Consider the following 121,887-nt stretch of genomic DNA (forward strand, 5'->3'; position numbering starts at 1 on the left):
AGAAAGTAGGAACGCTTGTGAATTTTATTAGAATCTGTATATCATGTATAATGTCTGCATTTGGATAGCAGGACAAAGGCAGACAGAAAAAGATCTTACATATATTCTGTGCAGAAGAAAGCAAGAGGACCCTTTGAATGGGGGGGAGTCTTCCTGAGAATCAGTGTCTCCAGGGGAAGAAATACTGTCCCACAAACTCTGATGTTTAATTCAATATTTAGGGATACAGCTGATATTTATTATTATTTTAATGCCAAGAAATAAGGAATTTCAAGTGATTTTTAGAACAATAGTGAAATTTGACATTAAAATATCTCAATGGAAGAAGCGTATGACTTCTGGAGGAGCTTCAGTGTGATTTCATTTAACAAGTCAAACTTGTTAGTTATTTTAAGGAGTGCACTATGCTTCACAAGCCATGAAGGTATAATGTTTGAACTATAGATTATAAAGAATATAGAAATTATAATATAGAATATAGATAATTTTATATAGAATTCTATATTATATAAAATATATAGTTATTTGGATAATGTGTGTAGAATACTTCCTGTTTTCATGGTTGTTGCTAAAATTTTTAAATTGTGATCTGTTGAAAATAGCAGGTGAATATGAGGTTTGATATGCATAATGAAAGCATAAAATAGAAATATGACAAATAAAGAAAGAAGCAAAGAAAGTAATAAAGAAAGACAGTTAATACATAAGAACAATTTAATATGTATTTTCAACCAGGAACCAGAAAAGATCAGATGTTAATACAGGAACATATTTATTACCAAAGCAGGATGCGTTTAGCTGGCACAAATATTTGGTCTCTTCCCCAATACTTTGGGGGCCTATTTTCACAGTCCAAATGGGAACTAATATATTTGATATAGTTCATATATATAAAGGAAGCCATAAAACAATTAAATAACTTCCTATATCTGACAAATAATTATTTAAGAAAAAATTGTTTCAAATTCTGGTAAATCTCAGAATCCTTGGAGATTTGTGCATATGCATGCTAGTATTGGATGAAATGGCACCTGGCCCTCAGAAGTTCTCTTTGAATTAATTCACAGCTTCTCCTTGCACAGATGGGGCCTTTGCATGTATACCTAAATACACACTTCAGCCTGTGCATCTGAGTTCTGTCCACCTGTCTATATAAACAGCTATCACATGGCCACTCACTAATGCTAAGAGTGCACATAGAAGTGGTGTGGTTCATCATGGGGAAGGGGAATTTAGAAAACAAACAAAAAGTCATGCAGTTCCTGGGTATATGAATAAACCATTTACTTTGGAATCTCCAAGAACCTAGGTAACCAAGACATGGTAATAAGTGTAGGCTTAAGTTCTAGGTGGACATTTTTTCTTGACTCAAATAGCTCCTCATCATAAGGCAGGAAGTCAAGCTAGAGTAAGGCTAGAGCTGGGATCTCTAGTGCAGAGATAAAAAGAGATCCCTTTTCATGGATCTGAGGCTATTATTGCAAATGCTGAGTTGGAATTAATGCCATGACAGCAAGCAACATACCTAGCCCCTTTAGCAAACTAGAATGAATGGTCATCCTGAGTTCATGGAATACTTGCTAGAGTGTCAATTGCAGTCTAGGAAGTGACCTGGGTGTGTAGAACTGGATCAAGTAGGGTTTTGTTTGCTTGTTTTTGTTGTTGTTATTGTTGTTAAATAAAGAGAAGATGTTTTAAATACTCTGAGGTGATGGTCCTCTCAATATTAACTGGGTTCAGTCAAAGTTGCTCTTTATCTCACCACACTTAAAAAAAAAATAAGAATAAAAGGAAGAAAATCCCTGGTGTTTGAATTGCAATGAGTTGCTTGTTCACAGGGTGTATCTTGCCTTTCTGGAGCATGGGTGGGCAGCCAGAAGTACCCACTTCTGAAACTCTCTGGAGTTGGAAGATTGCAAGTCTCCACTGTGAGTGTTGCAGTGCTTTGGGCACACAGTACATATGGGGACAAGTTGACATAGAAGTGACTTTCTCTTTTGCTATTCTGTTTTCATCCTTTGTTCCTTGCATGCTCTAAGCTGAGGTGAATGTTTGAAGCTAGTTAGCAGAATGTTTACAACACTTTTGGAAAATTAACATGGGAATTTTGATCCAAGGGAGGAGTTGTCTTGGTGTCAACTGAGATTATTTTTTATATAGTCTCCAATTGAAACAGAAAATTTTATTTTGTAATTGGGAGCGATGATACCAGATTTAACTCAACAATTTTTGTAACCACATCTGTTTCTGGGTTGTGAGATTATTTGCACAGTTTGAATTATAGCTTTGATTTGTAGTTTTCATAGATTCAAAGTGAAATAGCGGTCTATCTTAATGACATACACCCGAAATCCCAGCTACAGGAGAGGCTGAGGCAGACATTTCACACAGTAAAGGCCAGACTGTGCAACTGAGTGAAACCCTGTCTCAAAATAAAATTTAAAAGGGCTAAGAGGCAATGCTCCTGGGTTCATGTCCATTACTACAAAACTAAAAAAAAAAAAAAATGTTGTTTAAAGGATTTAGTTCAAAACATTTTTTTGAAAGTAAACTGAACTGTGTTATAAATACCATTTAAATTGTAAAATATGTATGGAGGAATTTCATTTTATACTATAATGTTCTTCATGTTATGCTTTTTGAAAAGTCTGTTTTATAACCTAACATCTGTTTTAAGATAACACCTTTAACTCAATATTGTGAATTTATATCACACTCAGCAATTTTTGACAAAATGACATAGCTTTGGGGCTGATAGTCTGAAAACACAGTGGAAGCATGTGTTCTGACTGGTTGGTACACATTTAATACTATTAAATATTTTTACTTTTCACCTCTGAATGACTTGAGACTTTTGATTGTTTTTGTGTTAGTTTCTTTATTTACCTGGTTTTATTCGTTTGTTTGTTTTTGGATTTTTTGAAAGAAATAAAAGTACTTTGTTTTTATGTTATCCTGATGTTATTTTTATTATATATTTATACATATTAGCATAGCATTTTATTATTCTTATTATTCTTACAGGCATGTGTGTTTACCATTCTTGAAGACAGTACAGACTAAATTTTTCCTGAATATTGAAAATTCTAATTATCTTGATATCAGCATGGTATTTATCTTAAAATTAATGTTCAATCTTATTTTCATGAATTATTATGATAACCAAATTATCTTCTGCTGTTTTTCCAAGTTAATATCGAAGGCAGTATGTTTTCAAATTTTTTTCTTCAGTTTTTGATATTATGATGTTAAATGATTCCCTTTGTAACTATATGATATGGTATTTTAGAAGTTACCTTTAAAAGAAAAAAAAGGACATCAACCATAGTATATATGAATAACTCAAAATGGACCAATGACTTAACTAAAAATGTAAAGTCTATAAATCCCTTAGAAGAAATTGCAGGACCTTGAGTTTGGGAGAAGATTTTAGATACAATACCAACAAATAGATTGTACTTCATAGAAATTGTAAACTTTTGTGCTACAAAGGACATTGTCAAGAAGTGACAAATAAACCATAAAATGAGAGAAACATTTATCAGATGAGGGACCTGTACCAGCCATATATATTAAAAATTTACAATTTAGTAATAAAAAGGCAGCCTGATTAAAAATGCACAAGTGTTTAAATAGACTTGTCTTCTTCATTATTTGACTAGACAAAGAAAATATACAAATAGCCAATAAATACATCAAAAGATGCTCCAAAAATTTAGCCATTGAAGAAGATACCAATTAAAACTACAGGATACCACTTCACATATATTAAACAGATAGGTAATAAAAAAGTTTTGGGAAGCATGTCAAATAATCAAAATTCTGCTGTGATCCACACTGCTGGTGGGGATATAAAATTGTCCATCTGTATGAGAAAACAGTCTGGGAATTACTCCTAGATATATGCTTAAGAGCAATAAAAATGTATGTCCAAAGAAAAATTTTAACATAAATGTTTATAACAGCATTATTGCTAATAACCCCAAATTGGAAACAACACAGATCAACAAACAAATGGATAAATAAAATATGGCATAGCCATACAGTGAAATAATATTCAGACATAAAATAAAATAATAATTCAGACATAAAATAAGATATAGTTGCAAAAACATATATGGATGCTGAAAGAAGTCTGTCAAAAGATAATATATGATATGGTTTCATTAGTATGAATTTCTAGAGTAGGGAAATCTATTGAGGCAGAAAATCGATTAATGGTGCATAGGACTGATTTAGGAGCAGGGAAGTGGGAACAGATGAGGAGTAGATTAAAAATATATATTTTTCTCAAGTTCATAAAAAGCTAATAAAATTTTGGTGGTGGCAACATGTATCTGTGAATATACTAAAATTTACTAATACATTAATAAGTATGTAGATGAGTTATGTGGTTTGTGACCTGTATCTCAATGAAGCTGTTAAAAAATGCAGTATAGTTTTAGATTTATGAAACAAACTTAGAATGTCTATGTTATCATTAACACTCCCACATAGCCATGTAAATAATGGAGTCAACTCCTATCAAATTAGCAGTAGTTTGAATCAAGAATATTGTTTGTTTGAAACTATTATAAACACAAAAAAGGAGAAATTATAAGAAAACATTCAAAAACAAACTTAGAATGTCTATGTTATCATTAACACTCCCACATAGCCATGTAAATAATGGAGTCAACTCCTATCAAATTAGCAGTAGTTTGAATCAAGAATATTGTTTGTTTGAAACTATTATAAACACAAAAAAGGAGAAATTATAAGAAAACATTCAAAAATCTTTGAAATGGATATATATATATATTTAATCTCCTGCCTTCAAGCGTGCGTGCGCGCGCGCGCGCAGACACACACACACACACACACACACACACACACAAATTAAATTCAGAGCTATCGGATGACCCACAATTTATTATTTACTTATATATGAGTTATTAAAGTGTTTTTTCTAATGCTTACTGGTGTGCCCTCCTGAGTTATACCTACCTTTGATTATTTTGAGCTATTTTACTAATATGTTAATTGCATAAAACTGATAAAAATGTATATTACTCTTGATCACAGAAATAGAAATTATTCAGTAAAAATAACTAATAGAGCAGTTTTGCATTTATTTATAAGTTCATTGCAGCATTTTAAAAATTCTCAAATATATATGATAATTTGAATTGTCCTTCAAAAGATTGTAACTTGTTACTGGTTTCATCATTTATTAATGAGTTAAACAAAAGTCCTCATACTTTTTTTTCCATTTGTGAAAATTATGACTATGCCTTCTTAATTTAAAAAATCTTTTAATAATTCTTTTTCTTCTTTTCTAGTGTTAAATACAAAACCACATAGTGGAATATAGTGGAGAAAGGAGACAATTTCCAACACATTTTCCTATTTTGGGCATCTTTCCCCTTCCTATGGGCATAAGAAAGAATTTGTATAAATTATAGTTCATTTGTATTTTCTTAACTTGAGAATAAATTGATAACTTTTTCTGAATTGGTTTATTAAATTCACTTACTAGTTTATTGAAGACCTTAAGGAGTGTAATAGAGATATATCTATTGATTTTAAAAAGTATTCCATTGATCACTCTAAAATTTATTTTTAGAAATTGAATTATTTAGCACTCTATTACATATGAGTGAAACTCAACTTTAACTGGTAACTTTAATATTTTCATAAAGTTAAGACAGAGACATTTTAAGTAGGTATAACATGAGTTGTTTTAATTGATCTTAATACCTTGAATATTTTTACAGATGTTTCTATTAGCAGATTAAAACCAAGAGAAATTAAATTCACATTAAAATTTATGATCAATACATATAGCACTACAACCAGAAATTCCATGTACATTAGGTTACATTTGAACAAACAATAAATTTCAGATTGGATGTTTTGTAATGAATTCACTAGAAAACAACTTTTGAAAAAAAATGACAAAATAGAATTTTTAGAAAATTAAAATATGACTTTCACAATTGCAGGAAAATGTCAGATCTATGTTTTAAAAGCTAGAAATTCCCCAAATTAGTTTTTGTATACCAAAGAAGCTTTCTTCTTAAAAATATCAGAATTATTTTTCTTTACAAGTAAGATACAAAGATCTTAATTAGCAGTTCATCTTTAGAGAAATCTATTATTTAAAAATATTAATCTTAAAATATTTGAGTATAAAACTAATACTGATTAATCACAGATTGACTGGTACATCTGAGCACTGTATATCAGATGAACCTTGGCAATAAAAGAAATCTCAATCTCATCCACACTAAATAAGATCAAAGCACAATAAAAATACTTCAAAATTACAATATCATTTTAACATGCTCTCTGACAATTCAACATTTCTACTGCCACGTATGGTTGAAACTGACAGATTGTCTAGAAGAATGCTGAAATACATGGACATTGTCTGCAAAAGACATGAATCTGTGTCTTTGACAATAAATAGCTAAAATTGAATTTATTAAGTGGAAATTTTGTATAATTTAGGCAGTTGAAAGTTCAGAACAGCCTGCGTTCCTTTTTATAACAGCTTGCTATGAAATTTGTAAATTTGAAACTAACTTAATGATACCTTTACATGCATAGATAAATTATAAATGCATTTACCAGACCATTTAATACATAAATTCTTACTAATTTAGAGAATTTTCCTTGACAATTTCAAATGACTTCAGAATTCAACATTATTGATGGCTTAAGAAACAACTTATGATGAATAAATCATTATTTCAATCCATCTAAAGTTGACACACTTAAAAAACACACCACATAAAAACTTGTCCTAAAATTGATGTTCACTAATTGAAGTCATTGTTGTTCTTTGGAGATTCCTGTGAAAATAACATTAGAAAAACTGAATCCCATTTAAATGTCAGTTTAATTCATTAGCAAATTTTCCTACCATCTTAATTTAATTATTGAAAAAATGTCTGACAATTGTTCCCTAATAAAACATTGTTATATATATCTTCCTCTAGTTTGTTTTCTTTAATAATCTGGGACATTTCCAAACCCATATTTAATCATATAGTATAAGTCAGTAAAATAGTACTTTAATGTGGTAAAACCCATACGGAGAGTAAATTGGCATTTATTACAGTAGTTGTTGAAAATTTCTAGATTATAATATGAGTTCATCATCGAAATGGAAGGAAAATATGTCAAGCACACCCACTATTAGGGTATGAATTACAAAAACTAATATGTCAATAAGATAATGGTCTTTCATTTTTAAAATAAATATTTTATATTTACCATAGATGTTTCTGTTTTATTTTTTGCTCTCAAATTTCTGATGCTGGTATCTGGTTGTCCTTAAAATATTTACCAAATATAGAATACCAGACTCTATTTTATTATAAAGTCAGCCCAGACACAGTATCAGATATTAACATGTATACATTGTTGCATTATGTATCTACTTTTAAAAAATTACCTAGGTAGTGGGTATTTGAGACTATAAAATAAAATACTGGAGTATTTACAAGCTCATTTTTCACAACAATCCTTTTTTTTTTTTTTACAAACTTCCAAGATAATAAGAAATCCTTCATTGATTTCCTTCATCTAAAATGATTGCTAATTTGTCTACACAGTAGAAATGGAAGGGGCAAAGATTTCTATTTACAGATTCAGGGAAACTGATTCCCTCCCACTCCTATAGCAAAGCAGGAAGTAGCTGCTAGGTGTTTTATAGCATTAACCAGGATGTCTCCCTAATGATACAGAAGTAGGATCACATATCATGCAGCCTGTTCACTAAGTCTCAAAAGAGGACATGCCATAGAATATAATCGTGATGTATCAGAAAATGAATAGCTCATAGAAACTCTGTTACTTTTCATAGGGAGAAGAAGGTAAGCCAACAGGGATAATTAACTCTGTCTGGTCCATTTGAAAAGGTATTACAAAAAAAGGGTTAGAATGCTTTCTGGGTAAGCAAAAATCAACTACACCTGTGACACTGGGATTAAGATTTTAAACAGCCAACACGTAAAAACTAACTTTCTCTTCAAAGTGTGGAAAACTTAGCTAGGTCTCCTTAGGTGACGAGAGTAATGTTATACCCAATGTGTACGTGAACCTTTGGTCTTACTCATCTGTCAGTTCTTGCAGTGATGTGCTGCAGCTGATCCACATCAGCTCATGAGAGTCAACTGTGCTTATCATTTTTCCCAGTTCCACATTCAGTGATGTCAAGTTGGTAGTTTGAAATCTGCCATAGTCAAAGTATTTACTGGCAAACTTTATAAATCAGGGCCTTCTTCCCCACATAGAGCTAGGTGTCAAAAATTTATCAACACAATTCTTCTTTAAGTTGAAGGCTGTCTTTATGGCATTAGAGAAATTCATTTAATATTGAAGTCTTCTGCTGTAAAATCACAGGTCCAAATCCTTGAGTTAAGATTAGCATGAATCAGACAATGATGCCTCTATTTTCATATAACTATATCACTTAATTTTTCTGGTTTCAAGACAACATTTTCAATATCATGGATGCTTTTTCCATTTAAGTGTTCACTAGGACATTCATGACTATCACTGATTGTGGACACTGTGTAGGATGCACTACGGAGAGCATCTGAGTGGGAAAAGCTGTTTCCAAATTGGATTTTGTATTGATTCCAGTTTCTTCTCAGAATTGCTTGAACCTATCAATCAAAAAGAAACAAGAGAAATCCATTAATTGAAGTGAAGATATTATATTTAAAACATAGCAAAATGTTTTAAATATAATATAGAATATAATAATAAAATATAATGTAGAAAAGTTGTTCTTGAAAAAACATTGATGTTACTGAATAATATTGCTTCATTTTCTTATTTAATTAAAAATTAAGGGGTTGGGGATGTGGCTCAAGTGGTAGCGAGCTCGCCTGGCATGCATGCGGCCCAGGTTCGATTCTCAGCACCACATACAAATAAAGATGTTGTGTCAGCCAATAACTAAAAAATAAATATTAAAATTCTCTCTCTCTCTCTCTCTCTCTCTCTCTCTCTCTCTCTCTCTCTCTCTTCCTCCCTCCCTCTCTCATTCTCTCTTAAAAAAAAAAGAACTAATGAAAAAAATAAATAAATAAAAATTAAGTAAATTGTGTTGACATTAAGAAACATTGTTATTACATTTTAATACTTCTCTAATATTTTTATTTCATGCCTTGTCTTTGAATTATTAATAATTGTTACATATTTATTGCCATCAAATAAAACATAAGATATAATAAATATAAAAAATAGCAATCTTTTATTTAATGATTACCATATGCCAGAAATTGGGCTACACTCTGAAAATGAAAGAGCAGGGTATTCATTTCTCATGGAGCTTACTTCCTAGAAGAATGAAAAGTATTGGACAGATAGTTGTAGATGGGATGAATACTTTGAAAAAAAGTTTAGGAATTTTACTTCTGCACTTCTGTGTATTTGGAACCTCCTTTCCATGAGTGAATTTTTAATTTAGTGACATTTATTTTCTGATTTGAGCTAGAGATTGAGTCTAGATGGGTCACATACAGTGATTTTGTGTTTTAGTTTACATTAAGACCCTAAAAGTGTATATGTGTGTGTGTGTGTGTGTGTATTTGGTACTGGGATTGAACCTAGGGGCACTCTAATACTGAACTACATCCACAGTTCTTTTTTATTTATTATTTTGAGACAGATTTTCAGTAAGTTGCTAAGGCTGGCCTTGATCTTGCTATTCTCCTGCTTTAGCCTCCTGAGTCTCTGTGATTATAAATGTTCACCACCAAGTGTGGCCAGTATTCCTCATATTAAGTCAGTGGGCCCAAATAAGAATATTGAAATACACCTTGAACTTGATAAACTGGACATTCCAGGACTGATATGTGTGTAGATTGGCTTGGGGTATCCTGCTTCAAGGTTAGTAGCCCAATCCTTCTGTCCCTATCTACTTTTACCTTAAGTGTGCATTGTTTGGTCTTCTCCAAGCTCTCTACAGGTCATTAACCCTGTGACTATTTCCTCAAAGGAACTCTGAGCATATTAAAATAATTTTCCAGTAATTCACATACTATTAACATACTTATTCAGTAACTGTTTCAATTCTCTTTATATTCTCCTTATATATGGTTCCTCAACTTTCTATTGACTATATTCCTATACGCAAATAATTATTAAATCTTTATAAATGTATTTCATTGTATTTCCTTCTCAAAATTACATTCTGTAGCAAATAGGGATTGCCAGTATATCTTCAGAGTCCTGTTAAAGTCTCCTATATTCTGTCACTTAAAATGAACACAAAGTTGTACTGTCCCTTTATGTTTTAGAATGTAGAAAATAAAAAGGAAGCATCAAATTCAGAGTGAACAATTTCTATAGTTAGAATTCAAAATGAGTTATTAAAATTTCCATTTAGCTTCTGTGATTTAGAAATTATAAGTCAAATGCTGTAACTTGGGTTTCAAAGTTATGTTATTACAAAGTTCAGTAACAAAGACTTTCAAGCTCATTTCTTTCTATATGATAAACAAAACTGAGGAAATAATTCATTTTCAGGTAAATGTGCTTTGAAAACACAAGCATTTTTAGACAATAAATGTTTTGGTCTTGCAAAAAACAATGATACTTTGCTCTTGGTTTAGTCATTCTAAATCCTCCAAAGAAAAATTTGAATCAAGAAATCTTAAAAATAATATCTGTTATATTTAATATCTTCAAGAACATAATCAAATGACAAATGGAATAGTTTTATGAATGAATTGTGGGCTTGTCTGAGCCATGTGTAAGCAGAGGTGTGCCCCTTGGAGAACTCTCAGTGTCATCTCACCGATCTCAGACCACTTAGACTTGCCTTAACAAGTCCTGCTCAAAAAGAATTCTGAGATACTGCAGAATGTATTGGTTCAGACAGCCCTAGGTTCAAATAAAACTCCCTGGAGGTGGAAAGAGGTATCAGAGCGCCCAAATATCCTCCAGTGGCTAGTTGCCTGGAGGAGGCAGGAATTATTTAATTCTTCAATTAATGCACAAGTGATAAGTCTCCATTCAGGCCAATTGGTCTCACAGCCTCTTTCTTCTTATTTACCTCAAAAATCTTTTTCTCACAATAAATTTCTTTGATGTGCTTCCCTATAAATAAAGCATGTGGAACCCCAATTATTGTTAGGGAACAGACTCAGAGCCTGTTCCATCCACTGGGTCCCTGCTGTGAAACTATTTTTCTGTATCTTTTGTCTTTTAATTCTTATTAATTATTTCAGACTTTTAATTTCTCAGCCAGTTCACATCTCCATTCAGTTTACTGATCCCTTGGTGTGCAGGATGCAGCGATAGTTTTAGATTGTGCATTTTAGATAAAGAAACAGAGATTTCAAACAAAAAAAAATAATTTTGACTCTCTAAATATTTCTGATGATGTTTTAGTCAACTTTTTCTCTGCTCTAACCAAAAGGCCTGAGAAGATCAATGTATATGAGGAAAAATTCATGGTTTAAGAGATCTCAGTCCATGGCTTTGGATGAAAGGTAAGGCAGCATATCATGGAAGAAGGGTGTGGTATATGAAATCAGCTTAGGACATGGTATCAGGAAGCAGAGAGAGAGCATACTGGGCTCACCAAGGACAAAATATATATCCCAGAGCCACAGCCAATGGTTTCCACCCAATAAATTCATCCAACTGGATTAATGCACTGATTAGATTAAGACTCTCATAACCCATCAGTCAACTTCTGAAAGTTCTAGAATTGTTTAACATATGAGCTTTTGGGGGACACTTCATATCTAACCCATAACAGATAGCAGATAAAAATTATTTTTATTATGATTCTTCTTATATGTAATAAATTCCTCCTCAATTTACTGTTATTGTTGGACTGACTGAATACAGAAATATAGCTTCAGGTGGAAAGAAAGTAGAGCACACTTTTGCAGAAAAGATTCTACATAAATTTGAGAAGCTGACCACAAGAAATATATTAGCTGCGAGCCCCCAAAAGGAAAGCTTAAATTCAATTCTAAAAGACAAGATAGCTTTTGAAATATTTGCATGTTTTGCCTTGAAATATATTTGATAAAGGCCATCCTTCTATTTCTTCTTTGCAACTAAATTATCACAAAAACCATGGAAGGTCAGTGTCCTGAAGTATGGGTTTTTATTTACTGAAGTTAAAAATAAACCTAATTAGAAGCCTTGCAGTCTTCTGTTTGTTTATATTATTCTCTATTAGGATGTTACATTTTTATCTGCTTCCTCTAATACAAGATCACACTGGCTCAACAGAACATTAAAGTGGCCACTCATAAACTTAAATGAAGTGTTATTAAAGGTTTGAGTATGTTTTTGTTGTTTTATTTATTAGCATCATACAAGTAATTTAGTCAAATATGTAGAATATAACATCACAACCTTATGTGCTTGTTAATTAATACCTGATAAGGATCTAAATCTCTGCTCCTTAATCTAAATCAGTTAAAAATTTTAATAGAGCTTCACACAGAAATCTACTTGTTCTCATTATAAAACGTGAGTTCAGTTGTTCTCAGAAAATATTTTTGTTCACTTTAAAAAAAAATCTACCTTCCATTGTTGTTAAATATATCCTTCTGATGGCCAGTCTCTCATTCACGTTAATAGTGCACATTTTTGTCTGTGTGGACTACGGATGAGAGGAAAGAGGACAGAGCACTTGTAAAGCCACTGTTGTTTAACTATTGAGAAATACCAATAGGAAGATGTTGGCTAAAAATAAATAAAAGGTGGAAGAAAAAAAAAAGCCAACAATTTTAGGCTAAAGGCAAACCACTGGACCTAATGTGGAAAGCAAGAAAGAAACTAAGCCTGAGTAGATTGGTTTTAAGAACATGACATAGTTGGAACCAGACAAAGTGGATTTGGCACTATTTCTTCATGTTATGAAAGTGGGAAAAACTTAGAGGCAAGGAGATAAAAAGGAGGGATTATAGTATTTCTTAAGATGAGAGATGAATCATACTCAAACAGGGATTGTATCTCCAGAGATAAAGAAAAAGGGACAGATATTAGAGATGTTGTGAAGAACCAAAGGATTTGGCAAGAACCTGGTTCAAAGGCTTATTATTATTATAATTTTCCAATGCCAAAGTGTTCTCAATTTTAGGATATGGCAGAAGATCAAGGGCCTGTGTCTCTTTTGCTTATACAGATAAAGTGTAACAGGAGTGTGGAGCATTAGTTTTGATATTCTCTGGGCACCTTTTCTAAATAAAAGAGCCAATCTGAGATTCTGATTCCAATATGATGAATGTTGCCATTTGTACATGTATTTTTGAAAATAAGTTGTTTGACAAACCTTTTAAGGGATCTATAATATACTAAGGATTTAGTGATGGTGGAACATTGCACAAAAATCTTTACATGCCCTAGTTTACATTAATCCTTGTGAAATTAATGTAGAAAGAACTTGTTTTTACTTCCCTTTAATAAAGATTAAACACCTACTCCCAAATTTGGAGCATTTCCCAAAATATAGCAGCCATTGGGTTTTTAATGCATCGCTGTGTTTATTCTATATTGTCTCCTATCACCAAATATTTTGCTAGTGATTATTTAAAAATTACACATTATAAAAATAAAATCTGCTTCTGTAGGAACAGAGGTAGACCTTTTGTATTTCATGCACATTCTTTGGCATGTGTCCAGATCATTCTCATCTCTATCTAAATGTTACATCCTATATTGACAGCATAGAGGACTGTCTAGCTCCATATGTACTCTAGTACATTTACAGAGGTACATAACAAAGACTTTATGAATCTTATTTTCAAAACAAATTATGTATCTGTTTATCCTGATAGTGTTCCATCCATACTTCTCATTGACTTTGAGAAAATAGCAACATCTTGTTTTCAGTGTGTCAGAATCATGGAAGTTTATCACTTAATATGTGCTGACATTCCACATACCATTATTAGTAGTATAGATATACACACTAAACATGTATATTTTGAAATTACAATATATTTTAATTTTTAATTTATAAGCAATGAATTGCATTATTTGCCAAGAGAAATATATAAAATATTATTTAAGCCAGGCAAAACAATATTTCATGATTTTCTATGATATGTACCATGATTTCCAATGCTGATTTGTGTTTTAGGACTGATTCTCATAAGGTTAATGCCATCTGGTTCCCCATCTGAAGCTTTATGATAAGCTTCCCAGTTACCAACTGTCCACTTCTCATTCAGTTACTATTTGGATTTCTAAAGTGTACTCGAGTTTGCCAAAATCCTACAGGTTAAAATTTGTCAAGTAGATTAGAAACATATGAAAAACTAAAGCTGGAACCACTGAGTTACAACAATATCCATATGTATGTAATATAGTACCAGATTTTAAATTCTCAAACTCCCAAGTAAGAAAGCCATAGATAAAAATCTGGAAGTATTCAGAATACATTGCCATGTTATGGATTATAGCAATTACAGAATTCTATTCTAAATTTCCCAACCACTGCACCTTTCCCTTGTACAACTGAGAGTTTAGTTTGTTTACATCTTTTTGTATCCACTTTAAAGCTTTTTCCAAAAGCTACACTGTGAAATAGGTCAGGGTGTGAGGGCAGGGAATGGCAAAAAAAAAAAAAAAAAAAAAAAGGATTCTCTCTCTTGTTATAGTCCATCTTCTATGAAGTTAAGTATCACCTCACATCATACCTGAGGCAAAGTCCAGAATTAATAGGATCTGTTGGTAGGTCAGAAAACTAGATGAATAAAAGTCACTGATGAAGTATTTTAAAGTGTGGTTGACTTTTCTCCAATATGTCTTGAGGAGGAAGTTTTCACTTACAATAATAAATATTATAGCTCTTTTCTCTGATAGAAATGGAATTTGAAATAATTGTTCTTAGGGAATTTATAATTCTATCTTATTTTTAAGGAAAATACATATCAAATGACAACAGGAATAAAACCAACTGACATACCTCTCCATTGAAAAAGCAGAAAATTGTAGAGACCAAAAGACCCTGTAAGAGAAAAATAGAACTCTATTTGAATCCCAATGAAAAAGATACATGTATTTATAACTAACTTGACCCATTAGCAGTCAACAATGAAACCAAAGCTATATTCAAATTTAACAACAAATTTCTCAAACTGCTTACTGATGTTGAATGCCATACCTGGAAGTGCATAAGGATGTGAATGATGTAGTCAAATACCTCCTCAGCAATCCTTCCTTCAGGTCTCCAGGGAATAAGAACAAATTCAATGCCAAGCAATGGCACCAGGATGAGAGTAGCTCTCACAGCTTTCATGTAGAGATTGGACTCTGCCTGGTGTGTAACTTTTAACTTGGTGATGAGCACACGTACAATATTTAATAGGAAGAAAAGATTCACCTAAAAAAACAAAATGGCACTATTTTAATATTTAATATAGAGAAGCATTATTGGTGCTCCAATTTTATAAATCTTACAATATTTACAATATTAGCTGGGCAGGGTGGCACATGTCTGTAATCCCAGCTCTCATCGAGGCTAAGGAAGGGAGGATGGCAAGTTTAAGACCATCCTGGGCAACTTAGAAAAAATCTGTCTCAAAATGAAAGAAAAAAATAAATAAAAAGGCTGGGGTTTTAGCTTAGTGTTAGAGCACCCAGTGGTTCAATCCCTAGTACTGAAAAACAAACAACAACAACAACAACAAAAATATTTACAACATAATAGATTGATATTAATTTGTGATTTCTCAAAATGTGATTTATAAGTACATCGATTTTCATCAATTATATTTGAAAGCATAACGATAGAATCATTTTGGAACACATTCCATTGTGAAATATTTGAGTGTTTTTTCCTAGCTTATTTTCTGATGCAGTGCTTTTGGATTTTTCTGTGATCCAAAAACTAAAGGTTTTTAACATTTTCAATTAAATGAGAAATTATTTTAACAGATGTTCTTTCCTTCCTTCCTTCCTTCCTTCCTTCCTTCCTTCCTTCCTTCCTTCCTTCCTTCCTTCCTTCCTTCCTTTCTTTCTTTCTTTCTTTCTTTCTTTCTTTCTTTCTTTCTTTCTTTCTTTCTTTCTTTCTTTCTTTCTTTCTTTCTTTCTTTTTGTACTGGTGATTGAACTCAGGGGCACTTAACCCCTGAGTCACATCCCTAGTCCTTTGTTTAAATTTTTTATTTTGAGATAGGCTCACAATAAGTTGCTTAGGGCCTCACTAATTTGCTGAGGCTGGCTTTAAAATTGTGATCCTTCTGCCCCTTCTGAGTCTCTGGGATTACATGTGTGCGCCACCACACCTGGCCAAGAGTTAATTTTTATAAATGTCACCTGTTTATCAGTGTCCATGTTATTTATCTATTTTCCAAATATACACCATAATAACAATTTTCAGATTTTTAGTTTATTTCCTTTATTTTTATAATAATAATCTTTATAACATTCTTTCATAACACTAATTATTAAAACAACACTCCAAGATAGTGCTATATTGTCTTCTTTATCCTTATGCGGAGACTGCATCATGCAGAGACCACGTCATGATCGGAAGCCACATCATGAGCCCCAGCTCATCCTAGAAACAAGAGCGCTTGGCATCCCATGAGACTTTCTAAAGTTGCTTTCTGTAATTGCATATTTACTATTTCCTACGCCTCAGTAACTTCCCCAAGAGACAACACTCCCTTTGAAAGGGAGACATAAAACTTTGATAATATAAGATAACTCAGGAAAGAATCCCTGCTCCAATATCACATTCTTTCTTTTACTCACTCAAGTCAATACTGTTTACTTTTGTCCTTTTCCTCTACTCTTTATACCTTTCATAGGATTCTGAATATGAATTTCAGAAAAGCCTCATAGAGGCTACTTGCTTTTGTCTTTGTTTTCACCCTGATTTCAATCATCTGTCCTATATTTTATAATCTTACACTTTGAAAATATAGACCAATATATAATTTATATCCATGTACCTTAATTTAAAAAAATAAGAAAAATAACAGTAATCTCTCATTTAGTATGGAAAAGAATAGCATAGCATTTGCTAATTTAAGACAGCTGTGACAAAAATAATCAGGCATAAACATATTCTATGCCATGGGACACTTCAATGGCAATATATGCTTCAAAAGTACACAGCTCACTAGAATCCTGGTGATGACACATCTGTGAAAAGGAATATGTTCAAAAACACAGGAAAAGACACAAGGCAGAATAAAGACAAAAGCAGAGTAAGCCATTTGAACAGGTGTAACAATGAAACATGACAAATTGTCAAGCCAGCTGTTCTATTCCTCCTCCTACAGCCCCTTCCAAGCATTCGTTGATATTTGAAAGTTTCAACCAAAAAGAAATCACTATTAATCCAAAGAAGAAAAGGTAACAATGTCCTTTATCTGCTTATAAATTGCAGAATATTTTATAATCTTAATAAATACATTCATAAATTGTTAAAAAAAAAACACAGTAGAAATATTACAATTGGGCTCCACAAAAGCTTTTTAAACACCAAGACTTCTCTTAAGTGACAAGTCTTTATTTAAAACATGAAACTAGAAATGAGAATTGACAGTGGAGTTAATCTTTATATTAGCGACTTTGTGAAGAGTTTTGTTAAAGTGAATTGGACATTGTTCTCCACACCATTTCCACATAATTATCATATCCTATTTTATTTTCTGTAAATATTTCTATGTATTATGAACAAAAATGGAACAAGAATTTCAAATTTCAGATGAACTGTTTCTGAATTTTATCCAACTTGGAACCAACCTAGTTATAAAGAGAAGCCTGTTTCTACTTTGATACCCATAAAGTTCAAGAGCAAGATAGAAACAAGACATTTTCATATTAGCAAACCACCTCAGGGTCATGGAAGAATGCAGAGTGAATCTGCGCAGTGTCTATAGAAGGTTCCTGGAAGCCACTCTCATACAAGGATGGCCAGCAATTCCTTAACTATGCCCTGAAGTGACCTACATATCTCCCAGTGAACTCAAATTAAACGTATCCTCTCTCAGCTTCCCCTTGGCAGGATCTGAAAGTGTTGCAATCACTCTAATACCACCCTGCTCAAGGGAAATGTGATAGAGGAAGTCTGAATGGAAAGAAACTGATTGTGGTTAAAATATGTTATTTATAAAAGTTGTACAAAGACATTAGGCCATATGAACAATTACTTAGAGCCCCGCCCAGGAACCTTGGAATTGGCAGAACCAGTGGGGGGCCCTGCAGTTTAAACCAGGGCAGGATAATTTAAACCGGGTAGAAAAACAGGCTCCTAATCTTGTTTTAGGCCAATAAGATGCAAAAATGTTGTGCAAATAGAGTGAATTTTCACTTCCTCTCTTACTAAGCAGCCTGATGGGCTATATTCTTAAATTTTACCATGGCAATGCCATCTATTCTCTCCTGAAGTTGATGTGAACAGGATTTTCTGAGGATTGGGTTAGCTGTTATTACATTTTGTATTTGCTAGGTGTTTTAACTTCTCAAATCTCTCCGGTTTAGGAGTTTGGATCACATAATTCTCTGTACAGTCAGATCTCTGGAATAAAATGTTTTCTTGTATTTGTTCTAGAAACTCATGGGTGGCCCTAACAACCCATTTAATTTCTTTGAGCTCTGCTTAGAACAGACAATTCAATGCAAGAACAGAACCATGATAACATGTAGAAATTACAATGAAGAAACTTTTTGAAGTGTTTTTTTTTTTTTCCCCCCAGTTTATTGTATTTGGGGCATTGTTCTAATCACTTAGAGGAAGTATCTTATTTAATCCTTGCAAGACCCTGTGAAGTATGCTCCTTATTCCCTCATTATAGATGAGGAAACAAAGTCCCTGAGAGGTTAAAAACAAAACAAAGCAGAACTTGCCTTGAGATACACAGCCAGCAAGGGAGCCAAGATGCAGAGCTGGCTCTTTGAGTACAAAGAATACAAAGCCAGGCAGTCCAGAGTACACTTCAACACAGTGTGTCATGCATGTCCCTAGCATGTGGAGGGTGCAAGAAAAGGAAGTAGACCTGCCTTTGAGATTTTCTTAAAGAATATTAAAAAAAAAATGTGTTGGATTTTTAACTGACTGTCTTGTGGGACAAGGCACAAACCCAGAATTTGACACTTGGTATGTGCTTTCTACATGTCAGGCTAAGCATATTTTATACATTAACACATTTAATACTTACTTCTAAAACCTGTAAAAATCACTATTTGTTGTTATTTTTAAATTGATAATTAATATTTGTACATTTGATTACGGCACATTATCATAATTTGAAAACATGTAATGACAAAATCAGAGTAATTAACATTTTGAGTTTTTGAAATATCATCATTTCTATGTGTTGGAAACCTCCAAACTCTTTCCTACTTATTTTTAGGTGTGTAATAATTGCTATAGACTCTTGATAACCTATGGTGAATAGAACATGAGAACTGCTTTCCTTCCTCTATATTTTGATATCCACCCTCCCACTGTTGCCCCTACTCACCCCTACAAGCCATTCTACTCTCTGCTTCTGTGGGATCAACTTTTTATTTCCCACTAATGAGTGAGAACATATAGTATTTGTTTTCCTGTGCCTGGTTTATTTCACTTAGCATCTTCTGTACTATCCGAGTTGCTGCAAAAGACAGGATTTCATCCTTTTATGGCTGAAGAGTTTTCAGTTGTGAACATATGTTACATTATTTTTTATCCATTCATCTGTGGGAAACAATTTGATTGATTTTGTATTTTGGCTATTATGTATGCAAATGCCATGAGTGTGCAGGTATAGCACAATGATTTCATTTTATTTGAATATATGCCCAAAAGTATAACTGCCAAATCATATGGTAATTCTACCTTCAGTTTTTTGAGAAACCTCCATATTCTTTTCCATATGGTACCAACAGTGTATGAGAACCTCTTTTGTCCACGTCTTTATCAACATTTGTTATTTTTTGTATTTTGGATGATAGTCATTCTTACTAGGGTGAGATGATGTCTAACTGTCATTTTGATTTTCATTTCCCTGATGATTAGTGATGTTAAATTTTTTTATTCAATGCTCACTAGCCTTTGTATATCTTCTTTGGAGGAATATCTATTCAGATACTTTGCCCTCTTTTAAATTAGACTTGTATTTTTTCTACTGAGTTATTAGAGTTTTTATATGTCTTGGATATTAATCCTGTATGAGATGAATAGTTTGCAAGCATTTTCTCCCATCCTGTAGGTTGTCTTTTAAATTATCAATTGCTTTATTTGACATGCAAAGGTTCTTAGATGTAATCCTATTTGTGTAGTTTTGCTTTTGTTGCTTATTCATATATACATATATATATATATATGTATATAAAATATGGAAAACACTTCAAGATACATACATATATATATATATATGTATGTATTTGAAGTGTTTTCCATATTTTTATAAGCATTTCAAAGCTTTGAGTTTTACATTTAGGTCTTCAATATACATTTAGTTGAGTTTTGCATATGGTGAGAGATAGGGGTCTAGTTTAATTCTTCTGCATTTAAATTATCAATTGCTTTATTTGACATGCAAAGGTTCTTAGATGTAATCCTATTTGTGTAGTTTTGCTTTTGTTGCTTATTCATATATATATATATATATATATATATATATAAAATATGGAAAACACTTCAAGATATATATCTTGAAGTGTTTTCCATATTTTTTATAAGCATTTCAAAGCTTTGAGTTTTACATTTAGGTCTTCAATATACATTTAGTTGAGTTTTGCATATGGTGAGAGATAGGGGTCTAGTTTAATTCTTCTGCATTTGTGTATATATTTTTCCCATCTCTGTTTGTTGATGAAACTGTCATTTCTCCAATTTATGTTCCTGGAACTTTTGTAGAAAATCATTTGGCTGTAAATATCCATGAATATGGGACATCTTTCAATAGTGTGTGCGTCCTCTATGATTTATTTATCAGTTTTATAATTTTCATTAGAGATCTTTAATTTCTTCATTATTTGTTTCCATGCATGTGTATGTGTGCTTATACATATAACAAATGGGATTTCTTCTGTTTTTGCTCATTTTCAGACAGTTAGTTGTTGCTATAAAAGTCACCATTTTTGCATTTCTTAGAATGACAGACTTGAGGCACAGAATGATTAGTTTAATTGCCTAAGGTCACACAGCAAATACAGGTACAAGTGAAATTTAAACCCAGGCAATTAGTTATCAGAATTTACCCTCTTAATTATTATATACTTTTGAGAATGATATTTTCTTAGTTGCCCTCCTAATTAATCAGACCCATCTTCTCTCTTGCCCTAGGATTTTACATCTGGGGATGATATCTTCATTTGTACTTTATTGCCCTCTGACATTGGCTGTATTTGGTCAAAAAAAGATGAGACTATGGAAGGAGGGAGAAGCTTCAGTATTTCTTCTGTTGCTCCTTCTCATTGATGCTATGGTTTTATGCTGGATTTTTCCTGAAACCAAGGCCAGCATTGGTCCTGTAACTCTTCCCAGCACTTGTCCAACTCCACTAACACACTCTGTCCCCTCATTATGTCTAGCTGTGATATCTACTTCCTGCTTGGTCCTTGTTACATTGCCATCCCTTATAAAAAGGTGTGGCCTTTATTGCCCACACCTCAAATAGAAGGACTCCAGTGGACCCTAATCAGTTAAGCACCGTGAGGACATCATTTCCATTTCTGACAATGGAGACCCTGAAGAATGTAACACAGCCAGAAGATTCACAAATATGAGCAGTGTTGAGATAAAGAAAACCTTAATTACGTACCAGTAAAGCAGCACAAATTGGACCATGGATAATGTAAAGGAGATGTGTGTCAGAACTGATCCAGCAACTAAGGGAAAAAATAAAGATGTTATGTTGAAGATTTATGTTTCATTTAACTCTAATAGAAACTGTAGAGAGTCTCTTACTTGTCATTGTAATATAAGCTTCTGGCAATGGCATGTATGCAGGCAGGAATCAGTGGAAATCCTACAGATACAAGAGAACAAAATTAAAAATAGGCAGTTTTCTTTATAGATGCAACTCCTAAAATAGTCATAAAGTATGAAAGTCAGAGATATTCTTGGAGCAAAACAAAAAAACAAAAAAACCTGAACACTATATGTTTATTGAGTAAATATTACCTGTATGGTCAAGCAATAAGTACAATGTACTTTTATGTATTTTTATTTTTGTGTTTGTGTGTATGTAGGTGTAAATTTTCTTCTAATATAAGTCATTTTGAGTTGGTGGACCTCAGAGCTTAAGTCCATAAATGTGCTGCTTGAATGCCAAAGCCTAGAAGAAATCCAGTATTTATATATTGTCTAAGAGATGAAATTGGCTAATATTTGGTATACAATCAAAAATGGGAAAATATGAGCCTGACAAGAATATCTACTATTAGAGACAGACTAATAGTAAGTCATTTTCTGTTGAAAAGAAGGAAGAAAAATGTTTTATACCAGCAATTTTGCATGGTTTTAACCTTCTAAATCATAGCTTTACAAAATCAGATGAAGAAATGCTTGATAAAGGTATCTAGAATGTTCTAAAAATTGTGTTTATGTATACACAAACCTCTTTATAGCGGTATCTATTCCTTACCTTGATCTAAACAGATGGTAAATAAGGAAAAGTTATTTTACTCATGTTTTGGGAAACTAGTCTTGTTGAATTCAGTTTGTGCATTTTATACATTTTTAAATATTTCAGCTACATTTTGAAATACACCAGAGTATGCCACTGCTTTGCTTTGGGAACAATTCCATGTCAAGAGTTTATGTGGAAAACACATTTTTTTTTCATGGCTTTATTCATTTATTGACACCAGGAAGAGACCAGATCCCTAATTCATGATTCTCATTTTACTTTTTAGTCACTATATATTCAGTCAACCTAAACTATTCACTGGTATATTAAATTATATTGTTATTACAAAAAAAAATCCTTACACCTCTCAAATTTATTTTAAACAGTTGAATCAGCAGATGTATGTAGGGGCACTTACCCCAGCCAAGAAAATAATACCACATCAAGTGCTGCTTCTCAGCAAACACAGCCACCACAATGAGTGTGTGCAGGTAAATGCCTTCACAGAGCATCCAGAAGTAGTTGCAGCCCATCAGGTAAAGGTGGATAAACTGAGACACTTTACAACTAACCTGTGGGAAGAGGGAAATGATCTTTCTGTCTTTATTTGTGAATCAACATGTAAAGCAATACTCTATTTTAGGAAACATGAGAGTTTCTGCTCTTCACACAAATTTCACATGTTAATGATTAAGATTTGTAAATGCTAGTCTTTATACTTATGGTGCTTCTAAATTTTTTAGCCACAGACTCTGAAGATATGTAATGGTATGTCTCTCAGAAAATTCTTTAAACTCCAAATCACTTCATTCATGGATTTGTGTTTCCATAATGCACTCTAGTTACTATGTCATTATAAGTGTAAATATTTCACATGTACTTTACATCTATTTTAATTATGAATTTCTCAATTGTTGCATTCTGTCAGAAAAAAATTAAGAATGTTAAAAACAATCTATTAAAAGTATCTAAATGTTGCATGCTATTAGTGAAAATACTTATTAAATAATACTCTAGTGAGGTAATTGACTACCTTATCCAAACACAAAATATGAAAGCTTAGTGTGGGCATGAAGAAGAAAAAAATATGGTTTCTCTTCCTCTTTTCCTGAGGTTTCCACTTTCCCTCCTCTAGTCTTACAGAAACAGGAAGAGGGAGGTTCAAATATTGGATAATGAAAACACAAAAGCATAAGAGAGAGTTTACTCCCTTGATGAAAGGAATAAACTTAAACTTCCCACAGCAATATATGGCAAATTAATTATCCATATAAACTCTGATTTCCAGTCTTAAATTCAATGAATATTAAGGGAAAACTATCATTGTTCTTGAAATAAAAATCTTTCTTTACAAACAAAGTTAAAATGAAAAGTAGTGGAAAATAAATATTGGGTGTCATAGACTAGTAATAGTAACATTTACATAGGAATTAGCTTAAAATATTTTTACATATCTTGTTTTATTTAATCCTTGTAACAATTTGGTGAGGTAGGCATTATCCCCAGGCACATATTTTATTAATAAAAGACTGAGTAGAGGAAAAGTAAAATGCTTTGCTAATACACATAACCTCAATCAAAACTACCTTCTAAACATGGTTCTTATAATTCCAATTTTACTATTGTACAGCATATTACCTGTCAAATAAATATATAAAACCCATTTCTTTATTAAGTATATGTGCAGAATGCATGACATCAAATTTTAAATAGTGCAGCTTTATGTGAAATATAATAGTGTGTTAAAGTCTTCTCAAAGATAAAAGGGAGTTATTCAACTATATCTATAGAAACAATGTACCTCAGCTTCAAACTTTTATCTCTATGATTTTTAGATATTCATTTTATTTTATTTTTTATTTAGATATTTGTTTGTCAAAGTAAACAAATTTGCATTAACATACATGTAATACAATAGAAGTGAATGTTATATTAATGTTCTTTTTATATATGTTCTTTTTATTGAGTTTAAAAAAATAAATGACAGTCTAATGCATTACAATTCTTACTACATATATACAGCACAATCATTTTAAATTGGGCTTCTTGATTTCAACAAAATGTTAATCTATAAACTATTTGGATAAGAATTTAGAACATGTTTTAGAAAAATACATTGCTACACATGGCATTGATGATATAAATAAATAATACATTTTACCAAGAAGATATTAAAATAATTAGACTGTAATTTGTGTTTCGTGTATTAAACAAAACATTTTTTGTAACAAACATACAAGGTTTAGAAATTTGCTTTACAACTCTGTGACAAAACTCTTAATCTCCTGTCCTAGAGAAGTTCATTCTAAAATGACAGGATGTTAGCCAGTTTTTTATATTGCTAATTTTACCCCAGTGAGTTTCCTAACCCAGTGATTTTAGGGTGGAACATACACAAGATTAAACAATCCGGATGCACATGAGCAAACAATGAAGGGAATTTTAGAACTTTGGAAATTACCCTAAAAACACACATAAAACACATACGAGAGTGTTGTTTATTGACCCATTGAGTGAAAATCCCTTTCCTTATCTGATTTCAGTACCTAGATAATGTTAAAACACACACCCACACACAATGACACTACATTACATACACATACACACACACAAAAAAAATCCATATCCAAAATTATAGTAAAAACTACAAACATTATGAAATTAGGTAAGCATAAAAATTGAATTTATATGTCATCATTGAGTATATTTTAATTAAAATACACATGCACAGGCACATAGCTTGCATAAAATATATACAATTATATAAGGCAATTTTAACTTGTGTTTTTAAAAAAATGACTTGCAAGGAAACAATCTCAGAATGTTTGAGACAATGAAGGTTTGATAGATCTTTTTAAAATTTTATGTTAATTGAAATAGGACATGTATCATTCATTATTTTCCTGCTTTTATATTCTTTTTAAAGTCAGCCTGATACAAAAAGTACAATTCAAATTGAAGTTCCTATTTTCATATATTGTTGTTTCTAGTTATGCAAAGTTAGTCACAATGATTGTTTTTTCACATTGGATGGAGTGTCATAAAGTCATCATTCCACTAAGTATGGCCATAAAATGAAGTGATAATCTATATAATATGTATAAATAATTGAAATAGATATATTCCTCCTTTTACTATTTGCTTTTTATATTTTAGGGAATAATGAGCAATACATTATCTTTCTGGATTGTAATATAGCTACATATACTCTGTATGTCAGTCCTGAAAACATACATGCCTGTTTACTTAGACACATGCTACGTGCACCAGACACTCATCCCCACATTGATTCTCCCTCGCTTTCCCACCAGCCCCTTGAACCTAAAAGGTAGGCTTCGTTTTACTCACAGGATTTGTGGCCACTAAGGCTTGGTTGTTGGCCACTGCAGTGAAGTGAATGATTGTTACAATAGAGTTACAAACGAAAGAGAAGAACAGATTTTTGTGCAAGGTAATCCTTTGGCAACTTAGACTCCTACAAGGCAAGAGAAACAAAGTGTTTTGACATCATAAAATGTTTCTACAATTTATATTAAACATCATTCAAATAAGACACATTTCCAATTCACAGAAGCTGCTCTAATTTTGTAATCTCCCCAAGATTCACTCAAGATAAAATCTTAATTAAAGTAAACCAGTAATTGCCTCAAACCTAGAGGCAAAGTGTTACTTTAGCAGAGTTAGACATATGTAAGTATTGGAAATTTCCCATATAAAAACTGTACATAAATTTATTCTGTTAATATCTGAACATGATTAGCCTATAAATTCCCTTCCCAAAAGCAGAAACTGAGATTCAGTACAGATAAATTCTCAAAAATTTATGTAATTAATTTGAATATTTTGGATGTCTCTGTTAGATTCTCACACAGATAATGTGCTTTTCATTGCAGTACCTATGCTCCTTGTTTTGTTGTGATGGTAATAATCATGCTGACCAACCACAAAAAAGACATCATTGCATTTAAAATAGATGAATTGTTAAAAATGTAGACTCAGCAACCAATAAGGTCTTTTGTGCTTTGCTAATTTTTTCTGCATTGCCCCAGATACACATAAGTTTTTAAAATAGCACCATCTTTTACTGAAGTTCCTTTTATGTAAAACAAAGGAGAAGAACTCTCCATGTTTATGTAGAAACAGATTTCAAGTTAAATGTCATCATTAATGATAAACAATACTATTTTTTAGCTTGGATTCTCATCCACCCCAAGTTTTTCTGCATGACTATCATACCCACACTCAAAGGTAGACTCAAGCACTACTTCATAAGGCATCCCTTGAAGGCTTGTTACAGGTAACATTTTAAGATAATAGACTGAAACCCACTTGAAGCTGAATACTTAATGTCAAGTCTGAACATATATGTAGGATATATGAGGAATCATTTCATTATCAGACACATAGAATTTCATTTTGTATATTTTACTAAATAGTATTGTGAACATGGTAATCCTCAATAATCCATCCTGTACAACTTAAGTCAAAAATACCTACTATGAAATCTTTAAGAAAATTTCACCCAAATTTATCACTGTATCCCTTTATCCTAAAATGGCTATCTACTTAGAATGTTAGAGTCAGATATCAAGGTTTTCTACATTTAAACATGAATTTTAGGCTATATTACCTCTGGAATCTCTTCCAGTTTTATGTCTGCAATTCTATAGAGAGCTATAATATTTTAAAGACCATGGAAGCAAATGCAATCCAAATCAGGATTATGGACTGACAATACATGCTTTCCACAAAGTTGGATGGTACTAGTGGTGAATTCTTAGAAAGGTTTCAAAGAAAAGATGGCTCTTGGAATGATCATCAGAGTGATTAGTACAGTCATATACCAGCAAGTCTATGAAACCTAGCTAGAGTCCATCAAAATAGAAAGAGCTGAGAACTGCTGGTATCATATTAAAGAGTCATTTCCTTTTCCTTGGACTCTAAGTGTATAGGAGTAATGAAAGGCAGGTAGGAATCAAGTTTGTTATAAAAAGTTATTGATATTCTATAGAAAAGAAAAAACTTTGGACCCAAAAGTAAAATTCTTTTTGTTATTGCTGAGAAAATTCGACAATAAAAGAAAGAATGAAATTCTCTTCACTCTCAATGAAGGAATAGTAGAAAAGGTCTAATAAAATATATATACTTTCCAAATCATTTATGTTATGTGTGGTTTACCATCTTCTATGTTGGACATTGTGAACATAAAATTTGATCACATGCTCTTATTTTTAAATGCCTGCTTTGAGCTTACTCTATGTCTACAGAATGCCAAGTATTATTTAGGGACAAATGGCTTGCCCATTCAAATATGCACTTTTTTTTGCAGTAGAATTTAAGCAGCTCAACTACCATCACAAGGAAAAATGTTTTCTTTAACTGAGCTATTTTTCCCTTTTCTCCTCAACACCATTATATCTAGGTTCATTGGTTAAGATGTGTGTGTGTGTGTGTGTGTGCTTGTGTGTGTGTGTGCTTGTGTGTGTGTGTGCTTGTATGTGTGTGCGCGCATGCAAACAAAAATTTCATAATTTTCCATTTATGACTGGAATACTGTAAAACTTTGCTTAGACAGAAAATGTGAAATATTTTAAGGAATACATTGGAATGAAGAAAAATAAACATCAAAGTAGAGGAAAACAAACATAAAAGTAGCAATGCATGAAGGCAAAACCAAGAGCTGAAAGACACAGGCTGAGAACTATAATACAAGCAATATTTATATTTTAATTGTGACAATTTATATTTTTAATATCCACATGTGAGAAGATTGGAAGAAATTAAGATAAAATGTTACCTATAGTTAGTCAAATACAATTGTATTTATTTGTTTATTTGTTTGTTTATTTTTGTGGTACTGGAGGTCAAACCCAGGGTCTCATGCTTGCTGAGTACTCTACTCTGAGCTACAACCCCAGTTCCTAAAAATAATTTAAATTTGCTTTGTGTACACTTAAATGTCCTGCCCTTCTCTATATACTCATTGTTTCTGTTCCTTTCTGAATTCTCACTTTCTCATGATCCTACTCCCACTTCAATCTATCTCAAAAGGTAAGGACTTAAAAATGAGCTGTTGGTATATGTTCTCTTCTAAAGACATGATTATTGTAATTATAGAAACAAACAAAATAACATTTTGTTTTCTTAATATGTAGGAAAAGGTTCCTGGTGCATTTCTGTTTTGTAGACTTAAACAATGTAATTATGGGCAAATATTAAAACACTTAAAATTGTTTTAAAACTTAATATCAAAACTAAGCAAATATTTAAGACAGGATTCTGGAAACCATTTCATTATAGAAATTGAAAATGTATTTAAATATTTTATGAAATCATCCAAACACTATGATCATCCTAGATAATCCACTCTATACAACCCAAATCAGACATCTGCTTTGGAGACCTTGACATTGAATGTAGTTTTCCAGATTTCTGAGATAAACTGCATCATTGCCAAATCATTGTCAGGTCATGTTGTGAAAATATAGCTTACTATCCAAAACATTAACCTATTGCTTTAGCTTCTCTCATTTCTGCCTCTAGGCCTGGTGAAACTTCAACAAATATAAACAGATGCTATCTAACATATGGTTTCCATCAGTGTACAGTTGTAAAATGGCTTAGATTTTTCTAGGGATGCATATCATTTCCCTATAAACATATAAATTAGTTTATGTAAGTGATTTGGTATAAAAAATCAACTTATAAATGAAAAGCAAAAATATATATTGGTAAACACATGATATGTTTAAATGAGACTCTGAAATCCAGGGGTATTTTTCAGTGTTATCTTGTAACAAGTTTTACTTATTTTAAAATTTATATGTCCTTATTTTTACCCAAAATATTTAAGGCAATTATGTATACACTAAGAGAATGTTTTATAAAACTTTCTGTTTTCTTCAATTTTTACAATACTCCTTTCTATTCTAGCATAACCGCAAAATAGAAAATATGGTTCATGGTCTGGATTATTTCCATTTCACGTTCTCTGCATGCAATTATTTTAGAAAACATTTCAATATGCAATTTCAGCCAGAAGATTTAGAGGCAATTGGTGCAAGGGCATCAACAGCACCATTACATTATATAATGTAACCATGCCTTTTGAATTATCTTTTGGAATGATTAGAAACAGGTAGCATCAAGTCAGGACGTGTGATTCAGAGTGGGTTTCGAAGCCTGACCTGAGAGTGAATCCAAACCCTGCCATCTAATTACAGGATGAATTTGTGTCATCTAAGATCTCTAATCCTCAGTTTCCTTATCTATAATGTAGGAACTTTCATGGAAATAGCTTGAAGGTTAAGTGATATAAATCACACCATATGATCAGCATAACATTCAACCTATGGAGAGCACTCCATGTTAATTTAGCTATTATTTTCTGACATCATTATCACATGACTGATCTTAATCAAGTACAGTAATCATTTTTTTGTCACATATAGTAAAAAAGAGCATCAAGTAATATAAAATTGCCTCTATACTAAAACATATGTTTTAAGTAACTCAACAAAACAATAAAGACACTGTGATTTATTTTGTGTTACAAAACACAAGACTTTAGTATTAGGAAGATAATTTCCATATAATAAAATGGATTTAGCAACCTAAATTACTTTCTGTAAAGAATTTCTTCCCTTCCATAATTGTCTACAAATTACTACATTTGCTATTATGATGACTCTAAACATTATGCTATTTCATCTTGAAAATTTTTGCTACTATTAAGGACAAAATCTGCATTGGTTTTCCATTTGGTTTTGAGTTGATCTAAAAGTTTCAAAACTGCTTTTGTCAACACTAATTATGAGCAAAACACATCATCAAAGGAGTGAATACAAGCAATACAAATATATCCCATTTTACAAAGTGCTGCTTTCTCATTCTAATTGATCTTATTTAATAAATAAATGTGCAGGTCTTTTTCCAAGAAGACACAAATCATATATTTGAAAGGAAAGTTCATACCAGTCTCGAACACTACTGGAAATAACAGGCAGAAAGCAACAAATTTACTAAGAGTAAAATCAGTATTTCTATGCTTTGTCTACTGAATGGAAGCTGCAGCTGATAGAGTCATTTGACTGTTCGATAAGGAATACATGTGAACTTTTTCTAATTGCTGTCTTTTGGAGGCTGCTTGTGATCCATGGACAGATTAGAAAGAGCATGAGTGTTTCTACCAAGGTACTACAAGACAATCCCCCTGGAGGAGAAATGGTAGCACTTTCTCCATAATGCCCCCTTGTTCCCTGTCCTTGCTTTGTAAAGCTTCTGATTCAATGTAAATGAGAGTGCAGGGCTGCATGGGGAAAGGCCCTGTTCATTTTCTGTGGCCAACTGCCGTCCTTCCATTTATGAACTGCCTTGTTACCAGTTCTGTTTCTGGTTTCCCAATAGACAGGAAACTGAGAAAACAGGAAACAGTCAGTCTTTCTGAACCCTCATTATCATTATACCCTAAAAACAATCAAATGAACACCCTGTTAGAAGCAAAATTTAGAATAATAGGGGCTAACATTTCTTGAGCCCTTATTACAATGCAGGCACAGAATAAAGAGTTTAAAGTCTTTATCTTATCTCATAACCCTGTAAAATATCATTATCCTTTAATGAAATTCAGGTAAGTTGCTCAAGATCCTACTCTTGGTGATCTGTTGAATTTGAATATTGACATTTTAAAGGAAGCCATAGACTTTTATCTACTTAATTATTTAGTTGCTATTTACTGTTGCACACTAATCTACTGGGAACTGTTACTAGATTCTGGGGAAACTGTCAGGAATTATATAATTCAAGACCCTGACATCATATTATTCTTACTACCGTGAAAAAACAAATAGGCATTAAACAAATTTAATAGCATGATTCTCAATGTTGGTATGTGCTTTTTAGAAATTAAACAGGATCATCAGAGAGACGAAGACTGGGGCCTGGTGGCAGGGGGAATACTCAAGATAGAGCTAAAATGAGAGAAGATAGGAGAGAAAATTATTATAAGCAAAGGAAACACCCTGAATCAAAGTCCTGAGCTTAAACTTTTCGAGGGGTCAGAACAAAGTGTCATAAGACATTGTTCCCCCCCATCCTTACATTCTATAGATGAAGAAAATTAAATTTAAATAACCTAGTTTACAGAATGACTTCTTTATTCTGAAGTTCATACTGTCTTGGGTTACATTTTCTTTCCTGCCTACCACTGGAACACTGTTTTGTATTCTTTATTTTTTTCTTATATATATGTCTCTTTGATTTAAGACCTTCTCAGTTTTCGACATCTTCACTTCCCATCTGCATATGTTAGCAGCACAATATCCAGTCATTCCTAGCTTTTGTAGATCCTAAATACTAATAGAATGCTATAGTCTTGGGGATTTATTTTGACTTCTTTTCTCACATGTGGTCATGTCTGTGGACATGATCTGAGAAAATTAACTATGTATGCAAAACTGAAAAAACAGATTGTTAAATATAATTTTTGGGAGAAAATGGTGCTCTTTTCTAGTCTCTCCTTAAAATTATAAAGTGTTGAAAAAAAGTGTAAAGTTTTTGTGTCAAGAAATAGACTAACATCTTTGTTAAAATGATTTATTGTCATTATGTTCCTGTTAAAACTTAGGCACACTGTTATGGTTTTTATTTGTTTATTTGTTCATTTGTTTTGGTATTGGAGATGAAACCCAGGGGCACTCTATTACTAAACTATATCCCAAGCCCTTTATATTTTAAGACAGGACTCAATGACTTGCTTAGGGCCTTGCTAAATTTTTGAGGCTAACCTGGAACTTGAGATGCTCTTGCCTCAGTCTCCTCAGTTGCTGGCATTATAGACATGTCTCACTGAGCCCAGAAGTACTTGTGTTTTAATTTGATTAAGAAAAATAGATGAAATGTACTATAAATAAGTTGCATATTATGAAAATATTAATACAAATGGACATATGTCACCTTTAACATACACTTATATCTTTAAATCATACATTTACTGTTTAAAGTAAGTTCAACTTCTCTCATTCAGTTTCTATTTTATATTTCCATATTTGAAGTTTCCTCTATTGGCCAGTAATACCTATTACCTTATAACAGAATGGGCTTTGTTAAAGCAAACCCATTACTTATTGCCCTCCTCTGTCATTTCAAATCTCATACTCTAATGTGGAAATAAAATTATTTTATTATATAATTTCAATTTAAAAGTTTTCCAACCAACACTCACATTACCTAATAGGAATATTTTCAGTTCTCATTACATTCAGTATGAAGAAGATGACTTTTTCAATAATTGACTGCAAATAACTAATTTGGAGATAGAATAAGTATGGTTTAACAAAATATTATAAGAAAAATTATATTTAAGTAAGCAACAGCCATGTTAAGCTGATGGAAACCTGGAAGGTATGCACACAACAGAATAGGATGTTCATCAGGATCTCAGTGCATAATGAACTTCTAAATGAAAAATCACTCCATGGAGTTAACAAAATAAGGATAATGGTGAATAGGCTTTGAGAAGTATACTATTCAGGGAACTACTTTGAATGCGGCCCTGTTAAACTTCTGACAGTGCAGATCTCCAGGTTCTGATTTACCAAAACAGACACATCAAAGTGATTTGTACAGAGAGAGTCAATGTAGGATTCTCTTAACTAGTTATCTGTGCTCAAAATGAACTTAAAGGTTGAATCATGCATAGTTGTCAGGAGAAAAATTATAGCTCTGAGAAAGAACTATACTTGCTTTAATTAAAGATATACATGAAAGTAGAACTGTGATGACAGTTCACAATATTGATGAAATATATTCAGATATAATCTAAGAAAAGAGGTGAGGGTTTGTGTCAATTGTCTTGAAAAGCATAAATACAAGTCCTTAAGGGTTATTTTAACAATTAAGGTGAGAATGCTCTGGTCTACAAGCTGGATGCAAATTTTTTTTTGGCTGAATTTTATTTGATACCTTTGGCAACTCCCTAGAAAAGATATCATTAATTCTATAGGTGCAAATATGCAACTTGCCTTTAACATTGTTTACAATCAGTGTCTGAAATGTCTGCAAAGCTGTGTGTAGTGGTAAAGTACTTGTTTAGAATGTACCAAGGTCCTGGGTCCAAACCTTTAGCGTCACACACACACAAAAAAAATTAATTAATTAAATTTTTAAAAAGAATGAAATGTGAGCAAAGATGTTCTTTCACACACACCCCACACACAAAACAAAGAAACAAAAAGAAAAAGAACCTCTTTTCCTCTTTTTTCCCATACAAATCAAATATTATATGCTCTCTTTCATGTGAAAGAAGATAGAGAGTTTTGTCTGGGTTGAAAGTAAGAGCAAGTCTTGCTATGCTTTTCAGATTTCAAACAGTAATTAAAACATAATTTGTAACTAATTCCAGTAAAGTTTATTTATTTATTTTATCTAAAGGGTTCTGCTTTGTTTTTCCAAGGATTATTATGAGTAAGAGTCATTGCCTCTCAGGGCTTGGCAAACCCCAAAGTTATGTCTCTCTCTCTCTCTCTCTCTCTTTCCCTCCCTTTCTGTTCTCTTTCTTTTTATCTCCTGCTCTGACTCTTTTCTTTAATTGGCTCTAATATAAAACAAGTATATCTGGTGAATAGCGCTTCATGTTCTCTGTTTCTAATTTAAAGCATGGATGAGTAGTAGATTTTTCTCTTCCCTTTCTAAACACAAAATAACAAACAGTACCCTAAGTCAACATTTTGTATAGTTCTTGTTTTTTTTTTTTTTTTTTTTATTAGGATGGATCAGTGACCCTCAATTATCAAAGGGAGAAAAAAAAAATTCTTCTACCAAAGACTAGACAAGGATGACTACAGCATGAGGAGCTGGATTAAGGAGCAAAAAGAGTATGGTGATAGATTCTTGTTTTTATGCACAATAACTTTATGTGAAACATCAGCTCATCTAGGAACTGTTTTCAGGTAAACTGGAATAAAGCTAGTGATTACTATTTCCCCTGGGTTATTTTTGGGATCTGGAATGACCTCCCAAATCTCCTGTATTTTGGTCCCAATGCTGCAATAAAGCAGAGGTGGGGCTTTGGGAAAGTGATTGGATCATGACAGCCCTAACTTCATCAGTGGATTAATCCACCGACGAATTAATAATTTGATGGCATTATGGGAAGTTGTGAACATTTTAGGAGATGGGCCTAATTGGAGGAAGTAGGTCACTGGGGATATACCCTGGAAGGATATTTCTTATGGGGTGTCTCTCTTTCTCTCTCTCTCTCTCTCTCTCTCTCTCTCTCTCTCTCTCTTTCTGCCATGAGCTGAGCACACCCTTCTGACATGATGTTTCTCCCTTGGAGCCAGCCAATCATAGACAGAAACCTATGAAACCATGAGCCAAAATAAATCTTTCCTCCTCTAAGTTGTTTCTCTCAGGTATTTATCACAGTGACAAAAAGCAGACCAACATACCCTGGCGAGCTTAATGAGCCATTCCTTTTGAGCACTTAGTAAGGTGGCTCTGATCCTTCAGTTTAGCTGCAGTCTCCAGCTTGTTTCACTCAAGTCACTTCTACTGATTAGAATTTTAGAGTCTTAGTCTTACTCTTGTTGTTGCAGTTGACAAAGGCCAGACAAACCCAAAGGTTTTATTGAAGGTCACAGAGAAGGCATGAGAAAGTCAGTCCTCAAAATCGTCTCCAAAGCCAGTTCACATCTTCATTCCACAAATCTGAGTGTGCCTACTAAGTGGAAGGTACTATACTAAACTCTGGGATATATAAAGAGACAAAAATCTCCTGGAGCTAATTATGTGAAGTTCTTCCCATTCAACCTAGTAGCTTTCCTTGTTTCAGTAGATGGTTCTGTGCATGAAGAATTAGAAGTGTCTAAATTCAAAGACTACAAAATTCTCTAATGTGTATTCAACCATAGGGTCAGCTGCATGGTATTTTGTGGTCATAAATGAGTTGGATTAAACTTGTATGACTAATTATTGTCAATTTGGTTCACAAAAAGTTTTCTTCAATATTTACTTATTTTTTCACGATTATTATAACAAGTTCTTTCTAAATATGGTGCTTCTAAAACTAAATACTTTGCACTTTACTTTTGTTTTTAAAAATACAATTGGCATAATATTCCTGCCAGGGCTAAATATCTATTCTAAAACATTTTAGGGGATTAACAAGGAAGAGTGATAACAATTCCAATAGTAGATAAGTTTGTTTGTTTGTTTGTTTGTTTTTGGTGGTACTAGGGATTGAATGCAGGAACTCATGTATGCTAGGCAAGTACACTACCATTGAGCTATCTCCCAGCCTTATAGATAACTTTTCTGAACCAGACACTGCTTAGTACTGCTTTGCACTGATTATACTGCTATTATATCAATCATTATTACCTATGAAGTAGATACTAACATCATCTGCATTGTAAACATGCTAAATTGGGGTTTAGAGAAGCAAAAGAATGTGCTTCATATGAAACAAGTAAATGGTATGGCAGGAGCTGGGAGCAGTTGTGCATGTAGAGAACACACTTTCTGGCCGGGGTGTCTAGACATATAAAAAGCATTTTAAATGCCATTCATAGGTCTGACCTGAAGAGCATTTCTGATGTCTTACCTAAGGCCTGAGAGTATATAATAAAAAAGAAAATAATTTGTAGCTTTGGTTCTTTCTGTTAAAATTATCCATTTTAAAAAGACAGTTTATTCAAATAAAATGACAAAGCCAAATAGAAAGATTGGAAGGAACACTGGAAAAGATAGGTAATTACTTAGGAAATAATTTAAATTAGGTATTAGACTGGATAATCTTTTCATAGCTTAAGGTTTACAATTTCTACTTGTTGAAATTCTACCCCTCATCAAAGCATTTGTTTCTATGATAGTATCATCTCAGGAATCCTTTTATTCTGTGAGTCAGAATCAGTCTTTCTTCCCTCACTTTTCCTCTTTGTAGCTCCATAATAGCACTTAGGGCTTTGTTTATTTGTTTTAGCTTGCATTACTATCATATAGAGGTAATGCTGGGTGACTACTGAAATGTAGTCCATTTGCCTAGATGATTGATGCAGCCTAATGAGGACATTAGGAAAGCCTACCATTTATTGAACAGTTCCTAAATGGTGGATTGTGTAAGTCTACTTTGTTCAATAATTTTAGAAACAGCACGACCCATTATTTAAAAAAAAATTAAGCTTACTTAAAAGCAAAATCAGGTTAAGACGACTATTAGTAAGTGATGATAACAAGATTCAAATATGGTTCTAATCATGTCTTAAAATATCCATTAAAATCTTTATGCCAAATTCAAGTATGTACTTGTACTAGATCATCACTGAAAGATTCCATTTTTATTCCACTATAGAGAATGAGCAGTTATTCGTAATTTCAGTATAAACTTTTAAGATAAATGAGATGATGGAAACTATGTTTTATTTTATATGAAAACCAAGGCACAAATTTGCTTTATTGGCAAAACTGTCATATGTAGCTTGCTATATACATTATTTTTAAGTTTGGAAAACTTAGCAAATAACAATACATATAATTATTTCATACAGGGATCTTTATTTTATTTTGAAAAAAAAACTTGTTCTTTTTCTAAATAGCAACATATATGGAATATATGGACAGCATTTGGAATGACATTAAATTTCTGGACTCCCTTTAGGAATAAGCAAGTGTCTACAGATTGTATCCTTAATGTACTTAGCAGGTATATAAACAATTCCAACTTTAAAAAAAAAAACAAATTTCCATAGATAAAATAAAGTAATTCTGAGATTTCAAGCTTTTAGCCTTCAATTAAAATTTAAAATTCCTTGTTAATATTATTTGAATAGCATTTGTTTTTTGAATAAACTGTCTATAGATATGGATATAAAAATATTGAACCAGTCAGGCATGGTGACACAGGCCTATAATTTAGCTACTCAGGAGGCTGAGGCAGAAGAATTGCTACTTTGAGGCCAACTGAGCAATTTAGCAAGACTCCACCTCCCTCCCTCACCACCCCCTTCTCTCTCTATATATAGATATCTCCAGATTTTCATTTAACTTCTAATCAATGATGGTGTTTGCCTATGTAAAAGTTTACCTATGTAAATTGCTTTTAGCTTGAAAAATACCTTCACAAATACAAGATTCCTTTTACTGAGATTATATATTTTAAGAAATAACTCATCCTAAATTCTAAATTGGTGCTTCATTCATAAATTCTTGAGTTTCAAAGGATCACTATAGATCATCAAGTCTAGCCATGAACCTGTATAGAAATAACCCACTTCAACATGTCTCATAGGCTGGCATATAATTTCTGTCATTATATTTTGTTTAGCTGTTTGGTTTTACTTTTCTTTTGTTTTCAAATATTTTTGTCTCTCTTTGTTATTATGCAAACTTCATTCCCAGTTAAAGTCATTTGGATTCTTGAAGTCATATGTTGTGCACTCTGTATGCTGTGATTAGCTTATATTATTTTCTTCAATTTCTTCACCACCCTGATAAACCAATTTTTATGAACAGTATTTTCCTGTTGCACTGAGAACGGGGTGATTGAGTGTTCTGATTAGACATTCAGAATTAAGCATCATATGTGTACTAATGCATTCTGCCTGGTAGCATTGCTGTCATTGGTATTTCACCATTGTCTCACTAATTCAAAGTGAGCATTTATCACGTTAAAGTCTAGAATCTTACACATTAAGAAGCTTTGTTAATTTTGCATTGCACTGTATGGAATTGGTCAGGACTTTACTCCTATCTTTACTAAATTCAAATTTGTCTGGGGAGATACCTCAGGGAGTTCTAGGAGATCACTGTTCCCTGACTACTGGTTTTGGCATGTGATATAATTGCTATCCTTTGTAAATTTATTTTTTAGAAATTTAATTTACTTGGGTATTTTGGCTTATTACATACAACATAAAAAGAGATCATTTAATCTGAAAAATCTTAGTTATAATCACTTTTAATTTGAAGAGATGGTGATCTCCCAAATGGTATTAGAATTTCACCCCATGTCCACTGTAATTAATTGCAATTTTGGAAAAAATAAAGGAACTTAAGAAAATTTCACTGAGGAAATGATGTTAAATCTTGGCATCATTTAGTCTCATTTAAAGTTTAGCATCTTTTAACAACACTAGGGAGCAAACACAAAGATAAATCAGGGTATGCTAGTGATTTTGATTTTATAAGAATTGTAATAGACTCTCAAAACTTTTAAAGCAAAAATGAAAACATGAGATCTAATTCAATCTAAATGGTTGAAAATTTTCTGGATCCATTGCTTGGGAATTAAATGAAGGAAGTAGATTTACAAAGGCTACCTAGGACAAGACTGGTGGTGATTGCAGTAGAGATGAATTTCAGTATGCTGGTTAGATTGGGAGTATTTCAAAAGGTCTAAGAAGAGGATTTTAGGGAGAAAAAAGGAGGGAAAGGCAATACAAATTATTCCTAAATCTCCTATAAATGCAACTGCATTTCTGGAAGTGTCATGGCTGAAGATAGGTCACTCTGGAAGAAAGCCAACTTGGATTTGGAGGAGGTCGATATTACAAATTTCTTTTGAACATGTTGATTTTGAGATACTTTTAAGATGATGTATTTCAAGAGCCATAAAAAGATATATACCCTTTGACCAAGAAATTCCAAAACTCTGGAATGTAGCCTAAAATAATATTGCAAAATATGGGAAAAGTTATGGCTGAAAATGTCCATTGCAGTGTTTTTTATTAACTTATTACTGTAGATGTGAAAACTTTGTTTCAAAGTTGTTGCTTTGAGAAACTTTGTTTCCATTCTTTAGAAGAGATATTTAAAAAAAAAATTTAGACAATTATAAAAAGATTTTCTACTCCAAACAAAGCATTAATTTAAGAAAACATTTTATAAGCTAACCATGCATTCAAATGTATAGGCATAAAATTTTAATAAGCTCTTCATATGCAACTAATGTGACATACTAATTTTGAAGTCAGTGACTGAGAATTGGCAGTCTGTTTTGATCAAAAATCTTTCAGTAATTTGTAAAATACAGTATAGTAAATGTTAAATCTCTAAGAAATGTTTTCCAAATTTTAGGATAAAAACACTTTTCAACTTTGATATAATTTGATACAATTGCTCAATTAAATGTCATATTTTAAAAAGAATATAAATGTTTAATTGGTTTTATTGACAGTAGGATTCTTTTTCAGTTTTAAATGGTGCCTAGATACTGCTATTGAAAGTATTCTTATATGGCTGATGTCAAAGATACTTAGGAAGTTATAAATTTATAAAACTGGTGATTCTGATGCAATCTCTACATACTCTAACGTTGAGCCCAAGAGGCATAGTCATAAATTGTTGGGTTTTTTATTCAATATAGTTCAAATAGCTGATATACAAATGGTTTAAAGACTGCAGTTACATATATGTAAAAAAATCCTACTATCTGATAATGTCTAAATTTTTCTTATTTTAATGTACTACTACTCCAGATACACTTGTAGATGCTAATGCTCCAAGATCATCATTGATGTTTGTGATGATAAAGGGAGAAAAGAGAGAAAGAAGAGAAGGAAGAAGGCCATAATGATGACAATGGCAATGAAGACACAGTGAAATACAGCTCCTGACTGTTCATCACACTCATTCTGTAATCACTAGTGGTGATCAAAATTATGAAGAATGTAGTAAAGGTATAATGTAATACATGCACATAAAGGTATAGACATTGCCTTACTATAAACTTTAAAACCAATTGTTGATTTAAGAAATTGGTGCCACTGCACCTTTCCCTCTCAAAAGAAGTACCAGTAAATTTGAAAGTGTAATGTAACTATTTTAATGATGATTCCCCCAAACTAAAAAAAAAAAAATAAGTAAAGCATACTATCTATGTTTAAATTATATTTTCAAGGGCTGGGGTAGTAGCTCAGTGACAGAGTGTTTACCCAGCATGTGTGAGGCCTTGGGTTCAATCCCTGGTACCACAAAATAATAATAATAATAATAATAATATACTAGCTAAATTATATTTTCAATAATACATATAAACAGTAGTACCAGTATTCACACAAAATTCTGGTTGCTATTCTACACATGTATACTGATAATAAAACTATCTGAGAAGCTGAGCAACTAAACCTATAACATTTGACAATTCTTAGGGCAAAATCCAGTTGTTTATGACTCCCTTCACATTACTTCACTTGATTCTTATGTAACTAATCTTACTTTGTAAAATTAGGGTTAAGATATTTCATCAATCTCCTCTCTTTATATTTTACAAAGTCAAAATAAATCCAATTATTTTAACTGATCTTAAACATTCAGTTTTTTAAACATGACATCTATATTTTATATATTGTCACCATATGACATAAACATGCAAGACTTGCATTCACCTAAGACAATTGATAAATTATAAAATAATTTTTAATGTACTTACTTGAAATAAAAGAATATGCCAAGTGAGATAAGAAGTGATGCAATAGATAATCCATGTCCAATTATGGTCAGGTAAAACAAGTTCAGTGCAGTCTATAATTTATGTGAATAAAAAATTAGATGGATATCAATATATATATATATATATATATATATATATAAGCATATATATTCCTACATGTGTAGAAGCTCAAATTCAATTGAATAGATTTTGTTCTTGAAAGCAGGTGATCTAATAATCTGACAATGATTGCTTGCAAGCCAATAGATACTTACATGCATCTAGAATAATGAATATCTATATAAATTTATCAAGGAACTTATCAAAATTTATAAATGATATGCATCTTTATTTTCAAAGCTAGAAACCATATTTAAATCTAATCTATAAAGTCATACTTCTATTGATTTAGGTCACATAGAACATGAAACTAGCATTTTATATTTAAAATCAAATGCTACTGGGCGATTTGATTTATTCAGACTTAAATGCCAGAAAAGCTTTCTTTCCCCACTGGGTCTCTTTTTTTTTTCTTTGATAAATTTGAGGTTGAGAGGCAATTTTTAATATGGCAGCTTATGAGATATTTTGATCTACACAAACACTTTTGGAAAAAAAAATTTCATGGTGTTTACTTTTTATTTCTTCTTCTTTTTCTGTTTTCCATTTACTTTAACCTACCATCTTATATTTTATTCTTATGATTCTCTTCAAACACTTTTGGAATAAGCAGGGAGTACATGACCTAAATATAATGATAGGTGGCAGCTGTCGAGTGCTTACTATATTCTACTCTTCTAAATGTTTCCCTTGCACTAAGTAAAGTCTTGTGAAAGCCATTAGGGGAAATCTATTGTTATCTAACTTTGTACTTTTGGGGACTGAGGCAGAGAGACATTAAATGGCTTTCCCAAGGTCATTCAGCAGGCAAAGGGCAGAAAAAGAAAAGAGATATCAGGATTTGCTGTTTATTCAGAGTGACAAGTCGTTTTTATACAACATGCCAGTATAAATATATTTAGGCACTTTCTATAAAGTTTTTTATTATGACAAACTGGAACTAACTTTGATTTTAATGCATAGTGTTCAAAGTGAGAGCCTCAGTGAGGGTGGACTACCAGTCAGTCAGAAGGAAGGTCTCACTGAGGGACACAGGACTGCTTGAACCATGCTGGGCTTTTTCTGTTTACTTACAATTTTTGAGGTAATTCTAGAATTTCTCCCCAAATGAGAACCCAACCCCCACATTTTTTTTACACTTTCAAGGTATGTTTTCTTTGGAAAACTTGAAACCCCAATACTGAGACATTGACTTGTAAATACACTATTACCTAACAGTACCCCTTCCTCAGGGTAATGACAGAATCAATAATAATTCACTCCACAGGTATTTTTTTCACTGTTCTTCTCAAATTTTATTATGAAATGGCCTTATAATGCAATCGAACACTGACTAAAGTTTCTCCAATGTTCTATTAGAGAATTTTTTAGACTGCCAGTGTGAATTTCAGTTCATGACCGTCACATACCTTGACTTTTTCGTGTGTATTAACATTACACTGGGTATAATTTGTCCAGGTTCGGTTGCTTGCTGGATGTCTGAACCAGTTTCCATCTTGGTCACAAATCTTTGTGACTTTTTCTTTAAAGTTGAATAGTAAAAAAAGAAAGCAACAATTAACCTAGGGTTTATTAGATAGGTATCAAGGAGATTTGTACATAAGTTTCTGCTTTTACCTGAAGGATCAAAATCCTGAAAGTAATCAGGGCAGTGTTGCATTGACTCAGTTCCTGCTGCAACATCATTCCAGCATAGCCAGCCATCCCAGGTTCTGTTGCAGTAAATGCCTGAAAGGGGAAATACAATTGGAGATAACTAGTTCATGTCTTCGGGTATAACTAGGAACCCGAAGACATGAAGTCTCCAGCATGGTTTCTCACTGTTGTGGAAAAAAGCTTATGTACAGAAAATGAACATACATGAATTTCATAGCAATTATTTGACTTTTTCAACAAGTAATTATAGGAAAAATTAATTTCTAAAGGATCTTTAGAAATAAGTGTGTTTGTGAGTATGTCTCTGTACCAGAAATTTTTAAAAAATGTGAAATCAAAAAAACATACTATTTTAGAATTGTATTCTTGGGAAAGTATTTCTTGAAGCAAACAAATGAATCTATTCAATATTTCTGCTTCACCATTTTAACTCTGAAAAGTACTTATTTAGGCCCTTCTTCCAAATCTAGCTTTTCCTTCCTTGTCTTTTCAGATGGAGCAGAATGCTTATTGATGTCACATTTCTCTCCGTTGTGAAGAGGAAGAATCTGTTACATTAAAAATAAATAGATATTTTTAAAGACACAGAAAAATCAACTGGTCAATTTTCCAATGTTATAACACTATGTAATCCAAAAAAGAGATTTTTTTTGAATTGTCAGATAGAGGTGGTCCCCGGAATGCTGCATTAATTTTAACATTAACATGTTTGCACAGAAACATAAGATGTTTGCAAAGAGATCTTGGAATTAATCTAACCCCCATGAGAGTATAAAAATTCTGATGGCCTGAATGTCTAAATGATAGCAATTTGTAAGAAAAGCCATTTGGATAACCACAGACCACAGTTCTCTCTTCTGTTATTTTTAAATAGTTTGCAACCATATAATACCAAGTGAATATATTTTATAGAATATAAACATTTTTTATATATAATTTTAGAAATCATCTCAAATGTGCCAATGTCACTGCTGCAGGAATCTATCTAATTAACTTCAATACTTTCAATATCTTTATAGCTTCAATACAGGAAGCATGAAAGGTCTAGAATTTTGTTGTGTTTGATGGCATCTGAGTAAGATATGAGTAAGTTTTCCAATGAGAAAGTTTCTGTGGCCAAATGGATTTTGAAAATACCAAGTTAGAAGAAAGACACTTCTTTATTCCAAGACTTTCTATTTTTCATGAATTACAGAATGCACTGTGAAGCCCTAAGAAGATGTATTAGGCAGTGAACTTGGATTCATTATCTGGCATAATCAGATAATTTGTCATTGGCATATTTTAAAACATACTTTTTAGTGACAAGTATAAAAAGAATATTGGTGCAGCTATAATATCCCAATACTTCTGCAAAGATTAATAAATTATCTTGTTCAGTTAAACTGAATCTAAAAGTTGCTCAACATGAAAAAATGCCTTTTTTTCTTTCTTAAGCAAATTAATTTGGCAATTATAAATATTCATATTTTACTTTTAACATTTCATTCATATGTAAATACAATCTATTAGAACATTAAAATGTTGGGATCTTTGTTTCCCCTGATAGTTTTTTAAAAATTGGATCATCTAAATAGACTATATTTTGCTTTGTTCCACTGTGAGTTTCACATTTTATATTTTGGAAATAACCCTTATGGCTGTCAGAAAAAATAAAGGGCCTGTTTTTGTTGTCTAATTATGGCAACTATATTTCTGTTACTTATCTTTATAGCTTCAGATCTAGACAAATGCCTGTTGCTTATTAGTCCCTCTGTGAGTTACCAAAACAACAAAAGACTATCCTAAAGGAAACAAGAGCACTTAGACTTCATTAAATTTGCTAGCAAATGTACTATGCAAAGCATGAGTATTATTTAAAAAAAAACCAAAAAACTTCTGTACTCATCATTTTATTATACAAGTTACTATCAGGTTGCAAAAAATAAGACAAATTACATGAACTAAAGGTGAATTGTCATTGACTTGAGACTTGTGTCATTGCATTAATATTAATACATATTTGATATTTTAAATATATTTAAACCATAAAAAGTGGTTCTAAAAAGATCATTCACATATTTTTATTAGATTTTTCTAAAAAAATGTATTGCAGGGCTGGGGTTGTAGTTCAGTGGAAGAGCACTTGCCTCGCATGCATGAGGCAATGTGTTCAATCCTCAGTGCCACATAAATAAATAAAATAAAGGTATTGTGTCCATCTGCAACTAAAAAAAATATTTAAGAAGAATGTATTGCAAAAATATTTTCATAAATAAATATTTAAAAGTGCATATATACCAGAAAACAAGCAACAAACTCATTTCAATGATAGATGCAAAGAGCCCAGAATGACATAACAGGGAAATTTTCTTTTAAATCCATCAAATGCATTTATAGTTAAATAGTCATGGTTACCTTCTGCTTGTTGAATGGGGTCCTGCATAATTTTTTGGTAACATTCATACTGAGCTGTCATGATTTTATTTCTAGTAACCCCCAACTGAATTGAGTCATCAGAGAGTTCTTCTTCAATGTCTGCTGTGACAAGAATCTAAGGAATTAAAACAACAACAATGTCAAAATTGTGAAAATATTTTTGTAGTATATAAAAGAGCAAGTACAGTGATGTTCTGAATGATAAACAGCCTCTCTGGGAGGAAACCCCCAATTTTTAGTGTTAGTCACTTTCCTTGGAATTTATATTTCTACCATGTCCAGTTTCAAACAATCAAGATGGCACCAATGGCAGAGCTGGGAGGCAGAGTTGGCCTTGCAGAGCCTGTGGTAGCTGACTGCAGGACAGCCTAAACATGTGTTCTGAAATATACACAGAGCTATATTCAAAATCCCTCCAATTTTACCTGTTCTGTGAATGCCGGCAAGATATATTCCCCCTATCTCCCAAACCTCAGCTTCTTATTGTAAGAGAGGATAAAGAGCATCAATTTAATAGGACGTACCTAGCACATGGAATATATACAATATTTGTTGCTAGTTGTTATATTTTTCACAATCAAACTATTGGAAAGTTAATTTATAATATTGGTAAATAGAGTTTTTAACTGAATATACATCAGTAAAAGACTTGAACTATATATATATATATATATATATATATATATATATATATACATATGTCTATATATACATATATATATATTATATATAGACATATATATATTTTTCCAATTTAGTAGAACTTTATTTAAAGAGACACTAAAAATAGTAAAATCTAGCAAAGTGGAAATGATAATATTCTCTCACTGGGTGGCATCATTCAAGTTTCACCATCACCTGGCCACTGTTTCTCATTCACTCTTTTACTCTTTTTAAAATTTGTTGAGTTGTCTTACTTTAATTGTTGTTAATAAAACTGCTATAATATGCACAGTTTTGCTATAGAAGCAACAAACGGAAATTCAGAACAGCAAGCCAATACACTTAGAAGTTCCACATAATTTTATTTTTGCAATGCTGTGGATCAAATCCAGAGTCTCACAAATAATAGACATTATACTAGACTGGTCTAATATATTGGAAGACTACAGCTCTACCACTGAGCTATATTCCCAGCTGGAGACAATATTTTTAAAAGCCACAGAACTCATTCTTCTCAAGAAGTCTGTAGAAATTGCATAGATCGATATCATTTTTATTCCTTCTTGAAATAAAAATCAGGCTTATACTGTCTGTGGTCAAATTATAAAGAAAAGGTCACAATGCCCTAAATTACAATAATCAGATCAGTACTCTGTTACAGAATTGCCTGCAGATCACCAGTGTTGGCCTGTGTAGCTCACTGGCAAGCTCAATGGAAGGTGTGAGCTGAGGAAACAGGCGTCCTTTTTCTTGAATTCTAGTAAGATAACATCTGAGAAGTGCAGAATTTAGAAAGCTCCTAGACTTGAGAGTGTTTTGAAATGTAAATGCTTTTTTCCTCATTGAGATTTTCTATATTTTTCTTGAGTTACTTTAAGTCTTTGTAAGGTTTGCTTGGAAACACTACAGAAAATTCTTTGTTGGCACATAGTTAGATGAGATTATGTATCTTGATTTTTCATACATACAAAGGGAAAAGAGCTGAGTCATTGTTTTAATTTGAGGCAGAGAAAAATATATATAAAACATTTCTATAAATGAAAAAAAATATGAAGTCTACGGGTCTTTTAGGAGAGCAATTGATTTTTTGTCATCTTTTGTATACCGCCACCTCTGACCCCACATCCTCAGCACATGTATTGAAAGGTACACAAGAGTATGCACACACATACACATGCACACAAACACAACCTGCCTCAAATAGCACTGATGATTGCTAATTTGAGTGAATGGAAGAGGAAACTAAAATACAATGCATGGTTCTGAATTATTTCAATCATTATTTCAATCAATTGGTAGAATGAAGAGAAATCAATGAACTGGAATATGCTTTTTAAAAGTTCTAACTCAGAATCCACAAATCTGACTAAAAATAATTCATCTGCTATGCACAACCTTACTGTATACAACCATTCCATTTTTCCCCCCTGGTATTTTACACATTTGTAACATTGGTCTTCCAAACTCTTCCTCTTTGCCTCAGGGCTGAATCATTCTTTATCTGTCATTAAGACTAGAAGAACACATGGAAAGGGAAGAAATAATTGCTCTACTGATTGGGTGGAAAATGAAAATAATTTATGCATCAAATAATAACTTTAATTTCACTATTGAACTTTGTTAATTATAAATATGTTAGAAGTAAAATAGATCAATCAGAGGAACTTGTACTTACCATAAAACAAGGCAAGAAAAGCAGAAAATACAGGACACACTTTTTCTCCATTATCAGAGTCCAGAAGCAATATGCTATGTAATATAAATCAAACTACAAATAGACAATTAAAGAAACAAAATTCATCAATATTTATTAAATAAACATAGAGGGTTCTCAAAAGAAGATTTACTTTATAGCTGTGCAGTAATTTTACTTTGATTTGATTAATAGTTTTGTGTATTACAAATGTTTAAGAATATCATGATTTAAAGTACTAAGAAGCTTAATTAAATACATTTTATCTTAATTTAAAAAACTTACAATCAGGAAAGCTTCTTACATATATATTTTTGAGTGATTAAAAGATCTTGCTTTCTTTGTTTTGACCAAATTGGAATAAAATTAGTGAACTATCAAAATACAGAATTTCAAGTGAACGCATAACATAAATTTTGATAGCACATTTTATTTTAAAGTTTACCTTTATTTTCTATGAACATTGGTCTAATTTATAATTTACTGACTTTATTCATCTAAGGATGAAATTTGTTTTTGAGAATCAACATCCATATGTCATTAAAATATCTTCATAGTTAGTAGCAATTATTCTTCATTATAGAAAACTGATTCTTTTTAAATCAGAAAATAGAAGTTTTCCTAAGTCATCTACATTATTGAAATAAGATTACAGTATATGGACAATATCAAATGAAAGTATTTGTAATGGTAGGGACAATTATGAGCTAATGAAAAATGACCTTTCAAATACCACCCACTAGCTTACTTCTCATGAGACAGACATTGCTGGGGTATGGTTCCCAATGTTTACTCTTCACAAGATCCAGGAGCAACATACTAGTTTTTTTTTTTTTTTTATGAAACATGAATTGTCATGGTATAGCCATGGACTACACTATTCCTTTAACCAAATATGTAAAACTATTTTCAAAATTGACAAAATTTCCTTAGTAGAAATTTGACATTCAAGTATCAGCTTAGATTTAATTCTGTTAAGAAACTTGTCATGAATTTTATTACAAAGCTAAAATCAAAATAAGAAATTTAAAAACCTTTTCCATGTGGTCATGTTTTATTATTTGTATCACATGCTGTGTGTGTACAATGTTAATTACAACATATAACCTATGCCATTAGTCACCCACCAAGACTCACCTGAAGCAGCTTTTCTTGTTAATTGTAGCAATTTCCAAATATTTTGTACTCTTCTATCAGCTATCCTTAGTTTTTATTATTAGGTTATCTAAAAAAATAACCAAAAAATCAGGCAACATTTTATTAATCTCAAATATTTAAAAAGAGTGAAATAATATATGAAAAACTATAAACCAAAGTTTATGCAATCCAATAATTGATGAGTTGTTGTTTTAGTTTTTATTACATTTTACCATGAGAAAAATCTAATTTCCCAATACTTACATACACAGTTGTCTCCAGATTCAAATCACATTTTCTCTTGAATCGTATTCTTGAAGACTTTCTTAAATCCAAGGGTCATGACCTAAAATATTGATTAATTTTATAATAATTTACTAGTATGTTAATGAGCCAAATTTATTCCTTGATAAATCAAATACTTCAAAGTGAATACTACTAAAATGATATTGTGTTAACCTGTTCCAATTTCTAAAAATGTTTTAATAATATATTTGAATTACTATAAAATAACATGTTCACTTCAAGTAATTTATATTTCAGTATGAATTATAGATATATAATAAAAATCCATGGATCTATAAATGTACATATTTCTATAGGTAAATGATTTTAAGCCTGGTTATGCTCTTTTCACACAAAAAATTATCAAATTTTAGCATTTACATTTTTTTCCTTTTTCATAGAATTACTAAAATATTTTCCTCAGGAATTTGTAACTTAGGAAAATGTATCTATATTAATTGTGTTTATATACATTTTTCAATGATCCTACATAATATTGTCTTTAAAAATAAGTTTTGTTATATAATTTTCTTAGTAGAGTTTTAATTATCACTCCATATTAACAAAAATGCTAAAGAAAGGAGGATTTTTTTTATTTTGGTTTTTGCATACTTTTTATTAAAGAGAGTTGAAGGTAGTTAGAATTAGTATTACTCCTAACATTCTCAGCATGTCAGTGATAACATATTAGGACTTTTTATAAAAGAATTATAAATTAAAGCTATTTAAAATCCTTGATTAAATTCCACTCTTAAATGTGGGTTTTCAGCTGGAACTAAGGAATCATATTGAACACCTCAATTTTATGATCATTAAAACTTGAATTCTGTCATGACATCTTGGCAGCTTCTGACTTATGGTCTATTTTCAGCTATGTTCTATTTCTCTTGCAATATAACCAAATAATCTGAGAAGTTATCCATCATTATTTGCTAGATTAACATAAAAATATACTTTATATGTTCTGTATTCAAAATTTATTTCTCTTATATATCTATTTACAGATATATTTTATTTTAAACTGATTATTTTAAAACGTGTGACATTCTTTATAATTATTCATTTTAAAACTATAAGTTATTCCATATAAAAGCACGTGTATTTAAATATTATATTAAAATATAAATATTATTTAAATATTAAATAAGACAAACAAATATTACTATTTGGAAATCATGTTTTACAAATCAGAACTAAATTACCTTTAATTTGTACATGGGCTCAAAAAAATTAAAGGAGAAAATATTTAAAAATTAATTTGGAAGTCTCCCAAACCCAACATATTTCAGAAAATTTTATCCATATTTGAGAGAATTGTTGTTGCCTACCTATTAGATTTTAAAATCAGTGTTCCAAAATATCTTAGTGAAATATGTCTTGGTCACTTGTCAGCCTGGCTCTAATACTTGAAAAGGAAGTTATCAACTCACAATGTATATATTATACAAATGGTTTAATATATATATAGCTTTCTTTCTTCACCCTGTTCCCTAATAATCTGGAATAGGTGCTGCTAGGAGCAAGGTTGTATTTTGTACTGTGTGCTGCATTTCTTATCAACAGGGCATATCTATAGCCTGGGGTTTATCAATTGTAGAACAGCAAATTTGGGTGATATTCATTCACACAGAGAGTGAACACCTGTATTCTCCAGGAGATTCATCAACATCCAATTCCCTAGGTGATGCTATCCTATTCTCTCAACTCATCTATTCTAAAAAGGATCTATCAAAGTTTCCCTTCTAGCAGACACCCGTAGTGAGTGAGTGGTCATTAAGAAGGAATCTCCCCTTTCACCAAGGGCTCTCTAGGCCAATTTTGTGTGGATCACGACTGGGCATGTGGATGATGCCACTGCAAATTAGCTAAAATTCAAATCAGTCTGAATCTCACGTTAGTAGAAATAATGCCAAGATTATCCTCAGAAGTATGTTTAATTGTTTTCCTAGGTTTAAGTCATTGGTTCTTTTCATAATTCCGCTAAATGGTTCATTCTGTAAATGGTCCTCTCTTCTACTTTAGCTTATTGCAAACTTATCTTTGCTAGAATACATTTGATGTTAACTAACTAAAGCTGATAAACAAATGGTTCTCAATCACTTTTCACTTTCAGATGTTAAATTATTTACTGCAATTTAACTGCTTGTTACCACATGATATCTAGTAGTTTTCATTTAATTTTTGGAAGAAGCCAAGTGAATAATGAAAAGAAGTCATTAAGTGATTTAGTCTGCTGGTAGACTTTTCCAAGGGGACTAACATTTACTTAGTATGAAAAGAACTTTTCAGACCTGAGGAAATTCTAATTTATACTCCTACATGAAATTGTAATCATAGTGGTACTAGGAGTAATTACTTTTTATCACGCTAGCACTAGTCTCATTGATCCTGTAAGTTTTATTTTTTAATTTTCCCTTCCCAAATTTAATAAGTGAAAGAGTTGGTTCTACTGAAAAACATGAGATCGGTTTGTTTATTGTATAAACAGAATAATACATATATATTATTATTTGTAAACATGCTCTATATTTCCCCAAAATCTTCAACATTAACATTTAAAAAAATATTTATTTCATCACAAAAACAACTTTGAGAAATGAAAAATATCTCAAAAATGAAATAACTTTTGAACTAAACTGCCTAGGACTGGGGATGTAGCTCAGTAGTAGCATGCTCATTAACATGCACAAGGCCCATCCCTAGCAGAGGGAAGGAGGGGGAAATGAGAGAATGGGTTGATATAGAGCTGCCTAGGAACTTTTTTAAATTTACCATTTCTTCAAACTACCATGATTCAATCTACTAAGCTATTTTTTTTCATGGATTTACTTTTTAAATTCAGAAGTTTTAAGAGGGTAATCATTCTTAGCTTACTATAGTGTATGTTTTATGTTTTATTCTACACAAATGTTTTATTCTACACAAAAACAGTTGATGTGATACTAATTTATCAGAAGACAAAAACATAAATTTTGTACATGCATAACAAAATATACTTTTAATTATTTTTCTTGATAATAATTCTTATCTTTAGTTGCTACCTAATCCTCATATTTAAAAGTATGTCCACTCTAAGATTAAGAGAAAGAAAAGGTTCATCTTCCATTCTTCCATTTCTGAAATGTCATAGATTTTTATAGGCCTGAAGCCATATTCTTTTTTTCACATATTTATCCATTTACCATAAACTTAGCCAACAGAAGCATTTCCCACACATATCTAGTTTACCATAGTAGCCTGAATTTTTGTGTAAGCAAAGATGAGCATGCCTTCCCTTACTTATGGCTTATTATACAAGCTGCAATTCTCCCGAATCAAAAGAAAGGCTAAACAGTCTTTTCTGATCTCAGTAATCCACACCTGCATTGCAAATGGAAATTTCTTCTTTCTACACAATCTATCATAGATTGTATCTCTGAAGAAAAAAAAAAAAGTCAGGGTGCAGAAACCTGGTTACCTTTCATTTTCTTCTCAATGTTTATTTTTGGCAAAACCTCATTCTTTGTAATAGAATTATTATTGCAAGTTACTAACTGACTTTACTTTTAATAAAGTCTGAAAAATAAATGCCAGTCTAGGGTTTTAATGCTTCAGTCAAACACCGCCTGCAGCGCTGCTCACACTTTCAACAAAAGCAAAATAAAAAGAGGCTTCTCTTTTTAAAGATCTGTTACTGATAGAAACAAAACAAAACCAAAAAAATAAAACTATATTTCTTTTGTTTTATGTTATTTGAGACATATTATTTTAGGCTAAATGATTGTTCCTCAAAATGTGAATTCATGGGTCACTTGAATCATAATCACCACCAAAACTTGCTGAAAAATGTTAGAATGGCCAGACCCAAACCTCTCTGAATTAGAATATTTAGGAGAAAAACTTAGGAGTCCACATTTTTACTATGTTTCCAAGGAAATTCTTGGCCTGTCAGATTTGAAACCCATAACATGAATGCATCATCCTCACTGGGTCATGCTGAAACCTGAATGTACTTATAATTATTTGTCAATAGGGACTGGCCAGATCATATTTAAAAGGAATATCTAGTAAGAATCCAGCAAAGTATTCTGCAATGCTCCCAGGCATGACTACTATCCTAGAACTCCCAGAGCAAGTTATTTAAATATATATTTGAAAACATAATCCCATAATTATTCATTTGTGTGCCTGTTTTGTCATTAGATTGTGTACATAGTAAGAATAGGGAAGACATCATAGTCATCTCTGTGACTCCAAATCCTAGCAGAGTGACTGCAGAAAGAGGGCATGGAGAAAGTATTTTTGAGTGGATTACTTATCAAGTGAATTTAATCAAATTGTAGAAACCTGATGTTTATAGGTATTCTTAATTCTCCCAATCATATTATAGTTTTCTGAGTCATTAAAAAAAAACATGCAGCAGATGCAGCAAAATGAGAAAAAGCAGAAAATCTTTGAAAATTTTAAAAACTTTGGTAACGTGAGAAAGCATGGATCCATTGTTCATGGTTCTGTGATATAGGAGTGCACTTGCAAAGACCCATAGAGTCCTACAGGGCCTCTAACCTGACAGTCAGCAAGGAAATGGGGACCTCAGTACTACAATCACAAGAACTGAATTCTGCCAACAACCTGAATGAATCTTCAGATAGAATTTCCCCCAGAACTTCCAAAGAGAAGACAGCTCTGCCAATATTTTGATGTGGTCCTTGCTTGCTACACTTGAAACACCTAAAACTTCTAATCTACAGAACTGTGAGATAATTAGTGTTTGTTATTTCCAACTATGAAATTCATGTTAATTTGTTGTACCTGGAAGAAAAATGAATACAAATCATGACTTGATCAAAGTTATATCTTCTCATCAAATTTAAGAGGTATCTTTATGCTTCCCAACTAACCAGTAATTCCTCTGACCTTTATATTATATTCAGCACAGTGTAAGACAATCACACAAACTAGCAGTGATTTTTCCAGGTTGAGTATTTTGATAAAATCAACTTGACTTTATTCTGCTTCATTTACTTCATGAGAAAATGACAATTGAACTTGATCTTTAATAGGGCTCCTTCTTTCTATTGATACTTGTTAGATGATGTACACTAAAATCAAAGAAACAGCTTCAAATTCCAGGTCTTTTAATACTTAGACTATCTAAGCTGACTTCATAACCTGAAAATAGGTGTACAAGTACTGGCTATTTTAGAAATTTGATATGACTTATAAAAGAGATAAAGTCAATTAATATCTGGCTCAGTCAATGTTGCCTATGATTTTTGTTATAACTCATCTTCTTGAATTATTTTACATATTTAATTACCTGAAAGATATATAAAGAATTTCTCTCCTAATAACTTGTCTCCTATATAAGAACTTGTCTCCTAATTATTTTACATATTAAATTACCAGATATAAAGAACTTGTCTCAAAACAAGCACTAGCTTATTATTTGTATCACTCTATAATGTATAATCACAATTTCTACTGAATGAAACAGACAAGTCCAACATACAAATATAAGTGATTTGGTCATGGTAACAAAGATGTCTGTGGATGACTCCAAGCTCAGAACTCAGATTCTCTCACCCTTTGCCTTATATTTTACTACTTTGGAGAATGGACACAGTTAAGGTTTAGACAATTAAGGTTTTTAAAAATACTGGAAACATTTTGCTGTACTAATTCAATAAGTCTTACCTATTCATTTTCTCATTTAATTTTGCTGTAGATAGATTTATACTTCTCCCTGCAAAATTTCTTCTTTTAATTCCTTTCCTGACTGATGTGGTCATGTGTAATGGTCTTGTTATTGTTTTGTTTTAAACTTACATTGGTAAATGGCTTGACAACTCAGACTTGCCATTCTGGTAAGATACCCAAACAAAAACTGCATATACTGCTTCAACTTTGAGTGCATGCACTCAAAGTTGAAGCAGTATATGCAGTTTTATATGTTTTATATGTAAAAATACATATAAATACTTTTAAAAATTCAATTAGTCATTCTACACTATTTATTGAGCATGCATTTTCTAATTTTTCAGTGAGATGGAAGTGAAGTCATGTTTATCAGGGTAAAATGTTAATCAAGTTTTCTTTTCTCAATAAAAATATCAAGTTGGAGAGATGGTCTTATGCTGATTTTATTGGCTTAGTTCACTACTTTTAAACTCTGTCCTTAGAATATATTCATAAGTTTTAATAAGGAATGGTTTCACCAACACAAAATTAGTGTTGGAACTCAGTCATTTGATGAACTTTAAACAATAACCCGCCCCCACTCCCCCCACAAGCATTTTGTTTTAGAGAAGACACTTGAATTTAATTCCAGGTATTAAGGTTCCCATGCTAAAAATATTAATATTGGTAGCTTTTTTCAGATAGATATTGAAATTAGCAAGTCAGACAACTTCTTTATGAATATGTTTTCATCTGTAAAATAATTACTAAAGTTGAAAATTACTGAGAAATGAGATAATGTATATGACCTTCTTAAAACTCAGAAAATGCTAGCTATATTGTTGTATCATATTAAAATTTGTAGAAATGTGTGTTAGTCAGCTTCTTTGACTGTGACAAAATACCTGAGATAAATAATGTTAAAAAATTATTTTGGCTTTCATTTTCAAAGATTTTAAATCATTTCACTTAGCAACATGACTTGGATAAATGGCAAAGCTAAATATTACAATAGAAGCATATGGTAGAACAAAGTGGCCAACTTCCCACTATGCCCTCCAAGGACTTATCCCTAATGACCTCATTTCCTTTCAAAGGCCCCACTTGTACCACCTCCCAAAAGCCCCTAAAACTGGCAACTAAGCTTTAAGCATACCACCTTTGGGGGCGTTTAAGACCTAAACCATAACAAAATATATAAATAAGCTTAAACATATTTTGATTTCCTGCCATAATTTCAATAGCATTATAGTGAAAAATTAATGCTTTATTACAAGAAGGTAATCAATTTACATCTGTAGTTTTTTTAATCTTTTGCAGAAATAATATGGTTCTTTTCATTTACATAGTTATAAAACAATCAAATAAAGCAGAAATTAAGTATAGTCCCAAATATGATGTCAATCTACTTAATATTAATGTGTAGTACTTAATACTTAATGTGTAGTACTTAACAGTACTACAAAATCTACTTAATACTTAATGTGTAGTACTTAACAATACTACACATTTCCTAACATTGAGCCTTCATAAAATGAAGCTTTAGCAAAATTTTGAGCATATTATAATAGTGACAGTTTAAAGAATAAAGCATGCTATTAAATTCTATTAAAAATAAGTTCTAAATTCTCCAATATTTGACTGTAATTTAAAATGAACTACAATAGCATTTACTAACACTGTAATGGAACAGCAAAAAGCTCACATTGAGTCCATGCTGACTTGTTATCTAATGAACATTCCAGGTTGGATAGTTGAATAACTATTAAAGAGAGATAATTTTGTGATTAAGTTTGGGATTTCATTTTACACTCTGAAGTACTTACTCATGGGAATAATTTTCCCATTGTGGGCATAATTAGCCATTTTCCGGTGATTTTGGCCACTCTCTTTTTATTTGAAAGAGGCAAGTGTCCAAATATCAGCCCAATTACCTAACGGTGGGAGGGAACTTGAAAAAAAATGCTTTGTACTTGATGGAACACTCTCCCTCCAGGAGATCTAATATGGAAAGAATTAATTGCTCAAAAAACAGAAACAAGATACATCTTTCCAAATCTTTGAACTACAAGTTTACACATATTTCTCTTCCACAAAGTCAAGAGTAAAACTCTAGGAGAAAACCTATTTTCTTCCACCAACAATAATTAAAAAAAAAATAATGTTAATTTAATGTTAATTAAATTTTAAATTATAACTGAAATAAAAACCATACATGTTTATAGGATATTATATGATTTTTTCCTATCTGTATACATTGTGTAATGTTCATATCAGGGTAACATATCTATCTCCTGAAATGTTGATCATTTCTTTTTGGTGAAAACATTCAAAATCTTTTCTTCTAGCTTTTTAAAATATGTATAAAATACACTATCATTATCTAGATTTACCATAATGTGCAACAAAACTCCAGAGCTTTTTGCTTCTATCTAAATATATAACTTAACAGGGATAACTGTTCATTCCAGACAATCAACCTTATACCCTGTCCCCATCACATCTGTTCTCCCAGCCTCTGGTAACCACCATTGTATGAGATCAACATTTTAGTTTCTATGTGTAAATGAGATCATGTAGTACATGTCTTTCTATGCTGGTCTTCTTTCATGTAACATAAGGAACTCCAGAGAAAATATATAACTTTGTTAGAATTTTAATTTAAACCTATGATCTAAGTTTAATTTTAGTCTCTGATCAAAGTTCTTGTTATATGGAGCTTTCCAATCATTTTTAAAACAAAATTTATATAGCACCTATTAGCACATTTTGACATTAAGAAATTAATGACAGGAATTCTTATGGCACATTTATTTTATTCCTTGATAAAATGAATTATTTTCTTATAGAGAATCCATTTCCTCAGGTTCAAGTGAGACTGCCTTCCTGATCATTGAGGTGAGAAGTGAAGAATGTCAGGACTAACACAGTCCTCTGATTTAGGCTGGGTTGGCCATGGACAGGTAGTGCAAGTCACACCATCTGGATTGTCCCTGGGACATTTCCATCAGTGTTATCAAGGATGATTTTCTCTTTCCCCTAGAGTTCAAAGCAAATAGGGCTCATGAGTATTGGGTTATTCATCCTTCTTATTATATGGAAAAAAACTATTCAAAAAATGGAGACAAACAGGAAAACAGGAAAAAATTAGCTGAGATTTGAGGATAAGTAGAAAGTCTTATAACATTATTAGAGCTCTGGAATGTGGCCATATTTGAAGTCAGCTACAATTCTGAAATTCCTCATCAATATAACTGTTAAAATGGATTTTGTAGCCAAAACATTCAGGACTAACATTTTGAGAAGTGCTGGTGTAGTGGAATTATTATGGAGTATGGAATCAGAAGGTTTCATCTTGTATTCCGACTATGATTGAAAAACATGAGTATTCTTGAGTTAATCACTTTGGTTGGTCTCCATTTCCTGACCTGTAAAGTAAGATGACTTCAAATTCCTCCCACCATACCATCAAAATACCTACAGATTGTTTTCTTTTTCACCAAAGCAGAACATCATTATTCAGAACTAAAGGATATCTATGCCCAGCCAATAGGAATTCAGAACCAACTTTTAGATCCATATATATCTATAATGTAATTTTTTCTAAATATGAAATAGACTTTGCAATATATGCTCTCTATTAATCCACAGCTAATGCATGCCTCTGACAAGATATTATTCCCAGCTCAAAGAGTAAATTCCACCCTTAGACAAAAACATGTTTATCACCTTGTTTAAGGCACTACTGCATTTTTAGATATAACATTAAAATCACATGTGACAAAAAATAAACAAACTGGACTACATCAAGATCATAAATTCTTCATACAAATAGTACCAACAAGAAAATGAGTGACTAGGGTATGCTCAATGGTACAGCTCTTATCTAGCATGTGTGAGGCTCTGGGTTCAACCCCCCAAAACAGACAGGCACATATACACACACACACGAATACATTCACACAAAAACAAATTAGAAAGCCACCACCAAAATACAAATGACTTCAATGAAAGTGAAAGAGATAGTCCCATTTTTAAAAATATCTCCACCCTTGGGCATAGGAATGTAGCAAAGTGGTATGGAGCTTGCCAAACATTCAGTAGGGTTTGGTTTTGATCCAGAGGACTGAAAAAAGAATAATTTGCACAATGGGAGAAAATATTTGCTAATCATATATTTGATACAGATTTTTATCTAGAACATACAAAGTACTCTTACTACTCAATAATAAGAAGTTAAACAACACAATTTAAAAGTGGGCAAAAGATTTGACAAATGACCAATAAGCACTTGAAAAAAGGCTCAACAACATTAGTCATCAGGAAAATACAATTCAAAACCACAATAAGATGCTACTTCATCTCCACTAGACAGCTATGATTAAAAAATACAACAATAAGTGTAAGAAAGGATGTGGGGAAACTGTAACCTTCATACATTGTTGGCAGAAATGTAAAACGTTGCAGCAACTTTGGAAAACACTTCAGATGTTTTGCTAAATGTTAAATTTAAAATTATTCTATGACCCAGAAATAGTACCTCTAAAAAATATACTCAAGAAAAAATTAAAACATACCTCCAAACATTTGTACATGAATGTTCCTAGCATTAACTGATCTTAATAGTTGAAAAGTGGGAATAACTCAAATGTCTCAGTTGATGAACAAATAAAGAATATGTGATAAATCCATACACTGGAAATATTATTCAGCAATAAAAGAAAAAAAGTATTAATGCCTGCTGCAGAATGAACATTCTAAAAGCCAGTCAAGAAAACCCAAATACTTTATTGATATATTATATGAAATGTCCAAAGTATGCAAATCTATATAAATGAAGACTATACTAGTAGTTGCCTGGAATTGAGGAAGGATGGCCATGAGTAATTACTAATGGGCACAGGAATTCTTCCTTGGGTGGGGCACTATTCTAAAAATAGATTGTGTGTTAATTGCACAACCCATGAATAGACTAAAACCATTGGACTTTACACTGTGAGTAAACTATGTGTTATTTATATATTTATATATTAAAAAATATATAAATATTTTTTAATATTTATATATTAATAAAGCTGTTTAAAAATCAATAAGTGCAAAAGCGGCATGTATAGCTAAGGAAGAATTAAGGTGATTAGAACATCTACCCCACTCTCCACTCTCCTTTGTTAGAAACAGTTAATATTCATGTTATAAAATAATATCTACTGACCAAAATATTTGCTAAGCTTAAGTTCAGCGTATCATGGATATAAAAGCTGAATTGTCCCTACAATAGATGCATTATTTCATGCTTAACAACAAAAAATAAATGGATTTTATATGTATAAAATTTTATGGATTTGTGAAGAAAAATTTTCCACAAAATTTGTTTTTTTCAGAACCTATTTTTCATTCATGTACAAAATATATTTTCTTTTATAAATAAATTTACATTTTTTTAAAAAAATTACATGTCCTTAAGGCAAACTTGTTAATTATATACTTTAAAAATTTCCCCTAGGCTTACACAGGATCTGTCATTGCTCTTTTTTTTTCTTCTACCAGTGCTTTTATTTTTCACATTTTTAGAGTTTATTTCATTTTCATAATACAGTGAAAAACTGACAATTTATGTGCAAAATGTAGATTTTTCATTACATTTGTGACATTTTAATTGTTATTATAAATAACAATATCAAACATATGAGAAATATTACAAGAAGGAAAAGAGAAATATCAAACTTTGCTTCTTTGTTGGAAATTAACACAGATTAGAAATTTTTCATCCCAATAATTTCTTTTCTGTGGAGTTATTGCAAGATAAAAAAAAAAGTCAAGGAAGAAAAAAAGAGAGAGAGAAGTTACAAAATGGAGAGACAAGAAAGGTAGTAGGGAGGAAGAGAAGGGGAGTGGGTGGTAGGAGGCGGGGGAGAGGGAGAGAAAAGGAAAAGAGCCACATATGGAGGAAGAAAGAAAAAATGTGTTTCTATGGTAAATGCACATTTTATTTAAAAGTAATGCCTCCTATTTTTATTAAAAAGCCTACAAAATGATTGTATTGAAATTTGTTCTTCAACAGTGTGAGGAATATCAAGTCCAGTGGTCAATTTTCAGAATATAGTATTTAACCTTAAATGTAAAATTGGGATGTAGGAAAGGCAGCCAGAGGGCAAATAGAGCAGAAGGGAAAGTGACAATAGCACCATAGCCTGAGGATGTGCAGATCCAAAGTGCAGGCACCTGAATTACCCCTTGACAATCAGGAGGTGGGAGAAGGGGTCCACCTGACCAACAGAGAGAGAAATCTCTCCATTAAGAGTAATTTGGCACATGCCTGCAATCACAGGCAGGAGGATTGTGAAATCAAAGCCAGCCTCAGCATAAAGCAAGGTGCTAAGCAACTCAGTGAGACCCTGTCTCTAAATAAAATATAAAATAGGGCTGGGGATGTGGCTCAGTGTTTGAGTGCCCTTGAGTTCAATCCCCAGTACCAAAAAAAAAAAGAAAGAAAGAAAGAGTACCTAAGGTAAAGAAGTAGAGCTTCTGTGTATACATGTCAGAGTGCATTCGCCCCAAGAAAATTTTCCGACCACAAGAGAAACAAAGGGAGATGGGAACAACTGAAGGTATGTATATATATATATATATATATATATATATATATATATATATATATATATATATATATATATATATATATATATATATATATTTAACCCATTATGAGATGGTAAAAGCTAGGTGACATTCGGGAAGAGTGTAAATCCCATAGTATTCTACTAATGAGGAACCGTGGGGGAGGAACATTATACTCGAGGGGATAAAAAGCTTGTTATACCCAATATGGGTGTGCCTGCTCCCCTTGACACTGGGTCTTACAGGACACCCAACATTGCAAGACCATTAGAAAAGCAAAGCCTGGCTTTTTGCTGTACCTTGTGTCTCTTAGTCCATTCTTTGGTTTTGAATAGGTGAACGTGTTTCTCACAATAGTGTCTCATTTTTTACATCTATTAAACAGAATACTTTATTAGTATTTTAAAATATACTCATGAATTCATTCATTTATCAAAACATATACACACACATATATATGTGTGTATATATGTGTAAACATAAACACATATACGCATGTGTAAATATATCCCAATATGTTCCAAAGGTTAGTTAATAATGGGGTTCCAGAAACCCTATGATTTCTGCTCTCAGTTAAAACATAGCAGGAGGACAAATAGGTACCCCTATGAGTAATAAAGTGCTACATATTGTCAATAAATATTTTTAGTGTCAAATTGATCATATGAAATTATATATTTTATGTGGGTTAAGTACAGGAGTGAATGTGGGACGGCGATGAGAAAGAGGGAGAGAGAGAGAGATGAGTGTGTGAGAAAGATCTTTATAGAGAAAATGACATTCATTATGTGGAGTTTGGAAGTACCAGGTGTTTGAGAGTTTCAGGATGAGACTTCCCAGGAAGATGGGAGCTATTTAATGATGAAATTTTATTTCATAAAGAAGAGTTTTGGTTTAATGCTCTAGTATAGAAATTTTTATTTGAATGCCTGCTCTGACTTACTGGTAGCGGCATCTAGAACTGTGGTGCTGTGCGGGTTAAAGTTGGTGTGGATACAGTAAGAAAGAGTCTCTGATTCAATGATGTCTGCCAAATGCAACAAATGGAGAAGGGATGACATGTATCTTATAGCTTCTATAAACTATCGCAAATGATGAACAAGATATTATATATACGTATAGGATATTATATATCTACAATAGAGCAACTTAATAAGATTTTCTTTTTAATAACAAAGGGGGATTAATTCAAAGTTAGAGGTAAGGACTGTTGAGGAGAGACAGATTAAAAGTCTTCTTCAAGTAATTGGAAGTATGTAAGGGAAAGAAATAATCACGAGAACTAGAACTAGGACTAGCAATGGAAATGGAAAGTTCTAGGGACGGAATATTTGTGTCCCCCCACCTCATTTATATGGCAAAGCCCTAATACTAACTGAATGTTTGTGTCCTCCCCGTTTACATATGAAAGCTGTAAGACTTAATATGTTGGTATTTGGAGATAGAGCCTTTGGAAGGTAATTAGTTTAGAAGAAGACATGAGGGTGGAACAACCATGATAGGATTAGTGACCTTAAAAAAGAGAAAAAGACATGGAGGATTTACCCTGAAAGAATGTCCTTACCAAGAACCCAGCCATGCTGTCACCCTAAATCTCAGATTGGTCGCCTCTAGAACTTCATTGTTAGTCTATGATAATTTCTTTTAGCAGCACAAACTAAGACAAAAAAGCAGATTTCAAAGGCAGAACTATTAAAATGTTTTTACTTACAAGAACATGAGAACTTGGTAACTGTAAGAAACTTAAAGAGGTTCTTAACTCTATCATGATGTATATCTGGGTGGAGTCTAATCACTAATATGGCAGAAGAAAGAGGTGGTGGGTAATACCTGAGTGCAATTCAGACAGCCTGAAGAAAAACTATACAGGAATGTTTGTCTGCAAAGTTCTAGAGATCAGCAAAGGGGTACCCTGACACGGGAAGTTCATGCTCATAACCTTATACTAGAATATTAAAGAAAGTTGACATTTTGCCCACAAAGATCTGTTAATGTTGAGCAGGGAGAAAAATGTATATGTGAATTAAATTATAGCACATTTCAAAACATTTGTGTTTAAAAATTCAAAGAGTAAGTGTATGTTGAGCATACAGAGAGTAGAGCTTTCTAGGGATGAAGAACTAGGAATACAAAGGCATGGATGGATTCAAGAACAAGCGAGGCTGTGTGGAAGGTAATGGTATCAGTCCTTGAGGAACCTGAGATTCTTTGGGGAATTAAGGAATAGGAACCTGGGTGTGTAAATTGAGACATTTGCTAGACACTGTCCCGTGACGTATTCTATGAACTCCTGTAATGAAGCACAGACCAAACACAACATATTTTTAATTATTTACTCCTGTGACTAAGTCTGGGTTGTAATGTAAAAATAGATTTTCCAGTGCAAAAGGAGTTGCACAGGAAAGTGTTCCTTGCTGAATTAAGCTGTGCTTAAGTGAGAACTGCCGCTTAAGGACAACAAGTTCCCTGTGAAAAGGATGGCAAATCCATTTCGGAGAGTCCAACCTTTAGGGAGTGCTATTATCAACTCAATTGTATGTTTTTTCCTGTTGCACAAACATGTTCCCAAAAGACATTTAAAATAGCTTTCTTTCCTGCTAAACTGTTGTGCCAAGCACTTTTTCTTATTCTCAGCCTTAACTGGAGCAGGATGTGTTAAATTTAAAAAAAAAAAAAATTTAAAAAAAAAGAAAAAAAATGCCCTGTCACGCTTGACAGGGTCTAATAGGCCTTAACAACAACAGGGAAACATTTTCCTAATCTGACTGCCCTCTCCCTTACTGAAATTTTAGGACAGTGCATTTTCCTCAAAATGCAAATTATCCTGAAGAAACTAACAAAGCAACATCTTTCCCCAGTCACCATGCTAAATGAAGACATCTAGTAAAAATCTGTACAGCAAAGTAGATATTTTTCCCCAAGTATGAGAAAAAAAAATTACAACAGAAAATAAATCTCTTTTTGTAACAATAAAACAAAACAAAACAAACCTAAAATAAATTAAATTGTGCCATGCCTATAGAACTAGCTACTCAGGAAACTGATAGGGAAGGATCATTTGGGCCTAGAAGTCTGAGACCAGCCTGGACAATACAGCTAGACCCCATTTCATTAAAAATATGTTAATTGATCTAAAAGTTCTCTCTCTCTCTCTCTCTCTCTCTCTCTCTCTCTCTCTATATATATATATATATATATATATATATATGTATGTAAGAGCAAATAAACATAACCACAATGTCCGGAGGTTTGTGTTGATCATATCAAAATGTACCCTGTGCATTTCTGGGATACATTTCTAAAACTGCAGAAATGTGTAGCTTATAACACAGTGTGTGTCTGTTTCCAGTAAGGAGTTTTCTTGACAAAAATCTTTCAGGCTTGCAAAAACAATTGGGGCGGGAGTGCAGGGGGCGGGGCGGGGGGTAATCTGGCTGGAAAACTCACATGAAGCTTTCTGCAGTAGGAGTCAGTACAATTATCTGAATATTATGCCACTTGTGGCAGCAGATAATGATACCTTAAAGAAACAACAGTAGGGGATGTACTTGTATTTGGGGAAAAGGGGAACCAGTGGAAAGTGAAATGCAGGACAGAGAGCACAGATTTTGCACAGAATGGCTCTGGAGTTGGACGCCTGCTGTGTTGCTTGCTAACTGGGAATGAATGCAGGCAGTAACCTAAACTGCAACTTTACCTGGATTTCTTAAGCCCTATGATGGGGATGGGGATGGTATCCTATATCATAGTTATGATATGAGAGTAAATGTGATAATCTCCACACTCAAATCTCTCAATGTCTGAGACATGATAACTGCTCAATCTTAATTGGTGTCTCTCCCCCCAGCAGAAAGGGAGTGTCTTGGATTGCTTTAATTGGCCCTAGTTACAAGACTTGTAATTTTGAGTAAAATTTTACATGAATGTTTAACAGTGCCAACTTTTCCAGGCTTTCTTTAAAGGAAGATTTTACAGCAAAGGGGCTGAGATAGAACATATTCAATGTTTGTGCACATACGCTTGAATCATTTTGGAAAAACTAATCTTAAATGTTAATATAAAATAGTTTCTATATGTGGCTGTGAAGTAACTGGCTCATGGAATGTCCTGTCAAAACTTGAAGTAGACCACCCCACCACCCTGCCCAACAGGGAAAGCAACGATAGCAACAAAACCAGTCTGTGTAAAAACTACCAGTTTACCATCTCAAGTGACTTGTGAAGATCAAGAAAGACTAAATTTTTGTTCAGTAATAGTGTGTATATTTTGATGTAGCTGCCACTATTTCATGAAAATTATTGGTAAGAAATCATGCACCTTTAAAAATTGGAAATAAATTATTTAACCAGTAGAGGTGTACAGAATAATAAATTCCACTCGAAATTTAAATTTCCCATGAAAAATATTCATTAAAAAATTGAGAGAATTCTGATTCTGTAGGATGCTAAGGTATGTTAGGAAAATAAAGAGAAGTAAGTAAATAAATAAATAAATAAATAAAGGAGGAAGTATTGATAAACTAACCTTGATTTATTTATTCAGTTTTTAAAATCTATGGTCTTTAAACTTACTTGTAGTGACATGGTTGGTATTTAAGACCAATAAATGTTTGGGTAAAGATGTGGTTTATTGACATTTGGGGTGTGTGTTCTTATGTATGTTTGTATTTGTAGATGAGAGAGTGCAAGCTAAAACTATTAATATAGGACACTTTTCCCCAGTTTATTTCCTATAAAAGAAGAGTTCTAGAATCAACATCTAAATGCATAAATTAGCCATTTAACATCAAATCTTTTGGGGGGTGGGGAGGGCAATAATGGGAGTGAACCCAAGGGTTCTTTAACACTGAGCTACATCCCCAGCCTTTTCTTCTTCTTTTTGAAACAGGATCTAGCTAAGTTGTCCAGGCTTGACTTGAATTTGCCATTCTCATGCCTCAGCTTCCCAAGAAGCTGGGATCACTGGTGTGTACTACTGCACCCAGCTTACCTGACAAATCTTTAGATGGACGTATGAAAATAACATTTTGGCAAATAGAATTATTTTGTGCAATCATACTGATAGTGCTCTGTGAAGAATCAAACTATTGACTATCTTTTTAAAACTCAGCTTTGGCTTTATCTGCACAAGGAAACATTATTGGAGCTACTCATTTGTTTAGTTTCATTTCACATTTTGTCTGCACTACATATAGGCTGAATGCATCTTCTTTATGCACCTTCTATGTACATTATTATACAAGATAAAGATACAACTGTTTTAAAAATTTTTATCTTTTGAGGGCATTTGCTGTATTGCCTTACCAATAATTGTCCCCAGGGAATCACATAGTATGCATTAATTATCACTACATTTTAAATGAATGAATAAATGTAATGATTATATATTTACAAAATATGTATCCACAGTCACAATAATTAACATTGTTTTAATACTTTACAAGGACTGGCCATATCAATTCAAATGTATTCATAGTGACTAAAGATTAGTTAAGATGATTCTTTTTGTACATGTGTAAAAACACTTAAACTTCTCAAAGGAAAGGGTTTCTTGTACTTGTGAAGAACATAGAAAATATTAGAAGATAACATCATAGGAACCATACGGGAAGATTTTAATCATTTTCAGATGAGATATTTCTTTGAATTACCTTAGCACACATTTCAAAACTTTTGTAGAATACTTTTACCCATTCATCCTAAAACAAATCATGCAGACAATGACCTTTATATTATGAGAGAAAAAATTCAATTTAAAAAATAAAACAAAAAGTTTTTGGATGTAAGCTAAAGAATAAGTTGCAAGTAAATATAAATATACAAATTTTTGACATTAACGCTTTAGCAATAGACTTGTATTTAAGTAATATGTTGTACTTTAAAAATTCAAACAACAAACAACATTACATTGAATATGCATAAATGCAGGTTCTAATTTTAACCAAACCTGGGGATTACAGAGGAGACAGAAGGAAGTCTATTCTAGCAACAACAGGTGTGATTCTAAGGCTTCTTGCCCAGCTACATTAAGTTTTCTAATATCTGGACCTCCACATATTATCTTTGTTTGTTACCAAGCAAGCTCTATATCATTTGAACAAAACCACATACTTTGTTTTTTTTTTTTTTTAGATTGTAATAATAAGGACATTACACTACATTTCCTTTTTCTTCTTTAATTCTATTTTCTGAGAAAAAAAATGTGTTACATCCAAGACATATATATTAACGCAAATTTATTAAGCATTGAAGTACAAACTAAAAGGAATTTCTCCCATAAATTTACTTCAGATTATGCATGCAACATATTACATTTTGCAACAGATTGCTATTTTCATGTTTATTTAAATGTTTAAAAAACTGATTTTGGCTAACTGAGTTTTGTCATTCTCCTCCCAATGCCTTAATTAATGAGTAATGTGGCACTCCTAATAAGCAGGATAATATACTTTAAAAATCACTTAAAACATTACTAAAGAAACAGAGAACCTAAAAATAAAACCCAAAGATGTTGAACATGATTTCCATAAAATAATTACTATTATTATTTTGTTACAGTGCTGGGGATCAAACCCAGGGCTTTATGCCCATGCTCTACCTACCACAGAGCTATATATACCACCCCGAAATTATATTTTGTATGTATCTTTCTTTTAAAAAGTGAGGATACAGAAGCTCGAGAACCTATCTTAGAAATAAATAAATGAGTTCAATATAGCCTTGTGCTGGAGTCCTCTGTGGTATACAGATGGGAAACAAAACAAAACACAGCAAAAATTAAAAACTGTGTTCTGCAGCTATTTGGCTTTTGCTCTTGGGATGATCCAGAATGACTTTGGCTTTTACTGTAATGTTTGTACAAAATTCCACACCTCAGAGACTGTACTAGCAAAATTTAAGTCCAAGAAATGAAATAATTTACTAACTGTATTTTGTGGAATGAGATAATTATATTCCTGGGACACCTAAGGAATAGCCAGGTGAGAGAAAGTAAAAATTTTAAGTGCAGTTTTTCTTTGCCATTTTTATCCCATTCTCTCTTTCTCCATGCTCTAGGTAGTTAATAATTAAAACAGTGCTTCAGAGAAGTATAGGATTTACTTCTTCCTAAAAACAAGTAGCAATCGCATTTTAAAGGGAGCACACATAAGTGAATTCAGATCACATACAATGTTCACAGTTCTCTTAGAGGCCTGACTTCTTTCCTCCTCCCCTCTTCCCTTCCCCTCTCCCAAAGACTTTTATATTTTGTAAAGGAATGTTTTACATGTGAATGCCTTTAATTGACTCTGTTTACCAAATAATGATGGATAATAGCCCTGATCTTCCTGGGAAAGTGTTTATAACATCAAGTCCTTTTTTTCTCCCTCATTGAGTCAGCTTTTCAAATTTGTTTTGATTCAGGAGTAACCCTAGAAGAGTATAATGTTTTGCTCTCTAGACCAGTGAAGAAGATGTTAGTGCGATATTAGTATCTGCCAGAAAATAAGCAAGTTCTAATATTTTCTTTCTAAAATAATGCAAATAATCTTAAACAAAAAATGACTTGGTAGAAAATATTTGACTTTGAAGTAATATAAATTGAGCACAGTGATTGCATACATGTTGAGGATAACAGCTGTCCAAAGCTTGATCTACAAATTACTGGATGACATTTTGTACTCTGAATGTTCATATTCACCCATTCAATAAATGTATTTTGGGCCTCTAATATGTGCTTGGGATAATATGTGACACTAGTATGTGACCCTGAATTAGTTTCGGGTAAAATAATGGCACTTAAAAGGAGAGTAGGCCAGGTGCAGTGAAGCATATCTGCAATACTAGCCACTGGGCGGGTGGGGGTTGGGGGAGGCATGCAAAAGGATGGAAAGTTTCAGGCTAGCCTGGGCAACTTAATGAGACCCTGTCTCCGAAATAAATAAATAAATAAATGAGATTAAATTGAACATCCTTATAAAGTTATAGTAGGGAAGCAGGAATCAATTAACATACAAATATAGAGAAAATTATCTAATATAGAGAGGATGGGGATGATTTCTCAGAGGAAGTGGTGTTTTACTTGAATCTGAAGTTGACATTGTCACTGACTAGGCAGCAGGTAGAGGACTGTGAAGTGGGGGTGGGGCAGTGTGGGTAATGTGGGAATGCTCTCAGTATGAAGGGCAGTATGAGATGAGGCTGCAGAAGGGGGCAGAACCATGGACCCATCAAACTGAGAGTTTAGATAACTTGTTAAAGACTGCTCTTTGTCTTCTAACACCTACAAACATGTGTTTCCGTAATGGACTGACAAGAAGTGGATTGGATTAGTGCTGAGGAGCAAAAGACCAAGGGAGTAGAGTTAGGAGTGAGGGAGGAAATGATAAGAACAAAGAATTATTCTGAGAAGTTCAGCTTTTTAAAAGGAGAAGAGGTTTAGTGGTTGGTGTGTGTGGGAGAACCTGTGGAATTAGAGTGCTATTTTTAGATGAGATTGACATGAACATTTTAATATATTAAGGGGACCCATTTTGTGGAAGAGTTTGAATGCACAAAAGACATCAGGAATATTAAAATTACCCCCAAATGACAGGAAACAGAATGCAAAGCAGCATTGGCAATCTACCTTGGAAAAGGGAAGGGATGATACCTGCCCTACTTGAAAATTGTGAAAGAGGAAAATATAGAACCCTGATTTTGATATGCAAACATGTGGCGATATTAAAGTAGGAGAGCTGTATATGTACTTCTGGTCCTTTTACAACACTGTTGAGAGAAAAGGAAAGAGTCAAAAGGGCGATGGAAAAGAATTGAAAGTGCAAAAAATTTGAAAAACTCTTTTAGACATAAGAAGAAAGCATTGACTAAATAAACCAAATAGGATTTCTGCACAAGGAACAATCTGGTTTGAGCTAAGGTAAATTTTTGCTGATTTTAGGAGGGACATCAGTTTCATAGCTTATGTGGCAATGATTTTCGGAGTGAAGAAGAATTGAGAATTGAGAATTACCACAGTTGAGAGGTCCAAGTGGGCTCTGGTAGTTTGGGTCATTACGCCTGGGGATGAGTACATAGTAGATGTCTCAAAGGTCTTTTTTTTTGTTTTGTGTGTATGACAGGTGAGGCCACAGAGTTTAATGGCACCAAAATATTTTTTTTCTGATGCATCCTTTTACAAACTTATAGGTAAAAGATTGACAAAAAATATCTGTGGGTTGGGCATGGTGACACCTGCCTGTAAACTCAAGAAGCTAAGGCAGGAGGTTCATAAAGCTGAGGTCAGCCTGGGCAACTTAAAAGAAACTGCCTCAGAATACAATATTAAACACATTGAGAATGTAGCTCAGTGGTAGAACCTTTCATGTTCAATACTTAGTACCAGTAATAATAATAATAATAATAATAATAATAATAAATAATTGTCATTTTTTTCTGGAGTGCAATAAGAGAACGGATGGCATGAAAGGATAAACTTCAGTTACTGATGAAAATCTAAAGATCATGATCTTTTTTATAATTGTAATCTGCTGATTTTTCCTTTTTAAATAGTTCCATTTTCACTTTTTAGATGTAGATATATCTGGAAATACTGAAAGTAATATAGTAAAAAGCCCCCCAAAAGCAGTTTAGGTAATTTTAAAATAGTTGAGGTAAACCCTATAAAAACTGCAATATCTTAGCATTATGTAATTTCTACAAATAACTGTAAATAAAACATTTACTATAAAGTCTGGGGATGTAGCTCAGTGGTAGAACACATGCTTTCCATGCACTAAGTCTTGCGTTTGATCCCCAGCACCCCCCCACACACACACACAATCATTGCCAAAAATACTATTGAACTGATTCTCATTCATGAGTGTGTACCAGCCCCATTGATAACAGTGTCTGTGAGATTAAAGCGTTTCCAGGTGAAACCACCTCTCCCTCTACAACAGTTGGTTAGCCAGACAAGACACCTTATCCAAAAGCAACAATCTGCAAGGTAGAAAATCAGCTATGATATCATCTAGTGTTAAATGGATGAGTTGATTCAATTTATTTCTCTCAAATTTTTAATTAAGAGAGAATTGATTAATGATAGATAATGAAATGAAAATGATACCTAGAGAAAAGTCAAGATGTGGTATCAGTGCCCAACCTTAGGAGAAAGGATATGGGATGAGGCAATTAGATATCATGAGTATTATGCCAGACACAGGCAGAAAGAAGCAGATGTGAGTGAGGGTGAGCCATGGGACTACAGTAGATAACAATATCTTGGGCACAGAGAAAGACTCAGCACCTTTCTAACAAGAGGCATTGAGAGACAGGGATGTGACAGGAAGTAGATAGCTGAGACAGTATTGGCAGATTCAATGCCAGTGAATTAAAAAGATTCACAAACTGAAACTTGTGAGAATTAATCTGGAATCTTCCAGTTTTAGAACTGCATTTCATCTGTGTGAGATATAGCCCTTTCCTAGTTTCCACCCATTTCTGCATTTCCCTTTAGTCAGAATAGCTTGAGCAGGTGTAATTTCTTGGAATCCAAAGTGTTGTGGGATGTGAATGACTTTCCTCTTAGGGCATCCAAAAGATAAGAGAGAGGCCACAGGATAGACTTGGAAGAGTCCTCAATGAGTGGCTCTGGCCCATGGCACTATTCTCACTTGGTGTCCGAGTTGGGCAAACTTTGCAGATTCTCTTATTCCCCAACCCTGTACTTTATTCATCACTAAGATTAAATATTTAAGACAATCTCTGTTTAACACTTTCAAATGTTTACTAGCTTCAGATAAAAATTTTGCTTTTCAGTGTATTGAGTAAATCATCATAAAAGACATGACTATATATGTAAATTAAATCATGCAATAGTATCTGAATTATTAGAGTTGTATGTTCTTGTAAAGCACTTTGTTTTGTGATAAAAGTGAGGAGGAAGGTGTCTATTATAAAAAGTGAGACATGATTGAAGCTTTAAGATCCTAATATAAAACGCAATGTGATATTTCTATAATGTAAATAGCCTTCAGATTTTTAAAATCTAGGTCATCTTCGAATATTTGTCACTTGGTAAATAACTCTTAGTAAATAATTCTACATTAATCAATAACTAACTAGTTTTCATTGATTGTTTTCTCTCAGTAGTATTATATTATAGTTACTGTGAGAAACTGTGACAATTTGCAATCTAGGGCAGAGGGCAAATTATACACAGTAAATATTCAAATTACAGTAGTTCTCTGCCTAGAATGTGTTTCATCACCTAAGTGGATGCCTGAAACCATTCATAGCACTGAAATCTATGTATATTATACTTTTTCCTATACACACATACCTATGATTAATTTTAATTTGTAAGTAAGGCACAATAAGAGATTAACAGCAGTAACAACAACATAAAACAATTATAGCAATATACTGCAATAAAACTGGCAGCATCCCTACACTTTGGGACTATTATAAAGTAAAATAAGAATTACTGGAACATATGCACTGCAGTACAACAGTCAGTCTGATAACCAACACAGTTCATAAGTGACTCATGGGTCACGAATGGGCAAGTAGGATGTACATCCTAGATGAGCCAAACAAAGGAACAGCCCACGTGGATCCTCATCCTGGGCCAGACAGAGCACGGCAGTGTGAGATTTCATCATGCTACTTAGAATGTCACACAACTTAAAAGCATGAATAGTTTAATTCTGGAATTTTCCATTTAGCTTGGCTTATGTGCAACTGAAACTGTGGAAACTGAAACTATGGATAAGGGGGGACTACTACATCTTGGTATGTGCTAAAAAAGATGAATCACTGTAATATTTCAGGGAAAAAGTTATCCAAGATAGCTGGATCTGGAGGTTTATAAGGTCGAAGCTTCAGAGAAGGGGGAAATCTAAGCTGGCCTTGAGGAATAAGTAGAAAAAACGGGAAATTCCAAATAAGAGAACCATAATAGGCAAAGACAAAAGGCAGGGAGAAAGCCTGTCATGTTATTATGTATGATTATTGTCATGTATCATGCTTGAAACCTTGTAAGTGAATTGCTTTATTTATCTGATTGCTGTTCTACTTACAATTGATATATACATATAAAATATACATACATATTTTTATATATAACTTAGTTTATATAAATTGTATACTATTTATATATATATACAAAAAGCATATATGTATGTGTAAATTTGCCATTTAATTTAATATATATACTTTTACCAGTTTATATATATATATGTATACATATATATATATATAAATTGTACATTTATGTTGCATATAGTTATTATATAATATAACTTAAATAATATATATAAATTATATATATATATATATGTATGTATACATAGTGGGTATATATATATATATATACTTTTAAAATATTAATTCAAGATAATATGAATTACAAGTTATTTTTTTTAAAGAGAGAGAGAGAGATAAATTTTTTTTAATATTTAGTTTTTAGTTTTTGGTGGACACAACATCTTTATCTTATTTGTATGTGGTGCTGAGGATCGAACCCAGCTCCTTGTTCATGCCAGGTGAGCATGCTACTGCTTGAGTCACATCCCCAACCCTGCAAGTTATTTTTTTGACTGATTGGTTTAGTCAGGAGTAGACCCTGCTGGTTTCATAATATCTCTGGGCTTAAATGTTAATTCCATAAATAAATCCCTATGAGCACAGAATGTAAAGTCTTGGTAGCAATATATTGAGAAAGAGGATTTTGTGAATTCTGTTGGTTAAAGTGTGAGCACATCAGATGGTAGGATATGAGATATAAACAATTCCACACGAGGCAAATCTAAACAAATGCTTCTCAAGTGTTGGGACATTTAGTTAATTTTACATGCTTATCTTTGAAAAGGTGTTTTAATGGATCCCTAAAGAACAGTGAGCCTATCCAAAGTGTGTACAGGCAAGCACATCTGTCAACAGAAAATGATTACCATACACAATAAAACAAATTTAAAAATTGGCTTGCTTGGAAATTATTGAGAAACAAATCATTTTGAAGAATCAGAAGAAGAACATAGATCTGAAATGTATGCCATAATATACAAACATTTTGTGGGGAAGAAAACTAGGGATTGAATTTAAGCATGCTCTACCACTGTGCTATATCCCCAGTCCATTTTACTTTTAATTTTGACATAAATTCTTACTGAGTTGCTGAGGGTCTCACTAAGTTGTTGAGGTTAGCCTTGAACTGTCAATCCTTCAGCCTCAGCCTTCCAAATCACTAGAATTATTGCATGTACCACAATGCTGGATTACACAAAGTTTTTGTAAATGTTTGCAGCTTTTAATAGTGTTTCTGACAGGAAAGTAGTAGTTATGTGACATCAATCTGACATTAGGTTATAAAACATTTAAAAATTATGAACATATTATTAAGTATTGGGCTAAAAATTCTTTTTGAAAGTCTGATATATCAATAAAATATAGCATCACTAACTCCAGTCACCATGCTGCACAATAGATCTTTGAGATTATTATACTTATCTAACTGTAATTCTGTGTCCTTTGCTCAACATCTCCCTAATCCTGTCCAACAATCAGATGTCACTTCACACCTGTCAGAAGGACTATGAAAGCTAACAATGAGATGTCACCTCACACCTGTCAGAATGACTATGAAAGCTAACATAGTGAAGAAAATCCTTGCACACTCTTGGTGGGAATAATAGCCAATATAGAAAAAAGTACTTTCTCAAAAGTTAAAAATACACTACCATATGATCCTAGCTATCCCACTACTGGGTATACATCCAAAGGAAATAAAATCAGCATGTTGAAGAGATACTACCCATGTTCACTACAGCATTATTCACCATAACCAAGATACTCAATCCACTCAAGTGTCTACCAACTGATGAATGGATAAAGGAAATGTGGCATATGTGCACAATGGAACATGATTCAGCTATAATATTGTGCCAACCTGGATGAGCCTAGAAGACATTATGTTGAGTGAAATATTCCAGGCACAGAAAGACAAATACCACCTGATCTTGCTGATATGTGAAATCTTAAAAAGTTGACCTCATAGAAGCAGACAGTAGATGGTGGTAACAAGGAACCTTAGTAGTTCATAGGGTAAAAACTGGGGAGATTAGGGTTAAAAAATAAAAATTAGTCACATAACAGCAGTAAGTTCAAAAGACCTATTTTATAAGATTGTGAGCATAATTAATGGTAATATTGTATTCTTGAGGGATTCTGGAAGAGTGGCTGTTAAATGTTCTCATCACCAAAAACGAAATTTATGTGAGGTGATGCTTATGTTAGCTAGCTAAATTTTACAATTTGGTTGGTTTGAAAAATAATGCAACAGTCATGGGTAGTTAATTAAGTAATGGTTAAACAAAACATTCAGCCCTTATTGTTTCTGTGTATAATTATTCAAAATTCTTTCATCTTGAATGACATACAGCTGTCATGGTGTGTTAAATGACATAAAATATCTCCCTTACTCCCAACTTCCCTATTTTTTCTGGTAATAGGCCCAGTTAAGTATACTCATCTGTTTCATTGAACTAAACAAAACTCATTAACACAAGTAGTTTCACATACATGAAAAGGCAAAAGAAAACAAATGGAAAGGTTGACATGGAATGGAGCTAGGAATAAGACTAACAATGTCATGGATTTCATAAACAAAACTCTTTACTTGTTAGGGATGGTCTAAAATTTTGATTCCAACCATTTTAGCAGATCAAGTTACCAAGTATACCATTGATAGGATGGCAATTATCCAACAACTCAGGAAAAGTGCTATTATGCTCCAAACTAATTGCTGACAGGACTTCTAGGATCCTCAAAAGGAGGGCGTTCTATAATATAATATATATGCTTCTCATCTAAATCCAACAGTGTAAAATTTAACAATTTTCCAAGGGCTGTTTCTTATCACTTTCATCAGTAAAAATTATTTTACATAAATTTAATATGATATGGCCCTTTAATCTGATTATTTGAGTTCAGCTAGGGATAGATTTTGAGTTATCTGAAGGATGCAATGCACTAAATATATTTTAAGTAATCCGGACTATATATTCTTACTCTTAAAAGAGATTTTTAGCCAGTATATATTTGATAAACATTGAAAAAATATTGAATCAAAGCTCTCTTATTAGTTTGAAGTTGAATTTTTTTTTTTAAAGAGAGAGTGAGAGAGGGGAGAGAGAGAGAGAGAGAGAGAGAGAGAGAGAGAGAGAGAGAGAGAGAGAGAGAGAGAGAGAGAGAGAATTTTTAATATTTATTTTTTAGTTCTCGGCGGACACAACATCTTTGTTGGTATGTGGTGCTGAGGATCGAACCCGGGCCGCACGCATGCCAGGCGAGCGCGCTACCGCTGAGCCACATCTCCAGCCCTGAAGTTGAATTTTTTGTACCTGAAATAAAGAATTATTTTCTAAACTCAAGTGGATTTAAAAAAAAATGCTCCCAAAGCAACATTTTTGGAAACTATTTAATATATAGTTTAAGGCATAGTTGATGTCCCAAGGTCTATTTAAAGTAACATAGCTGCAATACTTTAAAAAAAAAAAGAAAAGAAAGCATAAATGGAACCCAGCAATACCACTTTCTGGAACATCTTCCAGAATAAACAACATGTAAAATTTATGCCAGAGAAATTCTATTGTTGTACTGCATTTAAATCCAAAAGAAATCAAGACTTGAAATGTTTTATGAGACATATGCCTATGCTACAAATAATAGAAGCTTCTTTTATCTCCTACTAAACAGATGTCTTAATAATTTTTCATTTCTTTTACCTGTCATGAAGAACTACAGAACCCAAGAGACTGTTGATGAGTAAGTAGTAATATAACAATGCTTATGCTAATATACTGATTCTAAAATAATATCAACTATAATGAAATCTGCTTCAGTAGGACACTGGAGCAGGGTGGACACAAGGAAGTTTAAATATATACTTTTCATTTTTTAATTTCAATCTATGTTATGTGACTTCATTTTATCTATCTATCTATCTATCTATCTATCTATCTATCTATCTATCTATCACATAGGATTGAACCCAGGGACACTGTACCACTAAGTACATCCCCAGCCCTTTTATTTGTTTATTTATTTTATTTTGAGAAAGGGTTTCACTAAGTTGCCCAGGCTGGAATTGAACTTGTGATCCTCCTGCTTCAGCCTCCAAAGTCGCTGGGATTACTGGCATGTGCCACTGTGCCTGGCAGTTATGTGGTATACAATTTTAAATTATGAAGTATAAAATCACTATAGAAAAAAGGATGTTCCTAGAGTTATTTGTTACTGTAATGGTTTGTAAAATATAAAGTTACCCATATGATACACTTCTTTCATATTTCAAAGTGTCTAGTATTTACTTCCTTACCAAAATCACCTACATTTCTATTGTTTAGTATCTTGGCTAGCCAGGCATGGTGGTGTATACCCGTAGTCCCAGATATTGGGATGCTGAGACTGGACTATAACTTGAGCGCAGGAATTTGGGCAAACCTAGGCAAAACAGCAAAACCCTATCCCTTGAATAAACAAACTAACAAACAAACCCCCAATAATATCTTTGCCAATCTGCAGTGTGATCAAGCATGCTTCTGTGCAGTTGAATGATGACTCAACTTAGTTCATCTGAGGTCAAATATTGCAGGACTGGGTTTGAGTCATCAGGTTCTCAGAGTCTCCTTGCAGAATCCTTTGTTCTGACCTTATTTTGCCCCAGCACTTTCATTCAGTAAAATTTTAGAAGCATCCATGTTATTTCTGGTCACTTAAAAATGTCTTGATTTTTATTGCCTGCATCGGTCCCCAAAGTTACTCTCCACACTGATATTAAGACAGGCAACCAGAAAACAACCAATCAAACAACCAAAAATCAAGTAAAATTGTGGATGTAATTTCATGGACAATCCCAAAAAGAAGAGATGAGTATTGCATAAAACCCAACTCTTTTTTCTTCTTTTTTTAATTTTAAAAATTTATTCTTCTTTATATATACATAACAGTTGAATGTATTGTAACATATTTTACATATATAGAGTAGAACATCCCATTCTTGTGGTTGTACATGACACTGGTCTTGTACTCATCTCTGAATACAAGAAAGTTATGTCCAATTCATTCTACTATTTTTAGTATTCCTATCCCTCCTCCTTCCCTTCATTTCCCTTTGTTTAATCCAATGAACTTCTATTCTTCCTCCCCTGCTCTTATTGTTTGTTAGCATCTTGATATCAGAGAGAACATTCGGCCTTTGGTTTTTTTGTGATTGGTTTATTTCACTTAGCAGGATAGTCTCCAGTTCCATCCATTTACCAGCAAATGCCATAATTTCATTCTTATTTCTGGCTGAATAATATTCCATTGTGTATATATTCCACATTTTCTTTATCCATTTATCTGCTGAAGGACACCTAGTTTGGTTTGGGAGCTTAGATATTGTGAATTGAGCTGCTATAAACATTGATGTGGCCATGTCACTATAGTATGCTGATTTTCAGTCCTTTGGGTAAATGCCAAAGATTGAGATAACTGAGTCAAATGGTGGTTCCATCCCAAGTTTTTGAGGAATCTTCATACTGCTTTCTAGAGTGGTTGCACCAATTTGCAGTCCAACCAGCAAAGTGTGAGTCAAACCTTTTCCTCCACATCCTCGCCAATATTTATCACGACCTTTTTTTTTTTAAATCTAGAAGATAATATGAACTTTTAATTTTCCTTGTATATTCATATTTTGTCTACTAATAACATTATATCATGTTGATTTTGACTCTCCTTTTTCTTCATTAGCCTGTAAGTTTTTCATGGGAGTAATAAAACTAATCATGACTTAAATATCTACTTCCATTGCTATTTAAACCTTCCCAAAGAAACCAAAGTTTATTCATCCTTTTCTTCTCTTCTTGCATTTAAGACAGCTCACAGAAAATATTTGGAAAATTGGTATTCAGTTGATCTGAAATCAGAATGATCAGGTAATCTGCCAACCCATTGTTGTGTATTGTTATTTAATCTCATCAAGTAAAATTCAGAGTTAGAAATGTGTTTTCTTTTTTATCATTCTTGAGTTTTGCTCATATTCTAGAACATTCCAAGTTCTTTAAAATAATCTCTTAGAAATTATTGGTGTTATGAACTAAATTCTGTTCCTCCAAACTTTGTATATTTAAATTATAACCCCCAGTGTGGCTATAGTTGGAGAAAGCACCTTTTAAAGAAGTAATTAAAGGAAGTCATAGGGTGAGGCTCAATGCAATTTGAGGTGTCTGTATAAGAGGAACAGACATCAGGGATAGGTGAACTCATGTGAGTATGCAGCATTCAGATGGCCACAGCAAAGCAAGGGAAGAATGAGGAGAAACCCAACAAGCCAACACATTTGTCTTAGACTTGCAATCTCAAGAACTGGGGGAGAAAATAAATTCCTGTTATCTAAGCCCTTTCTTCAGAGACATCTTATTATGGCAGCCCTTAGTAAACTAAAACCACTGGATTGGGCCAGCTCTGAGAAGATGACTTTAAGTGAAAGCTGGTTAAAAAATTTCAAGAATTTTATAAATGTTTTTTATTAATGGTATTTCAAATATTATCTCACTTTAAATTCCTTTTTATCCATTAGTATGTCATTTTATTTATTCATTTTAGTTTTCAAAAGCACAATTTATGCTAAGAAAAGAAAATATTTTCTGTTATGTGAGGTTAAAATAATGTGTGTTTAAAAAGACTTTCCTGAGCTCATATGTGTTAGGGGTATAAAACTATCTCTAAAGATTCCATCATGTCTGCCTAAACACATAACACATAATGCATGAGATTGTCATTATTCACAGCAGTTTAAAAATCTATGATTAATAACTGTTAGTTCGGGAGTACACATGCTCATCCTTTTGGAAGCAGAAGCTGGCTCTCATACTGTCTTAACCTCTGTTTGCTCTACAAATCATTCAGCCTGCAGTTTGCTACTGTCAAACTAAACTACAAATTCCTAATAGAAAGTACTCCAAAATACATAAAACAGATACTAACATTTCTGAGTCTTCAGAATTAGAACATTAAAAATTTTTATGTAGAAGATTAAAGTAAACAAATCTGCTAGTATTTCATGTGTTTAAAAGATAATAGCTTTCCCAGATAATGAATGTAAGAGAAACTTCTGTCTTTCATATCAAAAATCAGTTTGATTAAAAGAATCACTTATCATTTAATCACCTAGTTCTGAAAAAGATCATAGTTCTTTCATAAGATTCTGATGTAATATTTGTAATCCATACCGTAGAAAAATCTGTTATTTTTAAACCACGGTTTCATATTTCAAGTGGAAGTATAATGAAATTTGTGAAGGGTATAGTTCAAATAGCCTGATAATCATAATCATATTTCTTATTAGAAATAAAAAAAAAATTAGAGAATCTGACCCTGAGGTGAAGATTACTGTAGAAAATGGCGACTGTGGCAATCTTCATGTATTTGACTACAGATATAGTAAACCTCAGGGCAGGAAAAAATCTATTAAAAGAACAAATTGAAACCAGATAAACTATATATAAGTTCTTGTCAACTATTGCCAGGAGGAAAACAAATCATTATGGCCTCACACAACTTAGTTGTGAGTCTAAAATCACTGAGAAGTACCATGAGTTTGCATTTCAGGGTGTCTTTGAAAGGCATCTCAAGTAAGAAGGAGAAAAAAATTTTTAAATGTATAAAAAAGGGATAGAATAAAGTTGAGGTATAAAGGAAGACTAGTGTTCAGAGCAGAAGGTGAGAGAGTTAGTTTCTCATATCTTGTCTTGGATTACCTAAGCATAAATACAGCGCAGGACATGTCTAGAGACTTGTTTTCAGGCAGACTTTACACATCTGAATATTGAAAGTTCTGCAAGGATATGGAGACTGGATTGTGTTAAGGGTTTCAAGCTATTTGACAGATTCCCCTAAACACACTACAGGTTACCTGAATGCTGGTTTATTATATCATGATTGACTTGCAAGAATTCACATGTTTGTTGCCTTTCATAGTTATAACTAAGCCAGAAATAGATTAATCCTTAGCATTAGGAAGATCTGCAGCAAGACCACCCACATGGATGTAGCTATATTCACTTTTTCCCATCTAAAAATAACTTCATCAGGAAATATCACATACATTCTTGTTGCCAGGTGACTCATATGTAAAACAAAAGAATGCTTAAATCAGCCTTGCACTCCCATAGTCTACATAATGTTTTCATAAATTCAAACACTTTAAATCCTATTCTCAATTCTATACTCTGTAAATAATTACATTTTTCCATCTAAAAAATTCTTCCTAATTCATATTGTGACTAAACCTTTTTAGTTCCCATCATCCTCTGAATATCAAGTCATATTATCAATAATTCACAAATTCCTGCTTTCACATGTGCATGAGAGCACGGGACTGCAGCATACTGAATATTTATTGGATGGGTTGGTTCACAAGCCATTTTCTTTTATAGGACCACTAAGCATTATTCTCTGTAGTGTCTGACCTCATTTGTCATCTTTTATGCATGGGTGTCTATTTAAGTGACTTCACTCTTGATATGGTTTTCTACTTTATCCTGACATTATCTCCCATGGCTCTCAAAGTCATCAACTCTCGGGATGCCAGAGCTTTGCATGGAATTGGTTGAAAATTCCCTTTGACTTTACCCTTACTAAGTTGCCCCTACATCAACATAATTCTTCTGCAGAGTTTTACTAATTCTCTTTTTAAAATAGCTCCTTCATCTTCATCTCCCTAGAAGCTCCAAATCAGTTCAAGTGTCCCATGAAGGACAGATGCCATGCCACCCTTCATGTCCACATCACCACAGGTGAGGTCCCACATAACAATTTCCTCTTTCTTGCAGCAAAATGAAAAGCATTTTGCATGGATGCTGGTGGAAGAGTGGCAGGAAGTGGGCAAAAGGAAGGGTGGTTGGACGAAGCATCTCAACCTGGTTCCATCTTACTAGTAAGAGGAAAGTCAGGTGGACTGAAGTCGAATTCAAAAATCTATTTCCAATATAGAGAAAGCATATAGTAAATATAAAAAGTGGATAGCCAACTCTATCCACAGTTAAAGTGCTCTTTATTACCACAATTCAATTTGAAGTATTTTAGGGAATACACACACACACACACACATTTATTTATTTTTATATAAATTTACATATATTTATATAAGGGTTCAGGCACATTTTAAAAAACAATAAATTAAAAGAATTACATGTAGTAAGCAGTCTGTACTTTATTTATCACCAACGCAAAACTAGCTGATACTCCTGCTAACAATTCCAGCCTCATTTTGTGTGATAGAAAAGATGTTTCCTCAATCATTTTTAAGATAAACATTGATTATGTGGTTAGTTTCTTTTTTTTAATTTGTTCTTTTTAGATATACACGTCAGTAGAGTGTATTCTGACATATTATACATAATATGGTGTGTAACTTCCCATTCTTGTGGTTATACATGATGTGGAGTTACATTGGTTGTGTATTCATAAAAGAACATAGGAATGTTATATCCAGTTCATTATACTGCCTTTCCTATTCCTATTCCCTTTCCCTTTCTTTCATTCTCCTTTCTAATGCACTTATTTGACAATTTTTTTAAGGCTCTAATGCAAAAAAAAAATTCGTACAGCTTGCTGCATAAAGGGAAAAACACAACAAAATAGGAATTGAAAGACTTGGTATATTCAGAGTGTCCACAAATTGTGTAAGTACATGTATGGACTATGCTAATTGAGTGGCCCCATTATTATATCAGGATGTGGAGAGCAATTTCAGAATGTTTTCTAATAGGGTAAAAATTTTTCAATATAAATGTCAATCATACTTCTTATTGAAATAAGAATTGAACAATACTCCATAAGAGATCTTGCAGCAATAAGTATTCTGAAATTTAAGATAAATCAGCATATTATGTACTCTAACTTAGGAAACAACTTGATAAATTCGATGGACATTGAAATGGACATGAATACAAAATGGGATGATTTCCCAAAGTCCAGGCTTAATAATAAATGGCAATTTGCTTTGGGGAATTTGCAAGATTTCTGAAATCTTTTTCAGAGGATATTTCAGTAAATATCAGAGATTGTTTCATTGAGTTCCAAGTTTAATATATTCAAAAATGTGCGGAGGAACATGGTGAAAAATTAAATTTGAAAAACAGAGTGTTGTTTATAAATAACTTTCAGGAGACATGATCAGTTTGTGGACAATTTATTGAATAGTCAATATAAATGAATGAAATGAAAAAAATGGACACTAATGCTAGTTCTGACCCCAAGGTACTATTGTGTTTCATTTAATGTCTTAATTTTTCTGCTTCTCAGTTTTTCATCTTATAAATGATGTAAGTTGTATCAAAGTACTGTAAGTTTCCTTCTAGTTCTAAGAACCTACAAACTAATCTATTAAAAGAAGTGAATATAGGGTTTTTGGAAGTCCATGCCAGGAGATGACACCAGGGGAAGAGATTTCCAATAGAGAATATAGAGGTTGCAATTCAGATTATACTGTTTAAATAGAACTGTGAAAGAAATAAGTGGCTTCCTTGTTTCAATACTAAATTTTTTTTAAAGATGAATTTGACCCTCAAAGACATAAGACTGGAAAATAATAACAAAATGTCATAAAATTGTATTGACTGTAAAGAAATTGATTTTTCCAAACAGCCACTACCAAATGTGAATATATAATTTGGCAGGTCCATTTACCAGGCTTATGGAATCATAAAATTCCTTTAAATCCAAGGACTGTTTCTTTTTGGCAGGAGTGTTTTGGAGGGAGCGTATTAAAAGCTGCAAATATTTGTATTGGGTTTTCCTTTGTGAGATATCTACAGTAGTCTGAGAGAGCAAAGAACATTTAGCCACGGCAGGAACTTCCTGTAAAAATACAGTAAATGACGAGCCTTCTTCTAAGCCACACCCTTTGCTTCTTCATATGTCCTAGGCATTTCTTGAATGATTTAGGTAGAAGTTTGTTCATTTTAACATGAATGCATAAATGCAACTTTGTCTTCATTATTATTTTTTGTACTGAGGAGTAAACCCAGGGTTGCTTAACCACTGAACACATCCCCAGCCCTTTATTAAATTTTATATAGAGACAGGGTCTCACTGAATTGCTAAGTGCCTTGCAAATCTGCTGAGACTGGCTTTGAACTTGTCATCCTCCTGCCTCAGCCTCCCAAATTGCTGAGATTACAGGCATGTGCCACTGTGCCTGGCTTGTTTTTTAATAAGCAGTAGAGGCATAAATAATTTTTTGTAAAATATATTAGTAGGACTCTATATATCAGAGCAAAAAGACAATAGGTATCTGTTCATTCATAAGAATCCAAAGACTAATGGAGAAATATGGACAGAAACTGGATACTATTGGAAATATATAAAGATCATCAGTGCAGAAGAGCTGGTTGGAAATTAATAATGGTCAGATTGGTAACTCTGTTGTATCAATGAATAAGTGGCACAGGAAGTGGTATAGCTTTGGCAAAGTGCCTGCCTAGCATGTATGAGATCTTGATGTAAATTCCCAGCATTAAGAGAAAGAGAGAGAAAAAAAGAGAGAAAATTTCACTTTATTGTATTCACAATGGGGTCTACATATTTTAGAAACAGGAAATAGTTTGTCAAAATTGATATATTCCTAACAGATAACTAACTTGCTTTGAAAGGAAGCTGAAGTAAGGCCTGGAGACACAATGGAAAACAAGACAAAAATAAAACATTTAAGCACAACAAACAAAGAGTTTTTATTTGTTTGTTTTAATGTGGATTTTTCTACATACGGAAAATCTAAACTATTAGATTTATTTATTTATTGACTATTAGAATTCACTTGGGGTCTAATGAATTTTGACTAAAATTTGGCCTGGGATGTCAGTTCCTTAGTGGAAGACTGAATGAATCCCATAGAGCAAAATTTGGGATCTGATTAAATCTTTTAACTAAATACTTTGGGTTGAACTGATGTTTATTATATGTGTCAATCCATCTTGAAAAAAGATTGTGGAGGTTTCTCACCTTTTATAACAACATAAGTGTTAACAGCTTGTGCTTGTGAACACGTATAATTTATTATCAAAAATAAAAACAAGATCTATGCTGATAGTCATATCACACATGAAATTAAGACACATGATATTATACACCCCCCAGTTGCAATTGGTCTTTCTTAACTTCCTTATAATTTATTATCCTTAATATCAAAAGTGAAGCCTTTTCAATATCTTCAACCCATCACTTTCAAGGTCATCTTTATTCCTTTTCTAGTATTACAACAAGCACTTTTCCCTTTTCTATATGTTGTATTGAAATTTCATTATCCTATAATTAAGTCAAGTTTGAAAAATGAAGTCAGTAGTTCTGGTCAAATGCATAGTATCTAGAAAGGCATGACATTATTACTCATTGATTTCCATGATAAGAAAATTTATATACATGTTATTGATCAAATTATTTTAATTGTGTTTCTCATGGGGGGAAAGAACAAAGATGAAAAAAACACTCTAGTCTAAAGCAGTATTCTTTAGGGTTTTTTTAAATTGATACCTTTTGTAAAATAACTTTGGAAGAACTCTACCCATTTCAATTGACAGCTCAGTTGCAAAGCATGTAATTTTTGGCACATTTTAAATGTTGACATTTGAAACTATACCTGATGTATCATTCTTTTAAATGTTCCCAATGAAATATAAATACATGAAGAGTTTATGAAAAATAAGTGAATGTGCTTGCTCTTCTTAACATTTGGAAATTATACTTTTTTTTCTCTTTATGAAATCATATTCTTCTTTACTATTCACCCTTTTCACACAGAATTTTATTCTACTGAAATATATTTTAATATTAAGAGTTATTTTAGATGATCCCTTGAAAAAAGTGAGGAAAACTAATGATGCACAAAAAGAAGGGATTAAAGAACAGGTGTAACCAGAAAGAAAAAGGTAGAGAGAGGTCATTAGGTGAGCAGGTGACTTTTTTTTTTTTTTTTTTTTTTTTTTTTTTAGTATCAGGGATTGAAATCCATTGGGGCTTGACCACTGAGCAACATCTCTAGCCCTTTTTTACATATTATTTAGAGTCTTGCTGAATTGTTTCCTGGCTAAATTGCTGAGACTGGCTTTGAATTCATGATCCTCCTGCCTCAGCCTCCAGAGCCAATGGGATTGCCACAGGGTACAGGGAGCAGGTGACATTTTAAAATCTGTGCTGTGATGTCTATGTTTTCTTTGCAGTTGTCTGCATTGCTACTATGTAAACCTCTTCTAATCTCTCATGAAAATCTTCCCCCTGCTTAAAAACTTATATGTAACAAAACATGAACATAGATAAAAATTTTAGTTTAAAATTTCATGCTCAGTGGCTATAAATTAATATTTTTATAAAATTCTTCCAGACTGCATTATCATTATAATTTTATTAGAATTAATAATTATGATGATATTAATAATAACTGTAGGGATCACTTTTGGACGACTTACTAAATTTAAAGCACTAATCTAAGCATTAACTACTTATTCCTTGACTTTATCTTTCTATCAACATACAGAGTAGCCACCAAAATCTAGAAATGAAAAGGCAAATGATATTATGTAATAATACATTAAAAAGTAATATTAAACTTTCTAAACATATGAGGTAGTTACTGTGATTATACAAGTTTTACCTTTGAGGAAACTGAGGCAGTCAGTTTATTAACTTAACCAAGTGACTAAAAAGTTGTCAATTCAGAAGTAAGTGAGGCAGTTTTTTAAGAGACTACGCTCCAGAAGAAAACATAATAAATTTGTTATAGATTTTAATACATAATTTGCTTAAATAGAAGTAAATTTTATTAACAGTACATTCCTTAATGAGATTTTAAAAGTCTACTAGAAGATCCAGAAGAGTTTAGAGGAGTTCATATCCATAGAGGCTTCTTTAACTTAGCTATTTTCTCACAAAGATATGGATGTAGAAATCAAAGGACAGGATAAAATGTGAAATGTGCCATTACATTATAGAGATAAAGCCAAAGTGAACAGAAAGAACTAGAATTACGGAGGGCCTTAGAAATTATTTAAGACAACCTTGGATTTATGTTTCTAGATTTAGATGGATCTTAATGTGCAGAAGTAGCAACCAAACTCCACTCTATTTATGTGACAGGCTAAGGTCAAAGGCTTAGTTAGAAGAAAGATGTGATATAAACCAGGCCAATTCTCAGAGGCTGTTCTTTACATTGCTTACCAGGGTGCTCCAGGTCCCTTCTCTCCCTGACCCTTTCACCAGAGCATATATATAGCTGCCAGCTCATTGACAGCCTGAGGTGTTGTATGCTATGGCTTTTGACTGGACTCAAACCAACCTACTCATAGGAGTCCCCTTTAAGAAAAAGAGTACAAAATCACACAAAGAACCTTAAGTGCAGGGTTTCAGGAAGGTCTTATTTAAGTCAAAGGCCTCTGCCTTTTTTTATTCTTTTTTTTTTTTTCATATATTTACCTTAGTTTACTTCCCACTGTTCTAATCGGACTGACCCACACCTGATTCTCTGAAGTATCCATATTGTTTTCTGGGATAACTTTCATTTTGCCCTGTTGTGAAAGTCTTGCCCAACCTTTAAGAACCAGGCACTTCTCGTACCATAATACAGAGCCCTTTCAAAGAAAATATATAATTCTTTTAGTCATAAAATAAAATTTTATAAATGAAGAGATATTTGTAGCTATGCATGCCAAACTAAAATTTATTATAAAGATGCTAATTATGCTCAAAATAGTCTACAAATACATTCAAAGTAATAAATAATTTTCAAGTCAACTGAACAAATAACAAATTAAGTGCAGAATCCAAATAATTTTGTTAATGTAAATTAGCAAATATAATTATTTAATTCAATTTCAAGACATTAATACTGGAAAGGATAAACTATTTAATCAAGAGGATTGATATAACTTTTCAGTTCTGGGGAAATTTATATCTGAAATTCAACTTAAATTGAATTAAGATTTAAATCTGAAAATGAACTCTCAAATGTTAGATATTTATTAGAAAGATAATATCCTTACTCTCTTGACATTAGAAAGAACTTTCAGCATGACTAGTAAGCTCAGTGAAAATCCTAAGAATGTCAAAGACATGTCATTTTTTTCCTCTTTCCCATTTCTTATCCATCTATCAAATTTTAGAGTGTGTTAAGTGATTATGTAAATAAAGCATTATAAAAATACTTGAAGCTAGAGGGATGGAAATATTAAAAATCACATTATTTATCAGAACTTCAAATGATATTTTGTTTCCAGCTCAAATCTTTAGGTCAGATATTCCAAATGCTCCAACCAGAAATGTATAGTAGAATGTCCTCATTTTATAAACTTAGAGATTAGGAGTTCAGGAAGACTCAGTGAATTGCCATATATTCCATAACCATGGTAGATGAGCTTAAGAACAGGAGTCCTGACTCTAGTCTCAGTTCTATGCCTCTTTGCAATGGCAAACTAATCCTGCTTCTCAGTTATATTTCTAATCTTCATCAGGATGATTTTCCCAACCTCCTCCTAGCTGGAATTTAGATTCACTTACATTTTAAACTGCAGTCATTAGAAATAAAAGAGAATTATGATGTCACCAATTCACTTCTCACACACAAAAAAATCTTATCAAAGCTCTGAAAATCTTATGAGAGAAGCTAATAAAGGGAAAGCAGTTAAAATATGCACCTTTTATTTTTTAAGCCACTTCCAATGCATTTCTTTTAAAATGACCAAATATAGGTTACAATTATACATTGGAAAGATATTCTAAAATTATTGTATAATCATCTTAATTTGCACATGAAGAAATGAGTGGTTCATACAGTGGGAGGTCAAAATCAGCTCTTCCTAGTAAATGAATTTTCTTCCATTATAAGCTCTTTCCTACATATCTTCATTAAGCAAAATGGGGACCTTATAAAATTTGATTTGGCACCACATCACATAAAAAAGTTCAGGAAGCAAAATCTATCTGTCAGATATAAGTAGGCATTTTGAGTACTCAAACCTTGCACTAAGGAACAGTGAGTCATGTGAAATGTAATGTACAAAGGAAGCTGACACATAAAAGGATAGAACAACAGTGATGAGTTCCCAAAGACACGCTGTGGGACAAAGAACAATTACACACAGTCTATTTTTGGGTCTAAACAGTATAACTTAGGAATTGAAAAATCACAGCTTAAATCCAGAAAAAAGAATTATGTCATATGGCTTTGAATTTAAGATAATTTAGTAGTCCTTATTTTCATTAATGTTATTATAATTTATCAGGACAATAAGCTATTGACTTGTTAAACACTTCCCAGTCTAAAAATAAATTTGGACAGGAAATCTACTTTAATTTTGTAAGGAATAGGGCAATGAGGTGTAATAAAAACTGCACAATTAATAAAACGCCGAAGGATGACAAATCTGTCTGCAACAGCAGTCTAATGCCCTGAAGCCTGTAGTTCATGCCAAGGACTGAAATTGAGACTGCTTCGCCAGGGAAAATTAAAATAATATAGAGAGGAATTTAAAATTTTTAAAACAATTCACACTCTATGTTCCTATTCCCTTTTGATAAATAAGGTATCTTCTTATATTACAATTTTGAGAGTTTTAACCACATTTACAGAAGTATAACATTGACCGTGTGAGTCAGAAAACAAAGAACCCTGCAGGAGAGGAAAAAGAAATGTAGCTTGAATGAATAACTAGCTCTATTATCTTATAATACTGAATATAATTTTTCTCCCTCTTTATATATACATATATGTATGCATATAGTTTTATTTATAAATTATATATAATGCATATTCATGATGTATGTGGCTAATATTACTCATTACTAGTAATACTAAATCTGGTAGGATACATTCAAATTAATTTAAGACTCTAAGTCATCTGACCAAAGGAACAAGAACATGGAGTTAATTCTACTCTCCAATGTCCCAAGAAAACTATTTTGAAAGTTGACAGATCTTCATAATTTCATCTTTATCAGTGTTTTGTTGGATTGCTTTTCAAATTATCCTTTTATTCAGAGGCTAACTATATGCCATTCTTTGAAATAATTCTTACTGTTCCTAAGATGTTCTTAATATCCTTAACTTTATTGGAAATCTGCAAATTATTTTCATTAGTCATGAGTATTCTTTGGAATGTATGCAATACCTGAAAGTAGGGCCATCCAAACTTTTGAGAGGTAGCTGCACAAGTAGTTGGTGTATCATCGTAGGGCCCTGGATGACAAGAGAACATGCCTGTGAATTTGGTGATATCACCAGTAGATAGGGAATTTTTACAGAATACAACTTAAGGGTATACCTAGTATGTTTCTTTGTTAAAACCATAAACATATATTTTAAATGCTGCATTTGAATGGAAACTTAGGATGAGATATATAAGGAATATTTAGGTGACCATTAAGTTAGTAAGAAATCAAAAACTTTATTCTTGGCATCTTATCTCTTAAGAATGACAACTCTAAGGGCACAAACATGTTTCCCCTTCAAGATCTTGGAAGAAGTAGAATCTATGTACAAATGGCTCTAGTCTATAGGCTAGGGATAGAGCAGTTTCTGCCCTCATAGAACTTGTGATACAAGGATAAAATAAATAAGAAAGGAATATATAAAGTTCCAGTGGTACTAAGTGCTATGGAGAAACATAAAGTAGGCTAAGGGAGTATAGGAAGACCAGTGCGATGGTGGTGTACTAGACAGAATGGTCATGGAAAGCTTTTCTGAAGAGGTTGCATTTGTGTAATGACTTAAAATAAGGGAGCTGGCCAGGAAATGTTCAGAGAAGGGCTGTTCCTAGAAGGAATGACTTGGCCGGTAGTTGTGAGGCAGGAGGTACTTGGAGGAAGGGTTCACATGGTTTGAGTGGACTAATGAAAGCAAAGCATGGTTAGAGACCTGGTCCAAGAAGGAATTAGAGGGTAGATAGTGTCAGAAATAAGCATTAACTTTCCTTACACATAGGGTGTGAGCAACAAGTTAAATTCATCCATTGCTAAACAAAAACTGACTTTATATAAGTGTCTTTTGTTTACATCTTTTGAGACTCAAACTATTATTAAAAACAAAGTATTGCTATAAATTAGTTTACCTTGCTTTACAGTTAAAAAGGTATTTGGACTTATACAACTTAAAAAATGACAAGCTGTGACTTATAAATTATTTATCTCAATTAACTTATATTGTGATTTGATCTTTCATTGACTTGACCCTTGTGTTGCTACACCTAAAATTAATCTGTGCTATTGTCAGGGATTTCTATAAAGTCAAAGGGAACATTTATGTGAACACTCCAAAATATTAAGAAACATTATTAAAAACAGATTCTGCAATAAAATGGTTTAATAACCAAAATCATTTTATTTAGTTTGTAAGTTCTATACTTTACACATTTTAATAATTTATTATGTATGATTATAAACAAATATGTGCTGTAATTAGGATCACAATCTGGTCTTATTGAAGAGATGTATTTGCAAATTAACATAAACATAATATATTTAGAAGCTGGGTTATCTAAAAGCTTTTTTGGGATAAAATAAAAACCCTTGTCAGTCTCAGACTTTATTGGCATACATATGGAATTTAGTGGGTTCAAAGTTGAAGTTTATTTTAAGTATTTTCCCAACTTTGAAATGCCACTAGAAATAGAAATTGACCAAAGGACAATTTGTTTTCTGTGCAGTTCAAAGATTTTATTTTTCATCCCAGACAAAAATGCTGTGAAAGAATTTTTCCTACCCTTTTTTGTTTTGGACGTATAAATGGTCACTTCTGATTATCGGCAAATTTATTGAAGAATTAATTTTGGTCAATAACTGCGTTGCATGTATTAACAAACTATAGCCTATGTGTTAGCATGTATTAATGCTTTTTTCCCAAAAATATCAGTATCTACAGTATCAAACTATATAAATAAAAGAGATTGATACCCTATAAGAGAGCTTATAAAGAAACATCATTAAAACTGCAATGAAATGATAAATATCACTATGGAAAACATGAAAGAGTTAATTTTTTTCAAGTAGTATGCTTGACTAAAGTGATTGGATAATATAAGTACAATCAACGAAATCCTGGGAATACAGAAAAGAATACAGCAAAAAATAATAATTATACTAATAAAGCTTCTTCATGTAATGTTTCCATAGTGAAACACAATAATTAAGCCAAAAGAAAAAATACATACCCAAGTATATTTATTGAGGAAATCAAAACCTTGAAGAAATACATTGGCTAAATTCAGCTAATAGCTAGAAATGTGGTTAAGTAGTTTCCAAAATGAAGAATTATGTGAAAGATAAGCTCCAAAGTCTTCTATAATGTTTTGATATATAAGAAATAATTTTATAACAGCAAGAAGAGACACAGTCAAGTACAGGAGATCTGTAAGCTCCATAAATTCTTTTAAGTACTTTTTAAAGTGATACACACACACACACACACACACACACACAAACACACATGAAATTATTCACTTTCTTCTTCTGTTTACTTTTTAAAGGAGATTTTGATAGATGTTTGATGAGTTTATTGAAAAACGGGAAATGGAAAGTTAGAGCTATAATTTTAGGCGTTATCCATCTTTATCCATCTGTGTTCTTGTTCATGATGAGAAACCCATTCATTTATTCCCAGTTTTCAAAACAATAAAACATATTCTTTCCCTTCCCTGTACAACAAAAAAGAGATCATCCTTTTCTTGAGTAATTATAAGCAAAAAGTGGTTTGACCACAATTCCAGTCCAAGTCATTACTACTCAATTAGAAATAAATGTTTTATTTTGGAGGAAAATTTTAATTCATTTTACATACAAAATCACTGCGATTCATAATCAGGGAAATGCAAATTAAAACCACAATGAGATACTATATTATGTCCACCAGACTGACAAAAATTAGTAAGTTTGACAATATTACACAACATTGGAAAGGCTATGCTGCAATGGAAACCTCACGAACTGTTCATGGGAAGATAAATTGGTCCAAGCACAATGGAAAGCTGGGATCCTGAAATCCCTCTCCTAAATATATTCCCTAAAGAAATTCAAGAAACCTGAATACTTGGAGATATGTAGAAAATGTGTTTGTGGCTTCCTTGTTTCTGATAGCCAAATGGCATAAGCAATCCAAATGTCCCTCGGCAGGACAAAGGACAATTACAGTCCAATACATTCATACAAAGAAACACAGCAACAGTGTGAAGAGAAGAACTATAGCTGCACATTTTGACAATGATATGTCTCAAAAACGTAAAGCTGAATGAAAGAAGAAATGCCCCAAAGAATATATTCCTGATGGTTTCACTTTCATAAAAGTAACAATAAAAAATAATAAAGCTAATATATTGTTTAGAGACACATGTATATGTGGTAAAGCCATAAAATAAAGCAAGGTAATAATTAATGCAACTTCAGTTTAATGGTTAACTTCTCTGTATGGATGTGTGAGTCTATCAGAGAAGAATGTGATGTACAAGCTGGGTTCTACTCAAAACAGAGGTTTAAAGAGTGCATATATGCTGCATACATATTTCATATATAAGAACTGTAAAAAATAGAACCAATTTATAGAAAAGTATACATAGTATAATTTTTTACTCTATAATCAAATATTTGCTTTGAATACATACATATTTCATATATAAGAATACATATACATATTTCATATATAAGAACTGTAAAAAATAGAACCAATTTATAGAAAAGTATACATAGTATGATTTTTTACTCTATAATCAAATATTTGCTTTGAATCCATGAGTCAAAACATATGAAAATATAACATATTTGGGGCAGGTTGGGGAATTTGGGTGGGTAAAGGAGCTGCCTCACACAATACTGATCCAATTCGAAAGTTTACTTCCTTTTATAAGAATATTAAAATTAGACCCCTTATATGATTTCAGAGATATTGCCACATGAAGAATTTGTACACTTAATATATGACAAATATGATTTAGGTTGGCAAATTCTATTTTATTTCAGGTTACTTTCCTAGTTAACATGGATGGAATTTTAGGACACCAATTGTGACAGACCCTTGAATCAAAGCATATGGGTGTGAATGTGTGTGTGTGTGTGTGTGTGTGTGTGTGTGTGTTTACTACCAAGTCCAGTCAGAATTGCAAAGGTTTGACTTAAAGTTGTATTTTGTACCCTTACCAAGTTCCTGAGACTTTTAAATTGGAATAATTCAGACAGGAAAAGTATGCTCCCAAGTCACAAAACAAAGAGCAAGTGTTATAAATGTCTTGTTATTTATAGGTAGTTCAATAAGAATGAATACTTAGTATTTAGTTGTTTTACCACAACATCACTGGATTTAAACACATGCCTTGTTCACTTGTTTATTTTGTGATTGTGTGATTGAACTTAATGTCTTATTCTCACAATATACAGAGTTCAGTAAAGAGAAAACTGTTGTGGGGCTCCCATTAATTATTTGAGTGCCACCTTCATCTGTGTGCTCCAGAGTGATCTGCTTGATTTAGAATGAGGGATTTTCATTTTACCAAACAGCTCTAATCCTTTATATATGATAGAATTAATGTAGCTCAATTTCTGGGCTGACCATTGGAAACTGTTCTGAAAAACTAAGGCTTGTCAGTAGGTTAGAGTCTATGACCCCTCCACTTAAAAGTAGAGTCATTATCTTGAGCAACTGGGTTCAATCTTTCGAACATGAAGGCAATGATTACCACCCAAGAGGTGATGTTTGCTTCTCATGACTTCTTAATAAACACTTCTCAGCTCTTGACCCAAGGAGTGACTCTTGGGATTAACACTCAACCCCATTTCCCAAACAAAAGAGCAGATGAAGTTTTTCATCCCAAATTTTAGAGTAAGCAGCTGAATGACTTTTACACATCAACTAGAAATGGTATCCCTTAGAGTACTCCTTGGCCATGGTCATGTATTGAAGAATTGTGCCATCTTAAATGATGTGGTTCAGCACTGGAATTTTTTTTTATTTCCTAACTATCCTGTTTTCCTTTCTTCTCTTCTCCTTTCTGCTTCTTTCTTTTCCTCTCTTCTCCTCTTCCCTTCCTTTTCTTTCCTTCCCCTTCTTTCCCCTATTTCTCCCCTCCCTCTCTCCCTTCCTTCTTTTTTTTAATAGTAGGAATTGAGCCCAGGCATGGTTTACCACTGAGCAATATCCCTACTCCTTTTTATTTTTTTACTTTGAGACAGGGTCCATTAAGTTGCTGAGGCTGGCCTCAAATTTGCAGTCCTATTTCAGCCTCCCTAGTTGTTTGGATTATAGGCATACACCACCATGCCTGGTTATTTCCTAACTATTCTAACAAAGAAAATATCTTATTTAAACCAGTTTTTCTTCTTGGGTAGACTTTTCTTATATCTTTTCCTCTCTCTCTCTTTTTCTGCTCAATCCCCTTTTCATTTTTTTTTACTTCCACATTTCAGCCTCAACTTGGTTTTATATCAGTCTTTCGACACAGCAATAATTACTAAGTAAACTTTATTCTTACAATGAAAACTTTCTATCTTCGAGGTGAGAATTTTTTGAAACCTTATCACTTTTCCTGGTTGGTGCTCCACTCTTAATATTTTCCTTTAATTTCAATTTTCGTGTGAATCTCCAAGCCCTCTAACCCTTGCCATCTGCCAAAGACCTCCATCACCACAGCTGCAACAAAATGTGGTGTTCTAGATGTATTTGAAGGGAGAAAAATGTAGGGTGTGTAAAACTTTCACATATTTGCTTAAAAGAGTGAGTAAAAATGTGATACATGTAAACAATTCTTTAGAAACATCTGAAGTTAAGAACAAGTTATAAGAAGGAACTAATTAAAATGAGACTTATCAGAGAATTGCTAAAAATTTTTGTTGGCAAGATCATGAATTACAAATTAAATTAAGGTCCTATTTCATGGTAAAGTCTAGCTAGCCATGTTTCTATTCCTAGTACTGATTTCCTGGAATAGATACTTGACATAGTTATGGTGAGCCAACATATGGAAAAGCTGAAAGACCACTAAAACAAAACCATGCAAAGAGGAGGGAATTTAAGTAGTGAAAGTATTTAAAATTTATAGCAAAGTTTGTATACTTAATTTAGTATTAGACCATTATAACAGACTATGCAACCTACAAATAGTATTTGTTAGAGAAGGCTCTTAAGAATATTTGCTTCCTGTGCTGAATCTTGATGAGAGGGAACAAATATTTGGCAATGCCTTTTTCTGAACAAGAATATTGGGAGCACCCATTTGTCACTTGTAGGTACCAGTACTAGCTTGGGGGAGTGTGGAGAGGCTTTGCAAACTGAGAAATTAGAAATCTTTGCCCTCAAATTATAATGGTAAAGTAATTGACCTGAAAATTCTGTCAAGGATTTATTTACATGAAATTTATTTTTACACGTATTTTCTACCATTTCACCAAATCCACTACAATTAGAAATTGTTGTTCTTCTTTTAAAATTATAATTAGACCCAAGTTTATTTTTTATTATTATTTTCTATTTTAAGCTACTTGGGACAAGGATTATGTGGTGTATGATACTAGATTGTTTTGTTACATACATACGTGTAGGCACCTCTACAGGATTTTAGGATATATTAATGAAAAAAATAACAAAAACAAAAAGAAATTCTTGAACACCAGAAACAAATTGTGTAGATTAATTTTTAAAACAAATACGTCTTTTTTAGGATACTATTTTCTTTGTTTTGCAATCATAACTTTATCGCAAATATGTTATTTGATATTGATAAATGAATGATTGAAATTGTTTTAATAGAAAACAATAAAGTTAGCTCTTTGATTCTCAAAAACAAAAATGGGGAATCTAAATTGCTAAAGATGGCTATTGTGATAAGTTGTGAGTTGTGTCAATTCACAAAATATATCTTTTGGAAGTTCATCATAAGAATCTCGAACAAGTCATGATTATATTAAGTCACAAATATATATGATTAATTTATAAATTAGTCCTTAGGCTTGAAGTTTCAAACTTACAAAATTACACGATGATGAAAGGCCACTGACAGCTACTTTTTAAGAATTATTTTCAAATATTTAGTGATCAAATATGCATTTTTTAATTAAATAGAGTTTGTATTCTACCATATATGCATTTTAAACAATTTACTTTCTTTCAACTTTAGTCTTTTTTTTTTTCCTTTTATAGATTCTCTGTGCTACTGTCCACTAGGCAATAAGTTATGGAGCATGGCTTTTGTTGGGAGGCAACAGTTGGCAAGATTTCCAGTTTCAATAAGAAATTCTGCCAGTTCCAGCCACTGTTGGCCATTTGTGGAAAGGCTTCAACGTTTTGTGTTAAAATACTGAGCAACATTCCCATTTGTACTATTTAGAAAAGTCACTCTTACAAAGACAGTGAAGGGATAAATATTCGGTTGACCTAAAAATTATAAAATGGTCATTTGTGTGTGATTATTTTAAATTTGGAAATATGCAATGATTCTAGTACCTACCTATAGGATTGCACCTGCAGCATCTATTGTGTGCTGCATAAAAAATTATACAAAGCAAATATCCAGGTGTCTATGAAGTAGAGGCTGCTATAAGAAATACCGACTCATCCATTTCATTATTTATTAAGCAAAGTTTAAGCACCTATTATGTGCAAGCACTTATACCAATGCTTGAAATATAGTAAGAAAAAACAGGTGGAAGTCTTTATACCTGTAGAGCTTACATGTTAGTGGAATGGACAGAAAATAAGCAATTATATAACAAATATGTACATTGTAGTAAGTGGTTTGCAGCAAAGTGCTTATCTTTATAAAAAGAATTTGGAGCAAACTAAAATCCATGAAGAGGGCAAGAGGATTCTGGCAGGGCCAGTGTAGGCTGATTTTAAATACTGGGTAGTGTAGGCCCTATAGAAATGGTTATGTCTTGGCAACACTGTGAGGGGGTGGAGGAGTTAAGCATGTTGGTATCTACGAGGAGAATATTTTGTGCTCCACCCAAAGAAACCACTTTTAGATAATAAACTTACCTTCCTTTAAATTTGTGCCAATTCATATCAGAAGTTCTAGCAAGAAGGAAATTTGTCTAGAACTGAGGAACTCAACAAGAGGAAGAAGAAACCCTAATATTTGTAATCTAGGAAGTACAGGCCCCATGAATAAGGAAGATTAGGATTTTTTCTTATTCAAATGCTACAATGGTGCATGTGTGATGAATATTTTATTATTTTATATTTGGAAATATGCAACGATTCTAGCACCTACAGGATTGCACCTGCAGCATATATTGTGTGCTGCATACAAAATAATATAATGCAAATATTCAGCTGTCTATGAAGTAGAGACTGCTATAAAGAAATACCTAGAAATATTACAGAACGGGCAGCAGTATAAACTTGGAAATATACTCAGCTACTTCATTCACATTAGTACTCTCTTACTGACATCTGTTGTACACTTTTTAAAAAAAAAAAAAACTTTTGTTATACTCTTATGTGAGGCAATACACAATGATCTTTGTTGCTTATTGAAAATTTATTTTATTCCAAATAATTTTCACAATTGGAATTGATACATTGTGATAAAAGTCCAGCTAGGAAAGTTTGTATATTATATTTAAGGACTGTTTATCTTCCATAGTTATATCATTATGTAATTATTTCTAAAAAGAAAATGTAGATGAGGATGGAGGACAATACTTAAAGTCTTTATTATTTGGGGTAATTAGAACTGAGTGTTGTCCAAATGTAAAGAGCTCACATCTTTTATTCCATTTTAAAGCACATGCCATTTCAAGACTTATGTCAAGGTCAGACTCAATAAAACATTTTGAGGACACATTGACCTGGAATCTACTATTTTTATTTAAGAGTCTATTAAATATATTTTTAACAACACACCTAGATCTCTAGCTTCAGCAGCTGCATGTAGCATCAAAGGTATTGAACATGGGTTCCTTCATAGTATTGGAGTTGAGACCATTGAGAACTCAGTGAATAAAATTAGCTTTCAAGGTTTGTCTGAAAAATTAGCCACTTTTTGGATGTTTTTAAAGGATACTTGTGTTATATCAAAACTCAAATATAAATTCCTTGTTAATTTTGATACATTAATTTTGAACCAAATAGGCTGGATAGAATCTGGTTTGTTAAATATGAATGTATCAATTTAATGATAAGGAATTATTAATTATGAAAACAAAATAGGTGTGTTTACAAAGTGATTTTCTTAAGAATAAAATTGTGACTAGGTGGTCTAGCTTCATCAATTTGAAAAGGAAGGCCTTCAAAGGAGATACGATCAAATATTAAGGTCTATATATCCAAACTGCTTTGAAATCTTCAAAATAGATTTCTCAATATATTTCATTTTTAATTAATTCAATTCCTAACAACAGCTATATTTCTTAAGTTTATAACTGCCCAAAGCATTTGCCAGACTATGTTCCATGTTTTTGGTTTAAAAGTTATCAGAAGAGACTGTCTTTTTTGATCATCAAGTTAATATATGTTTATATTTAATGGACTGATTCCATCCACCCTACATCCTTCAAAATAAATAGACCAAGATTAACAAAGAGTTTATGAGCATGGGTCTCAGTTTCACAAGCATTTGTGATGTTCCAGGCCATGAGCTGGTGGTGAGGTAACCAGGACCACCCTCTGCTCTGGAGGACATCACCTCCCTCCACCAAGCACACAAAGAACACAGATCCAGGTAGGAACTCAGTCCATGCTGCGGTTGCCACTCTACTTTTTCATCTTGTCATAAAGTCAGTAGCCAGTGTATTAAATAGAGTGTTTTCTGAAGTGTCAACACTTGGTAAATCAGTTATTTTCTTTCCTTAATATTTTGAACAATCATCTAAGAACCTTCTGAAATAAAAAGCAATACAATGAACGCCTACTTGGCTCACAGTTACATGTGCCTTGGTTATGATATTCTGAAATATCTTCTTTTCTATTGCTTCTAACATAACTCTGATCTTCCATACTTTAGCAAAGATGATTTCCTTGAATTTGAACCCATGGTATGTTATGCTGTTTAATCCTAACATCTTTGAATAGAAATAACTGCATGTAGGTATTCTCTGGCAGTATTAAATTGTAACAGGAATAGAAATGACAATGATGACAGATATTACTTTGGTTAAAGGAAGAGTGATTCTGAAAAAGCCCTATATGGGTGACATAAAGGAAAACATGGATCCTTCAAAAAGGGAGATCCCATAAAACTCATGCAACTATTCACAAAATGTGAGTCTCTCTGAATGTAATTAGTATGATATTTCTTGAGAAAGAATTTGTAGTTTAATTACAATCCCAAAGTGAATCAAATTCATAGATATTCAAAAACAAATACTTAGAGTAGATTGTCTTCCAAACCTGTGTTATTCTATTGCACAGGTAGTTTTTCTTTACATTTTTGAAGAGTAATAAATAATAAAATATGTGTTTACCACTAGGCAGTAGTAGTAAGAAGTAAAAAGTCTCTTTAATATAGACACTTTTACAAAGGAGGAGGGGGAGAAAGAGGAGGAAAGGGAGGAGGAGGAAGAGGAGAGGGAGGAGGAGGATGAGGAAAAGGAGGAGAGGGAGGAGGAGGGAGGAAGAGGAGGAGGAAAAGGGGAAGGAGGAGGAGGAGGAGGAGAAGGAGAAGGAGGGGGAGGAGGAGGAGGAGGAGGAGGAGGAGGGGGAGGAGGAGGAGGAGGAGGAGGAGGAGGAGGAGGAGGAGGAGGGGGAGGAGGAGGAGGAGGAGGGGGAGGAGGAGGAGGAGGAGGAGGAAAAGGGGAAGGAGGAGGAGGAGGAGGAGAAGGAGAAGGAGGGGGAGGGGGGGAGGAGGAGGAGGAGGAGGAGGAGGAGGAGGAGGAGGAGGAGGAGGAGGAGGAGAAGGAGAAGGAGGGGGAGGAGGAAAGGAGGGGGAGGAAATAAAGAAAAGAAAAAGAAAAATCCAAGAAAAACTTGGAACTCTAAAAATTGAGTTTATTGAATCATTCCAAAGTTTTTATTTTGAGCTTCCACAGCTGTTATAGTAGTCACAACATAAATGTCTTGTCAGTCTTCTAAATTCACATTTTACATACTATTTAGCACAAAATTCAAATAAGTAACAAATAAAATTTATTCTTCCATTTTGTTTTACCAAAGATTACATTTGGTGAATCAGTATTGGTATTTGACTTCATATAACATCAGTAATAAGAGGCCAAATAATAGAAAATAGACAACAGTTGGTCAAAATGTTTAGAATTTAGAGTTAGTAGGCTATGTTAAAACCAGAGTTTTGCCTGTGAGGCTTGACTTTGGGCATGCAAGTCATTGGGTTTCATGCATACAAATAGAAAAAACAATTTCTGCATAATATATCATCTACCATTGTTAATATGAAGGTATTTTCTAAATGTTTAATTTCTGTAGAAATAGAAATCAGCAGCATAAGTTTTATCATGCATTGGCATATTTTATATCATAACAAAAGGATGACCATTCTGAATCTATAGTTATACACCACACTTGTTTTTACTCTTTTTCTTATGAGTAGATTGTATTCTAATTGTCTGTATGTTGGTTTTGGTGAATAAACTTCTGCATAGAAAAACATTTACATGCCCAGCCTTATTCACAAAAGTTTTAGGATGACTGCTAAATTTATTGATATCTACTAATTGCTAAATGTTCTGCTCAACATGTTTCATGTATGGTTTCACATATTACATATGAAATATTATAAAGCAGTATGATTATTACATTTATAGATGTGAAATGGAGCTATTAAGTGGTGAATTCAGGGTTCAAATTTGAGTGAGCTAAACCAAAGTCCAGTAGGCTATACTTTTGTAAACAACATGTACCTGAGTTTCTAAAACATACATGTAAGCTTTTCTTTCCTTAGCTAACTAAGTATATTGGCATATTTTTAGAAAAGATTTACCCACCCCCCAAAAAATCATTGAGATAAATTTTTAAGAGACATGCATATTTATTAATAAAATATTAATCATGTTACTCTAATATTAGGTTTCCACTACTTAAGTTAAACTATTTTGCCTCACATAATGAAAAAAAATCTAAAAAATTATGAAAAAAATATAGTTTTGAATTGATGATACTTTTTAAACCTCATTTCCTATTAAAGACAATATATTCTTTTATGGAACTTACGAAAGTACCCTCAAAATGGAAGTAAAATTGAGATTTATATGCAACATATCTCCATAACAATTGGTTTTAGGTAGATTAATGAACATGGATTCAAATTAGGACTTATTTGTGACAGTTTTGAAATCAATACTTGGATAAGACATTTATGTAAGCTTGAATTGATAAGACCAAAGTTAAGTGTTCAAGAATGGACTATTGATCCTCCATTTGACTAAGAAGGAGAACACTCTTGTAAAAACTCATTCAGTTGCCATATTACCATATCACTAATCTTTAAAATGATACACACAGAAGTCACTGTAATTTATTTGAGAAATACAATTGAGCTCAGATTAACTTCAACATGAATAGATACATGACTACAAGTTTGTTTAAAAGTTTATACCATATAAAGATTTTTTTTTAAATGGGAATAAGGTTGCTCTGAAAACTGGACTCTATCCAAGTATCTTAATAAAATAAGAACTTACAAACTTACTATATCATAGAAGTTATTTATTATTTATTTTTGCTTATGTTGGGTTGAGATTTTTGTCCTTTTAATTGATAAAAAGATGTAAGAGGAATACATTTAATTAAAATCATGAAAATCTAAAAAGATAAAGCTTGTTTACATTTTTAAAATAAATGCATTATTTTGACCCTTTTTGCCAACAATAATATATTAGCATGTTAGTTTTGTACAAAACCTTTTGTTAAGAAACTAATTGAAGAAAAGTACAGAAGATATATGTACTAGGAAATATTTATGACTTATAACCTGATAGTAATTCTATCTAGTAACCTAGGAAATATATCCTTACTCAGTTCACAGTCAGAAATAATATTTTATTTTTAATAGAAAGGAGTAAGATTTTGGCAGTCTTTAAAATTAAATACATTTCTTCTTTTTCAATAAGACAGATTAGTAAATTAAAATAAATTAATAATTTTAAGATTATTCAAATATGAAAATTCAGAGATTATTTGATCTAAACTGGTTTAACAAAAATTATAATCCTAATTAGATGTGAAAAAATTATAATATAAATTTACTAAGAACTTTTTTGTTTAAATTGGAATTACTAGGGACATAAAAATATATTTCTTATTAGTTAAATGAGTTTTATTGATTCAATTATCACATATTTTGTCTATATGTTCTTTTTTCCTATATCATGCTTGCATCACATTTATATCCCAAATTTTTACTATTAGTTGTATTCTACCTGTTATCTCTTCAATTTTATGCTAAAATTATATATCTCCAAAATTATATACCAATTTAAAAGTAGATAAACTAAAATTATGGTGTGAAAACTACCTAGATATCTGTGAGTTGCATAACTCTTCTTGATGAAATAATTTTGGTGGAATGGCGTCCATGTGAGTAAATGGGAAAGAACTAAGGTATCTGGTTCATATGCCGAACTTAACTTGTATTTCTTGTAAATTTTTATTTCTATACAACTGCATCAGAAAGTTTTCATATATTAAATGACAAGATTTCTTGACATAATTCAATAATATTGCATAGTACAAATAGTTTGGTAAAAAAAATATGTTTCTAAAAAATTACAGTTTGCATTTCACTCACAGACTTCAAAACCAGACACAGAGAATGGTTTTAAATAACTGTGTATTATTTACTCATCTTATTAAGTGTATCGCTCACATTCTGATTAAGTCAAGAACTAAGACTTACCACGAACTTGATTTTCTGAGTATTTGTCATTAAAACTGTTGTAATAATATGGTTACGTTTGTAGGTCTAAAGCATCTTTAATTCTAAACAAAGATAAGAAAAGCTAAAGACTACAAAAATGTGATTTGAATATATTTATATTCTTAAAAGTTGACATCACAGTCATTACATTTTTAAAAGCAGAATTATTTTTTCCAAGAATCATTCAAAGTCATAAAGTATGATGTAAATTTTGTTTAGTGAGTAACTATGTTGATCCTTTAAAATTATGTTAATTTTCTGTAAAGGTCTGAAACAATGTACAAAAACTATTTCTATCAAAATTTAAACATAGACGTGAAATTGATAACAAATTATTGCTACGTGGGTTCCAAATATGATCTAAGTTAGAAGTATGGAAAAATGTTGTTAACTAAAGTTCGTTTTGTTTTGTATTTATCTAATAAATTTTAAACACCAATATGAAGCATATAAAGTAATATTTTGTCTTAATAATATTTTTAAGTTTTTACTGACATTTATTTCCAATTTGCATTAAAATCATAGTACAGTATACACAGGTGCATGTAAATATTCTTATATGTTCTAAGATGTAGACTCTATTTAAACCCGAATATATATTTTTAGGAATCACCAGTGAGTAAAGCGCACATATCTTTGCCATTCATTTAAAATAATTTTTAGAAGTTCAGATCCAGTTATAATTTTTTCAGATTTTTCTGTTTTCTGCTTTCTTTCAAAGTAAATGAATCTTGATATCTTAAATTATAAAATAATGCTTTGGCATGTGATAAAATACATTAGAAAAAAAAAGACCTTGAAACAATAAGCAAAAGCATATCTCTTAAAAATAGAATATTTAGGTTAAATCTATTTTAGCTCTCATTGTTATAGAATTTCTCAATTCTGTGTTTCATTTTACATATTTAAAACTAGTAGAAGACTTTATGTATTGATTTTATGACGGCATAGGAAAATACCATCTAGAAAAGTAAATTGACTTTATGGATAAAAACATGCTCTGACATTCAATTTAAAAACAACAAACTTTATTATATGAAAATATGAATGCTTATTTCAAACTTCCAGTTATTTACTCAAATAATAAGTCTTTTCCTAATGACCCTCAATGTTCATTACATGTTTTTCAACAATATTTTGGATAGCAAAGATTATGAATTATACTATTAGTAGAGATATGTATATTTGATTAAATTATGCAAGAACATTATGTCTTTTGGGTTAACAGTTAAATAATTATTAGAAAAGTTTGAGGAGTTACTTTATTGTAAAATATGGTATTAATGTAATACCACCTTTTAAGAACATAATCAGACTTAAAATAATGCAGTTTTAATTTCTGTTACTAACCACTAACATTGGGTTATTTCATGTGCTGTTTCCAGTTCTTTTTTAAATTATCTCAAGACTAAAAAATCATATTCTAAAAACACTTCTCCCATTTCTATACATGTGTCAGGGAACATTAAAGTAGAATTAAAGATTGAATAGAGGAGAGAAATCAGCCACAATACTTTTAGAAATCACAAATATAAAATTAATTAAAGATTCCATTATGTTAAAAAATCTGTGGGAAAATCAAGTAAAAAGTCACCAAGAAGTTAGTCAGGATGAATCCATTGTCTACTGTTACTGTGCCAGACTATGAGTGATTGAGCCCAGGATGCTTCCAGTGAAGGACAACTTGTGGAACATAATTTCATTAAGGTAAGAACACATATTACTTTAAAATATGCTAATCAACATAATTTAGTCCCAAATCTGATATCTCACTTTCTTTCTCAACAAATTTGTGAAATCTCTATACCAACAACTTACTACATAGACATTAGTTCCTTCTATTGTGCAGGACAGTCTGTACTGTTGGAAAGAGCATTCACAGATGTCTCATCTCAACATTTCAGTAAGTTTTATTCTGGAAGTTCTTTTTTTAATACATAATTTAATTCTCTGTTTAATGACCCAATAAATTCATTTGAGAAAGTTCTGTTATGCTTCTTTATCCACAGATATCTTGATATCCCACCCTCTCCCCAAAATCTCCTAGAGGAATACTAGTCAAGTTCTTTTAAACAGTTTTAAAATTAAGAATTAATATCTACATTTAATTAACTCTAGGGTGCTTTCTTTTCCCCCTTTGCAATTTTCCCTTAATCCAAATACAACGGAAACAGTTTAGGGTTAACAAAAGAGATTTAAACACATTTGGCAGCAATAAACAATGAAAATTCCATTAGTTCAATACTTAGAGGTACACTTTAAATAGAAGTGAAATGCGGATAGAAGGTAAATGTAATGAATCTAAATTAATTACTTTTAACTCCACCTGAAGTTTAAGCACAGAGTGGGACTCACCCCTTTCACTCCTTCCTTAGAACTTTGATTATATGGAAAGTTTGAAGACCCTTCCTGGGGGAGAAATGTTTTCCAGCTGTCATGATTCAAGTTCAGCTCATAGTAGAACTAATTTTAAAAGGCATTGTTCCCTGAAAAAGGTATTTGTTCAGAAATATGCCTTTTAATCCATTTAGATTTTTATTATTTGGTGAATTTATTTTCTAGAATATCACTGTAAATAACAATATGCAGTAGTAAATAAATTCTGTGTGCACTTTTGTTTAATATGCTGTGGTTTCTCTAACATGTGAAATAAATGAGACAGTTTCAACATTATTTCAATGCCACTTACTAAATTCTTGGTAGAAACACTGTGAGACTACATGAGAACACTACTCAGAATAAACATATTTATGTTGAATAATGCACTTACCCAGCACAGCTCCTAAGGAAATTCTTGGTGAAATAGCCTCAGGATGGAATTTGATTTTCTGAGATTCCGCAAAAGAGATTTACTCCCAGGCAAGGTGAGAAAGAGTGAAAGCCATGCAATGTGATCCTGCAGGCAGGGTGAGCTCTGGTTAGAGAGTCTGATGGTCCAAGGCAGGAGGTGACACTCTGCTGGAGAGACAGGGGTTGTTCTGAGTAGATTAGAAGTGTTGTCAGATTGTAAGTGATCAGCAGCAGAAGGGAAACATCAGAGCTTCCTGTTACATCACTCTGACCCCGCCTGCAGTTAGTGTTAGGTTACTCTCTTTCTCAAATAGCATACCCCAGGAAAGGAGCAGCACTCCTTTCTTTTCTGAGACCAGAGCAAGAAGCAGCCTGAACAGACAGAGATCATATGCTGTATGAATACATTGTTAACCAGCAAAAGCTGGCTGGCTTTCACCTTGTGTGAGTTCTGTTAGAACTTGCCAAACAAAGCTGGCTGTGATTTGAAAGAAATCTGAATATAAAAGAATCAAAGGAGTTAGGAGGGTGTGTGTGTGTGTGTGTGTGTGTGTGTGTGTTGAGAGAGAGAGAGAGAGAGAGAGAGAGAGAGAGAGAGAGAGAGTGTTTCTAGGTTGAATTAGCGTTTACAAAGCATCACAAGAAAAACTTCTAAGACATCTTTATAAAGTGAGCATGGAAAAAAAAGAAAACCAACATTCATCAGAATTAATTCTGTAATCCGACTCACTAATTTGGAGCACTGATAGGTATATCTTTATCCTCAACATTCCCTAATTATGTCAAGAAATTTAATCTTGCAGCTTTTTAAACTTTTAAAAACTTTTTCCATAATGTAAATTTATGTGTCATAAAACCAATGAGCATATAGAATGCATTATTTTTTCAAACTATATATTTAACAAAATACTAGAGAAAATATTTTTTTAGAATTCATAATTTTAAGATGATTGCACATACTTTAAAATATTTAGTATAACCCTCACTGTCTATGATGTAAAAATTATAATATTTTAAACTTTAAAGTAACTTTAACTTTAAAGAAAACATGGATATTTTATCATATAATATTATAAAGTAATGCAAAATATATAACGAATTTAATTTTTAAGAAAAAAATCCCAAATATAATTATGCCCAGAATATGTTTAATAATTTGTTGAATAAAATCTGGGGAAAAAGTTTTAAACTTAAATGTACTTGTCATTTTTTATAATATAGCCCTGTATAAGATGCAATGATAATTTTAACTCCTAACCCCAAACAATACTAAAAGTTCATTAATCTTGGCATCTCTTTCATCTATGAACTAGAAAAAAAAATGTATCTAACAGTAGACATCCTTTCTGTCTTTAAGATTTTGAATCAACAAATTTCATAACATTTAGAAATATATCAGATGCTATGATGGTCATTAAAATTATATTGAATTGAGATCAGAGGAACAGAGATATAGGAAAGTTATTGCAATTAAGGACCAAAATGAGATGCCCAGACTTCTTGTAGACTAAGAATAGAAGCAAAGGCAACTGAAATTAAAGAACATCATGTTTCTGACATGAAATATTCCTGTTGACATTTTTATTACCTGCATCTATGGAAGAAAATTTATTACAGAATCTGTTAATTTTTTTGGTATGTGTGATCAAATTTGATTTAAAAATACATATAAAAACATGATAAAAACATAAAAATCGATATATAGTTGATAATTGCTATCAATTATAGCTAAGAGAGAAGACTTTTAGGCAACTTAGTTTATGCTGCTATTGTGATTACTGGGATATAAAAAATAACCATATAATTTAAATTATCTAGTTTTATAGTATTATGTTTTGAAATAAGAGCTTACTTTTGATCTGCTTTGGAGAGTCATTGAGCTATACTTCTTTTTAAGCTGTTTTCCTCAGCCAATAAGGAGAAAATTCAGTGCTGCAAATCATTACTGACACCACCAGGACTCCTCAATCAGAAAACCAGTGTGTACATTGCTTAAGTGAAAGCTGTAGTGAGCTCTGATGTGGAGCTAGTACGCTGCTCAGGGAGCTACTAAGAAAGAAGTAGAAAACACTGGGGTTGGACCAAGAGACAAGAAGTTCCAGAACTGAATCAGATCCTTTCTGGTGTGGTCTTGACAAAGTTTTATAGGCTTGGTGTTCCCACACTAAGATTCACAGCAAAATCAAATACTAGGTTTTAACATTTATGCAATCCTAGGCCTTGTCTTTGCATCTTCCATGGTAAGAATAGTATCTGAAACCTTGCAAAAGGATCAAAGTGTAGTTTTTGAAATTATTTTAAAAAACTAAAAAATAATTTCAAGTAAATATGTGAAATCAGTATTTCTTTTTTGCATTCATTACATTTGCCCAATAGTAGCAAAGTAAAATCCATGCTTAGAGTTTATGTTGGTAAGATTAGTAATCCAATGCTCTTTCTCCTCTACTATTTGTCAAATGCTATTCACAATGGTTGTAATCCATGAAGATCTTGGATAAATTTCTGTCAATATCATTCATATGAGAAACAACAGGAAAATGGCATCTCAATAATCAGATCATTAAGAGTTGGCATTTTACCATGAATGGTGTGAATATACTTTGTAGACAACCAGATATATGAAAAATTGTAATGCATTCTGCTGTCATATATAACAAATTAGAATAAAAAAGGAATGGAAAGGATATTAGATAAGACATAAAATAATTAATTAAAAGGAGTTGGCCTTTTACAAACTTCAGAAGAAATAATGGTAGGAGGACTTTCAGAGAGCTCATCTGAGTATACCAAATTAAGTGAAAAGACACATGTGGAAAATCTTTCAAATATACACTTAAACATGATTAGTGTTTTGAAAAAACTGGAAGAACTAAGAAAATATATTTCAATGATCAATGAGGTGGGTTGAGTGACTAAGCCTGTATTTTGAGTCAGACCCTGTTCTAGTTGTGTTTTAGGGAGTTAAGGAAAAACAGAATGTGTCCTGCTATTTAGTCATTTACAGAATACTTGACAAGCACATGAGGGCTCAAGTGCCAGATTCTCTGCAATTAGCAACTGACGCTGCCAACAGAGGCTTCATGTGACTATGCAGAGCACTTTCAATAGGGTTTTCTGTAGGAGTGAAGAATGGTGTGCACAGCAATCACACATTTCCATTGCAGAATCCCATGCACAGGATTTATGCCTACCCTCATTGTCCTATATAGACCTATAAGTGCCATCATTCCTCAATAGGGAATGCAGGCTACCATGTGAAATGCACTGGTCTTACAGTCAGAAGGATGCTAACTCAAAATCTCTGGATTACTGATTGTATTGACAAAATTAATCAAATTAGAACAAAAATATGGTGTAATTACTTGGTTTTTTTATTGACTAAGCTGACCACTTATTTTGAATCCCTATGGCACAATTCTGTGAAAATAAGAAAAGCAAACAAAAACAAAAATGAAACACTTTTACATGAAATATATTATGGACAGGCCATCCCTGTGAAATTGCAAAAATAAGAAGTCAAAGAAAGCATTTAAAACAGAATTGTTATTAAGATTTTGGGTTATGATATTGTGAGTTAATAATTTGTGTTCTAAATAGTATGAAAGTCATTACTAATATCGGGATACTTAATTCACCTAATAAAAGTTTGTGCACTCTGAATTATTGAAAATTCAGCAATAGGGCTGAAAGTGTAGCTCAGTGGGAGAGAGTTTGCCAAGCTTGTGCAAGGTCCTGAGTTCATTCCCAAGCAAAACACACACACACACACACACACACACACACACACACACACACCAATGACTTGAAGAGAAACACATAATACTTTACATCAAAAAATTACTCTAGCTAGGAAACAAGTTGGCCCGATCTTTTAACATTTTACCTAGCAATTGATGTTAGCAGTTTTCCACATTACTTCTCAAAGCTAAATTAATCGCATTTGGTAAAGAATCTGTATCTAATGGCTGGGTCATTGAAAGATTGTGCTCTTGTCTATTACCAAAATCAAAGGTCAGCTTTTCATTTTAATTATGTATGCAACTTATCATTTTAAGGGAAATAATACTGTTGTTTTAAAAATATTCACTATGAAGTAAGAATTTGAAAATTTCAGAAAACTAAATATAAAATAAGCAGTCCAACCAGATACAGTGGTGCATATCTATAATCCTGTGATTTGGGAAGCTAAGGCAGGAGGACCTCAAGTTCAATGTCAGCCTCTGCAACTTAGTGAGACCCTGTCTTAAAAACAACAACAACAACAAAAAAAAAAATTAAAGGGCTAGGAATATAGCTCAGTAGTAAAGTACCTCTAGATTCAATCCTAGTACAAAGCAGGAAGGAAGAAAAGAAAAAAGGAAGGAAGAATAGAAGGAAGAAAGGAAGGAAGGAAGGAAGGAAGGAAGGAAGGAAGGGAGGAAGGAAGGAAGGAAGGAAGGAAGGAAGGGAGGAAGGGAGGGAGGGAGGGAGAAAGGGAGGCAGAGAAATTCAATATATCTAATCCATATATAGTAAATAGAACAATTTTACTTGTTGATAGGTAGTATTTTGTTTCCCAGCAGGGTCAAGTAACATCAAAAAATTGATTAAATGTTTCCTATTAAAAAATTGCTCTTCTTAATTTCTGATGGGTTTGTGTCTTTTGGGGAAATCAGCATACAGATTTTTTTTTAATGTTTGAAAGTTGACTATTGGTAGAATAAAGAACTACTACCGGCAAATGAAATATGTAATAAATCAATTAAAATGAGTTTTAAATAGAAAAAAATTATAAATGCTTACTTTAAATGAACTTTCTGAGGTTAAACACCCTTTGGTAGGGTGATTGTCAGTCTTGGTTCTTAGGACAAGTCCCAATTTATACTTCCACACTCAAAAGTGTAATGGTTTAGACAAAATTATGTATATGGTCATCTTAGCCCATATATATCCATTCTGACAAGTGGTAAATAAGTGCTTAGAGTGAGTAACTCTCTGGGAAGACTTTGATCTCCTTTGCCAGAGGAGTTTAAAATAATTCTTGCTATTTCTAAGATAGTTGTTAGCTCACATTTTAAAAAATGCTTTTTCATCTCTGGGTTTGAATTTTCTGTGAATTTGCTCTGAAATGCCTCTTATTTGCTGTATATTGATCTTGCTTTTGAAAACAAAAGATTGATTTAAATGAGTATTTAATACCTTCACTGAAGTAGCATTTAATTGAACAAGTCACAGTTTTCTTTAATAATTTAACCATTAGATTCAAAAGATCTCAAATGGTATTAATCTTGTTCCAAACTAATAATTTTATTCAACTATTATCATAGTAATTGTATAATTTGTGAAAGTATTAGCCATTTATGTTTTTCTCTACTTTATTCAAAAACTTACTCATGTCATTTAACACCACTCTATTATATCTTACATTATATTAATTTTATTGTGGCATTGTGAGTTTTAAATATAAGAGCATGCATAACTTATTAGAACAAATTAAAAAATAAAATTTAAAAAAAACTCAGAGCATGAGCACATCAGAAAGGGAAAAAAAGAATGCATAACTATATATAATGCTTATATGAAAGGATAATGATATGTGTTTGCTTCACAAAAGTCTTCAGACCTTTGAGAAGGTGTCAGATCCTTCTTGTTATACTTAGCTTTGAGAAATGAGATATCTACAGTCTCATCCTGCCCTCTAGTGTCAAATATTCTCAAATTACAAAATGTTGCTGTCTAACAGGAATAAAAATGTAATTCTCTTTTTCTGTAATGGAAAGATTCCAACAAGTAGGGAAGATGACCGAGAAAACATTTCAAAGCATCTTATAGCTAGAGTGACACCAGATGGGTATTTATGGTAGACTATATAATTAAAACAACAGTTCATTTACAGTGAAAATAGGTACTTCATAAAATATTGCAAAGGCAAACAATATTAACTATTAAAACATGGTGTAAACAAAGACACAAATTAAAATGGCCTCATATTTTTCAATGTATATGACAGCTGGTAGCTTCTAGCAGATAATTCTCCCAGGCAATTAGGAGTTAAGGGCATCTGATCAATTAAAGGGTATGTGGGAGCGGTACCCAGTCTCAAAGAAAGACTGATACAGGTAAACAAAACCTGTAAAAGTGCTGCATCTGAATTTTTTATTCTGGAGTTTTGAGTCCATTAAGCAAGACAAGAGTTGCCACATGAACGAGAGGACAAATAATGTTGGGCAAAAGTGAACTATTGTAAGGGATTTGTTTTACTTAGTGTCTGGGTCATATAATCTAAAGCATGTTTTAAAAGTATGCTTTTGAGCTAGGTAGGATTAAGGTAAGGAAGCAAGTACAAAGAAATTTTCTGGAGAAATATTTTAATGTCTTATTATAATGTATTAGTTGAAGTTAATGTCCGCATTTTAATCATAGTCCCTTACATGTGATATTCTTAAAATTAATTTCTAAAGGCACCTGTGATTTTCCAGAAAATAAAAATACTACAGTCAGAAGACTTTCTTCTATTTGAATTAATTATATGGATGCACAAAACAAGAATTCAATTGTGTATTAGATTAATTCGTATATTTTAAGTATCTAATAATATCTAATAGCAATATTAGGTTTGTTATATTTTAAGGGAAGTTGAGGCAGAATACTAATAATGTTTATGACTGGCGTTTTTTCAGAAATATGTTATATGATTTAGGTATTTTCTTTATTTAATCCTGTGAAAGTTGTATTTTCACTTTTCAGGTGAGGGAACAGAATCTTAGAGCTTTTGACACAATTGGGAACTGGTAGAACTGACGCTTGTTTGTAAAGCATTGAGTTACTAAACCTCTCCTTTACAACATATTCATATCCCATTACTTAAAAAAATATTTAATGTGGCAAACTATCTCAGATACTTTAGAAGAAAATTATATAGATGATAAACCAGATAATAAGGTTGTTTGGGCTTCCTGTACATAATTCCACATGGACAAAAGGAAATCAGAAAATAGCAGGATGATATTAAAACATCAACACTCACTTGACTAGTTTTCTATTTCGTATTGTGATTTCTTATACTATTCACACATGAACACAAAGATAAAGTTCAAAATATTTAGGGAAATATCACAAGAAATAAAATAAAATTCTTTTAGAGCTGGGCAACTTGGGAGTCTGAGGCAGGAGGATCACAAGCTTAAGGCTAGCTCCTGTAATTTAGTGAGACCCTGTTCCAAAAAAATAAAATAAAAAGGACTTGGGATGTAGCTCAGTGGTAAGACACCCCTAATTTCAATTCCCAGTTAAAAAAATATTTTAGAAGGACCAGCAACCAGCCAAGTGACAGCAGCTACACGCGCCGGCGGGGAACGCAGACCGGACCCACAAGGACAGGTCCGGCGGACGGCTGAGGGCTAGGCCCGTCCCCTCCCCCAGTGTCTGCAGGTAGGAGGGGGACTGTGAACACCAGCAGAGCGGGCCCAAAGCCTGCTGAGGGGCGGAACCAGCCCCTCCCCCAGTGCCTGCAAGCGAAGTGAACCTGCAAGCCACAGGCGGGCAGGTCAAGACCAGCAACCAGCCAAGTGACAGCAGCTACATGCGCCGGTGGGGAACGCAGACAGGACCCACAAGGACAGGTCCAGCGGACGGCTGAGGGCTAGGACCGTCCCCTCCCCCAGTGTCTGCAGGTAGGCGGGGGACTGTGAACACCAGCAGAGCGGGCCCAAAGCCTGCTGAGGGGCGGAACCGGCCCCTCCCCCAGTGCCTGCAAGCGAGGCGAACCTGCAAGCCACGGGCGGGCAGGTCAGGCCCAGCAACCAGCCAAGTGACAGCAGCTACACGCGCCGGCGGGGAACGCGGACCGGACCCACTAGGACAGGTCCGGCGGACGGCTGAGGGCTAGGCCCGTCCCCTCCCCCAGTGTCTGCAGGTAGGCAGGGGACTGTGAACACCAGCAGAGCGGGCCCAAAGCCTGCTGAGGGGTGGAACCGGCCCCTCCCCCAGTGCCTGCAAGCTAGGCCAACCTGCAACCCATCGGGAGGTTAGGCCCAGCAACCTATGGAGTGACATAGGTGCCCCTGGCGCCTGCTGGGTAGGTGGACCTTTGACCGACCAGCAAAGCAGACCTAGGGCCTGCCAGCATGGTAGACGGATCACACTAATTGGAGGAGGATCACAGCCACTACCTGCCCTGCAAGGGTGATTTTTCAACTATACAAGAGCAATATAAATAAATAGAGGGGGAAAATATCAAAGACACAACAATTTCACCAAGCAGAAAGAAACGCCAGCAGTATGAAACGACAAGGAAAGAAAGGACCACAGGCAATGCAGGTCAACTCAACTTTAGAAGAGGTAATAGCTGCAACAGATGGAATGTCAGATAGAGAGCTCAGGACATACATGCTTCAGATGATCTGGAGTCTCAAGGAAGACATGAGACAGCAAAATCAGACAATGAAAGATCACATTGACAAACAAATCCAGGAAGTAAAAGATCAATTTCACAGGGAGATAGAGGTAATAAAAAACAAACAAATAGAAATACTAGAAATGCAGGAAACAATAAACCAACTTAAAAACTCAATTGAGAATACTACCAGCAGAGTGGATCACTTAGAAGATAGAACATCAGACAATGAAGACAGAGTATTTCAACTTGAAAAGAACATAGATAGCTCAGCAAGTCTACTAAGAAACCATGAGCAGAACATTCAAGAGCTATGGGATAATATCAAAAGACCAAACTTAAGAGTCATTGGGATACAGGAAGGCACAGAGCTCCAAACCAAAGGATTAAGCAATCTATTCAGTGAAATAATACAAGAAAACTTCCCAGACTTGAAGAATGAGACAGAATCCCAAATCCTAGAAGCCTACAGGACGCCGAATGTGCAAAATCATAAGAGATCCACACCTAGACACATTATAATGAAGATGTCCAACATACAGAATAAGGAGAGAATTTTAAAAGCTACAAGGGAAAGAAAGCAGATTACATTTAGGGGTAAACCAATCAGAATAACAGCTGATCTCTCAACACAGACTCTAAAAGCTAGAAGATCCTGGAATAACATATTTCAAATGCTTAAAGAAAATGGATTCCAACCAAGAATCTTGTATCCGGCGAAATTAAGCTTCAGGTTAGAAGATGAAATTAAAACCTTCCACGATAAACAAAAGTTAAAAGAATTCGCAGCTAGAAAACCATCTCTTCAAAAAATCCTTGGCAAAACATTACAGGAAGAGGAAATGGAAAATAACGTTGAAAACCAACAATGGGAGGTAGGACAGTAAAGGGGGGAAAGTAGTCAAAGAGAATAACAAATCAGGTTTAGTAACATCAATAAACAAACATGGATAGAAGAACAAACCATATCTCAATAATAACCCTAAATGTTAATGGCTTAAACTCACCAATTAAGAGACACAGGCTAGTAGAATGGATCAAAAAACAAGACCCAACAATATGCTGTCTACAGGAGACGCATTTGATAGGAAAAGATATACATAGACTGAAGGTGAAAGGTTGGGAAAAATCATATCACTCATATGGACCGTGGAAACAAGCAGGAGTGTCCATACTCATATCTAATAAAATAGATTTCAAGCCAAAGCTAATCAAAAGGGACAAAGAAGGACACTTCATACTGCTCAAGGGAACCATACACCAACAAGACATAACAATCATAAATATATATGCCCCAAATAATGGTGCAGCTGTGTTCATCAAGCAAACTCTTCTCAAGTTCAAAAGTTTAATAGACCACCATACAATAATCATGGGAGACTTCAACACACCTCTCTCACCACTGGACAGATCTTCCAAACAAAAGTTAAAGAAGGAAACTATAGAACTCAATGACACAATTAACAACCTAGACTTAATTGACATATATAGACTATACCACCCAACATCAAGTAGCTACACTTTTTTCTCAGCAGCACATGGAACCTTCTCAAAAATAGACCATATACTATGTCACAGGGCAACTCTTAGACAATACAAAGAGGTAGAGATAATACCATGCATCTTGTCTGATCATAATGGAATGAAACTGAAAATCAATGATAAAAGAAGAAAGGAAAAATCAAACATCACCTGGAGAATGAACAATAGGTTGCTGAGTGATCAATGGGTTTTAGAAGACGTCAAGGAGGAAATTAAAAAATTCCTAGAGTTAAATGAAAACACAGACACAACATATCGGAATCTATGGGACACATTTAAAGCAGTTCTAAGAGGAAAATTCATTGCTTGGAGTTCATTCCTCAAAAAAAGAAAAAACCAACAAATAAATGATCTCATACTTCATCTCAAAATCCTAGAAAAAGAAGAGCAAAACAACAGCAAAAGAAGTAGAAGGCAAGAAATAATTAAAATCAGAGCTGAAATTAATGAAATTGAAACAAAAGAAACAATTGAAAAAATTGACAAAACTAAAAGCTGGTTCTTTGAAAAAATAAATAAAATTGACAGACCCTTAGCCATGCTAACGAAGAGAAGAAGAGAGAGAACCCAAATTACTAGCATACGGGATGAAAAAGGCAATATCACAACAGACACTTCAGAAATACAGAAGATAATCAGAAATTACTTTGAATCCTTATACTCCAATAAAATAGAAGATAGTGAAGGCATAGATAAATTCCTTGAGTCCTATGATCTGCCCAGATTGAGCCAGGAGGATATAGACAACCTAAACAGACCAATAACAATAGAGGAAATAGAAGAAACCATCAAAAGACTACCAACTAAGAAAAGCCCAGGACCGGATGGGTATACAGCAGAGTTTTACAAAACCTTTAAAGAGGAACTAACACCAATACTTTTCAAGCTATTTCAGGAAATAGAAAAAGAGGGAGAACTTCCAAATTCGTTCTACAAGGCCAACATCACCCTGATTCCGAAACTAGACAAAGACACTTCAAAGAAAGAAAACTACAGACCAATATCTCTAATGAACCTTGATGCAAAAATCCTCAATAAAATTCTGGCGAATCGGATTCAAATACATATAAAAAAAATTATACACCATGATCAAGTAGGATTCATCCCTGGTATGCAAGGTTGGTTCAATATACGGAAATCAATAAATGTTATCCACCACATCAATAGACTTAAAAATAAGAACCATATGATCATCTCGATAGATGCAGAAAAAGCTTTCGACAAAGTACAGCATCCCTTTATGTTCAAAACTCTAGAAAAATTAGGGATAACTGGATCATACCTCAACATTGTAAAAGCAATCTATGATAAGCCACAGGCCAGCATCATTCTGAATGGAGAAAAATTGAAGGCATTCCCTCTAAGATCTGGTACAAGACAGGGATGCCCTCTCTCACCACTTCTGTTCAACATAGTCCTCGAAACACTGGCCAGAGCAATTAGGCAGACGAAAGAAATTAAAGGCATAAAAATAGGAAAAGCAGAACTTAAATTATCACTATTTGCAGATGATATGATTCTATACCTAGCAGACCCAAAAGGGTCTACAAAGAAGCTATTAGAGCTAATAAATGAATTCAGCAAAGTGGCAGGATATAAGATCAACACGCATAAATCAAAGGCATTCCTGTATATCAGCGACAAATCCTCTGAAACGGAAATGAGGACAACTACTCCATTCACAATATCCCCCCAAAAAATAAAATACTTGGGAATCAACCTAACAAAAGAGGTGAAAGATTTATACAATGAAAATTACAGAACCCTAAAGAAAGACATAGAAGAAGACCTTAGAAGATGGAAAAATATACCCTGCTCATGGATAGGCAGAACTAACATCATCAAAATGGCCATATTACCAAAAGTCCTATATAAGTTCAATGCAATGCCAATCAAAATCCCAACAGCATATCTTGTAGAAATCGATAAAAGAATCATGAAATTCATATGGAATAATAAAAGACCCAGAATAGCAAAAACAATATTAAGCAGGAAGTGTGAATCAGGCGGTATAGCGATACCAGACTTCAAACTATACTACAGAGCAATAGTAACAAAAACAGCATGGTACTGGTACCAAAACAGGCGGGTGGACCAATGGTACAGAATAGAGGACACAGTAACCAATCCACAAAACTACAACTATCTTATTTTTGATAAAGGGGCTAAAAGCATGCAATGGAGGAAGGATAGCATCTTCAACAAATGGTGCTGGGAAAACTGGAAATCCATTTGCACCAAAATGAATCTGAATCCCTATCTCTCGCCGTGCACAAAAGTTAACTCAAAATGGATCAAGGAGCTTGATATTAAATCAGAGACATGGCATCTGATAGAAGAAAAAGTTGGTTATGATCTACACGCTGTGGGATCGGGCTCCAAATTCCTCAATAGGACACCCATAGCACTAGAGTTAACAAATAGAATCAACAAATGGGACTTACTCAAACTAAAAAGTTTTTTCTCAGCAAAAGAAACAATAAGAGAGATAAACAGGGAGCCTACATCCTGGGAACAAATCTTTACTCCACACACTTCAGATAGAGCCCTAATAACCAGAATATACAAAGAACTCAAAAAATTAGACAATAAGATAACAAATAACCCAATCAATAAATGGGCCAAGGACCTGAACAGACACTTCTCAGAGGAGGACATACAATCAATCAACAAGTACATGAACAAATGCTCACCATCGCTAGCAGTCAGAGAAATGCAAATCAAAACTACCCTAAGATACCATCTCACTCCAGTAAGACTGGCAGCCATTAGGAAGTCAAACAACAATAAGTGCTGGAGAGGATGCAGGGGAAAGGGCACTCTTGTTCATTGCTGGTGGGACTGCAAATTGGTGCAGCCAATTTGGAAAGCAGTATGGAGATTTCTTGGAAAGCTGGGAATGGAACCACCATTTGACCCAGCTATTCCCCTTCTCGGTCTATTCCCTAAAGCCCTAACAAGAGCATGCTACAGGGACACTGCTACATCGATGTTCATAGCAGCTCAATTCACGATAGCAAGACTTCGGAACCAGCCTAGATGCCCTTCAATAGATGAATGGATAAAAAAAAATGTGGCATTTATATACTATGGAGTATTACTCTGCATTAAAAAATGACAAAATCATAGAATTTGGAGGGAAATGGATGGCATTAGAGCAGATTATGCTAAGTGAAGCTAGTCAATCTTTAAAAAACAAATACCAAATGACTCCTTTGATATAAGGGGAGTAAACAAGGACAGGGTAGGGACGAAGAGCTTGAGAAGAAGATTTACATTAAACAGGGATGAGAGGTGGGAGGGAAAGGGAGTGAGAAGGGAAATTGCATGGAAATGGAAGGCGATCCTCAGGGTTATACAAAATATCATATAAGAGGAAAGGAGGGGTAAGACAAGTTAATACAAATGGAAGAAATGATTTACAGTAGAAGGGGTAGAGAGAGAAAAGGGGAAGGGAGGGGAGGGGGGATAGTAGAGAATAGGACAGACAGCAGAATACATCAGACACTAGAAAGGCAATATGTCAATCAATGGAAGGGAAACTGATGTGATACAGCAATTTGTATACGGGTAAAATCGGGAGTTCATAATCCACGTGAATCAACTGTGTAATATGATGTATTAAGAACTATGTAATGTTATGAACGACCAATAAAAAAAAATAAAATAAAATAAAAGTTCTTTGGCTGCACCCTTAAAAAAAAATTTTTAGAGACACGGAACACATTTACATATTTTTAAATGAATTTTGCATACGTTTGTTAGAAAAATAAAAAGAACCATTCACTGATTTTTTTTTTTAGAGAGAGAGAGAATTTTAATATTTACTTTTTAGTTATTGGTGGACACAACATCTTTGTTTGTATGTGGTGCTGTTCCAGGGCCACACGCATGCCAGGCGAGCATGCTACCGCTTGAGCCACATCCCCAGCCCCCATTCACTGATTTTTACCCTTGTTAAGTTTTTTTTTATATTAAAAATGTTACTACTACCTGTTATGCAATTATCTCAAAAATAAATATATAAGTTTTAATTCTCTAAGTGTATAAATTTTTTTTTAACATTTTCCTCTTTGGGCTGGGGATGTGGCTCAAGCCGTAATGCACTGCCTGGCATGCGCTGGGCCTCAGCACCACATAAAAATAAAATAAAGATGTTGTATCCACCGGAAACTGAAAAATAAATATTAAAAAATTCTCTCTCTCTCCTCTCTCTCTTGAAAAAAAATTGCCAAATTTCCTCCTTTAACTTTTAATTGCCTAGATTATTTGAGTAATAGTTCTTATAGCTCAAAGAGACTATTCTAAAATTTTTAACCATTAAGTGTTTAGTAACTTGTAATAGCAACGGTTACCATTTCATGGAATGCCTGAGATGTAGTAGACAGTATGCTAAGCACTTTGCACTTGTGCTGCTATTTTTATTTTCTCAGTCATTTTGCAGACAAAACAGTGAATATTTAAAAGATATCAAAGTGCATTCTCCTGTATAACTAATTAAAACAATTTACAACATAATAAAAAGGTATACTGTTACTGCTCAAAAAAAATATAAAAGCCTATGTTATGGTTTGGATATTTAGCATCCCCCAAAAGCTCCTATGTGAGACAATGTGAGAACATTTAGAGGTGAAATAATTGCATGATAAGAGCAGTAACACAATCAATGGATTAATCCATTCATGTAGATTAACTGCATGGTAACTGAATTCAGTCAGATAAGAGTAGGTTGGAAGAGGTAGGTTGCTGGGCACATACCTTTGGTATTGATATTTTGTCTCTGAGGTGCAGAGCTCTCTTTCTGCTTCTTGTCATGTCCTGAGCTGTCCCACACCCTTCTGCCATGGTGTTCTGCCTTACCTTGGGCCCAGAGCTATGCAGTCAGCCCTCTGTGGACTGAAACCTCTGAAACTGTGAGCCAAACAAACTTGTCCTCCTTTAATGGTTCTTGTCAGTTTCTTACGTCATAGAGACAAAAATAAAAGCTAACTAAAATAGACTGTATGCTCAAATTCAAGTTGATTTGAATCCAGATCCAGTATACTTTGTATATCCAATCTGGTGTTTGACTTTTTTCTCCCATTCTTCATTTGTGTCTGACAGTTTATTGGCAGATAGTAG

The 121,887-nt window shown here is 32.9% G+C and overlaps 1 protein-coding gene across 2 annotated transcripts; it reads right to left on the reverse strand.

Annotated features, from left to right (window-relative positions):
• Positions 1-5,711: 5,711 nt before the first annotated feature.
• Positions 5,712-107,047, reverse strand: Calcrl (calcitonin receptor like receptor). Of its 2 annotated transcripts, XM_026389064.2 has the most exons (16): positions 106,831-107,047; positions 90,384-90,451; positions 48,926-49,007; positions 48,662-48,749; positions 47,507-47,599; positions 45,148-45,283; positions 42,712-42,822; positions 42,504-42,616; positions 40,975-41,066; positions 25,896-26,022; positions 22,966-23,119; positions 21,884-21,944; positions 21,738-21,804; positions 15,137-15,355; positions 14,939-14,980; positions 5,712-8,657 (listed from the first exon to the last, which is right to left on the reverse strand). In XM_026389064.2, exons 5-16 carry the CDS (start codon positions 47,555-47,557, stop codon positions 8,445-8,447), a joined length of 1,386 nt encoding a protein of 461 aa, XP_026244849.2. In that variant the 5' UTR covers positions 47,558-47,599; positions 48,662-48,749; positions 48,926-49,007; positions 90,384-90,451; positions 106,831-107,047; the 3' UTR covers positions 5,712-8,444. The 2 variants fall into 2 exon arrangements, with proteins under 2 accessions (XP_026244849.2, XP_026244850.2); XM_026389065.2 differs by lacking the exon at positions 90,384-90,451.
• Positions 107,048-121,887: the final 14,840 nt, after the last annotated feature.

The sequence above is a fragment of the Urocitellus parryii genome, chromosome 1 (assembly GCF_045843805.1).
Source record: "Urocitellus parryii isolate mUroPar1 chromosome 1, mUroPar1.hap1, whole genome shotgun sequence".
Lineage (NCBI taxonomy): Eukaryota > Metazoa > Chordata > Mammalia > Rodentia > Sciuridae > Urocitellus > Urocitellus parryii.

Bases quoted from the DNA above. Each gene is read 5' to 3' on its own strand.
- Calcrl (XM_026389065.2), bottom strand. From the start codon at position 47,557: ATGGAGAAAAAGTGTGTCCTGTATTTTCTGCTTTTCTTGCCTTGTTTT. The intron at 41,067-42,503 runs GTATGTGACGGT...CATAAATTATAG, and splicing joins ATACACACGAAAAAGTCAAG to ACTGCACTGAACTTGTTTTA. The intron at 21,945-22,965 runs GTAAGTGCCCCT...TTGTATCTGTAG, and splicing joins GTATTATTTTCTTGGCTGGG to GATTTCCACTGATTCCTGCC.